Source organism: Salvelinus namaycush, unplaced genomic scaffold (genome assembly GCF_016432855.1).
Source record: "Salvelinus namaycush isolate Seneca unplaced genomic scaffold, SaNama_1.0 Scaffold357, whole genome shotgun sequence".
In the NCBI taxonomy this organism is placed as follows: domain Eukaryota; kingdom Metazoa; phylum Chordata; class Actinopteri; order Salmoniformes; family Salmonidae; genus Salvelinus; species Salvelinus namaycush.
In genome coordinates, this window is record NW_024060530.1 from 71,862 (window position 1) to 216,040 (window position 144,179).

Consider the following 144,179-nt stretch of genomic DNA (forward strand, 5'->3'; position numbering starts at 1 on the left):
CTCTCACAAAGGGATCTACCATTATAAAATTGTATTTGTCTACCATTATGAATGACCAAATAATATAAAAGTGTATTTGTCACATGCGTCAAATACAACAGGTGTAGACCTTACCGTTATTTAACTAGACAAGTCAGTTAAGAACAAATTATTATTTTTTTTTTTAAACATGTCTGGACAATGCCTAGCTACTCTGATCTGTATGAGGCAAATCACACTCAAATGTTGTGTCTCCAGAATTCTCACTAAAAAAGCCCCTAACCAACAATGCAGTTCAATAAATAGAGTTAAGAAAATATTTACTAAATAGTAAAAAATTAAATAAAAAGTGTAGAAAATATTTACTAAATAGTAAAAAAAATGTAATAAAAAGTAACACAATAAAATGACGTAACAGTAACGAGGCTATATACAGGGGGTACTGGTACCGAGTCAATTACTACTCACTGTTCATGTTCAGTAACGTCTGTTCCATTACTAATGGAGATAGATACATAAAGTGGGGATCACAGACACACACACACACACACACACACACACACACACACAGACACAAACCCAGACACAAACATACACACACACATACACATGCACTAGCTCTCACACACAAAGGGACTTCCCTGCCTCCAATGTGACCTCTTCCCCTCTGTTTTCCCTAGGAAACGCATCGTTCCTGTCCTCTCGTTCTAGTCAGTGGCACCAGGGCCCTAGTCGGCCCCGTACGGAGGAATGAGAAAGCTCTCATTGATAAGCAGTAATGAGAAGATGATGGGAAAGAATTGTTGAGAAATGTGCCGAGGCTTGCTTCCTTGCTTTCACCCGACCCTCTTCCTCCCTTCTGCTTAATCACAAATTATTCAATTATATATGGTTCAGTCCCAAATGGCACCCAATTCCCTATGTAGTGCACTACTTTTTTACCATTGCCCTTAGGAGAATACTGGGCTATTTGGAACAATACCTATATCTCCTCCAGCATCAGTACAACTACTCCCTGTCCCAGACATTATACATGCTATTCTACTAATACAGTTAAATACAGTTTAATCACAGTCACTGCAATTAGTCCTAACAGTGTGCCCAGACACTCCCCCCCCCCCTCCACACACACACACACACACACACACACATCTATACTATCCATTGGTCAATGCCAGGGACAATGAGCCAAAATAAATCCAATAACCCAAAATGCAGCAGGCCCCTTTTCTTAATTACAGGAAGTGGAATATTGGAAGGGTTGCACACTCTGCCAATACACATACTGGCTTCTTTGTGTGTGTGTGTGTGTGTGTGTGTGTGTGTGTGTGTGTGTGTGTGTGTGTGTGTGTGTGTGTGTGTGTGTGTGTGTGTGTGTGTGTGTGTGTGTGTGTGTGTGTGTGTGTGTGTGTTTGTGTGTGCCTGTGTGACTATTGGCCCTTACATGTATATCCAGTTGCTGCTCCATATTGCCTGAACTTACTGGCTTGTCCTCTTTATCCCCTTGGAAGGTCAAAGGTTATTATTCTGTATCCCTTTAGAGGTTATTATTCTGTATCCCTTTAAAGGTTATTATTCTGTATCCCTTTAAAGGTTATTATTCTGTATCCCTTTAAAGGTTATTATTCTGTATCCCTTTAAAGGTTATTATTCTGTATCCCTTTAAAGGTTATTATTCTGTATCCTTTTAAAGGTTATTATTCTGTATCCCTTTAGAGGTTATTATTCTGTATCCATTGTAACGGCTTTCCTCCTCCTCTTCATCAGAAGAGGAGGAGCAGGGATTGAACCAAAATGCAGCGGAGTTTGAAGACATAATTTATTAAAGAATAACACGAAAACACGAACTTGACTAATAAACTAACAAAACAACAAACGGTGTAGACAGACCTGGACGACGGACTCACATAACACGAATAACGCACGAACAGGGAAAATAGCCTACACATAAATAAACGATGAACAAACAAACCGAAACAGTCCCATATGGTGCGACAAACACTGACACAGGAGACAACCACCCACAACGAACACTGTGAAACCACCTACCTAAATATGACTCTTAATTAGAGGAACGCCAAACACCTGCCTCTAATTAAGAGCCATACCAGGCAACCCATAAACCAACATAGAAACAGAAAACATAGAATGCCCACCCAAACTCACGTCCTGACCAACTAACACATACAACAAACTAACAGAAATAGGTCAGGAACGTGACATCCATTTAAAGGTTATTATTCTGTATCCCTTTAAAAGTTATTATTCTGTATCCCTTTAAAGGTTATTATTCTGTATCCCTTTAAAGGTTATTATTCTGTATCCCTTTAAAGGTTATTATTCTGTATCCCTTTAAAGGTTATTATTCTGTATCCCTTTAAAGGTTATTATTCTGTATCCCTTTAAAGGTTATTATTCTGTATCCCTTTAAAGGTTATTATTCTGTATCCCTTTAAAGGTTATTATTCTGTATCCCTTTAAAGGTTATTATTCTGTATCTCCTTTGAACGTCAAAGGTTATTATTCTGTATCCCTTTAAAGGTTATTCTTCTGTATCCCCTTGGACGGTCGAAGGTTATTCTTCATATCCACATTGACTTGATTGTGGTCATGCAAATGTAACATACAGATATCTCTGTGTATTAACTTTGTTTGTCCAGTGGCCTGTGTGGTCTAGTGGATAGTGCTGTTGACCCCGGCACAAATGTATTGTCTCGGCTACTTGCCCTTCTGACTCCCAATCTCTTTCACCTGCTGCTAACACTTCATTTGACCTTTACGTCAGTACAAATGTCATAATCAAAGTAACTCTGTGAGAAAATTATGTAGCATTGGTTCCCAGAAGAGAGCGAAAGCTTATAAGGATATGTACTGAATGAAACAGCCAATGTGTCATGAACATGTTGAAGCCATCAGCGCAATTGGAAATAAAAAGGAACTAGAATATGCCTTGTGTAAGGTTCTGTATTTACTATCTTATTCAACCTTGTGTTCTGTTTCGTTGTCTTCTTGAACGTAGCCCTGTTTCTTTGTGTTCTTGAACGTAGCCCTGTTTTGTTGTGTTCTTGAACGTAGCCCTGTCTTTCATTTTTTGTTCATTGATTTCACCTGTGTTAGTTACTCACCTGGTCTCATCAGCTCCTTATTTAGTTCAGTTCATTCTGTTTGTGTCTTTGTGAGGTATTGTTCGTTTTGACTCTACTCAGCCTTTTCCTAGCTCGTTTGTGAGAACCAGTTATAGCCTTCAGTCCTAGTTTTGATTCACCTGCCTGTTTGCCTACCTGTGTACGACCATTGCCTGCCTGTGACCCCGATTCATGCCTTCTGCGAAGGCGAAATAAACACCTGCCGCGCTCTGCTTGTGAATCTACACCTTTTTCTCCCTGAGTATTCATTACAGCTAGTTATTTTTAGTATGTAAATCATGTTTTACATCATATATGAAAATATAAATATTTTTTTCAGTTAGATTTTTTTTATATGAAAATGCACAAGAAAAGCATATTGTCTGATCATACCATATACAGTGCCTTCCGAAAGTATTGACTCCCCTAGACTTTTCCCACATCTTGTGTTACAGCCTGAATTCAAAAATATAAAACTAGCCAACTAAAATACACTCAACCTCTACTACTACTTTTCAGTTCACTTGGGGTTCACTTTCAGAGCCCTGCACTCTTAGAAAAAAGTGTTTAAGGGTTCTTCGGCTATTCCCATAGGAGAACCCTTTTGTTCTAGGTAGAACACTTTTTTTGTTCCAGGTAGAACACTTTTTGGTTCCAGGTAGAACCCTTTTGGTTCCAGGTAGAACCATCTGTGAAAATGGTTTCTCCAAAGTGTTCCACATAACCCTTTAAGGTTCTAGATAGTGTGGAGAAGTGGTTTTGGAATCCAATTGGACAATATAAAATACACAACACAATGCTACTGTATGTAGAGAGTCTCTGTTGGCAGGTAAATATAGCTGGGAGCAGAGACAGATAGATTTGCTTCACTTAGTCCCTCTTCAGGGAAGCCTGGTCTCTTCTCCTGGTCTTCAGGTTCACAGTGATCACAGCACAGACCATCCCCAGCAGAGCACAGACCATCCCCAGTAGAGCACAGACCATCCCCAGCAGAGCACAGACCATCCCCAGCAGAGCACAGACCATCCCCAGCAGAGCACAGACCATCCCCAGCAGAGCACAGACCATCCCCAGCAGAGCACAGACCATCCCCAGCAGAGCACAGACCATCCCCAGCAGAGCACAGACCATCCCCAGTAGAGCACAGACCATCCCCAGCAGAGCACAGACCATCCCCAGTAGAGCACAGCCCATCAGTGAAGAGTATCCTCTGTAGAATGTGGAGTCGATGCCAAAGGGGTCCTACTCCAGCAAGAATGTCTTAGTTACTGAGACCCACACACCTGTAGGGTATGATGTAGCGTGTAGGACAGCACACCTGTACTCCCCACTGTCCTGTATTGAGAGGTTAGATAGGACCAGAGAGGAGTGAGGGCGAGACATATTGATTCGCCCAGCCAAACCCTCAGGTATTCAAACCCACATATGGCCATTAAATGAGTCCCAAATAAACATTGTCCACTTGGACAGTCCGTCTGTATCATACCACCCTGTCAGACCCAGTGAAATCAGAGTCCCAGCTGAGATCAACCTCTTCTCCCGCTGAGTAGAACTGTGTGAGCAGCTCAGACCTGGGGCACACTAAACGTTGACAGGATTTGTATCTCAACATGCCCTCATAACAATCACAAGACCCTGTGTGGTTCAGTGTCAGTGATGGGATGACCAGGGAGTAATCAGAGTAATTCCCTGATATTCCTCCGTCTGTCACATACACCTGCTCCACCTGGTTAGTGAGGGTCACCTCAACCTCAGCCGGGTTTAGAGATTCTGAATCTAGGGCAGTACAGCCTCCTCTTCCACCGAGAGCTGAATATTCTTTGTCCAATTTCCCACCCGTGCGGACTCACTGTACACACAACGCTGTCCGTCCCGTACCAGGCAACTGTAGATGCCCAAGTCCTTCGTGAAAGGATTATGGCCATTGTCCATCTGAAGCCATTTGACTGTTACGTTGTCACGACCCCGTTCCCCTTAATGCTGAAGTTCGGTCTTTCCTGAACGACTAGACTGTAGCTGTGATTAACCGTCCTTTACAGTACTGCAGACTGAGAGGTCAGCTTTTGACTGGTATTAAACCCTGCCAGCTGTCCAGCACTCTTCCCTGCACTGCCCTGACTCTGACAGAGTAACATTGTAGATCCGTAGTTAACTCAAATTCAACTCTACATTTAGTCGATTCCTTAAATCTGCCTCCAGTGTGGACTTGGAAGTGTCCCACAGCAGCAGGCTCTCTTCAGCTTCCGATCTGAAGATCAAACAGTATTCAGCACCTCTTGGATAAAAAGAGTACGCTTCACCTTCTTCTTTAATAACTTCGGATTCTTTATCTGCATGGTTGGTTCTGATGAGAACAGCCAGTAGAATGCTCAGCATTGTGACCCAATCCATTCTGTTAGAGGGTATCTGTCCGTTGGTTCCACACACTTTGTCTCTGCTTCAGTGGTACTGTAGTTGTGACACATTCAAGCCACTGGCTTTATATTGGTTCGCCCTTACTTATCTTACACCTCGATGGTGTTATGCTGGTGACCTGGTGATGACCTGGTGATGCCCTGGTCATGACCTGGTGGTGACCTGGTGATGACCTGGTGGTGACCTGGTCATGACTTGGTGGTGACCAGGTGATGTCCTGGTGATGACCTGGTCGTGACGAGGTGATGTCCTGGTGATGACATGGTGGTGACCAGGTGATGTCCTGGTGATGACCTGGTGGTGACCAGGTGATGTTCTGGAAATGACCTGATGATGACCTGGTGGTGACCAGGTGATGACCTGGTGGTGACCAGGTGATGTCCTGGTGATGACCTGGTGATGACCAGGTCGTGACCAGGTGATGTCCTGGTGGTGACCAGGTGATGACCTGGTCGTGACCAGGTGATGTACTGGTGATGACCTGGTGATGACCAGGTCGTGACCAGGTGATGTCCTGGTGGTGACCAGGTGATGACCTGGTCGTGACCAGGTGATGTCCTGGTGATGTCCTGGTGATGACCTGTTGATGACCTGGTGATGACCAGGTGATGTCCTGGTGATGACCTGGTGATGACCAGGTGATGTCCTGGTGGTGACCAGGTGGTGACCTGGTGATGACCTGGTGATGTCCAGGTGGTGTCCTGGTGATGACCTGGTGACGTCCTGGTGATGACCTGGTGATGACCAGGTGATGTCCTGGTGATGACCTGGTGATAACCAGGTGATGTCGTGGTGATGACCTGGTGATGACCTGGTGGTGACCTGGTGGTGACCAGTTACATATCTTCTCATCTCTTTTCTTCTGAACCTCTTTTGGTTAACCCTGTCATTGTATATTGCTTCTTTAATTTCTTTGCTCTTGAAGCGCTTTGAGATGGAAAGATAACCGCTATAGAAATCTAATAAATGATTACTTATATTATTATTATTATTATTAAACAGCTGCCGACCTGATGTATAAGAGCAGAGAAACCAAACATCACTTTCTTAACTATCCTACTTTCTTTCCTGCTTCAGCTTCCATTCACTTTCAGTTCTAGCCTGTACCCATTTAAACATCTTCCACTACCATTAAAAACACCACCTTTTAGATAGCTGAGGTAAACACACAAACTTTGATTCAGAAACTGTTTCGAAGTGTCTGTCCTATACACACAGGTGCGTCAATCGACTCTAAGGGATTAAAGGGATAGTTCATCCAAATTACATATTGACATATTGGTTTCCTTACCATGTAAGCAGTTTATGGACAAGGCAAGGCAGCAAGGTAAGGAAACGAATAAGTCATTTTGTAATGAACGATCCCTTTAATGTGACAAACTCTCTTGCAAGGTAACTCCAGCTGCAAGTTTACTTGCAAAAGTGTTACCTAGGTATTTTCCTTGTTTAGACTGTAGACTATCAACTTTGTTATATTTCCCTCCTGTAAGAACCCTGAGCACACCACCAGTCAGGGATTGCTGCCTGGTGCCTGGTGTCTGGTGTCTGGTGTCTGGTGCCTGGTGTCTGGTGCCTGTGTGTAGAGCCATGTCTTGGTCCATTGGGACACGCTGAGAAGTGGTGTATGTTTAGAGTGGCATTAAGAGTGTTTATTTGGCCAGAGGTGTCAGTGAGATTAGCTGGTGTGTTACATGTGATGTAAAAGTGCTTGGTTTGGACACGAGAGTAATGAGTCAGGTTTTTGTTAATCTCACAGTGCTGTGGTTGGGGTGGGGGACAGGGGTTTGGGCTGGGGCTGGGGCTTGGGCTAAGGAGAGCTGGGGCAGAGGCTGGGGTTGAGAAGCTGAAGCTGAGGCTGGAGGCTGGGAATCGGGCTGCAGTTGGGGCTGCATGGGCATGGTAACTAGAGGTGCAGAGTGGACTGCTGTGTTCCAGCCATACGCCTACATGACAGGAGCTGGGAACCTGGCCAGAGATGGAAGGAGGGAGTTAAAAAGGGAGAGAGAAAAAAAGAGGAATGCTGGGATAGAGAGGTGTTGCGATGATGTTTTCTTAGCGAGTGGAAAGTCATCCTCCTCTCTTCTGCTTTTTCTTTTCTTTCTTGTGACTCTCTATTTATATTTATTGTTTCCAGAGGAGGGACAGAGAGGAGGAGGGGAGGGGAGGGGAGGAGGGGGAGGAAAAGGGAGAGCAGAGAACAGAACATGTCCTGAAGATGCTGTGGGGATTATCAGGGGGCTCAGGCAGTGTGTTGTGGAGTCAACACACTGTTTGTTTTATTGGCCCTGGGGGGCTTAACCCTAACCCTGGGGGGCCAAGGAAGGGAACATTTGTGTTGGCTGAAGGGAACGTCTCAGCACAGCACAGGGCCCCACCACCACATGGCCTCCCTCCCTCCTTCCTTCCTCCTGTTTATTCCTGCTCTCTAGCGTTCTTTCTCTCTCTATCTTTCTGTCTATCAGTCTCGCTCTTGCTTTCTTTCCCTTTCTCTACTCTCTCTCTCTCTTTCTCTCTCCCACCCCATCCACTCTCTCTATCTGTGCTTCTCTCCCTCGTTCTATTTCTGCCCCCCCCCCCTCTCTCTCTCTCTCTCTCTCTCTCTCTCTCTCTCTCTCTCTCTCTCTCTCTCTTTCTGTCTCTCACCATATCTCCCTCCTTATCATGTCCTCAGATCTCTTTAGTTTGTTGAAAACGAGGCGTGAGATTGCTTGAGAAGACCCACTGACTGATGTTTCCCTGTGGCAGTCATGTCTGTGTAACTGAATCATATTGGATTGTTCATCTATGAGGTAGCTCCATAGGCCCCGGCAAGGCAGTCATGGGGAAACTCAGGTGTAGTGTGTTACTATTGTGTTTATGAGCCCACTTTGCTTGTGTAATCCTGTTTTATGCATTACTACAGACTTCAACTGATGCTAGGTCATTCATTGTGGGTGCCCCTGCCCTGTAAAAACCAACCAGCTTAGTTTCCTGTCTGACATAGGAAAAGCCTCCAAAAGTCTCCAAGCTCCACAACGTGTTTTTTTTTACTACACTCAGTGAGTGATATTACATGTAATTGTGGTTCTCTGTTACCAGCACTGTTGTAAAGTCCATACACACACACACACTCACGCACAGACACGCACACGCACATGCACACACACCTCCATATATTATGAATGATCATCAAAGGCATTATGAAACACAGGCTATTCCCCTGTGACTCTCTACCTTGTGGGCTTCTAAAGGTCTTTGTGAAGGAGGCTAATGAGACAGGGCCAATGGGGGAGTGTTAGTGTGGGTTCTGCTGCTCTGCTGCTCAGCACTACAGCTCTAATAGCCACTTCCTTAATCAGGCTGACCAGCAAAGTGTAATCATTAGCGCTGTGTGTGTGTGTGTGTGTGTGTGTGTGTGTGTGTGTGTGTGTGTGTGTGTGTGCGTGTGTGTGTGTATGTGCGTGTCTGTGCGGGTTTGTGTGTGTACAGAACAGGGGTTTAACAGTCATTAACTATAGTGAGCTGGGCACTGCTCTCCTTAAACAGAGGGAGGAGGGGAGAGAGAGAGCTGTCACACTCTCACACACACCTGGGTCTGTTTGCAATCAGGCAGCTGAGCTGTGCAGGCCAATTAGGAGCCAGCAGAGCAGCGCACCAACTTGTACCGGGAAAGGTGAGAGTAATTTACCTACCACCATACATGGGCGGTAGTGTTGAAATGTTGGTTATTTTTCATTTTTTAAACAACTAATTGACCCATGTTGGTTCAATTATTTGAATTCCACTGTTTATTCTGTGAGCTCAATGTGCACATTGCACAGTTTCTCTAGAGATAAATCAGATCCAGCCTCCGACCTTATAGTCTCTCTGCACCAGATAAACCTGCCCCCTGACAATAACACTCTCAGACCTTATAGTCTCTCTGCACCACATAAACCTGCCCCCTGACAACAACACTCTCAGACCTTATAGTCTCTCTGCACCACATAAACCTGCCCCCTGACAACAACACTCTCAGACCTTATAGTCTCTCTGCACCATGTAAACCTGCCCACTGACAACAACACTCTCAGACCTTATAGTCTCTCTGCACTATGTCCACCTGCCCACTGACAACAACACTCTCAGACCTTATAGTCTCTCTGCACTCTGTCCACCTGCCCACTGACAACAACACTCTCAGACCTTATAGTCTCTCTGCACCACATAAACCTGCCCCCTGACAACAACACTCTCAGGTCTTATAGTCCCTCTGCACCACATAAACCTGCCCCCTGACAACAACACTCTCAGGTCTTATAGTTTCTCTGCACTATGTCAACCTGCCCACTGACAACAACACTCTCAGACCTTATAGTCTCTCTGCACCACATAAACCTGCCCCCTGACAACAACACTCTCAGGTCTTATAGTTTCTCTGCACTATGTCAACCTGCCTCCTGACAACAACACTCTCAGGTCTTATAGTCCCTCTGCACCATGTCAACCTACCCCCTGACAACAACAACACTCTCCATGGTGCCAAAGCATTGACACTGAGACTGTCACGTTCCTGACCTGTTTTCTGTTGTTTTGTATGTGTTTAGTTGGTCAGGACGTGAGCTGGGTGGGAATTCTATGTTGTGTGTCTAGTTTGTCTGTTTCTATGTCAGCCTAGTGTGGGTTCTCAATCAGAGACAGATGGTAGTCGTTGTCTCTGATTGAGACTCATATATAGGAGGCTTGTTTTGTGTTGGGATTTTGTGGGTGTTTGTTTCCTGTCTCTGTGATTGTCTGCACCAGATAGGTCTGTCTCGGTTTCTGCACATTTTGTTATTTTGTATGTTTGTAGTGTTTCACTTGTTATCTTGTATTAAACATGTTGAACACTAGCCGCGCTGCACTTTGGTCCTCTCCTTCACCCCTGGAAGAAAGCCTTTACAGAGACTCTCAGTGACTTGACTCCCATCTGTAACTGGGCCAACACTGGACACACACACTGACACACATACACACACAAGCACACACACAAACTGACACACACACACAAACACACACACACACACACACACACACACACACACACACACACACACACACACTGACACACACACACACACACACAGTGCCAGATGGACATGCTCGTGTCCCATTCTCATCAGCTACTGTTTAATGTCCATGTGAAGTTCCAGTCATGCATACAGGTGGTGACATCACATCCACTTCTGATAGGGTTATAATGGAGGAAATGACTGCAATACACAGGCGACCTGTCCCACTCCATGGCACATGTGAATATACACACACACACACACACACACACACACACACACACACACACACACACACACACACACACACACAGACACACACACACACACACACACACACACACACACACACACACACACACACACACACACACACACACACACACACACACACACACACACACACACACACACACAGCTGCTTAAGCCTGGGCCAAGCAGGCATCTGTCGCTAACACATCTGTCAGTGCCTCCACATCTGTGAGCTCCTGCCAAGGCTTCTGCTCTGGTCCCCTCACCCCACACACGTCCTTTTCAGCTGGGCTTATTGCATCACACCTCGCTCCCCTGACTGCCCAGCCCTCCAGCTGAACACTGTTAAACAGTATATACCTAAAGTCATGGAGTCCCATTTCCTTTAGTGTATCCAGTCAGTATCTACTGCTATATGTAGTATACTGAGGCAGTGCAATATGATATGATACATCTTGTTGTTTTTCTGCCAGAGTGAGACATGGCTGGCTTACTCTAATGGCCGTATCGCCGAAAGCCGTTTCATGGGGACAAATGTTACAGATGTGTTTTTGGGCACGTACAGTAGGCCACAGGAAGCAGCCAAGTGCAGTCCCATGGATTACAGGACATGTGTTGGAAATGGGAATGTGTTCTGTTCTGTAGCTCAAGTTCCTATTGAACATGTTAAAAGTTCTGTCCGTCTTCCTATTCTATAGGGCTTTTCACACTGCACATTTTCGTCTTCGTCTAGTGCTAAGAGCTTCCATAAGCTAGGCCTGGGACAGTCTTAGTCTTCAGTTAAAGGGACATTACACTCCAAAAAACAATCTGCAGTTCGATTAACAACAAAGTGGACACCTTGCCACTGTTTTGGTCAACAGCTCAGGGGATGGGGCTGGAGAGATGGAACCACTCTCAAATTCATAGACAGGGCTACGGATGCAAGGACTGACCATCTAAGAGATCCAAAGGATTGTTTAAACCATGTTTTGAGGCTATACAGTGTTTTTTTACAATTACATTGTTTACAAACAATGGAGCAAAACCAGCTTATACTTGTGGTTCTGATGAGGTATGACAGTTGCACTAACTCATGAAGCTTTTACAAGTTACATTCTCATTATCTAACCTTAATTGAATAGTCCCAAAAATGTATGTACCAATCTCAGATTGTATCTTTAAAGGTAGCCTAAGTCATCCTACACCATCAGTTGTGTAGATCCAGCTCTATGCCTCAACCTCAAATGAATGGAGGAGATAAGCACCGCAAACCTGGACAAGGATTTATCTCAGCAGATGACCACTTTGAAGGTCTGAATCTATAACATTATTATACTTCTGAGATCTGAAAACATCTGCCAAACTTAGATTTTAGAGTGATATACCCCTTTAAAGATCACCCTGGGCTGAGAAAGTGCACTGTGAAAAACAAGAGGCAACAGTACACCTCAATACACTCTGAGTTTCAGTCATCAGTGTCTGCCTGTTTACATATGGAATGGAGGAAATTCAATATCGTGACGTAGGACTGTGGATATTTGTTATGTCTGAATGAGTTGTCCTTTTGTGGGATGTTTCTGATGGGTCCTGTGGTGGTGTTGTTGTGTTGGTGTCTTCTCTAGTCATTAGTCATGGTCATGGGGAGGAGGACGGGGAGACGCGGGAAGAGAAGGGGGAGAGTGAGGATGAAACAGAATGGGACCTATTGTTGTGCCTCTGGGGAGTGGGCTGCTGTCTCCCTGAGGGCACATTAACTTCCTGGGTACACTGAAGCCCCACTGTAACTTCACAGGGTGTTTGTGTGCATGTGTGTGTGTGCGAATGGGCGTACGTGCGTGCATATGTGCATTCATGTCTGAGTGTGTACATACACTTAAATATGGTCATGGCAACTGCTCTTGTTTATGTTGTTGTGGTTGTAAATGTGATAAGTCTGACACCACGGCAGCATGATGAGTAGACATAGACCCATTTGTTCTCCTATTGTCTTCCACTTAAACCATATCATTACATTGCTGTTATCTGTAGGTAACTCCAGATGCTTGTTCCACAGCCTAATGTACGTAGGCCTACATGTGCCAAAAAGGGTTAGTCTTAATCTATATTTATGTACTTGCGGTCACATTAATACAGATTATCATAATCATATCTGTCTGTGACATGACAGTGTATTCCAGCCAGCACTTCTTTTTTTATGTATTTTGTATTTTACAGTTTGACACCCGTTATTCCCGATTCCATCCTCAAATTGGCACCAGATTGCGCGGGGCCTCCCCAGTGAGAGTGAGAGAGCGAGCACACCTTGTTTCTGGTGACCCGAGTCGAGGGAAAATCAGCCTTTAATAAGTATGTAAGGAAAAAGACAGATGCTGCCAAGATGACCGCCATCCCATCCCATCCACCGTTCAGTTGAGACAGACAGCTGGCAGACGGACAGCAATGTGAGAAGGCAACAGACCTGGGTTCCACTGCTATTTTAAATATGTTAAATACTTTAGCTGTGCTTGATATTTCCAGGCACAATGAGAAAGTCCCAAAAGTGCAAAACTTCCCCACCTGGCACTCCAGACAGGCTGAAACAAATGCTCAAACTATTTGAACAGTTTCAAATATTAACTGAACCCAGGTCTGAAGGGAAGGAGGGGATGGAGACTGGAATCCTGACAAAATAAGAGCAGTTCTCTCATTCTCTCCCAGGCAGGCCTCGTGTTTTATAGAAGGAGCGTGTGAACGTGACGAGGGGAGTGTGAAGAAGATTAGACACCAGATTCTGCCTTTTATCCATTTATCATCCCTCCATCTCTCCATGTCTCCATTTTTTATATATTGTGATGCCCCACATCCCAAAGCCAGTTCATCACTCTTCTCCTTGTCACCGTGTGTGATGTCTGGAAGTTATTAGTCTCTCTCTCTCTCTCTCTCTCTCTCTCTCTCTCTCTCTCTCTCTCTCTCTCTCTCTCTCTCTCTCTCAAACACACTCACACTCACACTCACACACACACACACACACACACACACACACACACACACACACACACACACACACACACACACACACACACACACACACACACACACACACACACACACACACACACACACACACACACTACCTGTAGCATAATAAGTCAAGCCTAGTCAGGTACTGTATGAATTGTCGTCTAGTGTAGAGTAAGAGCTTCATTGGCTACATTACTACAGCTGTTTGGTATATTACAGTATATTACAGAACCCTGGTCTGTCTCTCTCTGGGTCTTGGCTACATTACTACAGCTGTTTGGTATATTACAATATATTACAGAACCCTAGTCTTGCTCTCTCTAGGTCTTGGCTACATTACTACAGCTGTTTGGTATATTACAGTATATTATAGAACCCTGGTCTGTCTCTATCTAGGGCTTGGCTACATTACTACAGCTGTTTGGTATATTACAGTATATTACAGAACCCTGGTCTGTCTCTCTCTGGGTCTTGGCTACATTACTACAGCTGTTTGGTATATTACAGTATATTACAGAACCTTGGTCTGTCTCTCTCTAGGTCTTGGCTACATTACTACAGCTGTTTGGTATATTACAGTATATTACAGAACCCTGGCCTGTCTCTATCTAGGGCTTGGCTACATTACTACAGCTGTTTGGTATATTACAGTATATTACAGAACCCTGGTCTGTCTCTCTCTGGGTCTTGGCTACATTACTACAGCTGTTTGGTATATTACAGTATATTACAGAACCCTGGTCTGTCTCTCTCTGGGTCTTGGCTACATTACTACAGCTGTTTGGTATATTACAGTATATTACAGAACCCTAGTCTGGCTCTCTCTGGGTCTTGGCTACATTACTACAGCTGTTTGGTATATTCCAGTATATTACAGAACCCTGGTCTGTCTCTCTCTGGGTCTTGGCTACATTACTACAGCTGTTTGGTATATTACAGTATATTACAGAACCCTGGTCTGGCTCTCTCTGGGTCTTGGCTACATTACTATAGCTGTTTGGTATATTACAGAACCCTAGTCTGTCTCTCTCTGGGTCTTGGCTACATTACTATAGCTGTTTGGTATATTACAGTATATTGCAGAACCCTAGTCTGTCTCTCTCTAGGTCTTGGCTACATTACTACAGCTGTTTGGTATATTACAGTATATTACAGAACCTTGGTCTGTCTCTCTCTAGGTCTTGGCTACATTACTACAGCTGTTTGGTATATTACAGTATATTACAGAACCCTGGTCTGTCTCTCTCTGGGTCTTGGCTACATTACTATAGCTGTTTGGTATATTACAGAACCCTAGTCTGTCTCTCTCTGGGTCTTGGCTACATTACTATAGCTGTTTGGTATATTACAGTATATTACAGAACCCTGGTCTGGCTCTCTCTGGGTCTTGGCTCTAATAATGATCGAATACGTAATCTGTCTTTTAGTTATTTACTCAGGCTTTCAGTGTGATTGACAACACATTATCACTGCATCTTTCAGTGTGATTGACAATACATTATCACTGCATCTTTCAGTGTGATTGACAATACATTATTACTGCATCTTTCAGTGTGATTGACAATACATTATTACTGCATCTTTCAGTGTGATTGATAACACATTATTACTGCATCTTTCAGTGTGATTGACAATACATTATCACTGCATCTTTCAGTGTGATTGACAATACATTATCACTGCATCGTTCAGTGTGATTGACAATACATTATTACTGCATCTTTCAGTGTGATTGACAACACATTATCACTGTGTCTTTCAGTGTGATTGACAACACATTATCACTGCATCTTTCAGTGTGATTGACAATACATTATTACTGCATCGTTCAGTGTGATTGACAACACATTATTACTGCATCTTTCAGTGTGATTGACAACACATTATTACTGCATCTTTCAGTGTGATTGACAACAGATTATCACTGCATCTTTCAGTGTGATTGACAATACATTATTACTGCATCTTTCAGTGTGATTGACAATACATTATTACTGCATCTTTCAGTGTGATTGACAATACATTGTCACTGTGTCTTTCAGTGTGATTGACAACACATTATCACTGCATCTTTCAGTGTGATTGACAATACATTATCACTGCATCTTTCAGTGTGATTGACAACACATTATCACTGTGTCTTTCAGTGTGATTGACAACACATTATCACTGCATCTTTCAGTGTGATTGACAATACATTATTACTGCATCTTTCAATGTGATTGACAACAAATTATCACTGCGTCTTTCAGTGTGATTGACAACACATTATCACTGTGTCTTTCAGTGTGATTGACAACACATTATCACTGCATCTTTCAGTGTGATTGACAACACATTATCACTGCATCTTTCAGTGTGATTGACAACACATTATCACTGTGTCTTTCAGTGTGATTGACAACACATTATTACTGCATCTTTCAGTGTGATTGACAACACATTATCACTGCATCTTTCAGCGTGATTGACAACACATTATTATTGCATCTTTCAGTGTGATTGACAACACATTATCACTGCATCTTTCAGTGTGATTGATAACACATTATTACTGCATCTTTCAGTGTGATTGACAATACATTATCACTGCATCTTTCAGTGTGATTGATAACACATTATCACTGCATCTTTCAGTGTGATTGATAACACATTATCACTGCATCTTTCAGTGTGATTGATAACACATTATTACTGCATCTTTCAGTGTGATTGACAACAGATTATCTCTGCATCTTTCAGTGTGATTGACAACACATTATTACTGCATCTTTCAGTGTGATTGACAATACATTATCACTGCATCTTTCAGTGTGATTGATAACACATTATCACTGCATCTTTCAGTGTGATTGATAACACATTATCACTGCATCTTTCAGTGTGATTGATAACACATTATTACTGCATCTTTCAGTGTGATTGACAACAGATTATCTCTGCATCTTTCAGTGTGATTGACAACACATTATTACTGCATCTTTCAGTGTGATTGACAATACATTATCACTGCATCTTTCAGTGTGATTGACAATACATTATCACTGCATTTTTCAGTGTGATTGACAACACATTATTACTGCATCTTTCAGTGTGATTGACAACACATTATTACTGCATCTTTCAGTGTGATTGACAACACATTATCACTGCATCTTTTAGTGTGATTGACAACAGATTATCACTGCATTGGCATATGGGGGCTTTCTCTCACTCTCCTTGTTTACTTCATGTCAAACACATGCACTTCCACATGTAACTGACTACAAAAACTGTAACTGTAATCCGTTACATTACCAGCAAAAAATATTGTAATCCGATTAGAGATACTTTTGAAAAACTAAAAGACTAAAACTGAATTATTTCTAGGATTACCTTTAAGTTCAAAATGTATTTATGACACTCGTCTGTTTCCTCAATGGCATTCAAATCAGCGTTGAAAAAAGGCTGAAATGGTAGTCTGATGCGCCCAGGCTTGGAGAGTAACGGATTGCATATAACCCTTTACATGGAACAGATTTGCAAAAAACTGGAACTGATCCCATTAGAGATACTTTTGAAGCAGTGGTGTGGCCAACGGGCCATACGGATATCACTGATTATTGATATCTAGGCTACATTACATAGGACATTGATGTGAATGACATTGCTTCTCTCTCATTTAGCTATTTGCATTTTACGGATTGTGGTTGTTGTGGATGTTTGTTCACAAGTTTATATGTGTATTTTAACCTAATAATGGTTGAATTAAAGAAGTTGAAGCTGCCTATCAACCTGGGGTGTATTCATTACGGAAACCGTTTACCGTTTAAGAACCAAACGGAAACAAAAAAGGAACGTTTCTGTGGACGAATTCAGGTAGGTTCGTTCCGTTTGTTTCCGTTTTAAGAAATGTTTACACCTCAGTGGACAGCCAGTGAAAATTTCACTCTTGCAACAGCTGCATAGAGTGGATCCTAGCCTATGGAGTAAAGTTTGAGTTCCTCCCTTCCTAACTCGGTCCCCGTTGTATTGTGCGCCATACTTTCAAAAATAAGTTTAATTTAAGCAGACCATGCACGAGTGGAGCTTTGATTCCTCAGTCTAATGCGTGCTGATAATTAAAAAATGCCCATAAACGTAACATGCTCAAACTCACACACAGCTGCAAATTATCGAGATATCAAAGTGTCACCAACAAAAATGTAAACAATAGGCCTATAGCAAATGCAGCATATGGAATTCATTTTTCACAAGCAAACAGCAGTTTTCGGTAGTGCTCAAAGCATGCCATTCTGAAAGGAGCATTTATTTTTCAACTCAAAGCAATGAGCCCATCAGTTCTCCATGACAACATAATCATAAACAACAGAGCAGGTAAACAGGTCCTTAGTTTTGGGGTTATGCTCATGTAAAACAATTTGGCTAATCTATATTTCCATATTTCCAAATCCTATTTTTGAAGTTCAAGGGGTATTCAATTAATTGGAATGACTGGAATTCTGACAGACTTTGGTTTTTAATGTAAAGATATAGCCTAATATATTATTACCTGTATTGAGGTAGAAAGTATTATTCATTTTCCTGTCTACTAATGCCTCTTATGGGGAAAGTAATCTACAAGTAACTTAAAGTTATCAGATTATGTTATTGAGTTTGTGTAATCCAAAGGTTATGTTACTCATTACAATTTTAGACAGGTAACTAGTAAGTGTAGCGGATTACATTTACAAAGTAAACGACTCAACCCTGCACACACACACACACACACACACACACACACACACACACACACACACACACACACACACACACACACACACACACACACACACACACACACACACACACACACACACACACACACACACACACACACACACAGACACACACTTGTTTCATGTTTTAAACTTTATTAAATGGACTGGTCCCTTCAGAATTAAATCCCTGTGGTGAGGTTGTAACCGTGTAAAAACCGTTGTCAGAACATTTTTGCAGCGACAGTCTGCTGCCTCAGCTCGCGAGCAGAGCAACTGAACCAGACAGAAGCCAAAGCGTTTAGTTAGTCACACACATACTAACACACAGCCTTCCAGGTAGCTGCAGCTATCAGAGCCCAGCTCCGCAATGTGTTGACTGCAATAATGGTAAAGGTAAGTATGTCTTAGCCCATACAACTCCATAAAGACTCCCAGACTGTTTCAGCCCATACAAAGACTGCTTTGTCTGCTATGTGTGTGTGTGTGTGTGTGTGTGTGTGTGTGTGTGTGTGTGTGTGTGTGTGTGTGTGTGTGTGTGTGTGTGTGTGTGTGTGTGTGTGTGTGTGTGTGTGTGTGTGTGTGTGTGTGTGTGTGTGTGTGTGTGTGTGTGTGTGTGTGTGTGTGTGACTAACTAAATGGTTTGGTGTGTGTCTACCTGCTCGTGCTGTGGAAACTGCATGGCAGCTGATTTAATAAAATTGGATCTCCAGTATGAGACTCCCAGTGCTACCAGGGTGGAATGGAAACACATTGTAGGGTTCTTTTTTCTTATTTTCCCTCCTTCACTGTGTTAACTGGTCTGACTTTCCAGAGGGAGAAGGAGAGGGGCAGACCCCATAGGAAACTGATACTTCCGCTTGCAGGAGTGAAGGAGTATGGTAGAGCACACACACACACACACACACACACACACACACACACACACACACACACACACACACACACACACACACACACACATATCACAGACACACACACACACACACACACACACATATCACAGACACACACATATCACACACACACACACATGTCACACACACACACACACACACACACATATCACACACACATATCACACACATGCATATCACAGACACACACACACACACGCATATCACACACACGCATATCACAGACACACACACACACACACACACACACATATCACAGACACACAAACACACATATCACAGACACACACATATCACACACACACACACACACACACATATCACACACACACACACACACACACACACACACACACACACACACACACACACACACACACACACACACACACACACACACACACACACACACACACACACACACACACACACACACACACAACACACACACACACACACACATATCACACACACACACACACACACACACACATATCACACACACATGTCACACACACACACATATCACACACACACACACACACATATCACACACACACACTTCACACACACATGATTCAGATAGCTCCCTGACGTCTAGGCCTAGTTGTTCACTACACTTGGAGGTGACGTTCCCGGGGCTATTTGTGTGTTTTATGGATCTGAACTTGTGACCTTGGGTACATCATGAAACAATTCATCATATTGTTTTCCTCTTCTCTTTTGTACATGTTAAACAGCTGGGGGTTAAACCTCCTCGGGTTGACGCTAGTGACAGTTAAGGAGTTAAACATGAGACTGCAGAAAAACCTCCCTTTCCTCTGTACCTCCCCATCTCTCCTCTTCTACCCTCGCCCTCCCTCTTCACCCTTCTTGTGTGTGTGTGTGTAGTCTTGAGGAGTGCAGATCCCCACCTTCCTCTTTAAATCCACCTCTTCCCCCCTCTCCCCTCCTCCCCCTCTTCCCCTCCTCTCCCTCTTCCCCTTCTCCCCTCCTGCCCCTCTCTCCCTTGTCCCCCTCCTCCCCTCTCTCCCTCTTCCCCCTTCCCCTCCTCCCTCTCCCTCGTCCCCCTCTCCCCTCCACCCCCTTGCTCTTCCCCTCTCCCCTCCTCCCCCTCTTCCCCCTCTTCCCCCTCTCCCCTCCACTCCCTCTTCCCCCTCTTCCCTTTGCCCCCTCTTCCCCTCTCTCCCTCTTCCCCCTTCCCCTCCTCCCCCTCTTCCCCTCTCTCCCTCTCCCCTCCGCCCCCTAGCTCTTCCCCCTCTCCCCTCCTCCCCCTCCTCCCCCTCCTCCCCTTCTCTCTCTTTTCCTCCCATGCATCTCAGTAGTCTTGACTCTCTTCCTTTATCCCCCTTCTCTCCTCTCCCATCTCTCTCTCTCTCCCCCCTTCTCTCCTCTCCCATCTCTCCCTCTCTCCCCCTTTTTCTCCTCTCCCATCTCTCCCATCTCTCCCTCTCCCCCTTTCTCTCCTCTCCCATCTCTCTCTCTCTCCCCCCTTCTCTCCTCTCTCATCTCTCCCTCTCTCCCCCTTTCTCTCCCTGCACTCCCTCTCAACCCCCTCTGAAGAAGTGCAGATCCACACTTTCCTATACCTCCCCTCACTGCCCATCCCCCTTCTCCCTGTCCACCCCCCAATAGTCTCAGTAGTCTGAGGGCAGATTCTCTGCCTCAACATCTGAAGTTTATTTTGGATTCCCCGGGGAGATGCGGTGGGGCTCCGCGTCTCGAGGAAATTGCCAGCGCTCTCCACTTGGCACACACTCAAACGCACTTCACTTCACAATCTCTTTCTCTCTCTCTCTCTCTCTCTCTCTCTCTCTCTCTCTCTCTCTCTCTCTCTCTCTCTCTCTCTCTCTCTCTCTCTCTCTCTCTCTCTCTCTCTCTCTCTGTGATCCTCCTCTTTCACCATTTCACCAGTCCTCAGGTGCACCACCGGGTATTCCATTCACAGATAAGAAGAACAATTAATTGATACAAGTGAATCCTCAAATATCTTTGCTACTTTTTATTTATTTATGTATTGTCATTTATGGAAAGTGGTATTGGAACAGTAAAACGATGCGTAACCGTCCAAGTGTATTAGTCCACAAAGCAAACAACAATACTCCTCTTCTTCTTCACAACCTCAGAATGTTCCAATGCCTCAAGGTCCTTATCCACTGTCTTTCAGATAATCGGCCTTCCATCTACACTAAAGCGGACATGTCTACCATTATCTACGAAGGAGCTGCCATCTCTGACTGACTGAGTCTGTCTAAACGTGACCAGTCCAACCCAGACTTTGTGCAAGAGGAACTCTTGAGGAGAGAAAATAGAGGTCTACACTCCACATAGGAGAACCCTTTTTGGTTCCAGGTAGAACTATTTTGGATTCCATGTAGAACCGTCTGTGTAAATGGCTCAACATACAGTATAACTCAGAAGGGTTCTTCAAAATGTTCTCTCGTGGGGACAGCCGAAGAACCCTTTTAGGATCTAGACAGAAAAAGCTCTGACGAAGGCCGTGAGACTGATACTTAAAGCTTATTAAAGATCAGTGATACTATCAAGAGCAGTGAGCGGTTTCCTTTTCCTTCATCTTGTTCAACTGTTACCATGCACCTGCAAAAAAGACTGCTCAGATGTACGAGTGCCTTTTGAATGTAGGATCTAGATAGTACCATTTTTTCTAAGAGTGTATACAGTAAGTAACCCAGCTCATCTATGAGCTATCCAAGTTAACCCACTGTGGCAATTCCCCATGTATACACCAAACCCGAAGGCCACTGCTGGGAAGAAAGATGATACCACCCCAAGGCCCACAACAGACCATCTGACAGCCATGTTCCAATATAAGTTAGTGGAGACATAGGAGGAGGAGGAAGAGGAGGAGAAGGTGGAGGAGCAGTGTTGAATCTGACTATGGGGTCTGACAGTCTACCACTCTCTCGCTCTTTGCCTCTCTCTCTCCTTCTCTTTTTCTTTCTCTCTTTCTCTTTATCTCTCTTTCTCTCTCTCTCTCTTCTCTCTCTCTCTTCTCTCTCTCTCTCTCTCGCTCCCTCTCTCTTTCTCTCTCTCTCTCGCTCCCTCTCTCTCTCTCTCTCCCTCCCTCTCCTTCTCTGCCCTGTGCCCCATTCACGTGACTTCCAGATGGTGAAGATGACACAGAGTTATGTAACCGTCCCCCTTCCATTACCATCCTCCCTTCCTCTCCCCCCATCACCCTCAAGCACTGCACCCATTCCCTCTCTCCCCCCTCACCCTCTCCCCATCTCCCTCATGTATCTATTTCCCACTTGGCTGTAGTTGGGGGTTAAGTCAAGTTATCCACTCTCGGGGTGGGGGTTGGTCGGAGACAACCAGAGACAGGTGATGGCATCTCCAGTGACCCGGAAGTACTTATCCCCTGATCCATGGGGACCCTCGGGGCAGGAAGTAGCGTCTGTGGCCAAGTGACCTCCACTGACAGCCCTTTTCCTGTCCCAGCGCTGCAGGAAGGAAGGATGCGGTTTGTTGTCCTCAGGCACGCTCCTCTCCTACTTTCCTCCTCTCCTCTCCTCCTCCACCAAATAAAGAAAAACGCCATTATTAATTCCAGGCTCGTCTGGAATCCTACTCTCGCTTTGTCTACTTCTATTTCTCTCTGAGTCTCACTTTTTTATTCTCTAGGTTGTTCTCTCCTTATCTCTCAACTACCCTCTCCTCATCTCTCTCTCAACTACCCTCTCCTCATCTCTCTCTCAACTACCCTCTCCTCATCTCTCAACTACCCTCTCCTCATATCTCAACTACTCTCTCCTCATCTCTCAACTACCCACTCCTCATCTCTCTCTCAACTACCTTCTCCTCATCTCTCAACTAACCTCTCCTCATCTCTCTCTCAACTACCCTCTCCTCATCTCTCAACTAACCTCTCCTCATCTCTCTCTCAACTACCCTCTCCTCATCTCTCATCTCTCTCAACTAACCTCTCCTCATCTCTCTCTCAACTACCCTCTCCTCATCTCTCATCTCTCTCAACTAACCTCTCCTCATCTCTCTCTCAACTACCCTCTCCTCATCTCTCATAACTAACCTCTCCTCATCTCTCTCTCAACTACGCTCTCCTCATCTCTCATCTCTCTCAACTAACCTCTCCTTATCTCTCAACTACCCTCTCCTCATCTCTCTCTCAACTACTCTCTCCTCATCTCTCTCTCAACTACCCTCTCCTCATCTCTCATCTCTCTCAACTACCCTCTCCTCATATCTCATCTCTCAACTACCCACTCCTCATTTCTCATCTCTCAACTACCTCCTCATCTCTCTCTCAACTACCCTCTCCTCATCTCTCTCTCAACTACTCTCTCCTCATCTCTCTCTCAACTACCCACTCCTCATATCTCTCTCAACTACCTTCTCCTCATCTCTCTCTCAACTACCCACTCCTCATATCTCTCAACTACCCACTCCTCATATCTCTCTCAACTACCTTCTCCTCATCTCTTTCTCAACTACCCTCTCCTCATCTCTCTCTCAACTACCCTCTCCTCATCTCTCTCTCAACTACTCTCTCCTCATCTCTCTCTCAACTACCCACTCCTCATATCTCTCTCAACTACCCTCTCCTCATCTCTCTCTCAACTACCCTCTCCTCATCTCTCTCTCAACTACCCTCTCCTCATCTCTCTCTCAACTACCCTCTCCTCATCTCTCTCTCAACTACCCTCTCCTCATCTCTCTCTCAACTACCCACTCCTCATATCTCTCTCAACTACCTTCTCCTCATCTCTCTCAACTACCCACTCCTCATATCTCTCTCAACTACCTTCTCCTCATCTCTTTCTCAACTACCCTCTCCTCATCTCTCTCTCAACTACCCTCTCCTCATCTCTCTCTCAACTACTCTCTCCTCATCTCTCTCTCAACTACCCACTCCTCATATCTCTCTCAACTACCTTCTCCTCATCTCTCTCTCAACTACCCACTCCTCATATCTCTCTCAACTACCTTCTCCTCATCTCTCTCTCAACTACCCACTCCTCATATCTCTCTCAACTACCTTCTCCTCATCTCTCTCAACTACCCACTCCTCATATCTCTCTCAACTACCTTCTCCTCATCTCTTTCTCAACTACCCTCTCCTCATCTCTCTCTCAACTACCCTCTCCTCATCTCTCTCTCAACTACTCTCTCCTCATCTCTCTCTCAACTACCCACTCCTCATATCTCTCTCAACTACCCTCTCCTCATCTCTCTCTCAACTACCCTCTCCTCATCTCTCTCTCAACTACTCTCTCCTCATCTCTCTCTCAACTACCCACTCCTCATCTCTCTCTCAACTACCTTCTCCTCATCTCTCTCTCAACTACTCTCTCCTCATCTCTCTCTCAACTACCCTCTCCTCATCTCTCTCTCAACTACCCTCTCCTTATCTCTCTCTCAACTACCCTCTCCTTATCTCTCTCTCAACTACCCACTCCTCATATCTCCCTCATCTACCCTCTCCTCATATCTCTCTCAACTACTCTCTCCTCATATCTTTCTCTCAACTACCCTCTCCTCATCTCTCTTCTCTCTCAACTAACCTCTCCTCATCTCTCAACTACCCTCATGTAATCTTTCTCTCTCTCAACTAACCTCTCCTCATCTCTCTTCTTTCTCAGCTACCCTCTCATCTCCCTCGTCTACCCTCTCCTCATCTCTCAACTACTCTCTCCTCATCTCTCATCTCTCGCTCTCCGCTTTTTCCCTCCTCTCGTTTGTCATCCTGTCTTTCTCCTGTCTTTCTTCTCTTCATCCCTGTGCCCATGGTGTGAGACATAAGCAAACATTGTGGACACTGGCAGACCACAGAATCACAATTCCAAGTCTATTATCCCTTAGGGGCTGGTGGGATATTGTTTTATAGTTGTTTTATAGTCACGTTATAGTCTCCTCTATAACATTGATTTGTTTATTTGTGTGTTTGCCTGTTTCATTGACCGAATATCTTATATATATAAAACACAGACAGGAATACGATGGATTTTGTTTATTGTGGTCCCGAAACCCCACGGTCAGGCTTCTGGGTTTAGTCTCGTCTCCAATGATGCACACACACACACACACATACACACATACACACTGCCATTTGGTCTTAGTTAGGATTCAAGGGGACTTCCAGTCAGTGGGCCTACATCAAATGTATTTTGTTTAGTCTGTAATTGATATATTAAATATGAACTCAGGAGACTGTGAATGTACTGTAATGTTTGGGTAGGAGATCTCTGAAACCAGTCCTCTATTAGCCGTCATTTATTATTCTGAACAGTGGGAACAATAACAATCCATGTGAAGATATACGGTGATTTTGAAAAGTATTCAGACCTCTTTTTGTTACGTTACAGGCTTATTACAAAATTAATATGTTTATGTCCTCATCAATCTACACACAATACCACATCATGACAAAGCAAAAACTGTTTTAGATTTTTTTTTTATGTATTAGAAAATTTAAAAAACGGAAATATCACATTTACCTAAGTATTCAGACCCTTTACTCAGTACTTGATTGAAACACCTTTGGCAGTGATTACAGCCTTGAGTCTTCTTGGGTATGACTCTACAAGCTTGGCACACCTGTATTTGGGGAGTTTCTCCCATTCTTCTCTGCAGATCCTCTCAAGCTCTGTCAGGTTGGATGGGGAGCGTCGCTGCACAGCTACATTCAAGGTCTCTCCAAAGATGTTAGATCGGGTTCAAGTCCGGGCTCTTGCTGGTCCACTCAAGGACATTTAGAGACTTGTCCCAAAGCCACTCCTACATTGTGTTGGCTGTATGCTTAGTGTCGTTGTCCTATTGGAAGGTGAACCTAAGCCCCAGTCTGAGGTCCTGAGCACTCTGTAGCAGGTTTTCATCAAGGATCTCTCTGTAATTTTCTCCGTTCATCTTTCCGTCGATCCTGACTAGTCTCCCAGTCCCTGCCGCTGAAGAACATCCCCACAGCATGATGCTGTCACCAACATGCTTCACCGTAGGGATGGTGCCAGGTTTCCTCCAGACGTGACACTTGGAGTTCAATCTTGGTTTCATCAGACCAGATAATCTTGTTTCTCATGGTCTGATAGTCCTTTAGGTGCCTTTTGGCAAACTCCAAGCTGGCTGCGGTGCCTTTTTCTGAGGAATGACTTCTGTCTGGCCACTCTACCATAAAGGCCTGATTAGTGGAGTGCTGTAGAGATGGCTGTCCTTCTGGAAGGTTCTCCCATCTCCACAGAGGAACTCTGGAGCTTTGTCAGAGTGACCATCGGGTTCTTGCTCATCTCCATGACTAAGGCCCTTCTCCCCCGATTGCTCAGTTTGGCCGGGCAGCCAGCTCCAGAAAGAGTCTTGGTGGTTCCAAACTTCTTCCATTTAATGATGGAGGTCACTGTGGTCTTGGGGATCTTTAATGCTGCAGAAATGTTTTGGTACCCTTCCCCAGATCTGAGCCTCGACACAATATTGTCTCGGAGCTCTACGGACAATTTCTTCGATCTCATGGCTTGGTTTTTGCTCTGACATATACTGTCAACTGTGGGACTTTATATAGACAGTTATGTGGCTTTCCAAATCATGTCCAATCAATGAATTTACCACAGGTGGACTCCAATCAAGTTGAAGAAACATCTCAAGGATGATCAATGGAAACAGGATGCACCTGAGCTAAATTTTGAGTCTCATTGCAAAGGGTCTGAGTATTTATGTAAATAAGGAATTTCTTATTTTTTATTTAATTTTTACATTTACGAACATTTCAACAAAACACTGCTGTAGCTTTGTCATTATGGGGTATTGTGATGTCATTATGGGGTATTGTGATGTCATTATGGGGTATTGTGATGTCATTATGGGGTATTGTGTGTAGATTGATGAGGGGGAAAATGTCATCCATTTTAGAATAAGACTGTGACGTAACAAAATGTGGAAAAAGGGAAGGGGTCTGAATACTTTCCGAATGCGCTGTATGTATATAAAAAGTGATTACAGGAGGTTGGTGGACATGAATTGGGGAGGATGGGCTCGTGGTAATGGCTGGAGTAGAATAGGTGGAATGGTATTGAATACATCAAACACCTGATTTCCTTGTGTTACATGCGATTCCCTGTGTTCCTTTCTAGCTTTTATTATGAGCCGTCCTCCCATAAGCAGTCTAAACTGAAAGTGATGCTTCCTATGACTGTGAGATGTGGTTGTCTCTCTTATCTACGGTTCCTTAATATAAATACACTACTGTAAGTCACTCTGGATAAGAGCGTCTGCTAAATGACTGAAATGTCTCAATGTCTAAAATGAATAGAACAATGAACCTGAGTACATCAGTTTGGATTCCAGGCTAAGGGATGACTCCAGCAGGAACTAACACTGCAGTGAGCCATATTCAACATTCTCCTCAGTAAGACACAATCTGTGAGCTTCATGTGGAATGGGAAAGTGATGATACTGTTTCAGATAATAGGATGTATGTTACTGCTAGAGAAATGTATTGACATGGACAGTGGATTCTACTGAGGTCCACCAAATATGAAGGCAGGTGTTATTGCTCCCCACTGCAGTGTGATTCTGTAGTTATACTGCCACCTAGTGGGCATTACAGTTCAGAGAGAATATCCTCTGATAGATGTACTGTAGCTGCGTTTACACATTATTATATATTTTTTAATTGTAACCTTTCTTTAACTAGGCAAGTCAGATAAGAACAAATTCTTATTTACAATGACGGCCTACACTAGCCAAACCCGGACGACGCTGGGCCAATTGTGCGCCGCCCTATGGGACTCCCAATCACTGCCAGCTGTGATACAGCCTGGATTCGAACCGTGGTGACACCTCAAGTGACTCCTCAAGCACTGAGATGCAGTGCCATAGACCGCTGCGCTACTCGGGAGCCCTATTCTGGGAACCCAATTCTGATTTAAAAAAATCACTAATTGGTCTTTTGACCAAAGATCGTCTCTGAAATATATTTAACGTGAAAAGATCTGATGTGATTGGTGAAAATACCAATTAGTGAAAATAATTATTGGAATTGGGCTGCATGTGTGCTCGTCCTCCCTAATTAAGGTGCCACCAACCTCCTGTGCAGCCTATGTGTCGCAGAGGAGTAAAGTTGCACTCATTTTATGGAATGTAAAATGTATGATTAAATGATCAAATTGAGACATATTACAGAACTTTAAGCTTATTATAGACTGTCTGATTTTATAGGATTGCGGATTAAGACAAGTCAAGCTTTCACCAAATCCTATATAGTCCTTGTTGGCTGCCTGGATGAGCCTGGTGGTCTCACTCTCCTCCACTTCACATCTAGTTCCAACCTGATAGCTCTCAGACCCATATCTGGCCCCTCGAGTAGACCCCTGGTCCATGGTTAGGCCCCTGGCAAAGACTGGAGGGGTGGTGCGTGCCTGCGCGTATGTATGTGCACCTGCGTGCGTGTGTATGTGCGCGTGCCCGTGCATGTGTCAGAAAATGAAGGATTAATCATTAATTACGACCAACCAAGAAAAGGCCTAGGCATCACTGTAAAACCTTACTGCTAGGTGCCCAACCCTGTGGAGGGAGAGACGGAGAGACGGAGAGAAAGAGGGAGACGGAGGGGGGTGAAAAAGAGAACGTCGTAAAAGCGGGAGCGAGGTTTGTTTAGCCATGTTGGGCTAATTGGTCTCGGCGGGCCAACTAATGGTTTTAGTTTTACGGCCGGCATCCGTTGAAAAATAACTGGGCACGAACACAGAGATGTTTGGTTTTATGCATTTTCATTAATTTTTTCATAAAACCCAGAGAAATTAACCCAGAGTGAAGTCACCTAATTTAACGCCACACTTGCTGCGGCCTGAAAATTTATTAATTCAACAGATGCTCAATATCTAGGCCTATTTAACTTACCAGGTTAAATAAAGGCAATAAATAATTGAATTACTTTTGGCATGTTTTAAAACTATGGCAAATACTGTAATTAAGTTTTACCGAAACTGAGTATTTCATATGTTTCATATTTTAAAGGATTTATATGGAACTAGAGTCTAGATTGTAGCTGATCACATATTTCAACAGGGTCTGTGCCTTGCCCTCTACGATATATCAGGTAGTATAATGTGGTTTTTTTTAGAAACCAAGTATTATATATTTCACATTTCAGATGACAGTCTGTCTGTCTGTCTGTCTGTCTGTCTGTCTGTCTGTCTGTCTGTCTGTCTGTCTGTCTGTCTGTCTGTCTGTCTGTCTGTCTGTCTGTCTGTCTGTCTGTCTGTCTGTCTGTCTGTCTGTTTCTGTCTCTGTCTCTGTCTCTGTCTCTGTCTCTGTCTCTGTCTCTGTCTCTGTCTCTGTCTCTGTCTCTGTCTCTGTCTCTGTCTCTCTCTCTCTCTCTCTCTCTCTCTCTCTCTCTCTCTCTCTCTCTCTCTCCCTCTCTCTCCCTCTCTCTCTCTCTCTCTCTCTCTCTCTCTCTCTCTCTCTCTCTCTCTCTCTCTCTCTCTCTCTCTCTAGTGCCCCCACTCATATTCTTCCCCTCACCACCAGTCCTTATTGTCCTCCTTCATCAGGCTGTGGATCAATCATGTGACACCATCACAGTTCTCTCTCACATGGTGTTAGTCCGCCTCAATAAGCCTCAACCACCTATACAAGGATCCCAAACCGGCCTTTCATAATTTACTTAACGAGTGTTTGTTCTCCTGAGTAATCGGATCAGACCACAGAGAGCTGTGGTCCTCCCAGTCCTGTGGTCTAGAATGTGACCACAGCGAGAATGGCGAGAGCCAATGCCAACTGTGAGTTGTCGCTGCGGGCCTGGCAAGCCACAGCTTGTCCGCCGGTAATGAAAAAACAACACGGGGTGAGGCTGGCGTGATGGAGCGAGGCCCGGGCTGGTCATAAGCTAGCGCCAACGCAACTGTCCCTGCCACATTAGTTGGCACTGGCCGTAGTGCTGCACCAGTTGTCACGGCCCCTAATCCCGCCTGTTGAATGACCTCATCATTGCTCGACCTTGGCCTGGCCCTGAGCACTCTGCAGCGGCTGCCATCGCTCGTTACTGCACCAGCCAGGCAGTCGTTGGCTGCTCAGCACGCGCTGACAGAACATGTGGAGGTATACACAGGCACGTGTATGTGGAAATGTAAACATGAAGAGCCTAAATAATGAGTTAGAAGTCAGTCTACAGAGGCTGTCATTGCTTATTCCTGTAGCAGGCAGCCGTTAGCTAGTCAGCACACACACATAGAACATGTGAAGGTACACACACAGACACATGTATGTGGAGATATCGACACACGTGAAACACAAAGACTTTATAGCCTTAACACTTACAGGTGGCAGTGGTTGTCATAGCAACAGTCAACCGTTGGCTACTCAGCACACACTGAACATGTGAGCTGGCAGGCTTCCACAAAATGCCTTTTCTACGATATACACACAACACACAATACACACACAATATAAACATGCATGTGACTAAAATAACTAGACACACGCTCTGTTTGCACCTCCTCCACACACACACACACACACACACACACACACACACACACACACACACACACACACACACACACACACACACACACACACACACACACACACACATCCCAGCTGTCACCACTGCAGAAGCCCTACAAACACACATATGCACCCTCACAAATACACACACTCAACCACCCACACACACACCATTTTCATTCCAGTTCTGAACCTAATCTGCCCACTCTGAACTTAATCTGGGAATAGGGTGCCATTTGGGACACATGACCTTTTACTGAGCCACTTACTGGGGCCTCCTCAGTGCTGTGAAATATTACTGCCACCTAAAACACAATCTGCTTAGAATCCACTCCTAGAGGAAAGAGAGGAGTGAACACAACTCCTTATCTGCTTAGAATCCACTCCTAGAGGAAAGAGAGGAGTGAACACAACTCCTTATCTGCTTAGAATCCACTCCTAGAGGAAAGAGAGGAGTGAACACAACTCCTTATCTGCTTAGAATCCACTCCTAGAGGAAAGAGAGGAGTGAACACAACTCCTTATCTGCTTAGAATCCACTCCTAGAGGAAAGAGAGGAGTGAACACAACTCCTTATCTGCTTAGAATCCACTCCTAGAGGAAAGAGAGGAGTGAACACAACTCCTTATCTGCTTAGAATCCACTCCTAGAGGAAAGAGAGGAGTGAACACAACTCCTTATCTGCTTAGAATCCACTCCTAGAGGAAAGAGAGGAGTGAACACAACTCCTTATCTGCTTAGAATCTACTCCTAGAGGAAAGAGAGGAGTGAACACAACTCCTTATCTGCTTAGAATCCACTCCTAGAGGAAAGAGAGGAGTGAACACAACTCCTTATCTGCTTAGAATCCACTCCTAGAGGAAAGAGAGGAGTGAACACAACTCCTTATCTGCTTAGAATCCACTCCTAGAGGAAAGAGAGGAGTGAACACAACTCCTTATCTGCTTAGAATCCACTCCTAGAGGAAAGAGAGGAGTGAACACAACTCCTTATCTGCTTAGAATCCACTCCTAGAGGAAAGAGAGGAGTGAACACAACTCCTTATCTGCTTAGAATCCACTCCTAGAGGAAAGAGAGGAGTGAACACAACTCCTTATCTGCTTAGAATCCACTCCTAGAGGAAAGAGAGGAGTGAACACAACTCCTTATCTGCTTAGAATCTACTCCTAGAGGAAAGAGAGGAGTGAACACAACTCCTTATCTGCTTAGAATCCACTCCTAGAGGAAAGAGAGGAGTGAACACAACTCCTTATCTGCTTAGAATCCACTCCTAGAGGAAAGAGAGGAGTGAACACAACTCCTTATCTGCTTAGAATCCACTCCTAGAGGAAAGAGAGGAGTGAACACAACTCCTTATCTGCTTAGAATCCACTCCTAGAGGAAAGAGAGGAGTGAACACAACTCCTTATCTGCTTAGAATCCACTCCTAGAGGAAAGAGGATTATCTTCTCCTTCGTCTTTCACTCTCTCTCTCTCTCTCTCTCTCTCTCTCTCTCTCTCTCTCTCTCTCTCTCTCTCTCTCTCTCTCTCTGTCTCTCTCTGTCTCTCTCTCTCTCCCTCTCTCTCTCTGTCTCTCTCTCTCTATCCCTTCTCTCTGTCTCTCTCTCTCTCTCTCTCTCTCTCTCTCCCTCCCTCTCTCTCTCTCTCTATCTCTCTCAATTCAATTCAATTTGCTTTATTGGCATGACGTAACAATGTACATATTGCCAAAGCTTATTTTGGATATTTACAATATAAAAATAAAAATGAGAATCAAAATTGTCAACGGGACAACAGTAACAACAATAACCAAGGATCAAAATAACCAAACATTCAACAATAATAATAAGCATACAGTAGAGTACATGTGCAGGTTGATTGGTCTGTCAGACACTGTCCCTCATCTTATGGCAGGCAGCAATGTAGTGCGCTGCCAACCCACAGCTCTCTGCGTCCTCCCCCAACAGGACGGGTAGCCTACTCACATCAGAGAGGTCTTTGAAACCTTGAATAAGGGTTTCAAATTTGGGGAAATGACACTCTCTAATTGTTTTATATTTTTGACATTTTGTCAGGAAATGCAGCTCCGTCTCAGGTTCTGCTGTTGTGCAGTGGTTGCACAGCCTTTCCTCTACAGGGAGCCAGGTTTTCCTGTGTCTACCCTTCTCAGTGGCAAGGCTGTGCTCACTGAGCCTGTACTTTGTCAAGGTTTTTCTAAGGTTTTGATCAGTAACCATGGTCAAATATTTAGCCACAGTGTACTGTCGATTTAGGGCCAGATAGCACTGCATTTTGCTTTGTGTTTGTGTTTCCCAATAACCAATGTAGTTCTGCTTTGACTGGGTTGTAATTTGGTTTATTCTGATTGATTGGATGTTCTGGATGTTCTCTCTCTCTCTCTCTCTCTCTCTCTCTCTCTCTCTCTCTCTCTCTCTCTCTCTCTCTCAATCCATCTCTTAGCCTATCTTACCCAACGTTAAAGCCTGTAACATAGCCATCACTCCGTATGTAATCTGGCCTGTGCTTACGCTGCATTTCTCCCTGCTAGTTGCTTGTGTACTCTCCCTTTCACCACATCGCTCAGCAACCGTTAGCGGCTAGCACCATGTGTGAGGTCACAAATCACGTCACCTCTGCAACGGGAGACGGTGACACTGACACTTTCAGGAAGCACCCTGGGTGTGGGGGATTTACGGCAGTGGGGCCCCGGGAAGCCCTGAATGCAGAGAATGACCCCATTAAGAAGTGACTGGCATCCCTCCTTTCCCTCCTTGTAGAGAGGACAACAAGTGGTGGTTAGCACTAGTCGATAAATCAGAAAGAGATTTATCTGAGAGAGAGAGAGAGACACACAGAGAGAGAGAGAGAGAGAGAGCGAGAGAGAAAGAGAGCGAGAGAGCGAGGGAGAGCGAGGGAGAGCGAAAGAGAGCGAAAGAGAGCGAGAGAGAGAGAGAGAGAGAGAGAGAGAGAGAGAGAGAGAGAGAGAGAGAGAGAGAGAGAGCTGAATAAATGCGTAGCAGATATATTTTCCCCTTGATGATAATTCTGGCACTATTTGAGTTTTCCGTCCCGGTACCCAGGCTGTTGCCTGGCTGTCCATGGAGTATTGAGCATGTATTATTTTCAACACCTCAGATTACCACCCAGCTACAGCTATCTGAGACCTCCTGCTGGGTTACTGTTAAATACAACATGAAAAGCCCAGGCCTTTTTAAAAAGTGCCAAAGCGGGGGGATTGCCATGTTGCACCAGGCTACAATATTGTCATGATGTTGGTGTATGAGAGTGCAACTGACAAGTCTAAGGGTACGTCCAAAATGGCACTTCATTCCCTACATAGAGCCATGGGCCCTGGTCAGATGTAGGGCACGATACAGTATAGGAATATACCACCTAATATACCATCTAGCCCTGGTCAGACGTAGGGCACTATACAGTATAGGAATATACCTCCTATTATACCGTCTAGCCCTGGTCAGACGTAGGGCACTATACAGTATAGGAATATACCACCTAATATACCATCTAGCCCTGGTCAGACGTAGGGCACTATACAGTATAGGAATATACCTCCTATTATACCGTCTAGCCCTGGTCAGACGTAGGGCACTATACAGTATAGGAATATACCTCCTATTATACCATCTAGCCCTGGTCAGACGTAGGGCACTATACAGTATAGGAATATACCTCCTATTATACCATCTAGCCCTGGTCAGACGTAGGGCACTATACAGTATAGGAATATACCTCCTATTATACCGTCTAGCCCTGGTCAGACGTAGGGCACTATACAGTATAGGAATATACCTCCTATTATACCATCTAGCCCTGGTCAGACGTAGGGCACTATACAGTATAGGAATATACCTCCTATTATACCGTCTAGCCCTGGTCAGACGTAGGGCACTATACAGTATAGGAATATACCACCTAATATACCATCTAGCCCTGGTCAGACGTAGGGCACTATACAGTATAGGAATATACCACTTATTACCTTTACCAGTCAAAATGAATTACAAACCTGCTAGTGTACATGGATCAAGTAGATCCATTCCACTCCACTAGCTTTATTGATTGTGTATTGATCCAGTTGAATGTTTTATGAGTCAAGTAATAACATGGAAAACAATCCTATGGAGAGTTTGTTAAAACTGCTTTGCCATGGCTTTGAAGCTTATCTTTCTATTCTTACGATTAATCTAATTTTGGTCTCTCTCTCTCTATCTACCTCTCTCTCTATCTCTCCCTCTCTCTCTCTATCTACCTCTCTCTCTATCTCTCCCTCTCTCTCTCTATCTCTCCCTCTCTCACTCTCTCTCTCTCTCTTTCTATCTCTTTCTATCTATCTATCTCTCTCTCTCTCTCTCTCTATCTACCTCTCTCTCTATCTCTCCCTCTCTCTCTATCCCTCTCTCACTCTCTCTCTCTCTCTCTTTCTATCTCTCTATCTCTCTCTCTCCTCTCCATCCCTCTCTCCATCTCTCTCTCTCGCTCCTCTCTATCTCTCTCCTCTCCATCTCTCTCCTCTCTCTCTCTCTCTCTCTCTCTCTCTCTCTCTTTATCTAAATCCATCTCTTAGCCAATCTTACCCAACGTTAAAGCCTGGAACATAACCACCATGTAATCTGGCCTGTGTTACGTTGCGTTTTTCCCTGCTGTTTGTTTGTGTACTCTCCCTTTCACCACCTCTTAGCTTCCGTCCCCTTTCACCAAACACATGTTACTACCAGGAAACACCATTTGAGGTGAGTCTCAAACAACAATAACACATACCCATGCTAAAAGACTAAGGCCAACAGTAATAGCTTTTTAATTGAAACTCAAGTCGCACCTCCCCCTTTCTCTGTCCCTGGTAATCTTTGTTCTCTCTGTCCCTGGTAATCTTTGTTCTCTCTGTCCCTGGTAATCTTTGTTCTCTCTGTCCCTGGTAATCTTTGTTCTCTCTGTCCCTGGTAATCTTTGTTCTCTCTGTCCCTGGTAATCTATGTTCTCTCTGTCCCTGGTAATCTTTGTTCTCTCTGTCCCTGGTAATCTTTGTTCTCTCTGTCCCTGGTAATCTTTGTTCTCTCTGTCCCTGGTAATCTTTGTTCTCTCTGTCCCTGGTAATCTATGTTCTCTCTGTCCCTGGTAATCTTTGTTCTCTCTGTCCCTGGTAATCTTTGTTCTCTCTGTCCCTGGTAATCTTTGTTCTCTCTGTCCACTTCAAGACACCCAAGGAATAGAATGAGCTAGAGAAGGAGGGAGAGAGTGAGCGCCCGGCAGTCCAGTGGTGGTCACCCTGCCAAGTACTGACTGAGAGTCGTAGGAGAGGGGCGTGCACTGGCAGGATGCCCCTCGGCCCTCGCAGCACTTGGTGCTGTAGGGGCAGCTGAGGGAGTGAGTGAAGTGAGTGAAGGTTAAAATGCTACCCCTCCCTCCTCACCCCCCCCCCCCCCCCCCCCCAACACTTGCTAGGTCTTTGGGTGGGGTGGGTGGGTGGGTGAGCTGCTGGCCCGGGCGGCTGCAGGGCCCTTCAAGCACCTCTTAACCCACGCTCAGGGCACCTGACCCTGGGTAAACTTACACATGCCTGGGGCTCTCTGGACGTAGATGGACGTGCTGTGTGTTGTGACCCCGAGTGTATTCTGACCTCACAGCAACGGGTATGGCACACTGCCCCTATGTCCCCCATCACTTCCAAATCAACGTTTCTAGTACCCAAGCACCTGACCAAAGACCTGCTGGCATTAGTTACTGTAGAAAACACCTGGGTTCAATTACAATTTGAAATCTTTCAAATACTCTTTGTGTTTGCTTTAGCCTGCCTAGAGTGCCATATGGGCGGGATCTGCACCAGTCAAGCTCAATCAAGAACAGATAATGAATTTTAAATGATTTAAAATATTGTTTGGACCCAGGTCTGATGTTTCAGGGTGTTGGTGGTGATTTGAGATGTTGTCATGGTGATTTGAGATATTGTCATGGGCAACACCTCACGCCCAAAGTGTGGCTAGTGTGATGTTAAACTGTGGGCGTAATGACGTTGATGAAATCATACAGTAATTAGAACAATATTTGGACAGCTAAATAACATTATTGTCACGATCTTTCAAGATCGAACCCAGAAGCAGACCAGGACAAGGAGCGTAGGAAGAAGGTGAGTATTTATTTACAGTGAAATGTGAAAAGGTAGATATATCCAGATGGCGTAGCGGGCAGCGGTGGTGAGTAGATGAGAGGAAATAGGTGAATCCAATGTAGTAGCAGAATCCTCTGTCAACCAGGCGGGAATGGAGTGAATGATCCAGTTGAGTAACTGAAGACAAAACAAACGGAGGTAAGTTCAAGGCACGCAATACGTAAATGAAAACAACAAAACAAATTCTATCCAACTGGAGTCTGGTACTCAGGCACAACATACTGTTCATGGCTAACGATCCGGCAGGGAATGGAAGTCAGGTCAGAGCTTTTGAAGGGTAGAGATGATGATCAGGACAGGTGTGCAGATTACTGACGGGAAACAGGTGCGGGTGAAATCAATCTCCCAATGAGCTAATTCGCCCGGCAACCAGACAGGGTGCGTTCCAGGACACCTGAAACACACTCCAGGACAGACACACAGGCAAACCCAGACTCAGGAAGCGGGATTCGTGACAATTATACTGCTAACATCTGCAGGGACATAAAAGGAAGATAATAGTATTATCTGTGGCGTGTTTTTATTAATTTGAGCACAAACAACATAATGTTGTGTCCCAGTTATCACATCGATCTCAAAATGAAATAAAAACATGACACTCAAGCTGGTCTCTTAAACTCTAAGGCAGGGGTGTCAAACTCATTCCACGGAGGGCCGAGTGTCTGCAGGTTTTTGGTTTTTCCTTTCAATAAAGCCCTAGACAACCAGGTGTGGGGAGTTCCTAACTAATTAGTGATGTTAATTCATCAATCAAGTACAAGGGAGGAGCGAAAACCCGCAGACACTCGGCCCTCCGTGGAATGAGTTTGACACCTGTGCTCTAAGGAGTTGTGCACACGCATGCTGAAACACATGGACACACATGGCAGTTAAACGCCTGTATTCAGGAGCACACTCACAAGTCATATTGAACCCGCCTTGACAAGGCTGCTCATTTCTCTATGAGCATGGATGAATTCCAGGCCGCTCTTTTTTTCTCATCCCTCCTTTCCTCCTTGCCTCTAAAATGTCCAGCTGTTCCAAGTGGAGACAGCTGCGTTTGGAGTGGAACCAATCAGCTGTCAGAGGAGAGAGAGGGGTGACGGAGAGGTGGGGGATGAGGGTTTAGGGGGTGAGTGGGGAAAGAGGGGGATGTGGTCCCAGGGAGAGGCCTCTGGCTCTGTCCCCTCCTCTGAGGTAGTGGTGGGGGAGGGAGAGGGTAGTGTGTTGGAGCAAGGGAGGGTGGAGGTCTAAAAATGCTGATAGACAGCAGTTTTGGGGCCAAGGAGAGGTGGGCCTGGCTGCCAGCTGTCCTTGTGCGTCCAGCCAGTCCCTCTTGTCCCTCTCACTAGACCGTTGAGTTGGGCAGCAGGGTCAACTCACTGGTTTGACCATTAAAATGTCTCCTGAGTCCATAAGAAGTATGAACTTTATTTCTTTATCTCTATGAGTGCTGGGGAAAAACGGTCTAAAGACACTGTCTGTCTGTCTGTCTGTCTGTCTGTCTGTCTGTCTGTCTGTCTGTCTGTCTGTCTGTCTGTCTGTCTGTCTGTCTGTCTGTCTGTCTGTCTGAGCTAAGTAATTCAAAGAAAACATTAAGAACATAGTAACGGAGGTAAAAAAGCACTAAATCACGTCTATGACTCTTCAATAGATGCGCCTGTTCATTTGTCTGTGATATGCCATTAGCTTTCCCATTGTTTTAACATTGTGATGCCTCGAGCAACAACAACAAAAATACTAAACATGTTAATGTAAAATGAAAATAAAGTGAACATGAACATGCTAATTGAATGGTCTTTCTTTTGCCCTTCCAATTCCAAATGTAATGTCTGGCCTGTAGCGCCCTCTGGTGGCGCTTTACTAAAATCACATTCAAATCATTGTAAAACTTCAATAGACTGATTCTAATGCCCAATCAACAATACAATCATAGTTTATCAGGTGCAGTCTTCATTGTTCCAACTGTATTAAGTTATCATGCAGATATAACGTGGTTAACAGATCCATGGCTCTGCGTGGTAGTCTAGGATACAGTCTGAACACAGTTTATGTTGAAATAGCATGACTGGTGTGCAGGTAAACGTTGAGCACTAATTACATTCTTATATTCGGGATGAATTTAGGTCTGTGGATTACGTTATCTTGGTTTTTGAGTAAAGAAAATACTTGCGAAATGTGTGTCTGCTTATTCAAAAAGTTGTGTTGGTTATTAACATAGGAAACACAGCAAATGGGTACCACTTTGACTTTGAATTATTGTTCAGATGTGAATTTACATATGCATTCATGTTGAATAGCCATAGACTAATGAACTGAATCACTTCGAGATTAGACCACCGTGCTGCGCATGTGCAGTGTTAAAGCAAATTCCTTTCCATTCAAGAAATGTAGGCTACAGCCAGCTGGTAGTTGCCACAAAGTCATAATTATGGCCATACCTCGCCTATTTCTACAATGTATATTCTTAAAACCTGATTTTAACCCTAAACCTAACCTTTAAATAAAACCAAAAATACCAAAATACAATTTTTACGATAGGCCTATAGCCAATTTGACTTTGTGGCTGTGGTAACGCGCCTCGATACCCCAGAACAACAAGAACAATAGTTATTGTTCACTCACTGGCATAGGGGCATGTGTGCATAGTTAACTGATTGATTCTTTATGAACATTTTAAAATTATTACTCTTGTCATCCCAAGAACTGGTAGTACTGGTCTACTTTACTGACTCATAACAACAATTGGCCACTTAACGCGCGCATACGAGGAAAAACTATGAGTTTGAAAGATAATTAATAAGAATTGTTTGTTTTAAAAACGTATACTGTTTTAGCCTAAACAGCTCAGTATTGCTCCACTTTACAGATAGCCGGTGGATTTATTTGAAAGGGCAGCGGGCGCTTTCCATGGTGCTGAATGGCTGTTAAAATGCAGTGTTCCTTTGAAAGGGTTTCATAATTCCTACAAGCAGCCCGCGAAATGTTGTCCAGCAGCGCTCAAAACTTCGCTTTTCTTCTCGCTCAAAGGTGGAGTTTGTTAGTGCGTTGCTTGAGAACCCCGGCTGCCTGTAGCTATTGGAAAAGGCTGCTGAAATCCCAGTCTCATCATTGGCAATGCAAAAGCAGGAGGGACCGGAACAAGGAGAAGAGCGCAAGTCACCTGTGTTTCGGGAGGTAGCGTAGCAGTGTGGTTTTTGCTCTACAGAGAGAAGACGCAATTCAAACCGTTCACTCGTTGTATTGTGACATGAGAAAAGTGTCGCTAGCCATGATTTCAACGTGCAGGTGAAACCGGAGAGGGTGTTTTTTTATTTCAGTCCCACTGCACAACTTCTAAAACAAAAAACAATAATTAATCTTGTTTATCGTGCGCGAGCGCTCAAATATTTCGCGCCACTCTCTCAAACGTCACACTTTCTCAAAAACTATAAACTGTTTGGAGTGAAAAAAATGTCCCGCAAAAAGGCGGGTAAGGGCAAAAACGGCAACAGCAGCCCGATGACAGGCAGCCCCACCGGAAAACAGAACGGGAAAACTGGGAAGAGCACCGCAGGGACGGGGAGCGTGGTGCAGGCGAACGGTATGGTTCATCCGAGCAGACCCTCACTCAGCAACAGCAGCGAGTTTTATGACATCGCATTCAAGGTAAATGCACCTGAGCATTATGCTATGATAGCCCTTATTTGTAAACAATAACATTAGGTAACTATTTTATTTTATCTCAGTAAATTACTAGTTTGTTAGGCTATTATTATTCAACAACATATATATTAGTGGCAACTAAAGACCGGTTGATGGGCTACACATGGCCGGTTGATGGGCTACACATGACCGGTTGATGGGCTACACATGACCGGTTGATGGGCTACACATGACCGGTTGATGGGCTACACATGACCGGTTGATGGGCTACACATGACCGGTTGATGGGCTACACATGACCGGTTGATGGGCTACACATGACCGGTTGATGGGCTACACATGGCCGGTTGATGGGCTACACATGACCGGTTGATGGGCTACACATGGCCGATTGATGGGCTACACATGGCCGGTTGATGGGCTACACATGGCCAGTTGATGGGCTACACATGACAGGTTACACATGACCGGTTGATGGGCTACACATGACCGGTTGATGGGCTACACATGACCGGTTGATGGGCTACACATGACCGGTTGATGGGCTACACATGGCCGATTGATGGGCTACACATGGCCGGTTGATGGGCTACACATGGCCAGTTGATGGGCTACACATGGCCGATTGATGGGCTACACATGACCGGTTGATGGGCTACACATGACCGGTTGATGGGCTACACATGACCGGTTGATGGGCTACACATGACCGGTTGATGGGCTACACATGACCGGTTGATGGGCTACACATGGCCGATTGATGGGCTACACATGGCCGATTGATGGGCTACACATGGCCGGTTGATGGGCTACACATGGCCAGTTGATGGGCTACACATGACAGGTTACACATGACCGGTTGATGGGCTACACATGACCGGTTGATGGGCTACACATGACCGGTTGATGGGCTACACATGACCGGTTGATGGGCTACACATGACCGGTTGATGGGCTACACATGACCGGTTGATGGGCTACACATGGCCGGTTGATGGGCTACACATGGCCGGTTGATGGGCTACACATGGCCGGTTGATGGGCTACACATGACCGGTTGATGGGCTACACATGACCGGTTGATGGGCTACACATGACCGGTTGATGGGCTACACATGGCCGATTGATGGGCTACACATGGCCGGTTGATGGGCTACACATGGCCAGTTGATGGGCTACACATGACAGGTTACACATGACCGGTTGATGGGCTACACATGACCGGTTGATGGGCTACACATGACCGGTTGATGGGCTACACATGGCCAGTTGATGGGCTACACATGACAGGTTACACATGACCGGTTGATGGGCTACACATGACCGGTTGATGGGCTACAGATAATAAATGTAATGTGAATGTGCATCAAGCAAGTAGGCCTAGACCTAGGTTAGCCTACATGTTTGAAAGGACTAATGAGTTGTAAACATTATGTTGTGTATAACTTTAATCACCACAGTGACCTTTTGTGTTCACTTTGCCAAGCCTGGGGTGTTTTACAAGACCACAAAACACTCATTCATCAAACTGAGCTAATGCCTCTGCCACAGCTGTGTCACTAAAGACAATCAATAGCACCTCAGCAACCAATGAAGGTCACATATGGGACCAAGAGCCAACACATCTCATAATGTATTCTCTATTTGGCAGTTTTCTGTGTACTAGTGAAGCCGTATAGTCTTAAGGCTAATCAACAGGTTGTGATGGGTATCAATTCATCCTGTCACTGCTTCAAAGTTCTCTCTCTTCCTTACACCATCTCTCTCTCTTACTTATACCATCTCTCTCTGTCTCTCTTCCTTACCCCATCTCTCTCTCTCTCTTCCTTACCCCATCTATCTCTGTTTCTCTTCCTTACCCAATCTCTCTCTGTCTCTCTTCCTTACCCCATCTCTCTCTGTCTCTCTTCCTTACCCCATCTCTCTCTCTGTCTCTCTTTCTTACCCCATCTCTCTCTGTCTCTCTTCCTTACCCCATCTCTCTCCGTCTCTCTTCCTTACCCCATCTCTCTCTGTCTCTCTTCCTTACCCCATCTCTCTCTGTCTCTCTTCCTTACCCCATCTCTCTCTCTGTCTCTCTTCCTTACCCCATCTCTCTCTGTCTCTCTTCCTTACCCCATCTCTCTCTCTGTCTCTCTTTCTTACCCCATCTCTCTCTGTCTCTCTTCCTTACCCCATCTCTCTCTCTCTCTTCCTTACCCCATCTCTCTCTGTCTCTCTTCCTTACCCCATCTCTCTCTCTCTCTTCCTTACCCCATCTATCTCTCTCTCTTCCTTACCCCATCTCTCTCTGTCTCTCTTCCTTACCCCATCTCTCTCTCTCTCTTCCTTACCCCATCTCTCTCTCTCTCTCTTCCTTACCCCATCTCTCTGTCTCTCTTCCTTACCCCATCTATCTCTGTTTCTCTTCCTTACCCCATCTCTCTCTGTCTCTCTTCCTTACCCCATCTCTCTCTGTCTCTCTTCCTTACCCCATCTCTCTCTCTCTCTTCCTTACCCCATCTCTCTCTGTCTCTCTTCCTTACCCCATCTCTCTCTGTCTCTCTTTCTTACCCCATCTCTCTCTGTCTCTCTTCCTTACCCCATCTATCTCTGTTTCTCTTCCTTACCCCATCTCTCTCTGTCTCTCTTCCTTACCCCATCTCTCTCTCTCTCTCTTCCTTACCCCATCTCTCTCTCTCTTCCTTACCCCATCTCTCTCTCTCTCTTCCTTACCCCATCTCTCTCTCTCTCTTCCTTACCCCATCTCTCTCTCTCTCTCTTCCTTACCCCATCTCTCTCTGTCTCTCTTTCTTACCCCATCTCCCTCTGTCTCTCTTCCTTACCCCATCTCTCTCTCTCTCTTCCTTACCCCATCTCTCTCTCTCTCTTCCTTACCCCATCTCTCTCTGTCTCTCTTCCTTACCCCATCTCTCTCTGTCTCTCTTCCTTACCCCATCTCTCTCTGTCTCTCTTTCTTACCCCATCTCTCTCTGTCTCTCTTCCTTACCCCATCTCTCTCTGTCTCTCTTCCTTACCCCATCTCTCTCTGTCTCTCTTCCTTACCCCATCTCTCTCTGTCTCTCTTCCTTACCCCATCTCTCTCTGTCTCTCTTCCTTACCCCATCTCTCTCTGTCTCTCTTCCTTACCCCATCTCTCTCTTTCTCTCTCTCTTTCTTACCCCATCTCTCTCTGTCTCTCTTCCTTACCCCATCTCTCTCTCTCTCTCTTTCTTACCCCATCTCTCTCTGTCTCTCTTCCTTACCCCATCTCTCTCTGTCTCTCTTCCTTACCCCATCTCTCTCTGTCTCTCTTTCTTACCCCATCTCTCTCTGTCTCTCTTCCTTACCCCATCTCTCTCTGTCTCTCTTCCTTACCCCATCTCTCTCTGTCTCTCTTCCTTACCCCATCTCTCTCTGTCTCTCTTCCTTACCCCATCTCTCTCTCTGTCTCTCTTTCTTACCCCATCTCTCTCTGTCTCTCTTCCTTACCCCATCTCTCTCTCTCTCTTCCTTACCCCATCTCTCTCTGTCTCTCTTCCTTACCCCATCTCTCTCTCTCTCTTCCTTACCCCATCTATCTCTCTCTCTTCCTTACCCCATCTCTCTCTGTCTCTCTTCCTTACCCCATCTCTCTCTCTCTCTTCCTTACCCCATCTCTCTCTCTCTCTCTTCCTTACCCCATCTCTCTGTCTCTCTTCCTTACCCCATCTATCTCTGTTTCTCTTCCTTACCCCATCTCTCTCTGTCTCTCTTCCTTACCCCATCTCTCTCTGTCTCTCTTCCTTACCCCATCTCTCTCTCTCTCTTCCTTACCCCATCTCTCTCTGTCTCTCTTCCTTACCCCATCTCTCTCTGTCTCTCTTTCTTACCCCATCTCTCTCTGTCTCTCTTCCTTACCCCATCTCTCTCTGTCTCTCTTCCTTACCCCATCTCTCTCTTCCTTACCCCATCTCTCTCTCTCTCTCTTCCTTACCCCATCTCTCTCTCTCTTCCTTACCCCATCTCTCTCTCTCTCTTCCTTACCCCATCTCTCTCTCTCTCTTCCTTACCCCATCTCTCTCTCTCTCTCTTCCTTACCCCATCTCTCTCTGTCTCTCTTTCTTACCCCATCTCTCTCTGTCTCTCTTCCTTACCCCATCTCTCTCTCTCTCTCTCTTCCTTACCCCATCTCTCTCTCTCTCTTCCTTACCCCATCTCTCTCTGTCTCTCTTCCTTACCCCATCTCTCTCTGTCTCTCTTTCTTACCCCATCTCTCTCTGTCTCTCTTCCTTACCCCATCTCTCTCTGTCTCTCTTCCTTACCCCATCTCTCTCTGTCTCTCTTCCTTACCCCATCTCTCTCTGTCTCTCTTCCTTACCCCATCTCTCTCTGTCTCTCTTCCTTACCCCATCTCTCTCTGTCTCTCTTCCTTACCCCATCTCTCTCTCTCTCTCTCTCTTTCTTACCCCATCTCTCTCTGTCTCTCTTCCTTACCCCATCTCTCTCTCTCTCTCTTTCTTACCCCATCTCTCTCTGTCTCTCTTCCTTACCCCATCTCTCTCTGTCTCTCTTCCTTACCCCATCTCTCTCTGTCTCTCTTTCTTACCCCATCTCTCTCTGTCTCTCTTCCTTACCCCATCTCTCTCTGTCTCTCTTCCTTACCCCATCTCTCTCTGTCTCTCTTCCTTACCCCATCTATCTCTGTTTCTCTTCCTTACCCCATCTCTCTCTGTCTCTCTTCCTTACCCCATCTCTCTCTGTCTCTCTTCCTTACCCCATCTCTCTCTCTCTCTTCCTTACCCCGTCTCTCTCTCTCTTCCTTACCCTGTCTCTCTCTTTCTCTCTCTCTTTCCCTTTCTGTGCCATGCCTAAATGTGTTGCTAAACTCTCATCCCCCTGGCTGTCCTTCTGGTGATGTGCCCGTCTGTCTTTGAAGTGACTGTTTGATGTGATGACTTGTTTTCTGTTTTTCACATATCTCTGAGTATTGGAAATATTGTATTCCCTGCTGAGTGTCATTTCTCTACTACATATACCTCTGAATGTAGCCTATCTTTTTCCACACACATGTCTTTTAGGAAGAGCCAACTGATTAAACAAAGGGAAGCAGTGGTTATTAGAAAGAGCCAACTGATTAAACAAAGGGAAGCAGTGGTTATTAGGAAGAACCAACTGATTAAACAAAGGGAAGCAGTGGTTATTAGGAAGAACCAACTGATTAAACAAAGGGAAGCAGTGGTTATTAGGAAGAACCAACTGATTAAACAAAGGGAAGCAGTGGTTATTAGAAAGAGCCAACTGATTAAACAAAGGGAAGCAGTGGTTATTAGGAAGAGCCAACTGATTAAACAAAGGGAAGCAGTGGTTATTAGGAAGAACCAACTGATTAAACAAAGGGAAGCAGTGGTTATTAGGAAGAGCCAACTGATTAAACAAAGGGAAGCAGTGGTTATTAGGAAGAGCCAACATGGTTTCTACCAATCCCCATCCTGTTGATGAGTCACTGTTAGCTAGGCTGTCTGAATGGTAGTCTATTTCTCTGATATACTCCTGTTGCTCCATTAAGAGTGAGGATACTGAACCAAAATATAAACGCAACATGTAAAGTGTTGGTCTCATGTTTCATGAGCTGAAATAAAAGATCCCTGTTAGTGAGCATTTCACCTTTGCCAAGATAATCCGTCCACCTGACTGTTGTGGCATATCAATAAGCTGATTAAACCGCATGTTCATTACACAGGTGCACCTTCTGCTGGGGACAATATTAGGTCAACGTTGTGAACAGTGTCCCATGGTGGCGGTGGGGTTATGGTATGGGCAGGCATAAACTACAGACAACTAGAGCAATTGCATTTTATCAATGGCAATTTGAAAGCACAGAGATTCAGTGACGAGATCCTGAGGCCCATTGTTGTACCATTCATCTGCCACCATCACCTCATGTTTCAGCTTGATAATGCATGGCCCATGTCAAATGAATATGTACACAATTCCTGGAAGACTGAAACTGTCCCAGTTCTTCCATGGCCTGCATACTCATCAGACATGTCACCCATTGAGCATGTTTGGGATGCTCTGGATCAATATGTACGACAGCGTGTTTCAGTTCCTGCCAATATCCAGCAATTTCGCACAGCCATTGAAGAGGAGTGAGACAACATTCCACAGGCCACAATCAACAGCCTGATCAATTCTATGCGAAGGAGAAGTGTCGCGCTGCACGAGGCAAATGGTGGTCACACCAGATATGGACTGGTTTTCTGATCCACGCCCCTACCTTTTTAAAAGGTATCTGTGACCAACAGATGCACATCTCTATTCCCAGTCATGTGAAATCCATAGATTAGGGCCTAATGAATGTGTTTCAATTGACTGATTTCCTTATATGAACTGTAACTCATTGAAATGGTTGCGTTTTAATAATTTTGTTCAGTTTTGAAGGAGCATGCGATTGGTATGCTGACTGCAGGAATGTCCATCCGGCCTCACAACCCTTCATTGTTTTAGTCAGTTAGAAATGTGGCAGCTCTTGAAAAGGATAGGCCTAGAGCAACAACCCAACCCCTGGAGAGAGTTGCAGATTTACAAAATGCGGAGGCTGTCATTCAATTTGGCACCCTTGAGACTATTACCCAGAAATACTTTCACAGTGTAGCTCATTTGTAGCATTTCATACATTGCTCACCTCAGTTGAGCTCACAAGCATTATGCCAACTGTAGGCTGTTAATTACATCATTCAAGCCCAAAACTGAGAGAGCCATAAAGGATCACTTCACTTAAACTGTATTTAGATATTTTGGTCATTATTCCACTGTTAATACATTCCCAAAACAATGTGCATGTCACAAGATAGAGCACTTTCAGTACAGAGCACAAACTATGATGAAGATGCGTTCAGTTTTTGAGTGATATCAGTTGAAACAACGGCTAAAACCAGTGGGGGAAAAACTCCTAACACCAATGTTCTTCCTTCCAATCACTGACTCAAACATCAGAGAGGAGTTTGTTTTCTATGTGCTGAGGGAAACTCTGCTCATAGACACTGAGAGTGAAACCACAGCGTTTTCCAGTCAGTTTACTGGGCCCCGAATGAGATGTAGCCTGCACCCTACAAAAGGGTTTGATTTGCGGAGCGCCATTGGATCCGCAGTTGTATTTCAGCATATGAGGAGTGTGCAGCAGCTGGCGGCCTGGGAGAGCCTGGTTTATTACAGCTGATCTGTGCTGAGGCAGCGGCCATATGTCACTCACCGTACACTCTGTAGAGCAGCGCATAGTCTGGGAGATGATTAACAGAGGAGAAACAGGCCACTTCACTTCCTGCTCTATTCACTCTGCCTGGGTCTGTTTAAAATACTGCTGTTTTAAGAGGGAGACAGAGAGTAAAAAACAGGAGAGAATGAAAGAACAGAGGAGGAGATGAGAGGGGAAGAGAGAAGAGGGGTAGATAAGGATAAGAGAGAATGTGGGAACAGGAGAGAAGATTAGAGGAATGAAGATGCCACTGAGATTTTATCAACCTGACCTGGCTAGATCTCTACTGCATCTCTCCCTCCATCACCCCTCCACCATTCATCCTTTCCTCCTCCCCTCCTGGGATGACATGATAATCCTTCAGACTGAGGCCCCGGGCCCCTGTGGTCCCCCGGCTAACCTGATTACACTAAACACATCAACTCTATAACGTCATTAGGCCCCGGAAAAAGAGGAATGTGTGCAGCAGGACCCCCTGTGTGCACGCACGCACAGGCACAGAATTCAGTATTGCTAGCTGGCCAAAATTAAGAGGAGAACCTAATTTCCAGATGCCCAGTCACACTCTCATCTCTACTGGCCCAACACCAACATGTTGAGACAGGGAGCTTTAATCCATTTATCATAATCAAGGTTTAATGAGAATCTGATAATAATTCTGAACAAAACAAATGACCAGATGTGCAATAATGTCTAGGTGACTTCCTTATGGCCACTTGTGTTCCTAATGTCTACCTGTGTTATTATGTGACTTTGGGTCGGCCTCTTAAGTGAATGGAGTTATCATGGTGGTCTGGCTAGAGGTCTGATATCTCCTGTAGTGAACATAGCCATTGTGTACAGCAGTGATTCTTAACTAACCTGGAGTATGGCTGGAACAACGCGGCTGGAACAACGCGCTGGAACACACCAATATGTTGTGACCAGGGACGTTATGAGGGAGGGAGTTTGGGGGTTGTGCTGAAATACTATTGGACTGTTTTGTCTCTCTGGGGAAGTGTGCTGTAACCTGTCATGTTCAGTTTGTCCTTGTTACATTGAGACAACGGGAATGTTCACTTACTGTTTGACCTTCCTTTGTGCAGCTTTGTGGGATGTGTGTTAAAACCCCTTTCATTCAGTTTGTCCCTCTTGCTGTGCTGTAGGTGATGCTGGTGGGAGACTCCGGGGTGGGGAAGACCTGTCTGCTGGTGCGCTTCAAAGACGGAGCCTTCCTGGCAGGAAGCTTCATCTCTACTGTGGGCATCGACTTCAGGGTGAGTGGGGATGGATAATACATGGACACACACACGTTTCTATAAAAAGGGTAACATTCAATCAATGTCCTTCATACCACATATTTGTATATAAAATGGGTCCATTCCTGGCTGAACTTTTTAATAGATTTTTTCCAGAACAGAGCTTTTCCTGTGTCTTTAAGCCCTGCGGCTGGAAGTGTTTCCTCTGTGGATACCCGTCTCTCTGGAAGACATATCGATTCTTAAATTAGTTTGACATGCTTTCATTTAGGAACCTTCCCCTGCTGATTGGCATCTCCTCTCCTGTGCCACATTCACGGCCCCCCATGGGCAGAGAGAAATACATCTAGGAATGAGTCTGGGTTCTGGAGTTTAATTTCCAATGAGTCTGGGGGGAGGGGGGGTTGTTTGTGTGTGTGTCAGTGGAGGCTGCTGAGGGGAGGACGGCTGATAATAATGGCTGGAATGGAGTGATATGTTTGAAGTATTTGATACCATTCCACCTATACTGTTCCAGCCATTACCACGAGCCCGTCCTCCCCAATTAAGGTGCCACCAACCTCCTGTGGTGTGTGTTTGTGTATCTATTGGCGTGTATGTGGCCTGTATTTGTGCACGTGCGTGCACGTGTGTGTTGTTCCTGGTTGGTTTTAGAGGTCGACCGATTATGATTTTTCAACGCCGATACCGATTATTGGAGGACCAAAAAAAAGCCGATACAGATTAATCGTCCGATTTGTATTTTATTTATTTGTAATAATGACTATTACAACAATACTGAATGAACACTTATTTTAACTTAATATAATACATCAATAAAATCAATTTAGCCTCAAATAAATAATGAAACATGTTCAATTTGGTTTAAATAATGCAAAAACAAAGTGTTGGAGAAGAAAGTAAAAGTGCAATATGTGCCATGTAAGAAAGCGAACGTTTAAGTTCCTTGCTCAGAACATGAGAACATATGAAAGCTGGTGGTTCCTTTTAACATGAGTCTTCAATATTCCCAGGTAAGAAGTTTTAGGTTGTAGTTATTATAGGAATTATAGGACTATTTCTCTCTATACAATTTGTATTTCATATACCTTTGACTATTGGATGTTCTTATAGGCACTTTAGTATTGCCAGTGTAACAGTATAGCTTGCGTCCCTCTCCTCGCTCCTACCTGGGCTCGAACCAGGAACACATCGACAACAGCCACCCTCGAAGCAGCGTTACCCATGCAGAGCAAGGGGAACAACTACTCCAAGTCTCAAAGCGAGTGACGTTTGAAACGCTATTAGCGCGCACCCCGCTAACTAGCTAGCCATTTCACATCGGTTACACCAGCCTAATCTCAGGAGGTGATAGGCTTGAAGTCATAAACAGAGCAATGCTTGAAGCACAGCGAAGAGCTGCTGGCAAAACGCACGAAAGTGCTGTTTGAATGAATGCTTACAAGCCTTCTGCTGCCTACCACTGCTCAGTCAGACTGCTCTATCAAATCATAGACTTAGTTATAACATAATAACACACAGAAATACGAGCCTTAGGTCATTAATATGGTCGAATCCGGAAACTATCATCTCGAAAACAAAACGTTTATTCTTTCAGTGAAATACGGAACCGTTCCGTATTTTATCTAACGGGTGGCATCCATAAGTCTAAATATTCCTGTTACATTGCACAACCTTCAATGTTATGTAAAATTTTGGCAAATTAGGCGGCCCAAACTGTTGCATATACCCTGACTCTGCGTGCAATGAACGTAAGAGAAGTGACACAATTTCACCTGGTTAATATTGCCTGCTAACCTGGATTTCTTTTAGCTAAATATGCAGGTTTAAAAATATATACTTCTGGGTATTAATTTTAAGAAAGGCATTGATGTTTATGGTTAGGTACACATTGGAGCAACGATGCGAACCGCATCGATTATATGCAACGCAAGACACGCTAGATAAACTAGTAATATCATCAACCATGTGTAGTTAACTAGTGATTATGATTGATTGATTGATTGTTTTTTATAAGATAAGTTTAATGCTAGCTAGCAACTTACCTTGGCTTACTGCATTCGCGTAACAGGCAGGCTCCTCGTGGAGTGCAATGTAATCAGGTGGTTAGAGCGTTGGACTAGAAGGTTGCAAGATTGAATCCCCCGAGCTGACAAGGTAAAAATCTGTCGTTCTGCCCCTGAACGAGGCAGTTAACCCACCTTTCCTAGGCCGTCATTGAAAATAAGAATGTGTTCTTAACTGACTTGCCTAGTTAAATAAAGATTAAATAAAGGTGTAAAAGAAAAAAATAGGCCAAATCGGTGTCCAAAAATACAGATTCCCGATTGTTATGAAAACTTGAAATCGGCCCTAATTAATCGTCCATTCCGATTAATCGGTCGACCTCTAGTTGGTTTCTCCTTCATTGTATTTATGTATTGCTTCTTGATGTAATACTACGGCACTGCTTTTGTTCATCTCTTTTCAGTACGTTTAACTGCAGACTCTATAGACTCAAGGCTAGTGCAAGCTATAGCCCTTAAAGCCTTTCCTTTAGAGTGATCACACATGCTGAAGCATTATCTGACTAGCCACAGCGGCTCTGAACTCCTAACATAAAGGCTTACTGCCTCGTCTGCTCATGTCATATTGATTGGTTATTTAATTGTGTTGCTGCGCTGTGAGAGCCTCATGATTACGTTTTCACCCTCAAGGTTCTCCCTGGCTCTCCTCTGCATGGCCTCTTGGTAAACCGTTCCTCTACTGGATCTCATCCAGCTTGTAAAACCTTTGTGATTCACACCATAAAACCTTCCCATTCAATCCTATTAAATCAATTATATTTCATTTCCATTATATTTCAAATTCTTTGTCATTATTACCCTCAAGGTTCTCCCTGGCTCCCCTCTGCATGGCCTCTTGTACCAGTACAACAGTTCCTCTACAGCAGGGATCATCAACTAGATTCATCCAGCGTGTAAAACCTTTGCGATTCACACCAAAGAAATTGAATGAATATAACTGATATTCAAGTAATTATATTTCTATGTTTCACTATTTCTCATAAAATGGTCACAGTTGTGGCTTTTGTTGATTCTCATACTGCATGAACCTAGATATAGCAGGCATAGAACATTCATATCTCTACTGGGCCCCACTGTTTCTGCACCACTAGTGGTATTCTATATGTCATTTCATGCTGTAGAAACCATTCCCTCTGGCCATGTTAGTGCCTTCTCCATATACTATCATAATGCGTTGCAGGACTTGCTAAAAACAATCATAACTTATGTATCAGCCTCTATGTTGGCTTTAAGTATGGGATGGATGTGTGTCTACGGTCTAAGTATGTGTGTTTATGCAGGAGAGAGAGAAGGGTATAAAATCTATCATTATCAGTAAATGATGGGAGGGTCTGCTGTGGCAGAAGGCCGTCCACGGGGGGGGGGGGGTTGTTTACCTTGCTGCGATTGGCTGAAAGGGCTGGTCTGCATCCCAAATGCCACCCTATTCCCTACACAGTACACTGCTTTTGTCCATAGGGCTCTGGTCAAAGGTAGTGCTCTATGTACGGTAGTGCTCTATGTAGGGTATCGGGTGCCATGTCGGACACAGACCAGGAGATTGCTCTGTGCTTGATTGCTCTGGCCTCTGGAGTGCCTGGATCATGACAGACCCCGTAAATGATTTCTCAGCCTCCCGTTAGCAGGTCATGGACAGCGTCAGCAGGTCATGGACAGCGTCAGCAGGTCATGGACAGCGGCTCTGAATGGGAGGTGTGTGTCTGGTACCATAGTGTGTGTGTGGGCGTAAATGACTTTAGACTTCTGCTATTGAAATGTTTTCAGTTGAGCTCCCAGAGACCTGGTGAAATGGACTTCTGATGCTTTCTTCATCTCACAGTTCAATGGCGTTCGTAGCAATTTGCATTGTGTATCAGACAGCTTCTTCAGGGAGGGATATGTCTCCTTTTGCATTGTGTATCAGACAGCTTCTTCAGGGAGGGATATGTCTCCTTTTGCATTGTGTATCAGACAGCTTCTTCAGGGAGGGATATGTCTCCTTTTGCATTGTGTATCAGACAGCTTCCTCAGGGAGGGATATGTCTCCTTTTGCATTGTGTATCAGACAGCTTCTTCAGGGAGGGATATGTCTCCTTTTGCATTGTGTATCAGACAGCTTCTTCAGGGAGGGATATGTCTCCTTTTGCATTGTGTATCAGACAGCTTCTTCAGGGAGGGATATGTCTCCTTTTGCATTGTGTATCAGACAGCTTCTTCAGGGAGGGATATGTCTCCTTTTGCATTGTGTATCAGACAGCTTCTTCAGGGAGGGATATGTCTCCTTTTGCATTGTGTATCAGACAGCTTCTTCAGGGAGGGATATGTCTCCTTTTGCATTGTGTATCAGACAGCTTCTTCAGGGAGGGATATGTCTCCTTTTGCATTGTGTATCAGACAGCTTCTTCAGGGAGGGATATGTCTCCTTTTGCATTGTGTATCAGACAGCTTCTTCAGGGAGGGATATGTCTCCTTTTGCATTGTGTATCAGACAGCTTCTTCAGGGAGGGATATGTCTCCTTTTGCATTGTGTATCAGACAGCTTCTTCAGGGAGGGATATGTCTCCTTTTGCATTGTGTATCAGATAGCTTCCTCAGGGAGGGATATGTCTCCTTTTGCATTGTGTATCAGACAGCTTCTTCAGGGAGGGATATGTCTCCTTTTGCATTGTGTATCAGACAGCTTCTTCAGGGAGGGATATGTCTCCTTTTGCATTGTGTATCAGACAGCTTCCTCAGGGAGGGATATGTCTCCTTTTGCATTGTGTATCAGACAGCTTCCTCAGGGAGGGATATGTCTCCTTTTGTATCATAAAAACACACACACGTAGACAGACGCGCGTACAAACGCAGACAAACACACATGCACAAACATGCACACACAGACACTAATCTGTCATTTTGGTAAAACATACTGGTGGAAATACTTTTCTATGTAACAGTAACTTTTAAATAGACCAGGAAGACACAGCTGTACATTGCACTAGTTCAACCACAACCACATACTGACCCAAATCTGTATCAATAGGTTGTGTTTCCATGACGACATCACAGCATTGAGCGGTTATATAGAGGTCTACTGAGTGGCTCAGTTCTCTTATCTTACAGAAGACCTCAGCAACAAACTTCAGAGTGAATGAATCTGCTGTTCTAGAACTTTGTAAAGACTTAAGTTGTCATAGCTCCTCTAGAAGTTCAACATCTCTGCTGTTCTGGAATGTCTTTGAGTCACATCCTTGTTCCTCCAGGAAGGGAAGGTGTAGAGAAATGCACCCAGGGACCCAGGATGTTGATGGGCATGGAGATTGTGGGAATCGTCCTGGGAGTCATAGGATTAATCACCACCATTGTAGTGTGTGCACTCCCCACCTGGATGGAGACTGCCTTCATAGCAGCTAACTTTGTGGTTGAGGTCTTTGACGGCCTGTGGATGAGCTGTGTGAAAAGGAACACCAGCCAGATTCAGTGCGAGGTCTACGACTCCATGCCAAGCTCCGCATGGAGCTCCAACCTGCAGGCCACCAGAGCCATGACCATCATGGCTATTATCCTGGGGATTCTGGGAGTCATGGTCTCCATGGTCGGGCACAAGACCACCAACTACATTAAGGGCAAGATATCCAAGTTGATCATTATAACAGGAATATTGTTCATCCTGGCCGGAATTCTCATCCTCATTGCTGTCTCCTGGAAGGCCGGGGCAATCCTCAGCGGCTCCTCCAATGAGTTGACCGGAGAGAAGAGGGAACTGGGGGGAGCGCTCTACTTCGGCTGGGGGGCTGCAGCCTTTCTCCTGATTGGAGGGGCCATACTTAGCAGAACTCTGTATACAATCTACCTACCTCATCCCCATATTGTTTTTATTTACTTTTCTGCTCTTTTGCACACCAGTATCTCTACTTGCACATCATCATCTGCTCATCTATCACTCCAGTGTTAATCTGCTATATTGAAATTACTTCGCTACTAGGGCCTATTTATTGCCTTACCTCCTCACGCCATTTGCACACACTTTACAGTATATAGACTTACTTTTTTTCCTATTGTGTTATTGACTGTACGCTTGTTTATTCCATGTGTAACTCTGTGTTGTTGTTTGTGTTGCACTGCTTTGCTTTATCTTGGCCAGGTCGCAGTTGTAAATGAGAACTTGTTCTCAGCTAGCCTACCTGGTTAAATAAATAAACACAAGTGGAACAGAGGTCGCGGCCATCACCACGGGGGTCATAGGATGGATAATCTCCATGGTGACCTGGGCATGTGCTTTAGGAATGTTAGACCTTCTGCAATACAGAAGGAAACTGATTTTATCCTTCTCCTCCTTCTCCATTATGCTCGGGCTGATATTATTTTTAGGGCTGATATTCTTCCTCTACAGATCAAAGTGCACTAACTGCATCAAGAGGAATCCGTCTAAAGCCGAAGTGATTAACTTTGTCGGACTATTGTTCATCATGGCTGGTTTAACCCAGCGGATCTTTACCTCCTTTGTTGCCTTCGACTTGACACAAAACTTGGACCCTGACAACTTCCTGCAGAGTAATGGCCTTATGTTTTCAGCTGAACCCATTAGGTGGGCAGCTTCAGTGCTTCTAATAGGAGGGACTATACTCTGCTGCTGCTTTAAGAAGAAAATATTTAAGAAAGAAAAGCAGAAGTTGACAATTGACTACTGTATTGACCTAAATCGTGTCCTACATGATCTTTATTTATCTTTACCGTACCACTTCTGTGTTTGTGAATCTGAGAGCAGCAAAAAGTTGTAAGCAATTAGATGATTGGTGATGGATATGCTTCATGGTCTGTACCCACACTGGACCCTGCAGGGTAAGATTGCCCACCACTTGTCTTGACTCTTGAAAGGTAGATGTAAGCATGTTGTATAGGGCAGACTGAGGTGGGATGTTTTATACGTGGTGGAACTGACACCAAAATCAATTGCTTTTCCATTATTATGAATAATACATGTTATTAATCAACTCCTTTGCTGTCTCTTAACATAATTTGTTCATTGGGTGGAACTATGTACTTCCTCATAGCTCGGGGGTTGTTCCTGGACAGGGATAACATGTCTCTTCAAGGTGTAGCTGTAGACACTGGGGGTTTTAGTTGATCACACGGATGTATATTGAACTAGTTGTTAAGCTATGTGGGTATCAACGACTCTCTCTCTCTCTCTCCAACTGTATCACCCTCTCCCCATTCTATATTTCCCTTTTTTCTCTTTCCTACCTCCCTGACTCTCCCTGTATCCCTCCATTATGTAACTGTTGCCCCTCTAGTGCTCCAGTGTCAGGGCTGGGTTCATGTCCAGGATGGTGCAACTCAATATCAGGAAGGTGTTCCTAATGTTTAGTATACTTGGTGTGTTCTGCCTCTTTAAGAGCAGAATGTTAATTAATGTCCAACATTCATTTAAATGTTGGTATATTTTTGTTGTGGTTATGTAAGCTTGTTTCAGCTCCTATATTCTAATGGTTTAGGAACAGGCATACACTCCCAGGAGGGTTATGTTTTGGTTTGGTTACATAAGAGAGAGAGACACAATTAAGTCACTGCATCAATCAGTGTTTTTTATTTTATTCATTCATTTCTTATATAATCTGCATACTCCGTTATTAAGAGGAACATACAAAAATCTGTTATTGACGAGAAAGAGAGAGGCAGTGGCTGCTGCAGCTGCCTGGCACATTTTCAATAGGAAAGACAACATTTCAATGATTGTCGTTCGTATAATTAATTTTCCTTTATGAAATAGGTTATCAAACTACTCATGTGACAGCGAATGAAAAGATGAAGAGTGAGGGGGGTGGGCTCTTCTAGTCCATATTTAGTCTCAACTGTGGTTGCTGGGGCAATGTTTTTGCAGCAAGGTTAAAACTGGTTTCTGGTTTCAAGCCCTTGTTATTAGGAAGAATGCTAGGTGCATAATGTGTCCAGATTTGACCTGATTCTAGGCACTTTATGATGCGTCTCCGATTTCCACATGGTTTATTAGTCACCAGATTGCCATTTCCACATAACATGGTGTGTGTGTTTGCATTTGTGCAAGCGAAAGTGCAATATTCCAGTGAGAGAAATTGGAGGAAGCTAAGTCATTGTGTATGCATCTGAGGCTCTCCAACCACATGTCTCTCTCTCTCTGAGTTCGGTTAGTCTGTTGTCTCACCAAAGCACGTCAATCAATCACTTTATGGACAGACTCAGAGTTGGTCCAGATGTGAACAATATGTATTAGACTGTCAGACGCTCCAGTCAGGCTCATCAACTCTGTTACCCACAGATACAAGCGATCAACGTTTCAACCCATCAATATCAATGTGCTGCACACACACACACACACACACACACACACACACACACACACACACACACACACACACACACACACACACACTGTTTTCCTCACATTGTGATTGTTCTCATCCATCATTGTCTGAGAGTTGAAACACAGTCACGTCACTTCAGTTATTCTCCAGATTGCTCTTTGGATATTTATATATCTCATTGCTGAGAATAATATGTGTGAGGAGGAGTGGAAGACGGTGTCACTGTTGTTGACTCCCCAGAGATACTGGTGGGGAAATGGAATCATACAGTAACTCATCAACAGCAGTAAATCCCATGGCAACTCATTACAGCAGAGAGAAACTATACCGTCTCGCTGAATTTGATCAATTTGGCTTGGTCTAACTGGTATTTGTTCAGGGCAAATCAGGATATAAATAGCATGTTTTATTTGAAATACTTTAGAAGCATTTGATTTAGTTTGTCTGGTATAATGGAACCAATAAAACAGTCCTATCAGGTAAGCTAAATCAAGCGCACCTAAAATATTTCAAAGAAAACAACTAATTTAAAATGTTCAACCCAGGTCTCAGAATACTATCAACATTAGCATTTACCCTTACATGTCTTCAACTTGAGCGAGAGGAGATGATAATTTCCATGACAACCAATATTCCCATGACAACCACAATGGGTCAAGGAAATGTCCCCATTGGATGCCAACCAACAGCGGTGGGTGCGTACGTCCTCTTAAAAGGCATTGAGGGAAAGGAAGGATGAGAGCATGAAAAGACACAAAAGGGAGAGGTGGAGAGCAGATTGTATAGAGCAATATCCTGTTTCTCTCCTCTTCTCCTTCTCTCCTCCTCTTCTCCTTCCAAGCCAAATAACAACCTCTTCTGATGGGCTCTATGTTTATTACTGATTTGTTGTTGAGTGTCAGAAAGACTCTCTCGCTCTCCCTCCCTCCCTCCCCATTTCTTTGTATAATCTACCTCGCCTCTTCTCCTGTGTAGAAGTAATCTCTCTCCATCCTACTGCTCTCACTCAAACGTACAAACGCTAGTCGGATCCTGTTGGAAAAAAAGAGGCAGCTTCTAACTGCATAAATCTGTCTGTTCCCTCCCTGAGTGACATCTCCTGGCATTATACAGCTACGTCCCAAATGACACCTTGTTCCCTATTCAGTGCATTACCTTTCACCAGTGCCCATAGGGACACAGCCTAGATTTATGCCTTTCAGGACGAGACAAATGTTCTGTTTCATCATGTATGAAGTCGGTTGGTTAAAAGGTATCAGTGGAATTGATGGAAGCTCATGTGGATCTGAGATCAAAGCTGGGGTTCTGGGCCCGTATCCAGAGAAAGCGTGCTGATCTAGGAACAGATCCCCTCCTGTCCTTGTAATCACATTCATTATGACCTACAAGGCTAAACTGGTCCTAGAACAGCACTCCTATTCTGAGACAACCCTGGTGGTGTTTCTTGTTATGCATCCCTATAGGCGTGTTGATAGTCTTCACAGAGACCAGTGTTGTTAGTGGCGGTCCACAAGAAACGTTCCCAATCACCAAGTCCCATTGATTAGACTATTGATAACTCTGTCCTTGTTCTCATTCAGGTCCTGCTGGGTATGTCAGGAGCTTGACCTCTCTTGTCCTGGCACTGTCACCATATGTCTCTTCAACTGTTGTCATGTCCAGTGTCCTAAGTCATTTGTTATTGTCTCTCCTTGGTTGAGTGCACGCATGTCTTTCTATCGACAGCTGTTATTGTATTAATGTACACCTGTGTGTGAGAGAGTGAGCGAGCGTCTGTCGATGCATGTGTGTGCATCGCCATCTCTGATTAGAGTGCAGGACCACTGTTGACCTCGGTGGCTGTCATCCCTTCCCCTGATCCCAGCCTTTCTGAGCTTGTGTGTAATAGTTCAGTCTATATCGACATGCGTGGCATTTCTAATGATCTGTGGTCTGTCTGTGGTCTGTCTGTGGTGACAGGTCATACATTTGCATGTTAGTCATTTAGCAACTCTCCTTCCGTGGCCTCCAACTGCTCTTAAATGCAAATAAAACTAAATGCATGCTCTTTAACCGATCGCTGCCCGCACCTGCCCGCCCGTCTAGCATCACTATTCTGGACGGTTCTGACTTAGAGTATGTGGACAACTACAAATACCTAGGTGTCTGGTTAGACTGTAAACTCTCCTTCCAGACTCACATTAAGCATCTCTAATACAAAATTAAATCTAGAATCGGCTTCCTATTTCGCAACAAATCGTCGTTCACTCATGCTGCTAAACATACCCTCGTAAAACTGACTATCCTACTGATCCTTGACTTCGGCGACGTCCTTTACAAAATAGCCTCCAACACTACTCAGGCTACATCCAGTTTGCGATCACAGTGCCATCCGTTTTGTCACCAAAGCCCCATATACTACCCACCACTGCGACCTGTATGCTCTCGTCGGCTGGCCCTCGCTTCATATTCGTCGCCAAACCCACTGGCTCCAGGTCATCTATAAGTCTTTGCTAGGTAAAGCCCCGCCTTCTCAGCTCACTGGTCACCATAGCAGCACCCACCCGCAGCACTCGTTCCAGCAGGTATATTTCACTGGTCACCCACAAAGCCAACTCCCCCTTTGGCCGCCTTTCCTTCCAGTTCTCTGCTGCCAATGACTGGAATGAATTGCAAAAATCACTGAAGCTGGAGACTCATCTCCCTCACTAACTTTAAGCGGAAGCTGTCAGAGCAGCTTACCGATCATTGCACCTGTACATAGCCATCTGTAAATAGTCCACCCAACTACCTCATCCCCATATTGTTTTTTTTGCTCCTTTCCACCTGAGTATCTCTACTTGCACATTCATCTTCTGCACATCTATCACTCCAGCGTTTAATTGCTAAATTGTAATTATTTTGCTACTATGGCCTATTTATTGCCTTACCTCCCTAATCTTACTTCATTTGCACACACTGTATATAGACCTATTGTGTTATTGGCTGTACGTTTGTTTATTCCATGTGTAACTCTGTGTTTGTGTCGCACTGCTTTGCTTTATCTTGGCCAGGTCGCAGTTGTAAATGAGAACTTGTTTTCAACTGTCCTACCTGGTAAATAAAGGTGAAATAAAATAAATAAAAATACACTCTTATCCAGAGCCTCTTACAGTTAGTGTATTCATCTTAAAATAGCTATGTGAGACAACCACATATCACAATGGTAGTAAGTACATTTTTCCTCAAAGAAGTTATCAGCAAGTTTCTCATAGGATAACTATTGCCCTCCCCCTCCATCTCTCCCTTGGGGATAGATTACCTGGATCGTGTTCACTAGGGCATACAATGGAAAACGTTTTGTAGTGGGAAAATGAAAACTATTTTCTCATTGGACAAGACTGGGTAGTCCCTCTCTGTGTCAATCCTTTTACATCTGTTTGGTGCCGAATGAACGCAACCCTGATGGCTGACATCAAAGCCATAATCCTCCTGGCATTGGCTCCTCCATCTTGGACAAGGAGGCTAGAAGTGATACGTCTAGCTGCTTGTCCTTAGACTACCCCACCTATAGGTCAATCTATGGCTCTGACCACGTGGACCTGACCAGGAACAACTCTGGGCCCTTATAGGTAATGCCTCTGACCTGTTGGCCCTAACAAACCCAGAAGAAAAAAACACTTACCACAGGGAAACGTTTTCTTTTATCCGAACAGTTGCAGGCACTACGGCACTCCAGTGTCAGCTAATTAATACTACTTTAGCGGTCACAAAACTTTTAGTGCCTGCAGCTGTACATTATATCTGTCAGTGGAGCTTTTATACATGGGAGGTGTCAAAGAGAAGCGTTGTCTTAGTGATGGACTGTAGGGCTGGCCTTTTACACTGCTGCAGGTGTCCTGGGGATCTATGGAAAAATGCCCGCCCTACAGAGACCAGCCATAGAGATGGATAAAGGGCTCACCCGGCTATCTTTGCCATTGACTCTTTCTACAGTCTAAGTGAGGTAGGGGTCTCTGTGATCTAGGACACCATGGCCACTCTATAGATGCTAGGTTTTGCAGTGTGTTCTGGATGTCTCAATGTTTGTTACTGTTAGCATTGCCCGGGTCTGATTTAGTAACTTGTCGAGTGAGATACTGACTAACAGATAAAGATATGGACTGACAGACATCTGTGAGGATATCTGGTGCCTTCTGTGCAGTTTATAGGATCGGTATATCATGTTCTTGAATGTTGCAATACTTTGCAGAATTGGAACATACGCAAGTATCAGATGTGTTGATCTATCAAGTGGCTCCTGCAATAGATCATCATGGCCCCTGTTCCCGGCACCTCGGGGCTTCAGAGTACGGAGTGGATGAGCAGAGGGCGTTCTGTGTAGACTCGATCTCTCCTCCCTCCTTTCTCCCCTTGTTCAGATGAGACCGAACTGAGCTCAGCACATTCTGACAGGGAAGTTGCAGCTGTTAGTATATTGGAGTGTATGTTTAGTAGCCATGGGAACCAGACCTGTCTGTGTTCTCATTTTGCTCCTTACCAGGTGCAACTCCTTTTCATATGCCAAACATGTATGTTTAGGATATATTTTTAGGTCATTCTGCTGGAATTAATTGTGACAGGATCTGTGGAATGTTGACTTGTAGGTGAGTACACTAGCCTAGTGTATGTGAGAAGTTTTGGGTGTCTGTCTCTATCCCCATGAGTATGAAGGCATTGCTTTGCACCTGCAGGGTCAGTCTAAATGTCACGCTCACAGTTAGCCTTCAGCTTCCTACTCCTCATCCTCTAATCTCTTACATTGTTTCCTCCTCTCCCGGGTCACTCAATCTATCACCCCCATAAACACTCACACACACACACACACACACACACACACACATACACACACACACACACACACACTACAGAAGTGTCTTCCTTATTTTCCCATTCACTTTCTAAGAACACAGTACATTTTGGCCCAACACAAGACGTCATTTCTCACCTTATTGATATACAGTTTGGTGGAACATAGAAAAACAGTCGTGCCATTTCACCTCGCAGCCGGATGCTTTAAAAATGAGACATTGGCCTCAGCGGGGTGGGTCTCTCTCTCTCTCTCCTCCTCGCTGTTTCTCTCTTTCCTCCTCGCTGTCTCTGTTTCTCTCCTCCTCACCTCATCTTTCTTTCCCTCCCCCTTCTTTCTCCCCATCCCAAAGTCACACTGAGCTGTGCCTGACCTTCAACCACTGTTCCCCTCTCCCCTCCCCCTCTCTGCACCTGTCCCCAGGCCACATCGTCTGCATGTTAACAGAGAGCGAGTGAGAGAGACCCACCCCCTCTGGCGTCCCTGCTGTATTAACCTTGATCAAAGGGTGATGTGCTGATTGGAGGATTCTTCTTCTACTACACAAGTGCTCTGAACTCCTCTATAGTGTCTCCTTCATCACTGCTTTGTGGTCTAGTGAATGTTTAATGTTTCTCTTTTTCTGCCTTAAAGTTATCTCGGTTAACCCAGAATTAAAGTAATGTGTAATTGGTCAGTTCTGGGTGCATACTTAAGAGAAAGGAGGATGGGAACCGGAATGAAGCGCTCCACACTCTCTCTTTGCAAATTGTGGGCAAGTCTATGGACCAGATGTCCCCTCCCCTTCCGAAATTCGAAAGATGCTAACACCTGTGAAATTGTGATTTGTCCAAATAACCAGGGACGAAAAACCCAAGAATCTGAACTGATGCTGCTTGTTATCTCACGTATCATGACATATCTATTGTACCATTTTATGTTTTCGTAGTCTGTCCTTTAGCCTTAACGAGACAAACCTCTTTGAGAAGATTTATGAAGATTTACAACTTATGAATAACTGTTGAGCACAGTTGCATGCTCTTCAACCGATCGCTGCCTGCACCTGCCCGCCTGTCCAACATCACTACTCTGGATGGCTCTGACTTAGAATATGTGGACAACTACAAATACCTAGGTGTCTGGTTAGACTGTAAACTCTCCTTCCAGACTCACATCAAACATCTCCAATCCAAAGTTAAATCTAGAATTGGCTTCCTATTCCGCAACAAAGCATCCTTCACTCATGCTGCCAAACATACCCTTGTAAAACTGACCATCCTACCAAACCTCGACTTCGGTGATGTCATTTACAAAATAGCCTCCAATACCCTACTCAATAAATTGGATGCAGTCTATCACAGTGCCATCCGTTTTGTCACCAAAGCCCCATATACTACCCACCACTGCGACCTGTACACTCTCGTTGGCTGGCCCTCGCTTCATACTCGTCGCCAAACCCACTGGCTCCAGGTCATCTACAAGACCCTGCTAGGTAAAGTCCCCCCTTATCTCAGCTCGCTGGTCACCATAGCAGCACCCACCTGTAGCACGCGCTCCAGCAGGTATATCTCTGGTCACCCCCAAAACCAATTCTTCCTTTTGCCGCCTCTCCTTACAGTTCTCTGCTGCCAATGACTGGAACGAACTACAAAAATCTCTGAAACTGGAAACACTTATCTCCCTCACTAGCTTTAAGCACCAGCTGTCAGAGCAGCTCACAGATTACTGCACCTGTACATAGCCCATCTATAATTTAGCCCAAACAACTACCTCTTTCCCTAGTGTATTTATTTATTTATTTTGCTCCTTTGCACCCCATTATTTCTATCTCTACTTTGCACATTCTTCCACTGCAAATCTACCATTCCAGTGTTTTACTTGCTATATTGTATTTACTTCGCCACCATGGCCTTTTTTTGCCTTTACCTCCCTTATCTCACCTCACTTGCTCACATTGTATATAGACTTATTTTTCTACTGTAATATTGACTGTATGTTTGTTTTACTCCATGTGTAACTCTGTGTTGTTGTATGTGTCGAACTGCTTTGCTTTATCTTGGCCAGGTCACAGTTGTAAATGAGAACTTGTTATCAACTTGCCTACCTGATTAAATAAAGGTAAAATAAATAAATAAAACCGTTGCGGGCACTAAAACATACTTTTTTTTGTAAGAAATAGCCAGGTCACAACACTAGCTCATGCTTGCTTATGACAGGTCTTAGAATGTTATGTCATCTTAAAGCATTATACCCAGTGACTTTAAATCCCGGTCAGCTTCAACGACAGTGTTACCGAAGTTTCTAAATGTGTTTGTGGTTGTAGAGATATGAATTACAACTGATTCTGTCTGGGTGAAGTCTTTTAATCATAGTGAACTGTACAGATGCCAAATCTTAATTTGATCATCCTGAAATGCAAACTTTTAGTGTATTAGAGGTTTAAAAAGGCTTCTGAAGTTTATAATTTCTGATTTAAAATGTCAGCCTTGATTTTCTCTAATGAATTTTTTTCATCAACCCCAATAAAACATTTCTATTAATTATAATCCACAATCCAATTCACATTTCCTGTTGCTGCAGGATTATTTTCCTGCTGTGTGAAACTGGCTCAAATTAAGATACGGCATCTGTAAGCAGGCTGGTCTAATCTATAGCACTGACATGCGCGGTAATCAGAGAGCATCAGACTACAAACACACCACCTCTCTAGCGCACGCATACTGTAAACATGTAATCAACACTCACAACACACACACACAGAGAGATACTGTAATCAACAGACACAAACTTTCTCTCTCTAATGTAGACAAACTCAAAAAAAACTCAAAGCACCCACACACACTCACAACATTATACCGAGCGCCACAGCTTCAGAACATAAACAAGAGCTCTTACATACACAGCATGTTACCTTGTCTGATTGCATCCAAACAGAAATAGATAGTCGAGAGAGAGAGAGGGTTTTCCAACTCACATTTCATCTCTTACCTTTGGTCATCTCTCTCCTTTGGTCAGGTAGGATGTGATGGAGATGAGGTTGTTAGCTACATGTACTCTGTGAGGGGTTAGAGTACGCTGCCCATATTAGGATAGCCTCGGTCTCATCACAACTTCTAGATTGAACAAAGTTGTGCCTAGACTAGGGCTGTCCTAACATGGACACCGTAGAGGACATGGAGCCTATTCACCGGTGGAGTTGTTGTGTTTTGAAGACAGAGAAGAGTGACTTCCTCTGAACTTTAGACAGAAAAATGCTGATCATCTATGGCTCGTTCTCTTCCTTGCAAGATTTTCCTGTCAATCAATGCAATTTATTTATAAAGCCCTTTTTACATCAGCAGTTGTCATGAAGTAGCTTTAACAGTAGTCCAGGCTAGTTTGAGTATCACTTTTGCTGACTATGAAGATTGATGCAGAAATTGCCTCTTCATTTGACCCTTGATATCTAAATGTAAGGAAACCATTGGACCTCTATGCTGTGTCACCAAGGCCCAGAGCTGTGTTATTGTGCTTTGGCTATAGGGCCTAGTAATGCTTCATTGGCACCTGAGGGAGATTTGGGATTAGTATTGATGACGGCTCACTAGCTAAATGGACTGCAGAGAAATGTTGAAAGCAGAAGAGGGACAATAACATTTCAGACTGTAGTTAGAACACACCCTAACCTTGTGTTGTACAGATCTAGGATTTTAATTTGATCACCCTGTTGCAGGAGAACTTTCCTGCAATGCAGGACATTTTTAACTTGTAGTGTATTCGAGGTTTAAAAAGGCTTCTGTTGTTGAATTTCCACTTTGTCAGACTTGATTTTCCCTTACGAAAAATGTATCAACCCCTACACAAATGTCCATAATCCACATAATAATTAACATTTCCTGTTGCTGCAGGGTTATTTTCCTGCTGTAGCAAACTGGATCAAATATTTATTTATTTTGACATTTAACCTTGATTTAACTAGACAAGTCAGTTAAGAACACATTCTTATTTACAATGACATCCTACACCGTCCAAACTCGGACGACGCTGGGCCAATTGTGCACCACCCTATGGGACTCCCAATCACAGCCGGTTGTGATACAGCCTGGATTCAAACCAGGGTGTCTGTAGTGACGCCTCTAGCACTGAGATGCAGTGCTTTAGACCGCTGTGCCACTCGAGAGCCCGAGTGATCCTACAGCTGAACCTAAATGGGCTGTGAAGAAATATTGTGAATGGTCGATTCCTTCTCTCACACAAGCATGAGTCATAGCAAAATATAGAGACGTTGGCTTCATACTGTACGCTATAATAGGCCTATAGAATAAAAACTGCACATCAAACAAAGACCATGGCATTCACTGTGTTTATGATTGATCGATTCCCTTCCTTTCTCCCTCGTCATCATCATCAGAACAATAAACTCTGTCTTGGAGATGACTAGCATCCACTTGAGTGATTACAGAAACACACACACACACACACATCTCAAGGTTGACTGAAGAGAAATGGACAAGCAGCATATGATTCCCTGTAACTGCAAAGAGTTAGTCAAACAATGTAAAGAACAATACAAATCCCATTGCTCATGCCATTGTTTGTCATCATTCAGGCAATATAGCTTGAGGTCAGAGGTCATAGCATGGGTGTTGGGAGACACTCAAAAAGGTGTAATGGGTTTGCACTCAGAAAGATGTCGCATAAGCTTACACCATTATTTGATTTTGAAAAAGTGCACAGACGTTTTGGCTTTATAGCCTTCTTCAGCATTTAGGTACAATTTTCTTTTAATTCAAAACAGCATTTGTAAAGAACAACCGATGAACAGCAGATGCTTCTAATCAGGGTTTCCACTCATCTGCCAATCAGGGATGTGACTTCTCTGGTCTACCTGTATTGTTGGGAGACATTGTCCAGGCATCCACACATTCTTTCTGACCTAAAAAAATTGGGCTAACGACAAATGACACCATATCCCTAAGTGCACTACATAAGGGTAGGGTATCTGATCAGAAGTAGTGCACTATATGGCAAATAATGTGTCATTGGAGACCCAGTCTGTGGCGGGGAGGAGGATGTGTGTGATTGCGTGCAAGTACCCCAGCATGCGTACCTACGTGCATGTGTGGGTGCGAGACTGCTAACGGAAATCACACATGCATCTCAGCTGTGATTCAAGGTGAAAAGTGGAATAAAAAACAACAACAAGAAAACAAGGGCCTGTATCTGAGGAACAAAAAACCACAGCACTAAAGAAATCAGTACCCAACCCAATCTGCAACAGGTCATCAAAACGGTTCAACTCTTTCTCGTGAGTAGTACTACATTACACTACTACATTACCTCAGTGTGCATTATACAACACCTCACAAAGTCCCTACAAAGGACATTACATTACACTCAGTGGCTGTTTTATTAGGTACAGCTAGTACTGGGTCGAATCCCCCTTTGCTCCAGAACAGCCTGAATTCTTTGGGGCATGTACATGTTGTGGCCTAACGTGTGCCAGGAAAACATTCCCCACCAGGATGGGACCATGGACTCATGATGCTCATGCCAAATCCTGACTCTGCCATCAGCATGATGCAACAGGAACTGGGATTCATCGGACTAGGCAATGTTTTTCCATTCCTCAATTATCCAGTGTTGGTGGCCCGCTTCTTGTTTTTAGCTGGTAGGAGTGGAACCCGGTGTGGTTGTCTGCAGCAATAGCCCATCTGTGACAAAGACCGAGTTGTGTGTTCCGAGATGCTGTTCTGCACACCACTGTTGTACTGCCCCGTTATTTGTCTGTCTGTGGCCCGTTAGCTTGCACGATTCTTGACATTCTCCTTCGACCTCTCATCAACGAGCTGTTTTCGGCCGCAGGATAGCCGCTGACTGAATGTTTTATGTTTGTCACACCATTCTCAGTAAACCCTACACACTGTCATACGTGAAAAGCCCAGGAGGCCGGCCGTTTCTGATATACTGGAACCGGCGTGTCTGGCACCAACGATCATACCACGCTGAAAGTCACTTACAGTAGGTCACTCGTTTTTGCCCATTCTAATGTTCAATCGATTAGTAACTGAATGCCTGACTGCTTGATTTATATTGCAAACCACGGCCACATCCCTATCTTATCTATCCATCTATCGATCAATAGGTCTGAATACTGTCCGAATGCACGATCGATCGTTGTTCACACAAGCACTGATATTTAACCCTTTCTCCTAGGCTGAATCTCCTCCTACACATCTGAACAGGCAATGCATCTCTGTTGCTAGACAGAACCTTAGTGATATCTGTTCTTCCTCACTTCATCTGACCTGACCTCTACCCCAAAGTGCTCACTCCTCCGCAACTCAAGGCTGTCATGGTGACTGGTACCAGACTGTGTCTCTTCTCCTCCCAGAGGATCCCTGATGGCTAACAATAACATATCCTGGCATAATGTAAACGTTATACATTACTCTCTCTCCCTCAATGACATAAGTATATTTCATATTCTCAGAACCCAACACATTGAAATGCTTACTTACAAGCCCTTAACCAACAATGCAGTTTTATGAAAATACCTAAGAAGGACAACCAGAGAGAGAGAGAGAAGAATGAGAATCACAAATAATTAAAGAGCAGCCGTAAGTAACAATAGTGGTGCTATATACAGGGGGTACCGGTACAGAGTCAATGTGTCAGTCTTCTTTGATATGACACTGCAAACTTGGCACACATGTATTTGGGGAGTTTCTCCCATTCTTCTCTGCAGATCCTCTCAAGCTCTGTCAGGTTGGATGGAGAGCATTGCTACACAGCTATGTTCAGGATTCTTCAGATGTTCGATCGTGTTCAAGTCCGGGCTCTGGCTAGAACACTCAAGGACATTTAGAGACTTGTCACGAAGTCACTGCTGTGTTGTCTTGGCTGTGTGCTTAGAGTCGTTGTCCTGTTGGAAGGTGAACCTTCTCTCCAGTCTGAGGTTCTGAGCGCTCTGGAGCAGGTTTTCATCAAGGATCTCTCTGTACTTTGCTCCATTCATCTTTCCCTCGATCCTGACTAGTCTCCCAGTCCCTGCCGCTGAAAAACATCCCCACAGCATGATGCTGCCACCATGCTTCACCCTAGGGATGGTGCCAGGTGTTCGCCAGATGTGACACTTGGCATTCAGGCCAAAGAGTTCAATCTTGGTTTCATCAGACCAGAGAATCTTGTTTCTCATTTAGGTGCCTTTTGGTAAACTCCTAGTGGGCTGTCATGTGCCTTTTACTGAGGAGTGGCTTCTGTCTGGCCACTCTACCATAAAGGCCTGATTGGTGGAGTGCTGCAGACATGGTTGTCCTTCTGGAAGTTTCTCCCATCACCACAGAGGAACTCTAGAGATCTGTCAGTGACGATCGGGTTCTAGGTCACCTCCCTGACACAGGCCCTTCTCCACCGATTGCTCAGTTTGGCCGGGCGGCCAGCTTTAGGAAGAGTCTTGGTGGTTCCAAACTTCTATTTAAGAATGATGGAGGCCACTGTGTTCTTGGGGACCTTCAATGCTGAAGTTTTTATGGTACCCTTCCCCAGATCTGTGCCTCAAATATTGCTGTACCATAACAAATCTGGAAAAAGTCAAGGGGTCTGAATACTTTACGAAGGCACTACATATACACTGCTCAAAAAAATAAAGGGAACACTTAAACAACACAATGTAACTCCAAGTCAATCACACTTCTGTGAAATCAAACTGTCCACTTAGGAAGCAACACTGATTGACAATAAATTCCACATGCTGTTGTGCAAATGGAATAGACAACAGGTGGAAATTATAGGCAATTAGCAAGACACCCCCAATAAAGGAGTGGTTCTGCAGGTGGTGACCACAGACCACTTCTCAGTTCCTATGCTTCCTGGCTGATGTTTTGGTCACTTTTGAATGCTGGTGGTGCTTTCACTCTAGTGGTAGCATGAGACGGAGTCTACAACCCACACAAGTGGCTCAGGTAGTGCAGCTCATCCAGGATGGCACATCAATGCGAGCTGTGGCAAGAAGGTTTGCTGTGTCTGTCAGCGTAGTGTCCAGAGCATGGAGGCGCTACCAGGAGACAGGCCAGTACATCAGGAGACGTGGAGGAGGCCGTAGGAGGGCAACAACCCAGCAGCAGGACCGCTACCTCCGCCTTTGTGCAAGAAGGATCAGGAGGAGCACTGCCAGAGACCTGCAAAATGACCTCCAGCAGGCCACACATGTGCATGTGTCTGCTCAAACGGTCAGAAACAGACTCCATGAGGGTGGTATGAGGGCCCAACCCCCACAGGTGGGGGTTGTGCTTACAGCCCAACACCGTGCAGGACGTTTGGCACTTGCCAGAGAACACCAAGATTGGCAAATTCGCCACTGGCGCCCTGTGCTCTTCACAGATGAAAGCAGGTTCACACTGAGCACGTGACAGACGTGAAAGAGTCTGGAGACGCCGTGGAGAACATTCTGCTGCCTGCAACATCCTCAGCATGACCGGTTTGGCGGTGGGTCAGTCATGGTGTGGGGTGGCATTTCTTTGGGGGGCCGCACAGCCCTCCATGTGCTCGCCAGAGGTAGCCTGACTGCCATTAGGTACCGAGATGAGATCCTCAGACCCCTTGTGAGACCATATGCTGGTGCGGTTGGCCCTGGGTTCCTCCTAATGCAAGACAATGCTAGACCTCATGTGGCTGGAGTGTGTCAGCAGTTCCTGCAAGAGGAAGGCATTGATGCTATGGACTGGCCTGCCCGTTCCCCAGACCTGAATCCAATTGAGCACATCTGGGACATCATGTCTCGCTCCATCCACCAAAGCCACGTTGCACCACAGACTGTCCAGGAGTTGGCGGATGCTTTAGTCAAGGTCTGGGAGGAGATCCCTCAGGAGACCATGCGCCACCTCATCAGGAGCATGCCCAGGCGTTGTAGGGAGGTCATACAGGCACGTGGAGGCCACACACACTACTGAGCCTCATTTTGACTTGTTTTAAGGACATTACATCAAAGTTGGATCAGCCTGTAGTGTGGTTTTCCACTTTAATTTTGAGTGTGACTCCAAATCCAGACCTCCATGGGTTGATAAATTTGATTTCCATTGATCATTTTTGTGTGATTTTGTTGTCAGCACATTCAACTATGTAAAGAAAAAAGTATTTAATAAGAATATTTCCTTCATTCAGATCTAGGATTAGTGTTCCCTTTATTTTTTTGAGCAGTGTATCTATATATGCTAACTGTTTTGTTGCAGTGGACAAGTTGTATTCTGTTCTTGCATTTGAAAAATTACTGTGAATATTGACTTGTTGAACTGACAGCCTTTGTAAGGAAGGAGTCCAGGAGATTTGATATGGTTAGGCTGCTGCTTCGTGACCTTTCTAGGGTTGAATTGTATACACAATCAGAATCTTAGGAATGGGTTTAATCTAAGTCAGTGCTATATTGACATGCACGTCGTTTACCATGAATGCTATCTCCCAAGAAAATGCCTTTTAAAAGCTGAATTGTTGTCTGTCCAGGGTGCTGCACTACGGATTGAATCCCAGCCTTAGAAAGCTCAGGAAGAAGCAGCTTCACTGTCTTTTAATTATTCTAAGAGCGGTGTGTCTTGTGAGTGAGGTGTGTAAAAAAACTAGGTAGAAAACCAGAGGAGAAAATAACTACTGTAGCTTTCAACATGTGGGAGGATGATAAGAAGCAGGCAGGCAGTGAAGTAGACTGATTAACCATCATGAAAACCAGCCAGGCAGTGAAGTAGACTGGTTAACCATCATGAAAACCAGCCAGGCAGTGAAGTAGACTGGTTAACCATCATGAAAACCAGCCAGACAGTGAAGTAGACTGATTAACCATCATGAAAACCAGCCAGGCAGTGAAGTAGACTGATTAACCATCATGAAAACCAGCCAGGCAGTGAAGTAGACTGGTTAACCATCATGAAAACCAGCCAGACAGTGAAGTAGACTGATTAACCATCATGAAAACCAGCCAGGCAGTGAAGTAGACTGATTAACCATCATGAAAACCAGCCAGGCAGTGAAGTAGACTGATTAACCATCATGAAAACCAGCCAGGCAGTGAAGTAGACTGGTTAACCATCATGAAAACCAGCCAGGCAGTGAAGTAGACTGGTTAACCATCATGAAAACCAGCCAGGCAGTGAAGTAGACTGATTAACCATCATGAAAACCAGCCAGGCAGTGAAGTAGACTGATTAACCATCATGAAAACCAGCCAGGCAGTGAAGTAGACTGGTTAACCATCATGAAAACCAGCCAGGCAGTGAAGTAGACTGGTTAACCATCATGAAAACCAGCCAGGCAGTGAAGTAGACTGATTAACCATCATGAAAACCAGCCAGGCAGTGAAGTAGACTGATTAACCATCATGAAAACCAGCCAGGCAGTGAAGTAGACTGGTTAACCATCATGAAAACCAGCCAGACAGTGAAGTAGACTGATTAACCATCATGAAAACCAGCCAGGCAGTGAAGTAGACTGATTAACCATCATGAAAACCAGCCAGGCAGTGAAGTAGACTGATTAACCATCATGAAAACCAGCCAGGCAGTGAAGTAGACTGATTAACCATCATGAAAACCAGCCAAGCAGTGAAGTAGACTGATTAACCATCATGAAAACCAGCCAGGCAGTGAAGTAGACTGATTAACCATCATGAAAACCAGCCAGGCAGTGAAGTAGACTGATTAACCATCATGAAAACCAGCCAGGCAGTGAAGTAGACTGATTAACCATCATGAAAACCAGCCAGGCAGTGAAGTAGACTGATTAACCATCATGAAAACCAGCCAGGCAGTGAAGTAGACTGATTAACCATCATGAAAACCAGCCAGGCAGTGAAATAGACTGATTAACCATCATGAAAACCAGCCAGGCAGTGAAGTAGACTGATTAACCATCATGAAAACCAGCCAGGCAGTGAAGTAGACTGATTAACCATCATGAAAACCAGCCAGACAGTGAAGTAGACTGATTAACCATCATGAAAACCAGCCAGACAGTGAAGTAGACTGATTAACCATCATGAAAACCAGCCAGGCAGTGAAGTAGACTGATTAACCATCATGAAAACCAGCCAGGCAGTGAAGTAGACTGATTAACCATCATGAAAACCAGCCAGGCAGTGAAGTAGACTGATTAACCATCATGAAAACCAGCCAGGCAGTGAAGTAGACTGATTAACCATCATGAAAACCAGCCAGGCAGTGAAGTAGACTGATTAACCATCATGAAAACCAGCCAGGCAGTGAAAATCGACTGATTTATCCGAGGCTTACTGAAGTTCCTCTCTGGTTTGATATTTCCGTCATAGAGGAGATATTATGAATAATTATAATAATTATGAATTATTATTATGAATATATTTAGTGCGTACGTGCCTGTGTTTTCTCTATTATCCTCTCACTTGTTTGAGGGTTTGTAAAATGATAGACCCAGTCTTAATCACTTCACAGAGTTACAGTATTGTTTATTCTTGGGAATTGGATTTAGATTAGTTAGGGCTTTTATAACACACACGCACAATCGGAAAATTAGAGTAGTCTCGAGACAGCTTCTGTTTGTGCTTCACTAGAGACGGGAAGATTAACTGTATCATCGTCGTCATCATTGCCATCGTCATCACCAGCATCATTACCATCATCACCATCATCATTCAGCATAATAGGATGTAAGTCCTGCTTTTTGCTTTGGACCGACTTAGTAGCAAGTTTGTCAGAGCTATTCTCTATTGTGGTGTATCAGTCTGAATGGTAATATCACACTGCTACATTATGGTCCTGTAGAAGAAGACATGGAAATAATACAATATAATGATGCTACATTGTGCTCCTGTAGAATGAAGAATATTGCACAACAGCAGAGATGATGAACTTCCAGAGGAGATCCTGGAGCTATGACAGCTTCAGTCTTTACAAAGTTCTAGAACAGCAGAGATGATGAACTTCCAGAGGAGATCCTGGAGCTATGACAGCTTCAGTCTTTACAAAGTTCTAGAACAGCAGAGATGATGAACTTCCAGAGGAGATCCTGGAGCTATGACAGCTTCAGTCTTTACAAAGTTCTAGAACAGCAGAGATGATGAACTTCCAGAGGAGATCCTGGAGCTATGACAGCTTCTGTCTTTACAAAGTTCTAGAACAGCAGAGATGATGAACTTCCAGAGGAGATCCTGGAGCTATGACAGCTTCAGTCTTTACAAAGTTCTACAACAGCAGATTCGTTCACTCTGAAGTTTGTTGCTGAGGTCTTCTGTAAGATAAGAGAACTGAGCCACTCAGTAGACCTCTATATCTGCTCAATGTTGTGATGTTGTCATGGAAACATAACCTATTGAGGCAGTTTGTGGCTGTGGTTGTGGTTGATATCTATATGGCTGAAAAACAAGTGCAATATACAGCTCCACCCAATGAACACATTAAGTTAGAAGTTGAATAATGACATTTTATTGTAAATAACTGTCACTTTTTGGGCGACCCAACCAAATCCATACATAAATGTGTGTTATAGATCTGTCAAGTCTGAGTGGTATATATGTTCTATTTGCGCTATTTCTATGCTTCCCGTTCTTACATTTTGTTTTTGTGTCTTTTACTTTCGGTTTTGTACACCAGCTTCAAACAGCTGAAAGTACAATATTTTTGGTTATGGAAAATATGTTCCACGATGGTACAATGATTCTCTACATAAACTGAAATTAGGCGAACTATTCAAATGTTTTAGATTTCTGCATAGTGCAACTTTAAAGCAGCAGCAGCAGAGCATGGTCCCTCCTATCAGCAGCAGCAGAGCATGGTCCCTCCTATCAGCAGCAGCAGAGCATGGTCCCTCCTATCAGCAGCAGCAGAGCATGGTCCCTCCTATCAGAAGCAGAGGGCATTACTCCGCAGGAAATTGTCTGAGTTTTGTGTTAAGTCGAGGGCAAAAAAAGAGGACAGATCATCTGGATGATACCAGCCATGATGCACATTATTGCAGCAGAGTTAATAACTTCATCTTCAGATACTCCAGCTGAAGTAGAGCGCTCCCCCCAGGTTCCCTCTTCTCGCCGATCAACAATTTGGAGTCACTCATGTCATCATGGAAACAACCTGTTAATACAGAATTGGATCAGTATGTGGTTGTGGTTTGTATCCATAGCTACAGCACCCCTTTGATAAATCACAAGAAAAAAAAATAGATATTAACCTTTCACGAGTATCTACCCCGGGTCCGGGAGCACCCCCCACCCCCCCCCACACTGAGTAGCATAGCCTAGCATAGCGTCACAATTAAATAGTAGCATCTAAATATCATTAAATCACAAGTCCAAGACACCTAATGAAAGATACAGATCTTGTGAATAAAGCCACCATTTCAGATTTTTAAAATGTTTTACAGGGAAGACAAAATATGTAAATCTATTAGCTAACCACGTTAGCAAAAGACACCACTTTTCTAACTCCATCAGTTTCTTACTCCATCAGGTGCTATCACCAATTCGGCTAAACTAAGATATTGATAGCCACTAACCAAGAAAAAACCTCATCAGATGACAGTCTGATAACATATTTATGGTATAGGATAGGTTTTGTTAGAAAAATGTGCATATTTCAGGTAGATATCATAGTTTACAATTGCACCCACCGTCACAAATGGACTAGAATAAATACATAGAGCAACGTGTTTACCTAATTACTAATCATCAAACATTTCGTAAAAATACACAGCATACACTAATCGAAAGACACAGATCCTGTGAATACAGACAATATTTCAGATTTTCTAAGTGTCTTACAGCGAAAACACAATAAATCGTTATATTAGCATACCACATATGCAAACGTTACCAGAGCATTGATTCTAGCCAAAGAGAGCGATAACGTAAACATCGCCAAAATATATTAATTTTTTCACTAACCTTCTCAGAATTCTTCAGATGACACTCCTGTAACATCCCATTACAACATACATATACAGTTTGTTCGAAAATGTGCATATTTAGCCACCAAAATCATGGTTAGACAATGACAAAAGTTGCCCAGCTGGTCAGACAATGTCGTGCGACATATTAGACAGTGATCTAGTCGTATACATAAATACTCATAAACGTGACTAAAAAATATAGGGTGGACAGCGATTGATAGACAATTTAATTCTTAATACAATCGCTGATTTACATTTTTTTAATTATCCTTACTTTTCAATACAGTTTGCGCCAAGCGAAGCTATGTCTAACAAGATAGCGTCATAAGCAATTAACATTTTTCGACAGAAACACGATTTATCATAATAAATTGTTCCTACTTTGAGCTGTTCTTCCATCAGAATCTTGGGCAAAGAATCCTTTCTTGGGTCTAATCGTCTTTTGGTCGAAAGCTGTCCTCTTGCCATGTGGAAATGCCAACTGCGTTCGGCATGAACTGGAAACCTGCCCGGCGCTTCAAAGTGTCTCAGAAATAAATGTCCCAAAATGCGCACTAAACGGATATAAATTGCTATAAAACGGTTTAAATTAACTACCTTATGATGTTTTTAACTCCTATAACGAGTAAAAACATGACCTGAGAAATATTACTGGCTACACTAATGCTTGGAAAAAGAGCAGGTCGGTGTCCACCGCGCGCCCGACGCAGCTGGAAAAGAGTTCCTACCTACAGGTTTTTTTCATTTATAGTGGCTGTGATTGCGCAATCGATACCATTCAAATCGTCATCACGTAAAGGCATCCAGGGGAAGACGTAAGCAGTGTCCGTATCCTGATAGCGTTCACAGTGGCCTTTAAACTGACTCCAGATCAGGGGCCAAAATGTGTGAAATCTGACTCCATGTCAGGGAAATTGCTGTAGAATGAGTTCTGTTCCACTCAGAGACAAAATTCCAACGCCTATAGAAACTAGAGAGTGTTTTCTATCCAATAATAGTAATAATATGCATATTGTACGAGCAAGAATTTAGTAGGAAGCCGTTTAATCTGTAATGCAATTATGCTAATGAGAAAACAGCACCCCCTGTAGTCGCAAGAAGTTAATAAAACATTTGTACACTAGGCCTTTATTGCGCCTGTATGAGAGAAGAAAAATACTCGCCAACAAAACATTTCCTTAGCACATTAGGTCTACTTACCACTATGTTTAGCCAACTGTACAAAGTTTTTCTACCGGTAGCTTGCAAAGTCAACATGATCAGCTAACAGTACATCAGCAAATACACCCCTCTGCTGCTTGACAGGCAGAGCCCCAAAAAAATGGGAATGTAACCTAAACCACTCATAATTGTCAGTTATAATTCACTTTAATTTTATACCACTCAAATATCCAATTAATAGTGGCCGTTTTATGTGGAGAGATATCGTGAGGCTCAGTGGAGGCTGCTGAGGGGAGGACGGCTCATAATAATGGCTGGAACGGAGTAAATGGAATGGCATCAAACACATGGAAACCATGGGTGTTTCTCAATATGCATACTACCGTGCTCCACACTCTCATGCTGCAAGTGAATTCCCCAAGGAGGTTCTTTTGAGTATGTTCTTGTGTGGATGAGAGTGTGGAGAACGCATAACATTACATTTGAGAAGCACTCGCACTCCCCATACTATATTACCTTACGTTGCATCTCCTCATTCACTGAACCTTCTTCCAGCCAGGACAATGGTAACAATAGAGACGAAACAAGATATACACAAAACGTTTTACTTCATAACTATCTGCTAGCTATATGTGAAGTTTAATAATGTAGCTAACCAGATAGTATAACAGGCAGACTGAAAACCAATGTTATCCAATATAGCTGTCAATTCTTTGTTGGTAGCTAGCTAACAATTATTTGTGGCTATCTGGCTAGCTAACAGTAGTAGCTAGCCAGTTAGCTCTATTGACTTACTATGGGCTTGGGACCTACGCACACTAGGGTATTAGAAGCAGGTAACTGTGCCAAAATTAACACAACATGTATTTATTAACGTATCAAGATCAAATATTTTACTCAGGCAATATATGAGATGCGAATAGGCAACATTTCATTCCGAAGTCAGAGTTTATTTTCTCTTGCTTCAGCTCATTGATTTCAAGAAAATGTTCATAATTCTTTTTACGGTTGCATCATATTTCTTTGCATACTTTCTGTTGAAGGTTGCATCAAATGGAGTGTGCATTCGAGAAGTGCCCTGCATGCTTCGTTTCGCATACTTTGATTTTGACTCCGACCCGCCATGCTCCAATTTGCGTCTGGAGGAATCCTGGCACCATCCCTATGGTAAAACGTGGTGGCAGCATCATGCTCTGGGGATGTTTTTCAGCAGTAGGGACTGGGAAACAAGTCAGGATCGAGGGAAAGATGAACGGAGTAAAGTAGAGAGCTCCTTGATGAAAACCTGCTCAGGACCTCAGGCTGGGGGCGAAGGTTCACCTTCCAACAGTACAATGACCCTAATGACCCTAAAGTACTGGGTAACTGTTCTGAATCCTTATGTAAATGTGATATTTCAGTTTTTTATTTTACATTTGCAAACATTTCTAAAAACTTGTTTTTACTTTGTCATTATGGACTATTGTGTGTAGATTGCTGAGGAAAAAAAATATTTAATCAATTTTAGAATAAGGCTGTAACGTAACAAAATGTGGAAAAAGTCAAGGGGTCTGAATACTTTCCGAATGCACTCTATTTGATACAATTCCACTAATTCTATTCCAGCCATTACCATGAGCCCGTCCTCCCCAATTAAGGTACCACCAACCCCCTGTGGTGAGGCTACCCTTGTGTACCTGATTGTGACATTTTATTAATAAGGACCTATTAAATGACATGTAGGGCTATGTCATGAACCAGCAAAGTTCTAAAATGGTGTGATAATAGCAGCCATTTTGTTCAGGGAGAAATCAGAACCATTCTAGTTGGAATGAATGGCAGTGGAGTCATAGGCAAAGCCAAACAGAACCATTCTAGTTGGAATGAATGGCAGTGGAGTCATAGGCAAAGCCAAACAGAACCATTCTAGTTGGAATGAATGGCAGTGGAGTCATAGGCAAAGCCAAACAGAACCATTCTAGTTGGAATGAATGGCAGTGGAGTCATAGGCAAAGCCAAACAGAACCATTCTAGTTGGAATGAATGGCAGTGGAGTCATAGGCAAAGCCAAACAGAACCATTCTAGTTGGAATGAATGGCAGTGGAGTCATAGGCAAAGCCAAACAGAACCATTCTAGTTGGAATGAATGGCAGTGGAGTCATAGGCAAAGCCAAACAGAACCATTCTAGTTGGAATGAATGGCAGTGGAGTCATAGGCAAAGCCAAACAGAACCATTCTAGTTGGAATGAATGGCAGTGGAGTCATAGGCAAAGCCAAACAGAACCATTCTAGTTGGAATGAATGGCAGTGGAGTCATAGGCAAAGCCAAACAGAACCATTCTAGTTGGAATGAATGGCAGTGGAGTCATAGGCAAAGCCAAACAGAACCATTCTAGTTGGAATGAATGGCAGTGGAGTCATAGGCAAAGCCAAACAGAGTCTTGGGGGATTTTCTTTCTATTTTCTGCAGCGATTTCTTCTGAAAATCTGCGCAATTCTGTGGAAAGCTTTTTTTTGTGCCTCTAGTGTAGTAACATTATTTAATAACTTTGGGAACAGGGATTTATGTAAATATATTCTTAATTATGTGTATTAGATGACAATGAACCTACGGTTATCCTTCATCTAAAGCTCAGTCAAAAATAACCTCTACACAGACTCAACCCTTTTATTGTAAATGTTTCCTTATGGAAAGATATGACATAAATAGGGCATCGTCAACAAAGTGCAAAGGCATATAAATACAAATAATACATTGATGAATCCATCTATAAATACAGAAACACCAAATAGATTAGATTAACAATTATATCTTCATTCCATTTCACCATATAGCTATTCATTTGAACTATAATCAAATTGCTTCAGACCAAAACACAGAAAGAGTGGTAGAGTTGTGTGTGTGACTGACATGCTTTTAGTGCTCAATGCTATTATACTTTGCAATCAACAACATTTTAACATTTTTTCTGCGGCTCCTTCTACGCTGACTAAGTAGCATCTGATAATGTGAGAAAAGTCTCTCTCCATACACTGAGGTGGAGGGGAGGCACAGATGTGTGAGCTAAGGCTGGAATACTGTCCTGACTAGCTGCCCACCAGTCCACTGCAATCTCTTCCATAGCGTCTGCCTTGTCGATGCCCATGTATCTGGGCCACTATTCTGCAGTCACCTGGTTCGGAGCAGGGATGGCATGGACATAGTCCTTAATATCCTTTCTTCCACCTACCACCTGGGCTGGATCTAGAAAAGTTAGTGACTTGATCCAGGTGAAAGCAGGGGTGCTTCTCCAGCACAGTGTGCAGCTTGATTGAGCATGCTGCCATGGCATACAGGAACAACTCAGTGCAGGAGAGCCTGTCTTCCTCTGGAAAATCAAATCAAATTTTATTTGTCACATACACATGGTTAGCAGATGTTAATGCGAGTGTAGCGAAATGCTTGTGCTTCTAGTTCCGACAATGCAGTAATAACCAACAAGTAATCTAACCTAACAATTCCACAACTACTACCTTATACACACAAGTGTAAAGGGATAAAGAATATGTACATAAAGATATATGAATGAGTGATGGTACAGAACGGCATAGGCAAGATGCAGTAGATGGTATAGAGTACAGTATATACATATGAGATGAGTAATGTAGGGTATATAAACATAAAGTGGCATAGTTTAAAGTAGCTAGTGATACATGTATTACATAAAGATGGCAAGATGCAGTAGATGATATAGAGTACAGTATATATATACATATGAGATGAGTAATGTAGGGTATGTAAACATTATATTAAGTGGCATTGTTTAAAGTGGCTAGTGATAAATTTTTACATAATTTCCATCAATTCCCATAACTAAAGTGGCTGGAGTTGAGTCCGTAGGTTGGCAGCGGCCACTAAATGTTAGTGGTGGCTGTTTAACAGTCTGATGGCCTTGAGATAGAAGCTGTTTTTCAGTCTCTCAGTCCCTGCTTTGATGCACCTGTACTGACCTCGCCTTCTGGATGATAGCGGGGTGAACAGGCAGTGGCTCGGGTGGTTGTTGTCCTTGATGATCTTTATGGCCTTCCTGTCGGGTGGTGTAGGTGTCCTGGAGGGCAGGTAGTTTGCCCCCGGTGATGCGTTGTGCAGACCTCACTACCCTCTGGAGAGCCTTACGGTTGTGGGCGGAGCAGTTGCCGTACCAGGCGGTGATACAGCCCGACAGGATGCTCTCGATTGTGCATCTGTAGAAGTTTGTGAGTGCTTTTGGTGACAAGCCGAATTTCTTCAGCCTCCTGAGGTTGAAGAGGCGCTGCTGCGCCTTCTTCACAACGCTGTCTGTGTGGGTGGACCAATTCAGTTTGTGTACACCGAGGAACTTAAAACTTTCCACCTTCTCCACTACTGTCCCGTCGATGTGGATAGGGGGGTGCTCCCACTGCTGTTTCCTGAAGTCCACAATCATCTCCTTTGTTTTGTTGACATTGAGTGTGAGGTTATTTTCCTGACACCACACTCCGAGGGCCCTCACCTCCTCCCTGTAGGCCGTCTCGTTGTTGTTGGTAATCAAGCCTACCACTGTAGTGTCGTCCGCAAACTTGATGATTGAGTTGGAGGCGTGCATGGCCACGCAGTCGTGGGTGAACGGAGTACAGGAGAGGGCTCAGAACGCACCCTTGTGGGGCCCCAGTGTTGAGGATCAGCGGGGTGGAGATGTTGTTACCTACCCTCACCACCTGGGGGGCGGCCTGTCAGGAAGTCCAGGACCCAGTTGCACAGGGTGGGGTCGAGACCCAGGGTCTCGAGCTTGATGACGAGTTTGGAGGGTACTATGGTGTTAAATGCTGAGCTGTAGTCGATGAGCATTCTCACATAGGTATTCCTCTTGTCCAGATGGGTTAGGGCAGTGTGGTTGCGATTGCGTCGTCTGTGGACCTAACTGCCCCAGCAGTTCAATTGTATGAGGGCGCCAGCCATTCTCATACTGCATTTGCAGGTCCTCCAGCTTGCTGGCGACATTGTGAGCTGTTGGCACAGAGGTCTCCTCCAGCTTAGTGGCTAACCTGACAATCTTCACACTATGCTCCACAATGAACACTGCCTGGGCCTTCTGCTGGGCCTTGTTCTCTCAGCAGCTCACAAAGGTCCTGGTCACACTTCGCCGTTTCCGGTAAGGTCGTAGTGAAGTCGGTGAGCACATCCATATAATCAAGGTACTCTACAGCACGTATCCAGGAGCCCCAACTGGTCTGCACAGCATACACAGGCATCACAGTAGAATGGACATTTTCAAGCATGAATGATCTCAGCTCCAGATGACGCTGGGGTGCCTGACAGAACACTTTCTTCACCAGAGCACACAGCCTGTTCACGTCCTCCAGCACCAGGCTCAGGAGATGGGCAAAGCAGGTGACGTGTCCGGAGTTGTGGAAAAGGCCCTTCAAGATGCTGGTAAAAGCCTTTTTTATGTAGCTAGCTGAGTTGCTTACAAAAGCCCACACATTATTAAAGTCAACCCCATTGTTGTTGAGACAGGACATGACAGCTTGGGACACAGTGGTAAAGTTTACTTTATCCAAGAAAGGCAGATCTGCTACAACAGGTCGTTCACACACCGGCTGGTGTAGGATGGAGAGTGCACATCTTCCAAAGGCATCGATCGTCTAATCAAGGATGACATAAATGTCCTTCCCTCTACAGCATATTTGATGTCCTGCTCATATTGTGGATAGAGCTCTGGCAGGTATTCTGTATGCAGATGGGATGGCGCTGGGATAGACCCTCCCTGCTTGCAGTGTTTCTTCAGAAATGTGGAGAACTTGGGCCCCTTCTCGAGGTATATCTGCTTTGATTAATGAACTTGAGAAGTCCAAGATTAACTCCTTTCTCTCAGCTGTGGAGGGAATCTTTAACAGACGGAAGGCCAGGGGCTGTGTTCTTGTTTGGACTGGAAAACAATTTAGAAAATTAATAACAATGGTTAATTTGGTAAATTAAGAATTCTCAGGTTGAGTTCAATAGCAGGCCTACAATAGATCTCAATCTTTGAAGCTAAGCACACTCTCTCCTGAAGCCACACACACACACACACACACACACACACACACACACACACACACACACACACACACACACACAGACCGCCCATAAACCTGACAGATAGGCCTGGAACACACAGAAACAGACACACAGCCCATTAACCTGACAGAATGTCTCACACACAAAAACATTTTCAAACAATGATAGATAACAAAAAAAGTCACTAAATAGGTCTGTGACTTGCTGCTTTTGTCTTTCCTAACTTGTCACTTGTTTTGATAGCTCCACCACGTCACTGTGTCTAATTTGTTAGCTAGCTAACATTACTTCAGCTAAGTTAGCTAGCTAGCCTAAATTATGTGATGGAGCTGGAGTGACAGCATGGAAAGCTTGCCAGGCTAACGTTAACTAGCTGACTTGCCACTCTATGTAGATACAGACAAAAATGGATTTGTCAAGAACAGATATCAGCTAACTACAACAAACCTACTGTGAACGCTGCGTGTAACAAATCCGGTATCAGGATAAATAAAAAGCAAGGTCTGCTAACTTTCTTTAATTATGTTTAATTAACGCAAACAATGAATGGCAAATGCAATTTTCGTATATACGGGTTCACTGTATCACCGCGCAGGGTTGAACAGAGAACTGGCAGGAAGTACGTAAACAGCTGTTCTTATACCGTGATGACGTAGTTCCAATGCGTCTGTTGGCCTATCACAGTAGAGGCTGAGCGCGGTTTAGACTTTGCCCAGCCTATCGCCGTTACTCAGACTGGTCCCCTTCTTTCAGATGTCCGCTTCTGGTCGTTGCGTAGTAGATTAGTTCCGTCTTGTTTCTGTCGATTCTACACTGAAACAGTTCCTAATATGGTATTGTCCAGTGCCCAACCTCCCTGGTTGGCTTAGAGATATGCACCCCTCCCCTCTCCAGATTGACCACAGCTTTTATGGCCTGTCACTCAATGTTGGTCAGTCTTTACACACCCACACATCTGTATTGTTTGTGTGTGTGTGTGTGTGTAACAAAACAATATTCATCTTCAAACAATATGCTAGCGGGCTATAGTGCATAAACATAAATCCTAACACTACTAGCTAGTTAATATATTTGTCGCTAGCTAAAGCATCCAAATGTTTACCTGGTCCACTAGCCCTCCTATTTTTGTGGCGGAGTGACCTCAGGTGCTCCACCTCAGTTTGACACCGTATGTAATCGATTAAATGCTGACAGACTTTGCAGACAAGTACTCTTTCATCCTCGTACAGTTCAGCTGGAAACTCCCTGGCCACACTATAGGGAGCAAATGTTAACTGTTTACTGTGTGTGTGTGTGTGTGTGCCCCTGCTTATTTGGGTAATGATAAAATGGTATTGTTTGATCCACTGTCATCTGGTTATAAACTCAGAGCACCTACGCCTTGATGAGACATGTTATCCCTGTCCAGGAACAATCCCTGTCCAGGAACAACCCCTGTCCAGGAACAACCCCAGAGCTATGAGGAAGTACATAGTTCCACCCAATGAACAAATGAAGTTAAGAGACAGCACAGGTGTTGAATAATAACATTTTATTGTAAATAATAATGTAAAAAGTAATTCATAATAATGGAAAAGCAATTCACTTTGATGGCAGTTCCACCACCTATAAAACTTCACACCTCAACCAGCCCTTAGACAACATCTACATGTCCCTTCAAAGAGTTTCTAAAAGGAAGTGACTACTGTGAGTCTGTTTCATGCATCGCTGAGTCAAGACAAGTGGTGGGCAATCTTACCCTGCAGGGTCCAGTGTGGGTACAGACCATGAAGCATATCCATCACCAATCATCTAATTGCTTACAACTTTTTGCTGCTCTAAGATTCACAAACATGTAAGATACGGTTTAGGTCAATAGAGTCAATGATCAACTCAGGCTTTTCTTTTTTAAAGCAGCAGCAGAGTATAGTCCCTCCTATTAGAAGCATTGAAGCTGCCCACCTAATGGGTTCAGCTGAAAACATAAGGCCATTACTCTGCAGGAAGTTGTCAGGGTCCAAGTTTTGTGTCAAGTCGAAGGCAACAAAGGAGGTAAAGATCAGCTGGGTTAAACCAGCCATGATGAACAATAGTCCGACAAAGTTAATCACTTCGGCTTTAGACGGATTCCTCTTGATGCAGTTAGTGCACTTTGATCTGTAGAGGAAGAATATCAAGGCTAAAAATAATATCAGCCCGAGCATAATGGAGAAGGAGGAGAAGGATAAAATCAGTTTCCTTCTGTATTGCAGAAGGTCTAACATTCCTAAAGCACATGCCCAGGTCACCATGGAGATTATCCATCCTATGACCCCCGTGGTGATGGCCGCGACCTCTGTTCCACTTGTATACAGAGTTCTGCTAAGTATGGCCCCTCCAATCAGGAGAAAGGCTGCAGCCCCCCAGCCGAAGTAGAGCGCTCCCCCCAGTTCTCTCTTCTCTCCAGTCAACTCATTGGAGGAGCCGCTGAGGATTGCCCAGGCCTTCCAGGAGACAGGAATGAGGATGAGAATTCCGGCCAGGATGAAGAATATTCCTGTTATAATGATCAACTTGGATATCTTGCCCTTAATGTAGTTGGTGGTCTTGTGCCCGACCATGGAGACCATGACTCCCAGAATCCCCAGGATAATAGCCATGATGGTCATGGCTCTGGTGGCCTGCAGGTTGGAGCTCCATGCGGAGCTTGGCATGGAGTCGTAGACCTCGCACTGAATCTGGCTGGTGTTCCTTTTCACACAGCTCATCCACAGGCCGTCCCAGACCTCCACCGTGGTGACAAAGTTAGCTGCTATGAAGGCAGTCTCCATCCAGGTGGGGAGTGCACACACTACAATGGTGGTGATTAATCCTATGACTCCCAGGACGATTCCCACAATCTCCATGCCCATCGACATCCTGGGTCCCTGGGTGCATTTCTCTACACCTGCCCTTCCTGGAGGAACAAGGATGTGACTCAAAGACATTCCAGAACAGCAGAGATGTTGAACTTCTAGAGGAGCTATGACAACTTAAGTCTTTACAAAGTTCTAGAACAGCAGATTATTTCACTCTGAAGTTTGTTGCTGAGGTCTTCTGTAAGATAAGAGAACTGAGCCACTCAGTAGACCTCTATATAGCCGCTCAATGCTGTGATGTCGTCATGGAAACACAACCTATTGATACAGATTTGGGTCAGTATGTGGTTGTGGTTGAACTAGTGCAATGTACAGCTGTGTCTTCCTGGTCTATTTAAAAGTTACTGTTACATAGAAAAGTATTTCCACCAGTATGTTTTACCAAAATGACAGATTTATGTGTGTGTGTGTGTGTGTGTGTGTGTGTGCTCTGTCTGGGGTAGCGTTTCTAATTAGTGAGATTGAGCTGTGCCACCTGCTGTCCTAATGCCACCATGATGCAAAGAGGCCGACCCTGAAGAGGAACATGAATATTTAACAACACTTACTGGAGGGAGGGAGAGCTGGTGTTATTTTGCTCAGTAATTACTGACAGACCCACAGGGGTCTAGGCTAGACTGGACTGTACATCTCCAGAGCAGCTTGTCAGAGAGCACAGTAATGGGGAAATAAACTCAAAGACTGAGGCCCTCAGAGATAGGAAGGATGGTGGGAGTAGAGGGAGGGAGGGAGAAGGCGGAAGAGGGGAATGGACAGGTAAGGAGGGGGAGAGATGTGGCAGAGGGAGAAAGATTGAGGAGAGAGCTTGAGAGATGGAGAGATTAGAGAACAGGGAGAGAGATGGAGAGAAGGGGTAGAGGTAGAGAGAGAATGAAGAATCGTATGTGTGTATGTGTGTATATATATATATATTGAGATACTTGGCTGAGATATTTAGCTTGTTATGGCTGTACAGAACAACAGCAGACTCTAGCCTCATAAATATATACAGTATATAACGCGTTGCATACAGTATTTACCAGCCAGAGGAGTGAGGATTTACTGTTTTGCCCCTGTGCCTGTTCAATCCCAGTTGGTCTTTTGGGACCTGTCCTGTGGCCTGGTGGTAGATGAGACCTGTCTTGTGGCCTGGTGGTAGATGAGACCTGTCTTGTGGCCTGGTGGTAGATGAGACCTGTCTTGTGGCCTGGTGGTAGATGAGACCTGTCTTGTAGCCTGGTGGTAGATGAGACCTGTCCTGTGGCCTGGTGGTAGATGAGACCTGTCCTGTGGTCTGGTGGTAGATGAGACCTGTCTTGTGGCCTGGTGGTAGATGAGACCTGTCTTGTGGCCTGGTGGTAGATGAGACCTGTCTTGTAGCCTGGTGGTAGATGAGACCTGTCTTGTGGCCTGGTGGTAGATGAGACCTGTCTTGTGGCCTGGTGGTAGATGAGACCTGTCTTGTGGCCTGGTGCTAAATGAGACCTGTCCTGTGGCCTGGTGCTAAATGAGACCTGTCCTGTGGCCTGGTGGTAGATGAGACCTGTCTTGTGGTCTGGTGGTAGATGAGACCTGTCTTGTGGCCTGGTGGTAGATGAGACCTGTCTTGTAGCCTGGTGGTAGATGAGACCTGTCCTGTGGCCTGGTGCTAAATGAGACCTGTCCTGTGGCCTGGTGCTAGATGAGACCTGTCTTGTGGCCTGGTGCTAAATGAGACCTGTCTTGTGGTCTGGTGCTAGATGAGACCTGTCTTGTGGCCTGGTGGTAGATGAGACCTGTCCTGTGGCCTGGTGCTAAATGAGACATGTCCTGTGGCCTGGTGCTAAATGAGACCTGTCCTGTGGCCTGGTGCTAAATGAGACCTGTCTTGTGGTCTGGTGCTAGATGAGACCTGTCTTGTAGCCTGGTGGTAGATGAGACCTGTCCTGTGGTCTGGTGCTAAATGAGACCTGTCCTGTGGCCTGGTGCTAAATGAGACCTGTCCTGTGGCCTGGTGCTAAATGAGACCTGTCCTGTGGTCTGGTGCTAAATGAGACCTGTCCTGTGGTCTGGTGCTAAATGAGACCTGTCTTGTGGTCTGGTGGTAGATGAGACCTGTCTTGTGGTCTGGTGGTAGATGAGACCTGTCTTGTGGTCTGGTGGTAGATGAATGGTGGTCTGGGCAACTAACTCTCACAGTCTCACATCAGAATTAAATGTTCATACATGTTTCTCAAATGTCAAATTTTTAAATTGTTGCAGACGTCAAAATTAAAATTGTGTTAAAGTTAAGTTTATGCATTCACTCCAAATGGTTATGGTAAGGGTGTGTGGGTGTGTGTTTATATATCTGTGTGTCTTTGAGCGTGCACAGTACCGTTTGGCAAACCCTGACAGGTCTCCTAAAAGGAGAGGAGCAGAGAGGGCCTTCCTATCTCTGAGGGCCTCAGTCTTTGAGTTTATTTCCCCATTACTGTGCTCTCTGACAAGCCGCTCTGGAGATGTACAGTTCAGCCTAGCCTAGACCCCTGTGGGTCTGTCAGTAATTACTGAGCAAAATAACTATCTGTCTCTCAGTCTCTCTCTCGGTCTCTCTCTCTCGGTCGGTCTCTCGGTCGGTCTCTCGGTCGGTCTCTCTCTCGGTCGGTCTCTCGGTCGGTGGCTCTCTCGGTCGGTGGCTCTCTCGGTCGGTCTCTCTCTCGGTCGGTGGCTCTCTCGGTCGGTCTCTCTCTCGGTCGGTCTCTCTCTCTCGGTCGGTCTCTCTCTCTCGGTCGGTCTCTCTCTCTCGGTCGGTCTCACTCTCGGTCGGTCTCTCTCTCGGTCGGTGGCTCTCTCGGTCGGTCTCTCTCTCGGTCGGTCTCTCTCTCGGTCGGTCTCTCTCTCTCGGTCGGTCTCACTCCCGGTCGGTCTCACTCCCGGTCGGTCTCTCTCTCTCGGTCGGTGGCTCTCTCTGTCGGTCTCTCTCTCGGTCGGTGGCTCTCTCGGTAGGTCTCTCTCTTGGTCTCTCTCTCTCGGTCGGTCTCTCTCTCGGTCGGTCTCTCTCTCTCGGTCGGTGGCTCTCTCGATCTCTCTCTCTCTCTCTCTCTGTCGGTCGGTCTCTCTCTCTCTCTCGGTCTCTCTCTCTCTCTCGGTCTCTCTCTCTCGGTCGGTCTCTCTCTCTCGGTCGGTCTCTCTCTCTCTCTCGGTCTCTCTCTCTCTCTCGGTCTCTCTCTCTCTCTCGGTCTCTCTCTCTCTCTCTCTCGGTCTCTCTCTCGGTCTCGGTCTCTCTCTCGGTCTCTCTCTCTCGGTCTCTCTCTCTCTCTCGGTCTCTCTCTCTCTCTCGGTCTCTCTCTCTCTCTCTCTCTCTCTCTCTCTCTCTCTCTCTCTCTCTCTCTCTCTCTCTCTCTCTCTCTCTCTCTCTCTCTCTCTCTCTCTCGTCGGAGTGCATGCTGGGAGTGAGTCGTTAAGCAGGAGTGATTGTGAGAGCGACTGGATTTCTTTTCACTCTATTGGGTTTTGGTATATAAATATATATATATTGATTAGTTTAGTTGGTTTAAGGGTATCTTTTCTAACTATTACTAAGCAAGTATAGGGGTGGTGGGATCGTTTGAGGTAGGTTTTTTTCGCGAGGGCACAACCAGCGGGTGGGGCTGGTTGAAATGGCCACTCGTGGAAGTTTGGAGTATGAAAAACTTAGTCGGCGCAGTGGAATTAAGATTCCGGCGGCGGCTGGGTGTTCGGTGGAGGAGTGTAGTTTGGCGGTTGGAACTATTGTTGGGTATGATAGCATCAAATCAGCCTCGAGGATGAATAGCGCAGTAGTGATATTCTTAGATTCCATTGAAAAGGTGAATATAATGGTGGAGAGAGGTGTTGTGTTGCGGGAGACACAGACGCAGGTATTTCCGCTTATGAATCCGGCTAAGAAGGTTATATTGTCTAATGTACCACCATTTGTTAGAGATGAAGTGTTGGAGCGAGAATTATCTCGTCATGGTCAAATTGTATCCACAATAAAGAAGGTTCTTTTTGGATGCAAATCTCCGTTGCTGAAACATGTCGTGTCTCATAGGAGGCAAGTGCATATGATCTTAAAAAAGGACGTTGATGAACTGAATTTAGCGTTCAGTTTTAAGATTGATGGATTTGATTATGTTTTTTACGCTTCTACTGAATCAATGAAATGTTTTGGTTGTGGAAGAGAGGGGCATTTGGTGCGTAGTTGTCCTGAGAAGGAGCGCGCAGAGCCCGGTAGTAGCTATAGTGATGGTACAGCTAACGCATCAACGCGAAGGGATGAACCTGCTAAAAGTGCAGGGGACGGAAGAAGGTGGGCAGATGTGGTTAGAAAAGTAGGAGAGGAAGGCAGTGTAGATAAGGGGGAAATTGTGGTAGATCAGAACAAAGAGGGAGGGGAAAAAGTCGGTGAGATTGCGACTGCCGTCGCTGAGGTGGTGCTGGAAAATGAAATCGGAGATAAAGAGGAAATTGAAATAACAGAAAAGGAAGAAGCTGTTTTCAAAGTACCGAGGAGTAAGAGAAAGAATGTAGGGGGTGGTGAAGGGTCTAATTCTAAGAGGAAGGTAGAGATTGATAAATTAGTTGAAGATGAAAAGGTTGAAGAGATGGTGGAGTTTTCCTCTGGGGAAGATAGTGAGAGTGAGTCATCTGACGCGTCACAACAAAATAGCGAGATAATTGGGGAAGACGGGAGATATGGAATTAAGAAGGTACGTCAATTTCTGAAGTTGACAAAAGGGAAGAAATATATGCAGGATTACAATATAACTGATTTTTTTCCTGAAAGTGAATTGTTTATAGAATCAGCAAAGTTTCTGATGTCAAAAATAACAGGGGGAGATTTGACAAGCCCTGAAATTGCTAGACTCAAGAAAGTGGTCACGAGAGTGATAAGTGATGTAAATTCTAAAGAAAATGAAAGAGTTCAGTTGCAGATTTAACTCTGTAAAGAGATGGGGTGTCTGTATCTTCCTCTGTATATTTTTTTCATTCATGAGCAGTTTTAAGATTTCTTCTTTAAACGTAAATGGGGCAAGAGATGGTAAAAAAAGAGCCATAGTGTATGAGTTAATTAGGGGAAAGGGAAGTGACATAAATTTTCTACAAGAAACGCATAGTAATTTGGAAAATGAAGTTATGTGGAAACAGGAGTGGGGGGGGACAGTGGTGTGTAGTCATAAAAACTCGAAAAGTGGGGGTGTGGCTATATTGTTCTCAAGAGGGTTTTTGCCGTTGTCATATGAGGTTGAAGAGGTAGTTGAGGGGAGGTTATTAAAAGTTAGAGCAAGGTATGAAAACATCACTATGTGTCTGATAAATGTATATGCCCCAGTGGTGGCAGTTGAGAGGGTATGTTTTTTAGAGACATTATCAAATACCATTGAGAAATGTAACAATGAAGATTATTTATTTATTGCTGGGGATTTTAACTGCACAGTCAGTGATTTAGATAGAAATCACCAAGAACCTCATATAGCCTCAAGGACTTTTTTAAAACGCCTCATTGTAACACATGAATTGTGTGATATTTGGCGGAGTCAAAATGGAGGCACAAGGCAGTACACATGGGCGCATGTGAGAGAGAACACCATCTCTATGGCCAGGTTAGATAGGTTTTATTGTTTTGAGCATCAATCTCAGGTCTGTAAATCAAGTGTGATAACCCCAGTGGGATTTTCTGATCATTGTTTAATAACAGAGGTGGTGTTCATTAACGATGTAAAACCCAAAAGCGCATACTGGCATTTTAATATAACTTTATTGAGTGATGCTCACTTCAGGAAATGTTTTTGTTTTTTCTGGGAGAGGTGGAGGTCTCAAAAGGCCAGTTTTGTATCCCTTCAACAGTGGTGGGATATAGGGAAAATCCAGATTCAACAATTTTGTAATCAATACACGAGGAATGTCACCAAGGATATCACCAGATCAATGAAAGCCCTAGAGTTTGAAATAGTGGAACTCATGACGTTGGTTGAGACCACAGGAGATCGAGGCCATACGCAGGCACTCAAGAGAAAAAAAGTTGCATTGGCAGACCTGCTGGGTATCAGAGCACAGGGGGCATTGGTGAGAAGTAAGTTTCAGGGAATCTCTGAAATGGATGCCTCATCCAAATTTTTCTTTGGTTTAGAGAAAAAGAATGGACAAAGAAAAATTATTCATTGTCTCAAATCAGCTGTTGGACAAGAGCTCACTAGCCCTAGTGAAATTAGAAAGAGGGCAGTAGAGTTCTATGCTGAGCTCTACAAGTGTGAGTACAAAGAGGATAAAACAGTGACACAGCAGTTCCTTGATGGGCTCCCAAAGGTGGCTGCAGAAGCTCAGGTTGAGCTTGAGCAACCATTGTCTTTGCAGGAGTTATACACTGCATTAAAAGGCATGGAAAATGGAAGGGCACCAGGCATTGATGGGCTTCCCGTTGACTTTTTTAAGTCTTTTTGGACTATGTTGGGAGAGGATTGGCTAGAAGTAGTTAATGATAGTTTAACCGGAGGGTTACTACCAATAAGCTGCAGAAGGGCTGTCCTCACCCTACTGCCCAAAAAGGGTGACCCTAGGGAGGTGAAAAACTGGAGGCCGGTGGCTTTACTGTGCACTGATTATAAGATCCTGTCCAAGGCTTTGTCCAACAGGCTGAGGGAGGTGATGGGGCAAATCATACATACGGACCAGTCCTACTGTGTTCCTGGCAGGCAGATAGGGGATAACATTTCTCTGATTCGTGATTTTTTGGACGTCTCTAGGGCTATTGGGTTGGATGCTGGTCTAATTTCAATTGATCAGGAAAAGGCATTTGACCGAGTTGAACATCAATATTTATGGCACACGTTTGAGGCGTTTGGGTTCAGCTCTGGTTTTATAGCCATGATAAAGGTGATATATGGTGACATTGAAAGTGTATTGAAAGTTAATGGTGGTTTGAGTGCTCCTTTTAAAGTGTGTAGAGGTATTAGGCAGGGATGTTCTTTATCAGGGATGTTATATGCCATTGCTATAGAGCCACTACTAAATAGCATTAGAAGTCGGATTGAAGGGGTGTACCTTTCAGAGGATATTCCTCCTATTCGTCTCTCAGCCTATGCTGATGATGTAGTTGTTTTAGTGAAAAATCAAGCGGAGGTGGATAGTTTGAGTCTAATGGTTGATCGTTTTAGGGGAATATCCTCTGCAAAAGTAAATTGGGAAAAGAGTTGTGCTTTACAGATTGGAGAATGGTCTGGAGGGATCATGGCTTTGCCAGGGGGGCTGGAATGGTGTAAGGGAGGGTTTAAGTATCTTGGAGTGTACCTAGGAGATGAGGGGACTATGGAAAAAAATTGGATTGGGGTGGTTGAAATGGTGGAAGGGAGGATGAAGAGATGGCGTTGGTTGTTATCTCGAATGTCATATAGGGGGCGAACCATTATAGTTAACAATGTGATTGCCTCTGCACTATGGCATCGGTTGTCAGTTTTAGAACCACCATCTGGCCTTCTAGCTAAGATACAGGTAATTATTGTGGATTTCTTTTGGGATAAATATCACTGGGTTCCACAAAGTGTTTTGTATTTGTCAAAAGAGGAGGGGGGACAAGGTCTTGTACATCTTGCTAGTAGGGCTGCTGCTTTCCGGTTGCAGTTTATTCAAAGGTTGCTTTATGGACAGGAAAATGTGGTGTGGAGAGGGGTAGCAGGTCTTGTATTACAGAGGGTTGGAGGATTAGGTTTAAAGAAGGCTTTATTTCTAGTTGATAATAGCCAGATTTCTAGGGAGGGAGTACCTCCGTTTTACAGAGGTCTTCTCAGAGTGTGGAGCATAATGAAGGTGTCCAGACGAACTTCAGCGGAGTCAGTGCATTGGTTGTTGGAGGAACCTCTGGTGTATGGGGCAAGACTGGATTGTACAACTGCAGCTGTTCCACATTTCTCCAAGATTCTGGTGAAGGGCAAAATCATCACCTTAAAACAGTTAATGGCCATGGCCGGGCCCGCCTTAATGGATGGAAGACGGGTGGCTGAACATTTGGGGGTGAGGTCGGAAAGGATTGTCGGACAAATGCTGGGAAGCTGCAGGAAGGCTCTGTCAGTGGAAGAGTGGGGAATGCTTAATAGCCACAAGAAGAAGGTACAAGATGAAGACGTCTCATTTCCAAGACTAGGGATTACACCAAATATCCCAGAGTCAGAGAGAAAGGGTTTATTGTTGGATTTGAGAGGGTTGGAGGAGGTGGGTTTGGATGAGGTGAATGGGAAGGACTTGTATAGGGGGTGTGTCAAGGTGTTAAATAAAGAGAAATTGAAAAATAGAAAAGACACTCCATGGAGGGTAAAATTGGGAATTGATGACAAGGTAAAGCCAGCATGGAGAGCACTGTACAAACCACCGTTACAAAAGGGTACTGGTGATATGCAATGGAGGGTTTTACATGGCATTATTGCAGTTAATGCTTTTGTATCTGTCATTAACTCAGATGTTGGAGATGGATGTCCTTTTTGTAATATAAGAGAAACCATTTTTCACTGTTTTATGGAGTGTGAGAGGATAAAACCTCTATTAGAAATACTGGAATCTTTGTTTAGAGCTGTAGGTGAGATTTTCAATAACAATGTTTTTATTTTGGGGTTTCAATATAGTAAGCAACAGAAAAGAAAATGTCAACTGTTAAATTTTATTTTGGGACAAGCTAAGATGTCAATTTTTTTGAGTAGGAAACATAAGATAGACACGGGATATGGGAAGGATATAAGATGTGTTTTTAAAGGATTAGTGAAAGCAAGAATAAAAGTGGATTTTGAGTTCTTCTCAGCTGTAAAAGATCTCCCATTGTTTGAGGAGAAGTGGGCATACGAAGGAGCGCTTTGTTTTGTAGAGGAGGGGAAATTATTTTTTGTTGATGAAATAAGTTGAATGTATATGTTCTTTTGTATTTTTATTTTATTTATTTTGTGTAGGAATTACATTTATTGTTTCATTTCGGAAAAGGCAGTGTGTCATTATTTATGTTAACAATTGAGTAGAAAATAAAGGTTTTATAAAAACTCAAAACTCTCTCGGTCGGTCTCTCTCTCGGTCGGTCTCTCTCTCGGTCGGTCTCTCTCTCTCGGTCGGTCTCTCTCGGTCGGTCTCACTCCCGGTCGGTCTCTCTCTCGGTCGGTGGCTCTCTCGGTCGGTCTCTCTCTCGGTCGGTGGTTCTCTCTCGGTCGGTGGCTCTCTCGGTAGGTCTCTCTCTTGGTCTCTCTCTCTCGGTCGGTCTCTCTCGGTCGGTCTCTCTCTCGGTCGGTGGCTCTCTCGGTCGGTCTCTCTCTCGGTCGGTGGCTCTCTCGGTCTCTCGATCTCTCTCTCTCTCTCTCGATCTCTCTCTCTCTCTCTCTCTCTCTCTCTCTCTCTCTCTCTCTCTCTCTCTCTCTCTCTCTCTCTCTCTCTCTCTCTCTCTCTCTCTCTGTCGGTCGGTTGCTCTCTTTCTCTCGGTCTCTCTCTCGGTCTTTCTCTCGGTCTCTCTCTCGGTCTCTCTCTCGGTCTCTCTCTCTCTCCCTCCACTAGTACTGTATTATCACTGTTAATTCATCTCCTCCACTCTGTAGGAACTAAAAGGCAGGAAAGCTAACAGGGCTGACTCTCCTATCAGTGTTTTAGTTTCATACCTTGAAGGGCCTTCAGTCAGTACATTGTGAAAGCACTTGCCTTAAATCTTGTATTATAAATGCACTCTCTGCAACTCTTCTGATAAATATGCCTGGGATTTAGTTATATATTAAGTGCAAATAGGAGAGCTCTTTATCCAGTTTTTACTGTAATGGAAAATAGTCTACATTATCAGGTAGTATCATTTTATTTTGTAGGCAGGCTTTTGTGTGTGTGTGTGTGTGTGTGTGTGTGTGTGTGTGTGTGTGTGTGTGTGTGTGTGTGTGTGTGTGTGTGTGTGTGTGTGTGTGTGTGTGTGTGTGTGTGTGTGTGTGTGTGTGTGTGTGTGTGTGTGTATACAGTATATATGTATGGGGATGGTCTGACTGGCGCTCTGGGAATGGAAAGGATCTGAGAGAGGGAGGGAGGGAGGTTCCCTCACAGAATCACTCAAACTAAATAATGTTCAGTCGTGTTTTTCAAACATTCATAGCCTGTAAAACGGTGTTAGATTGATCCATGTGTCTGAAAATGATTGATGCGAGGAGAACACAGCTTCTCTCAGCCCCAGTAGATTGACAGATCTATTGACCATCATACAATACCTGTTGGCAGTGCCTCCGCAATCAACCCTTTGAGAGAGAGCCCATTGGAGTCCTGTGGCAGTTTCAGCTGCTCTAATGCCATCAGGCTGAGTGGACCTAGACATGATACATGATGATTAGTTCTAGTCATCCCATCTATCAGTGGATTCTAGTGAGCTGTATCCTAAACCCCACTGGGCACCACTTTACAGTGTGTTTTCTCTGGGTCACTGAATATTCAACAGGCCTGAAGCACGGTGTGAGCTGTCGTTCATGACAGATAGAGACACACAGTCTCCACTCATGTCTTAGACTGTGATTACTGAGAGGAACAACCCAGGGTCGTGTTCATTAGGGCACGCAATGGGAAATGTTTTTAAACATTTTGCAAACGGGCAATGAAAATTAGCTTCTTTTTTTATTGGACCCATCCAGGTAGTCCCTCCTTGTTTCAGTCTGTTTTCATCTGTTTTGTGCCTAATGAACACCACCACTGAATATGTATGAGTCCTCTTCACTGGAACCCTGGGAGGGTAAATCAACAAGTCATCAAAGATTGTATCTTTATCAGTAGTGCTCTGTGTGGGCGGAGTAGGCGATCTTGAAGGAGTAGAGCATCTTTGCTGTTTCCCCGGGGAAGGGAAACAGGGGGGTTCAGGCGCATCTCACAGCAACAAGGGATAGTCTGAGACTGTTTTCTGAGCGTCACCATGGGGTTGCCATGGCGTTAGTGATGAATCAGATCTGCGTATTGTTTGTGCTTTGATTTGCTTCATTGTAATGTTGATGTAAGCTTGTGAACAGAGGTGAGATCACAGAGATTGAATAGTTTTATCTTTAGAGGGGAGTCATACTGTAATTTATATATGCCTCCCCTCCCTCGGTACACAGATACACAGGTATACACACTTTAAAGATGTTAATTGATGAGGAGGAACTAGGACGTGTCCCCTGATAGGTTGGATACAGAGATTAACTGAGTTTATTGGTCAGTTTGTTGTGTAACCATGGATATGGAATGGCTCCCGGGAGGGTCTTTAAGAAAAAACTAATTTTGTGAATCAACTGTTTTTGTTCAGGATTTAAAGAGTAAGGTATAAAGGATATGTTTAACATCATGAATACTTACTGTACCTTTTGGTGGCTTTTATTTTATTGACCTAAAACATCTAATCCGGGATTGAATCTGACCGTGCTTGTGGACAATGCACCATTTTAAAGGTCATTTCTGATCAAGCTGACACCTGCAACATTGTACTGTGAAAGCAATCTCCGCGAAAGCAGTAACATTCTTTTAAAAGCTGCATTGTCGGCAACGTGCGGTCGTTCATATTGAATCCCAGGCCTAGTGACAGTAATTCTGCATAACTCAAGATACCAGTTTGGAGATTTCCCAGGACAATGCCCTGTAGAATAGTCACATTGACCTGGGATCGATGGAAGAATAGATGACTTCCCAGAACTGTCTGTGGTATTTAACCTTGCTGTAGCCATGAGCTGAACTTTGCCGTTTGTCACTTTGTGGCTGTAGGATCTTAGAGAACATCCACGTTGAGCTGAGTCACTGATGGCTAAGTCCCAATATCCACACTAGCGTACTACTTAGAATGCATGGTCAATATACAGGTAACTGCCAAAATAATGGAAACACTTGAGGAAATGAAGGATACAAAGTATATTAAAATCAGGTGCTTCCACACAGGTGTGGTAACCTGAGTTAATTAAGCAATTAACATCCCATCATGTATAGGGTCATGTATAAAACTGACCAGTTGCCATTATTTTGGGTACCATGGCTAGAAGAGATCTCAGTGAAGAGGTGTCTCAAAGGAGCATAGTGCTTTAAAGTTTGTGTGTGTGTGTGTGTATTTATGTCTGTCACCAGATATTAACCCAATTGAACACCAGTTATGGGAGATTCTGGAGCAGTGTTTTCCCACCACCATCAACAAAACATCAAATAATGTAATTTGTCGGGGAAGAATGGTGTCGCATCCCTCCAATAGAGTTGCAGACACTTGTAGTATCTATGTCAAGGTGCATTAAAGCTTTTCTGGCTTGTGGTGGCCCAAAGCCCTATTGACACTTGGTGTTCCTTTCTTTTTGCAGTTACATGTACATTGCTTCCTTCACTAAGTGGCATGGAGGTGTTGATCTTGGGGAAGAGCCATGCTGACTGTATGCAGGCTGTTTCTGGAGGGAGGAGTGGAATGTAGTGGAGCTCATCACTAGAGAGCTGGGTTATAGAATAAGGACTGAGAAGATGAGAGAGGGAGAGAGGTATAGGGATAGGTGAGAGGAGGAGAGAAGGAGAGGAGGGAGGGAGAATAATAGGGTTAGGTGAGAGGAGGAGGAGGAGAGGGTGAGGAACCGGGTTAGGTGAGTGGAGGAGGAGAGGGTGAGGAACCAGGTTAGGTGAGAGGAGGAGGAGGAGAGGGAGAAAAACAGGGTTAGGTGAGAGGAGAAGGAGGAGAACAGGGTTAGGTGAGAGGAGGAGGAGGAGTGAGTGAGGAACCGGGTTAGGTGAGTGGAGGAGGAGAGGGTGAGGAACCGGGTTAGGTGAGAGGAGAAGGAAGAGAACAGGGTTAGGTGAGAGGAGAAGGAGGAGAACAAGGTTAGGTAAGAGGAGAAGGAGGAGAACAAGGTTAGGTGAGAGGAGAAGGAGGAGAACAAGGTTAGGTGAGAGGAGAAGGAGGAGAACAAGGTTAGGTGAGAGGAGAAGGAGGAGAACAAGGTTAGGTGAGAGGAGAAGGAGGAGAACAAGGTTAGGTGAGAGGAGAAGGAGGAGAACAAGGTTAGGTGAGAGGAGAAGGAGGAGAACAGGGTTAGGTGAGAGGAGAAGGAGGAGAACAAGGGGGGAGTGGGGTGACAAGGAGATCCTCTGGGGGAACAGACCAACGTTATTAACAAAGGGACCTGGAACACTGCATTATTGATGGAGGGAAGAGGAAGAGAGAAAGGAGAGGTGGACAGGTGGAGGCTATTATGCCATCAGGAAGGAGAGGTGCAAAGGGAAGGATCTCTCCATCTCTCTTCCTGATTAGTAAAGTATGGGGAGAAGTTTCTCACACACTAGCGGAAGCCACTCCTGGAACACATGGAGAGAGAGAGAATGTCATCTACATTTGATTTGGTTACCTAAGCTATTTAAGTACAGTGCATTTGGAAAGTATTCAGACCACTTGACTTATTCCACATTTTGTTACGTTACAGCCTTATTTTAAAATGTATTAAAACCTCTTATGGCTGCAAGCCCGAGGTCGGTACACCTATGACAACATCCCCCCACCCCCCCCACACTGATTAGCATCGCTAGCATAGCGTCACAATTAAATAGTAGCATCTAAATATCATTAAATCACAAGTCCAAGACACCAAATGAAAGATACAGATCTTGTGAATAAAGCCACCATTTCAGATTTTTAAAATGTTTTACAGGGAAGACAAAATATGTAAATCTATTAGCTAACCACGTTAGCAAAAGACACCACTTTTCTAACTCCATCAGTTTCTTACTCCATCAGGTGCTATCACCAATTCGGCCAAATAAAGATATTGATAGCCACTAACCAAGAAAAAACCTCATCAGATGACAGTCTGATAACATATTTATTGTATAGGATAGGTTTTGTTAGAAAAATGTGCATATTTCAGGTATAAATCATAGTTTACAATTGCACCCACCATCACAACTCGACTAGAATAAATACAGAGAGCAACGTGTATTACCTAATTACTAATCATAAAACATTTCTTAAAAATACACAGCTCACAGCAATGGAAAGACACAGATCTTGTGAATTCAGACAATATTTCAGATGTTCTAAGTGTTTTACAGCGAAAACACAATAAATCGTTATATTAGCATACCACATGTGCAAACGTTACCAGAGCATTGATTCAAGCCAAAGAGAGCGATAACGTAATCATCGCCAAAATATATTAATTTTTTCACTAACCTTCTCAGAATTCTTCCGATGACACTCCTGTAACATCATATTACAACATACATATAGAGTTTGTTCGAAAATGTGCATATTTAGCCACAAAAAAACGTGGTTATACAATGACAATACTAGCAAAACTAGCCTGAAAATGTCGGGCGCCATATTTGACAGTGATCTTGTCTCATGATTAACTATTCATAAACTTGACTAAAAAAATATAAGTTGGACAGCTATCGAAAGACAAATTAGTTCTTAATGCAATCGCTGAATTACATTTCTAAAATTATCCTTACTGTGCAATACAGGGTTCGCCAAGCGAAGCTATACCAAAGAAAATGGTGGAATATGCGTTTAACATTTTTCGACAGAACAACGATTTATCATCTTAAATATTTCTTACTATGAGGTGATCTTCCATCAGAATCTTGGGCAATGTATCCTTTCTTGGGTCTAATCTTCTTTTGGTCGAAAGATGTCCTCTTGTCCGTCGAAATGCCCACTAACGTTCGACCGGTACTGGAAACGTGCCCGGCGCTTCAAAGTGCATCACTAAGAATTGCCTCAAAATCGCACTAAACGGATATAAATTGCTATAAAACGGTTTAAATTAACTACCTTATGATGTTTTTAACACCTATAACGAGTAAAAACATGACCGGCGATATATTACTGGCTAAACCCAAGCTTGGAAAAAGAGCAGGTCCAACGTCCATCGTGCGTCAGGCGCAGCAGGAAAAGAACGGTACATCCGGTCTTTGGCCTTTTATACAGGCCCTGATTGCGCAATCGACTCCATTCAAATTGTCACCTCTTACTGACATCTAGAGGAAGGCGTGGGCAGTGTTTGTATCCTCATAGGATTTACAGGGACTTTAAAACTGACCTGGGACCAGAGGCCAACATTTCTGAAATCTCACTCCATATCAGGAAAAGTGCTGTAGAATGAGTTCTGTTCCACTCAGAGACATAATTCAAACGGCTATAGAAACTAGAGAGTGTTTTCTATCCAATAATAACAATAATATGCATATTGTACGAGCAAGAATTGAGTACGAGGCCGTTTGAAATGGGCACCTTAAACAGAGCTACTCAATACTGCCCCTGCAGCCATAAAAAGTTAAATAAAACATTTTCCTCATCAATCTACACACAATACTCCATAATGACAGTGAAAATAGGTTTTTAGAAATTTTAGCAAATGTATTAAAATACATAAGTATTCAAACCCTTTGCTATGAGACTTGAAATTGAGCTCAGGTGCATCCTGTTTCCATTGATCATGCTTGAGATGTTTCTACAACTTGATTGGAGTCCATCTGTGATGTCAATCAATTGATTGGACATGATTTGGAAAGGCACACACCTGTCTATATAAGGTCCCACAGTTGACAGTGCATTTCAGAGCAAATACCAAGCTATGCGGTCGAAGGAATTGTCCGTAGAGCTCTGAGACAGGATTGTGTCGAGGCACTGGGGAAGGGTTCCAAAAAATGTATGCAGAATTGAAGGTCCCCAGGAACTCAGTGCCTCCATCAATCTTAAATGGAAGAAGACTCTTCCTAGAGCTGGCCGCCCTGCTAAACTGAGCAATCGGGGGAGAAGGGCCTTGGTCAGGGAGGTGACCAAGAACCCGATGGTCTGACAGAGCTCCAGAGTTCTTCTGTGGAGATGGGAGAACCTTCTGGAAAGACAACCATCTCTGCAGCGCTCCACCAATCAGGCCTTTATGGTAGAGTGGCTAGATGGAAGCCACTCCTCAGTAAAAGACACGACAGCCCGCTTGGAGTTAAAGGACTCTCAGACCATGAGAAACAAGATTCTCTGGTCTGATGAAACCAAGATTGAACTCTTTGGTCTGAATGCCAAGCGTTACATCTGGAGGAAACCTGGCACCATCCCTACGGTGAAGCATGGTGGTTGCAGCATCATGCTGTAGGGATGTTTTTCAGTGGCAGGGACTGATGCTCTCCATCCAACCTGATAGAGCTTGAGAATGGGAGAAACTGCCCAAATACAGGTGTGCCAAGCTTGTATCGTCATACCCAAGAAGACTCTAAACTGTAATCGCTGCCCACAGTGCTTCAACAAAGTACTGAGTAAAGGGTCTGAATAATTAATTAGCAAAAATGTCAAAAATCCAGTTTTTGCTTTGTCATTATAGGGTACAGTATGGTGTGTAGATTGATGAGGGGAAAGAACAATTTAATATATTTTAGAACATGAATGTAACATACCAAAATGTGGAAGAATTCAAGGGGTCTGAATCCTTTCTGAATGCACTGTGTCTCATTAATGACCATGTGTTCCTGCTTTCTTTTCCAGAATAAAGTGCTGAACATTGACAGACTGAAGGTGAAACTTCAGGTAAGAGCCTTATAATGGATTCTATCATCTGTCCTTATTTCTCAATCCTCATCAGTGTGATGCCCAAACTATACAGCCCCTGTTACCCCATCAGGTGTAGCGTGTGTTTGTGTGTGAATTCCCATCTCTCCTACAGTGATGTATCAGGGTTATCACCACAGATTAAATGCATAATCAATAACCTCATTTTTTTGTCTAAATAATTTATAAAAACAATTAGGATTCAGTAGTTATATCTCCATGAATCTTCTACACTAAGCCCAATGTTCTCCTGACCCCAGTCACTCACTACCCAGGCTCTCTGTTTCTCTGTCTGTGTGTCTTTCTCTTTCCCTCTCTCTCCCTTTCCCTCTCTCTCCCTTTCTCTCTTTCCCTCTGTCTCTCTCTCTCATCCTCCTCTCTCTCAATTCAATTTAAGAAGCTTTATTGGCATGGGAAGCATATGTTTACATTGCCAAAGCCAGTACATTGGATTTTTTTTTTTTTTTGTGGGCAGTGTGCACATAGCCTGTCTTCTCTTGAGAGCCAGGTCTGCCTTCGGCGGCCTTTCTCAATAGCAAGGCTATGTTCACTGAGGTTGTACATAGTCAAAGATTTAGTTTATATTAATGTTTCTAGCACTAGTTTATATTCATGAGTATGGGGGGGGAGTAGAAACCGTATTAAAGCTTTCAGTACCTGTATGATGTGGGTGGGATGGAGACAGAAAGGAAGAGAAGGAAAGAAAAACACAGATCAACTGAAAACTCAAATACACAGAGCCAGCCACCGTGGATTGAAATTCCACTGCACAAAAAAATGGCTTTTAAAATGTTTTTCATTTATAAACCAACATGAGGGTCGAGGGATGCAACCACCTAGCAAGCAAACCCCTGGAGTGGAAACGTGTTGTGATGGTAGCCTCGGGGGGGCAGTGCCAGTGGTGATGTAATGGGCAACGGTAGCAAATGCTGGAGGAGATTGAGAGGCATAATTAGCAGAAATTCCACGGAGGTTGGACGAATGGGGTGACAGGGCAGAGGCAACCACTAGTTTATATTCATGAGTATGACCTGATGCCTTATGCCCGCTTCGCCTACCTGCACAGTATGCTGGGAAGTCACTAAGACGCCATATTCCTTATCGAGTATTCCCCCCAGTTTGAATACTAGTTCAAAACTTTCCTAACATCAATTCTAAATTGGTCCTCTACCCCCTACTTTAAGTTATGTGAGAGCTACAGTGAATGCCATTTGAATTTTTGTTTGTGAGACTTTAAATCTATGTCTTACCTCAAAGGAGCTTTAAGTAAAGCAATGAAACAGTGGTAGTGAAATGATTCATTCCTATAGAGGTGAATCCTAACTTCCCATTGACATCACTGCAAGAGTCAGTGACAATTTGACTTGAGAACTTAGAATTCACCCCAATGGGAAATTATACATTTACCTTAAATAATAATAGTTCTTCTTCTTTCTCCAGATCTGGGACACAGCTGGACAGGAGCGTTTCCGCAGCGTCACACACGCCTACTACCGTGACGCCAATGGTGAGACAGACACACACTTCCTCTTTTTCTCTCTCACACACCCAGACAAACACACACTTGTGTGATTCTGTCTCAGTACCGCTCCAGCTGCTGTGGTGACAGAAACAAGAGGGATTCTCTCCCTCATTAAGAAACAAGCTGCATTATACGTTACTTAAAGTGCTGCTTAGTAGGCTGAGTTTCATAACATTTAAATGCAGATTAGGATGATATGTAAATTAGCTGAATAAAATGTATGGTTCACTTATTTGTGTACATGTCTGTGAGCATGCAATTTGATTATTACCATTTGTCTTGAATGCGTGATTGTCTTTAAATTAATCCACTTTTTTTTCATTTTTATTCTGGGTGGATAGGTGGGTGGGTGGATAGGTGGATGGGTGGATGGGTGGGTGGATAGATGGCATGTTCACATGGTGCATGTTTCTAACATTTCCAGTCTCCTTAAAGGCATGTGTTCGCCTTGATTCCGTCTTATTTAGCAACATTTGAAACAGTTTTTTACATCGGATAAATGCCGCGACACAGAGCTACAAAATTGTATATTATTCACTGCATATAAGGAACAATTGGAAAGTAGTTCTGCTTTGAATGTTAATAAACTTGTAACCTCACTTTTGAATGTTTTGGTACCTACTGGAGAGCTCTTCTTTGTCTACACCCATTCAGCATCGTTCACACCCTCTTAAGCTTTAGCTCCACCCATCTCTTTAAGGGTTGATCTGAGTATTCTGTCCTAACAACATCAGTCAAGCACCCAAGCTAACTGGCTAGCAGTTGTCGCAGTGACATTCTATTAAAATGGACACTTGCATAGTGGAGTCTATTGTTAAGACATGTAGCTAGCTAGCTAAACAATTAACCATAATCACAACTCAGGACGTTACTACTAGGTTCAATGTTAGCTAGCTAACATTAGGCTATAACAAGCAAAGCAAATGGCTCTGAGATACGAATAATAAGATCATACATGTAACATTGGGGCGGCAAGTAGCCTAGTGGTTAGAGTGTTGGACTAGTAACTGAAAGGTTGCAAGATCGAATCCCCGAGCTGACAAGGTAAAAAGCTGTCGTTCTGACCCTGAACAAGGCAGTTAACCCACTGTTCCTAGGCCATCATTGAAAATATGAATTTGTTCTTAACTGACTTGCATAGTTAAATAAAGAAAAAATAATTTAGCTAGCTAGCTAACAGTACACTTTAACTTGGAATGAAAAGACTATGTCAAAATTAGAAACGTGTAATATCTGAAAATGTAGATAGCTAGACTATCTTACCCGTGGTCTGAAATCGGAGTAGCTAGCCAGAGAGGATTTACCAGTGACATTCTATTTTGTTGTAGCTAGCTAGCTACCGACCACTGGTGCCACTGGTGTCCACTCCAGGTGGTATTGGAATGGTTTTAAAAAGAGAAAGTCCTCTCCTCCGGCTAGCCAGATTGACATCAATCTCCACTAAAGCAGTACCGGGCTGGACCAGCCTGTTCAGCAGGGAAACAGACAGAGAGCATGCTGACCTGTCCTCTCTAGAGGCTTTATTAGAACAAAAGGTATTATATTCATCATGGAAAAGGTTACGTTTAGATATGGACATCATCATTGTCATCATCAACAGCAATGTCTCTTTCATCTTCATGTCCTTATCATTATTCATGGTCATCATCATCAGCATCATCATAATATTCATCATCATATTTGTCTTCTTCCTTCATCATTATCACCACTATCATCATTATCATGCGGGTGTGTGGGTGTGTGTGTCTGGCTCCCGTGTAGTTCAGTTGGTAGAGCATGGCACTTGTAACGCCAGGGTTGTGGGTTTGATACCCACGGGGGACCAATACAAAAACTTATGGACTCAATACTGTAAGTTGCTCTGGATAAGAGCTTCTGCTAGAGTAAGTGACTAAAATGTATGCTCCAGCTCTCCACTCAGCCATTTGATCAGTTATGTGGGGTGTGTGTTGTAGCCTCTACACCCTGTCACATAAACACTTCATCCACATCAACTGAATGTGGTTATAAACCCAAAGCTTTTGCTTTTGATATGGTTCCCTGGGACGTTTCTGTAACCCAAACAACTCCTCAGCTACCCTGCGAGATAGGAAGTCAGTGTACTGCAGCCCAAATAGCACCCTATTCCCTATGTAGTGCACTACATTTGACCAGCTCCCATAGGGCTATGGTCAAAAGTAGTGTACTACATAGGGAAGATGTTGCCATTTGCGTCGCATCCAGTTCCTTTTGAAGTCAACGAGGCGCAGACATTAGTCGAGGGACTGCTTCAGTGATTTCTACAGCTTTAGTAAAGCAAAGACAGTCAAACCCCTGGCAGCCAGTCACTGCCTCCCACAGCTCAGCAGATCTCACTGAAATTCTCAGCAACAGCAAAGAGTTCTACTGTACCACTTCACTTTTTCAGCGCTGAGATTATTGTGCGCAGTGCATAAAACGTTTTCCAAAAATAATAAATCACACTCTCTCGCTCTCTCACTCACTCATTCACTCACACACTCTCTCTCTCTCTCTCTCTATATATATATCCTCCTCTCTCTATATATATATTATTATCTTTCTCCTCCTCTCTCTCCGTTCTCTCCCTTTGAGGAGAACCCTGTCTGGCAATCAGACAGATAAGAGAGACAGGACATCAACCAGAAACAAATAGCCCAGTGGAGAGACACTACTATAGCCTAGCCTACACTCGCTCTACTTAGACAGGGATTTATGTGGAAGTGGCTAAATTAATCATCCTGGTTTTTAGATGGTGAATAGCCTGGTCCCAGATCTGTTTGTGTTGTCTTGCCAGCTCCAAAACAATGACCTCAGGAAATAGCAAGACAGCACAAACAGGTCTGAGATAAAGCTAGAGAGAGAACACACACTCCCCTCCTCTGTTTTTTCTATAACTCTAATCTTTCATCTTTCCCTAATTGTTTACCATCCTACAGAAATCTACAGTCATTGCTCAGAGAGAGAGAGTAATTTAATATTCTCCCATATCTTTTGGGTGAAATATCACAGCAGCAAGATTTGTGAGCTGTTGTCACAAGAAAAGGGCAACCAGTGAAGAACAAACACCATTGTAAATACAACCCATATTTATTTATTTTCACTTTTGTAGTTGAACTATTTGCACATCGTTACAACACTGTATATAGAAATAATATGACATTTGAAATGTCGTTATTCTTTTGGAACTTTTGTGTAATATTTGCTGTTCATTTTTTGTGTGTTTATTTCACTTTTGTATATTATCTATTTCACTTGCTTTGGCAATGTAAACATATGTTTCCCGTGTCAATAAATCCCCTTAAATCGGAGACAGAGGGGGAGAGAGAGATTTGGGAAAAAGACCGTCCTCTCCTCGACTCCTCCGTCCTCTCTCTCGGAGTGGCAGCACACTCAGCCACAGAGGAGCATGATAAATGAAATGTGCTGTTATCTGTGGATGTTCCTGTAGGAAGGAGAGCTGTGGGTAGACTGGGTATAGGCTAGGCTGGTGTGTTCCGCATGGTGATCAGTGTAGGGTGTTGTGGAGTTTGGTGATTTACAACTTAGAGAGGGAGGGGTGGGATGAAGAGTGGGAGGGGTGTATTATTTTAGGGACATAGTTATGGATGTATTCTGTGGCGAGAGAGTGTGTGTGCGCGCGCCTACCTCCATCTCTCAGTATCTCTATTGTCTTGTCTTGACTATCATTAATGTGATGTCGATTGTTTTAACAAATCTATTAAATATGTTTAATTATTATGATAATTAAATTAATCCCGCAACAATTAACTCATTCACAATCTTGGGGCACCACGGAAAAAGTTTATTTAACGAGTTACTGTTTTCCGAATTAACTCTTAAAGATATAAATATCTCTTACATTGTCACCAATCAAACATTAATTAATTGTTTTTCTTCTATCAGTCTCATTCCGAATGTCGCAAACTCTTGGATATCTGCACGAACCCTAGCATAAATGATGAATCAGTGATATACCAATTGGCTTAATTATTTATTTACTAACTAACTAAATAATCACACAGAAGTGCGTAAACACGGCCATCTTCTCCTCTGCGGGAGAGAGAGGGCGCTGTAGAGCGGACCCACTGTAACCTGATCCTTCAGATTCTCATCTCTACCTCCATCTCTCAGTATCTCTCTCTTTTCAACTCTACCTCCAACTCTCACTATCTCTCCTCATCTCTACCTCCATCTCTCAGTATCTCTCTCTTCTCAACTCTACCTCCATCTCTCAGTATCTATCTCTTTTCAACTCTACCTCCATCTCTCACTATCTCTCCTCATCTCTACCTCCATCTCTCAGTATCTCTCTCTTCTCAACTCTACCTCCATCTCTCAGTATCTATCTCTTTTCAACTCTACCTCCAACTCTCACTATCTCTCCTCATCTCTACCTCCATCTCTCAGTATCTCTCTCTTTTCAACTCTACCTCCATCTCTCACTATCTCTCTTCTCATCTCTCTTCTCATCTCTACCTCCATCTCTCTTCTCATCTCTACCTCCATGTCTCTTCTCAACTCTACCTCCATCTCTCACTATCTCTCTCTTTTCAACTCTACCTCCATCTTTCACTATCTCTCTCTTCTCAACTCTACCTCCATCTCTCACTATCTCTCTTCTCATCTCTCTTCTCATCTCTACCTCCATCTCTCTTCTCATCTCTACCTCCATGTCTCTTCTCAACTCTACCTCCATCTCTCACTATCTCTCTTTTCTCAACTCTACCTCCATCTCTCACTATCGCTCTCTTCTCATCTCTACCTCCATCTCTCTCTCAGTATATCTCTCTTCTCAACTCTACCTCCATCTCTCTCTCTCACTATCTCTCTCTTCTCAACTCTACCTCCATCTCTCTCTCTCACTATCTCTCTCTTCTCAACTCTACCTCCATCTCTCTCTCTCACTATCTCTCTCTTCTCAACTCTACCTCCATCTCTCTCTCTCACTATCTCTCTCTTCTCAACTCTACCTCCATCTCTCTCGCTCACTATCTCTCTCTTCTCAACTCTACCTCCATCTCTCTCGCTCACTATCTCTCTCTTCTCAACTCTACCTCCATCTTTCCCGCTCACTATCTCTCTCTTCTCAACTCTACCTCCATCTCTCTCGCTCACTATCTCTCTCTTCTCAACTCTACCTCCATCTCTCTCGCTCACTATCCCTCTCTTCTCAACTCTACCTCCATCTCTCTCGCTCACTATCCCTCTCTTCTCAACTCTACCTCCATCTCTCTCGCTCACTATCTCTCTCTTCTCAACTCTACCTCCATCTCTCTCGCTCACTATCTCTCTTCTCAACTCTACCTCCATCTCTCTCGCTCACTATCTCTCTCTTCTCAACTCTACCTTCATCTCTCTCGCTCACTATCTCTCTCTTCTCAACTCTACCTCCATCTCTCACTATCTCTCTTCTCAACTCTACCTCACCATCTCTCACTATCTCTCTTCTCAACTCTACCTCACCATCTCTCACTATCTCTCTCTTCTCAACTCTACCTCCATCTCAACTCTACATCACTATCTGTCTCTTCTCAACTACCTCCATCTCAACTCTACATCACTATCTGTCTCTTCTCAACTACCTCCATCTCAACTCTACCTCACTATCTGTCTCTTCTCAACTCTACCTCCATCTCAAACTCACTATCTCTCTCTTCTCAACTCTACCATCTCTCTCTTCTCATCTCTCCACCTACCTCCAGGTGTTGTCTGAATCAGTTTAATATCACACTGTCTGGATCAGTTTAATGGTTAACTATATATCACACTGTCTGGATCAGTTTAATGGTTAACTATATATCACACTGTTTGGATCAGTTTAATGGGTAACTATATATCACACTGTCTGGATCAGTTTAATGGGGACCGATCTATCACACTGTCTGTGGATCATCTATCATATAAACAGGAGCATATGATATGTTTGTTAGGTCTTTTGAAATATGTATTGTGTAAGAATTGCTTGTCATAAAGGATATATCTGAAAAGGAATGTTTACACATTTATAGGCCTTGTCCTCTCTGAGCCTGGGCAGGCTGACTGGCTGTGTAGGGCAGGCTTGTCTTAATCAGGCCCGCAGAGAGCAAGAAGGAGAATGTACTCTGTGTTATGTGCCCTCCTCAATAAAAATGAATAAAGGAACTCAGTCAACCGGGAACTAATTGGGAAGCCACAGGTCCAAGAGGCTAAGCCTAAAGGACAAATTGGAGCGTTAGCCAAGAATTAGTTTCAAATTAACCCTTTGTTGTCAATGGGTTCTGCCAGGCCTGCTACTTCACTAACATTTACTTTTGCTCTCTCCCACTTCTTCTCTCTCTCTCTCCTCTCTCTCTCTATCTTTCTTGCTCCCGTCTCTCTCTCTTTCGCTCTCTCTCTCTCTCTCTTAGCTCTCCTGCTGCTGTATGACGTGACCAACAGAACATCTTTTGACAACATCAAGGTAGGACTCTCCATTTATCTTCTTCTTTTCTCTTCCCACCTCTTTTTTTGTTCTAATAAGCCCTGAAAATAGCCTGTAATAAGCTGTTTGATAATGGAGAAAATATGTCTGTCTCTCAAGTGTCATTTTGTAACAAAGCCATAACAGTGTAATGATATATCATTATATTGCGCGTGGGAGGGATGTCATTTCTTTATCTGCTGCTGCTGCACCTGTCAGCAATAGGGAGGGAGGGAGAGGGGGAGAGATTGTACCCCTGTGTGTGTGATTGACAGTGTAGCTTTAGCCCTTGGGGGGCTGTTAGTCCCGGCTGTCTGTGTGACTCTGTCTCCCTATAGGCTGCCTCAAGGACCATCCGTCTGTCTGTCTGTCTTTCTGTCCGTCCGTCTCCCAGCCTGCCTATCTCTTGTTCTCCTCATCCCCAGAGCTCTCAGGGGAGCCTCTAACAGTGTGCTGATGGCCACTGAACGGATGTGGCTCACAGGGCGTGTTTCTGTCACTTTGTGGTGTTGCCTCAGACCTGTGATTAGTGATTCTACGAGATGGAAAAATCAGGTGTTCTGTCTACTCACCACATACCTTGTGCTATTCACTTTCAAGTTTGATGTTTTTTCTAACGTGAAATGTTTTTAGGGAAGCCTATGCAATTTTCTGAAAAGATATGGTAAAGTTTTACACCAAAGCATCAACACTTGTGGCAATCATTGGTACATTGATTTGTATTCATTGTTTCCCTTACACCTCATGCCCATGAACTGGACCTGCTGCCTACCAGACCTGGGTTCAAATACTATTTGAAATAATAGTATTAATAAGATGTGTTTGATTGAGCTTGTCTGTTGCAATGGAACCAAAAGAGATGTCCCATGTTAACCCCGCCCACCTGGTACTCCAGACAGGCAAAGGCAAACGCTCAAAGTATTTTAAAGATTTGAAATAGTATTTGAACCCAGGTATGATGCGTACACTACATTACAGTACAAAGCCTAACTTGAGAAGTGCACACTTAACTTAAAACCCCTTAGAGTTGATTTGACCCACTGTTGCATCAATTGAAGTTGCATAACAAAAAATCCCCATCAAAATATGTCAGTTTAAGCTAGAGATATCTGTCTTTTTGCATTGGATGTGTTTCAATCTGAGGTGGATGGTGGCAGAGCTAGAGGGGTGTTTGTCAGACCATGAGACATCCCAAAAATCTGTCTTCTCACGTAAATGTCTGTAGCGTCCGAACGGTTTGACCTACAAACTAGGACCCCTATATGGAAAGATGAGACTCACGAACATGATGTGTTCTCCGATTTGCTCTATGACCCCCATAAGTGTCAGGAGTCTCGTCTGAAGTCGGTATCGTCTGAAGTCGATGTGCCAACTTCTGTTTGCCAACTTCTGTTTGGCCCTCAACCATTTGGGCTACAAACTAATGGGACCCCACAAGTGTCACGGGACTCGTCGGAAGGTAACCGGTACCGGTTTTAAATAAAACAATGGTAGTATGAAGGTAGTTTTGTACCTACCCAAAAAAAGGAGGTTAAATATGTGTAAAAATATCTATAACACAAAATATTTCCTGAGCTTTCTTATATCTCGTAGATATAGGACATACACTTCAAATCCTTTTTGCCATTCATAAATGCCTTATTCAATGCGCAGTAAAGGCCAAAATCTATATTTTATCAAATAATTGCTTCATATTTATCATCATATATATATATATATACGTAAAGGGGTCCTAAAATTAAAAAATCAAATAGCGAAATAGTCCATAGTATAGCCATCCTAAAACAATTCCATATGTCAGCTTAGCACCCCTCCCACCTCCAACATCTTTGACTCTAAAGAAATGACATGTTAATCATGCATTCATGCCAATGGAAGATTTGCTTAAACTCTATTTACATGTAAGTCCCTCAAGTTAAGATTTCAGGCCTGTTTTCAACTAATGTGTTCAACTTAAATGAAACTGAACACAATGAGCAGGATGGGATGGCTGTAGCCAAGATATGTCTGTTAGCTCTGGATGAAGAATGGTTTGGCCTCCTGGCAGCAGGAACACTGGTCCCAGATAACAGGATGAAGGAACACTGGTCCCAGATAACAGGATGAAGAATGGTTTGGCCTCCTGGCAGCAGGGACACTGGTCCCAGATAACAGGATGAAGAATGGTTTGGCCTCCTGGCAGCAGGAACACTGGTCCCAGATAACAGGATGAAGAATGGTTTGGCCTCCTGGCAGCAGCAGGAACACTGGTCCCAGATAACAGGATGAAGAATGGTTTGGCCTCCTGGCAGCAGCAGGAACACTGGTCCCAGATAACAGGATGAAGAATGGTTTGGCCTCCTGGTAGCAGCAACACTGGTCTCAGATAACAGGATGAAGAATGGTTTGGCCTCCTGGTAGCAGCAGCAGGAACACTGGTCCCAGATAACAGGATGAAGAATGGTTTGGCCTCTTGGCAGCAGGAACACTGGTCCCAGATAACAGGATGAAGAATGGTTTGGCCTCCTGGCAGCAGGAACACTGGTCCCAGATAACAGGATGAAGAATGGTTTGGCCTCCTGGCAGCAGCAGGAACACTGGTCCCAGATAACAGGATGAAGAATGGTTTGGCCTCCTGGCAGCAGCAGGAACACTGGTCCCAGATAACAGGATGAAGAATGGTTTGGCCTCCTGGCAGCAGCAGGAACACTGGTCCCAGATAACAGGATGAAGAATGGTTTGGCCTCCTGGCAGCAGCAGCAACACTGGTCTCAGATAACAGGATGAAGAATGGTTTGGCCTCCTGGCAGCAGCAGGAACACTGGTCCCAGATAACAGGATGAAGAATGGTTTGGCCTCCTGGCAGCAGGAACACTGGTCCCAGATAACAAGATGAAGAATAGCGTAGATAAGAATTACCCAACCACTCACAAAGAAGACATTCATTATCTATGAGTTATGTGATTTATTGCATTGCAGTCCAAGTCCCGTTTTTCTGGTGTATGAAGTAGGGTTCTAAAATGTCGGTATCTTTCCCAAAATTCCCAGGTTTTACAGAATTCCAGATAGGAGGATTATTCTCGCCTGATTCCAGGAATGTTTCAACCAGGACATCTGGAAAGCCTGGACATTTTGGGAAAGAGTAATTTTGCAACCCCAGTGTGAATTAGACATGAAGGATTGTATAGTTCGTACCAGTGGGATCTTACTGGTCAAAATAACTACTATAAGGTGGGTTTTATAGGCTTGTGTGCTGCTTACAAATATAATAAAGAGCTTGCATTTCTGTAGTGTCCCATGCCTCTATGTTTGTCCCATCACTTGCTATAGCTTCATTAAAGGACTCTTCTTCAAAGGGCTCTCTTACTGTACATGCTATCTTGCATGGGAAGGCAATTTGGTTCATAATGCCAATGGCTACCGAAATCTCACCACCCACTGAAATAAATGTCTTTTTTTATTGCGAGTCTTTTTAAAATTCCTTATTTTTATGAGAAATATTTTCTCCAAGCCTCGTGAAAGGGTGTTTAGAATGGGACATGGGAAGAAACTTTAACAATTCTATCATCATTTCTACAATGTGTGAACTTGTGTCAGGGCCAGGGCAGAACCATGGGCTGAGCCGTGAAAGTGAATAACGGAATGGAGTGGAATAGAGATGACAGTTAGAGAAGTGCAGAGAGTTGGGAAGCAAGAGAGTGAGAGGATGAAGGGGGGAGGGATGAGAGAGGGAAAGAGTGTGAGAGAGGAGAGAGAGATCCGCATATGGTGTGATAATAGCAGGCTCATGCTTCACCCATTTTCTGACAGACACTACCAGCCCAGTACTCACTTTAGAACTACACTCTTAGAAAAAAGGGTTCCAAAAGGGTTCTTCGGCTGTCCCCATAGGATAACCCTTTTTGGTTCCAGGTAGAACTTCCATGAAGAACTGTCAGTGGAAAGGGTTTAACATGGAACCCAAAAGGGTTCTACCTGGAACCAAAAGGGTTTTTCAAAGGGTTCTTCGGCTGTCCCCATAGGATAACCCTTTTTGGTTCCAGGTAGAACTTCCATGAAGAACTGTCAGTGGAAAGGGTTTAACATGGAAACCAAAAGGGTTCTTCCTGGAACCAAAATGGTTCTTCCTGGAACCAAAAGGGTTTTTCAAAGGGTTCTTCTATGGGGATAGCCGAAGAACTGTGTTAGGTTCTAGATAGCACCTTTGTTTCTAAGAGTGTGACATCTTCTATGTATTACAGTAATTTAACTGTACCCTACTGTAACAGGTTTGTTGTGTGTTGATGTTGAAGGGTAGGTTTGCCTCATTTGTTTGAACAAGACTTCCAATGCTTTCAGTGCCATGGGTATGTTATCAATGACATCTGCAAGTCATTTACATCCTGCGTATATTATTTATCTAAAAGCTTTTCTCTTCCCACTATATGAAAAGGGAGAGGTCATTTAGCAGAAGCTTTTATACAAACGTAGCTACAGACTGCGTACATGTTAGTATACGTATGTGATCCCACCAGGAATCAAACCCACAACCCTGGTGTTGCTGGCGCCACACTCTTACCAACTGAGCAACACAGGATCACATGTCTTTGTCTAGAATGATGTGCCAAACAACCTGGTGTTGTTTCCACAAAGTTGTCTTCCTATACAACAGAGGGTGTGGTCATTCTTAACAGCCATGGGAGATGAGAGTCCTCTAGAAGAAGGGATTTAGAGAAGAGAGGACAGAGGGATAAAGAGAGTTGTTCTTGTTATTGCCACTCAGTTCAAAGAGAGAAATATGGTTTGGCCATCTGCCCAGAGATGAGGACTATAAAGCCAGGTTCTCCTGGAGAGGCAGCTGTGTCTCACCCTCAATTACTGTCACTACCACTGGAAATGAGAGCAAGAGAGAAGCCATTCCATCTCTCCTCTCCCTTCTTCCCTCCTCACCTGACATGACCTCTCCTCTTTTCCTTTCCACTTCACTCTCTTCCTCTCCTCCCTTTCCATCTCCTCTCTTTTCAGATCCCCTCCCTCTCCCATCTTCCCCTCCCTCTCCTCTCCTGTCTTCTCCTCCTCTCATCTCCCTTGCCTTGGCATCCTCATTCAGTCACTGAAGATTACAGCTGCGGTGACACACTGACGGGCTGCAGATGCCCAGCGGTGCTTCGCTGCCTAACGACCATAACGAGAGCTAATACATGTTAATTAATGCTAATGGTGATGAATACCAAAAAACAGGCTGAAGAAGGAGCGAGAAACGGGTGGGCCAATCCTTCGATCCTCTATCCCCCTAACCCTCTATCTATCGCCCCCCTGCCATGAATCATACTAGCCCCAGATGACATTGGAGAGGGACACACATCAGAACCACAGGAGACTGAGAATGGCCCGTGGGAGAGCTACTGATCATGCACGGTGTCCTTCAAAACTAACCGACTTTAAACTGTAAGGGAGTGAATGTTATTTATAATAAGGATTACATGGAGAATACCGGACCTCTCTGAAATGAAAATGGATGGTCCTCCATTCAGCAAAATATATTTGACCTAAACCCTCCCTGAACACTTGATAAAAAACAAGTGACCTTCCCGTATACCACTAATAATAATTAAAACAATGTGGATAGCAGAGAACATGTCTACCGTTTACCCTCACTTCTTGGACAGACCAGAGCCTTAGATATGCACTTTTGGAAACTGTTCTTTGTTTTGCAACCATGACATGGCAACACAGGAATGTAGATCTTTTTGTTATAGTGTACAGGAATGTAGATCTTTTTGTTATAGTGTACAGGAATGTAGATCTTTTTGTTATAGTGTACAGGGCTGCAGGACAGAAGGTAGTGGGTTTGCAGACCACCGTGGACAAGAGTAGGGGTGGAAAGACGGATGGATGGGTCAAATCACTGAGGAAGCCAAGCCAGGAAAAAATACATATTTCACCCTATGTTGTGATGTTCATTTATACGCCACCGTGATATACAATAACGCCATGACAACAAAAAGACAACAGTCACACAGTGGCGGAATAAATTCAACTACACATACGTTTGTTTCATCACAAAACCGAAGAGCCACGTCGGTCCGGTGAAGTCCACAAAGCAAATATTGATTTCTGTGTGCGTGCGTTCGCAAGTACATTATTTGGGGGGGGGGGGACTCACCCTACTTGTAGACTATTTGAACACCAATCCCGTCCTCCTTTCTTCCATGTTGGCAAAACGGTCTATGGCTCTGTACGCTTTTAGTTTTGGTTTTCATAGGCTAGCAAACATTTTTGCTGGGTAGCCTAACTTCCTTGCATGGGCAACAATGAACCAGCTAGGTTAGCTAGCTGGTTAACGTGAGCCTACTAGGCTACATCTAGGCTACATATTGAACTTCAATCATCTCAGGCCAGTGGCCATATACAGAGCATTCGAAAAGTATTCAGACACCTTGACTTTTTCCACATTTTGTTTTGTTACAACCTTATTCAAAAATGGAATAAGGCTTTTCCTCATCAATTTACACACAGTACCCCATAATGAAAAAGCAAAAACAGGTTTTTAGACATAAAAAAACGGAAATATTACAGTTGCGTAAGTATTCAGACCCTTTACTCCTTACTTTGTTGAAGCACCTTTTGGCAGCGATTTAAAGTCTCAAGTCTTCTTGGGTATGACGTTACAAGGTTGGTACACCTGTGTTTGCGGAGTTTCTCCAATTCTTCTCTGCAGATTCACTCATGCTCTATCAGGTTGGATGGGGAGTGTCGCTGCACAGCGATTTTTCAGGTCTCTCCATAAATGTTAGATCGGGTTCATGTCCGGCCTTCATGTCCGGCATTCAAAGACTTGTCCTGAAGCCACTCCTGCGTTGTCTTTGCTATGTGCTTAGGGTCATTGTCCTGTTGGAAGGTGAACCTTCACCCCAGTCTGAGGTCCTGAGCGCTCTGGAGCAGGTTTTCATCAAGGATCTCTCTGTACTTTGCTCCGTTCATCTTACCCTCTATCCTGACTAATCTCCCAGTCCGTGCCGCTTAAAAACATTCCCACAGCATCATGCAGCCACCAACATGCTTCACCGTAGGGATGGTGCCAGGTTTCCTCCAGACATGATGCTTGGCATTCAGGCCAAATAGTTCAAACTTGGTTTCATCAGACCAGAGAATCTTGTTTCTCATGGTCTGAGAGTCCTTTAGGTGCCTTTTGGCAAACTCCAGGTGGGCTGTCATGTGCCTTTTACTGAGGAGTGGCTTCCGTCTGGCCACTCTACCATAAAGGCCTAATTGGTGAACTGCTGCGGAGATGGTTGTCCTTCTGGAAGGTTCTCCCATCTCCACAGAGGAACTCTGGATCTCTGTCAGAGTGACCATCGGGTTCTTGGTCACCTCCCTGACCAAGGCCCTTCTCCCCCGACTGCTCAATCTGGTCTGGCGGCCAGCTCTAGGAAGAGTCTTGGTGGTTCAAACTTCTTCCATATAATTGTTTTGTCAAGGGAGGCCAAATGCATGCTGGCATTAATCAATCAAATGCTACAGTGGCAACATGTCATACTCTTTTGTTCCAGACAGCATCAGATACATGGGCTACACATATTGAGACAGAGGGGCGCTGTTTCCCTCTGATTTCTCAGGTGAGATTCAGCCACTTGCGAATTGATGGAAAATTCTGAAAACCCAGAGAGCAGAAAGATCAATTATTTTATAATATTTGTTTTTTAATTGGTGAAATATTTGGAGGTCTGGCTTCCCTTGGCATCCATGAATACAGGCCGCTGTGGAAAGCTCTCCTTTATAGTAAAAGGGTTGCATGAATCTATCATCGTATTTGCAGGTCCAAGAAAAAATAGCCTTTCATGAACATTCCATGCAATTCTATGTCATTTGACATATTAGCAGAATATTTTTTTTATACCACACAAATTAATGAAATGACAGACTAAGAATGGACAGAGAGAGACCTAGGTGTTCATCTTATCATATTTCTCCAATGCCAAATCAACCTGTCGCTGTTTGTAAACAATTCAATCTGAGACATCGTCAGGAATCTGAGCACCACCCCGGACAGAGTAGGCCTACCTTTCCACCCCAGACAGAGTAGGACTACCTTTCCACCCCAGACAGAGTAGGCCTACCTTTCCACCCCAGACAGAGTAGGACTACCTTTCCACCCCAGACAGAGTAGCCCTACCTTTCCACCCCAGACAGAGTAGGACTACCTTTCCACCCCAGACAGAGTAGGACTACCTTTCCACCCCAGACAGAGTAGAACTACCTTTCCACCCCGGACAGAGTAGGCCTACCTTTCCACCCCAGACAGAGTAGGACTACCTTTCCACCCCAGACAGAGTAGGCCTACCTTTCCACCCCAGACAGAGTAGGACTACCTTTCCACCCCGGACAGAGTAGGCCTACCTTTCCACCCCGGACAGAGTAGGCCTACCTTTCCACCCCAGACAGAGTAGGACTACCTTTCCACCCCAGACAGAGTAGGCCTACCTTTCCACCCCAGACAGAGTAGGCCTACCTTTCCACCCCAGACAGAGTAGGTCTACCTTTCCACCCCAGACAGAGTAGGCCTACCTTTCCACCCCAGACAGAGTAGGCCTACCTTTCCACCCCAGACAGAGTAGGACTACCTTTCCACCCCAGACAGAGTAGGACTACCTTTCCACCCCAGACAGAGTAGGACTACCTTTCCACCCCAGACAGAGTAGGACTACCTTTCCACCCCAGACAGATTATGTCTACCTTTCCACCCCAGACAGAGTAGGCCTACCTTTCCACCCCAGACAGAGTAGGCCTACCTTTCCACCCCAGACAGAGTAGGCCTACCTTTCCACCCCGGACAGAGTAGGCCTACCTTTCCACCCTGGACAGAGTAGACCTACCTTTCCACTCCAGACAGAGTAGGCCTACCTTTCCACCCCAGACAGAGTAGTTCTACCTTTCCACCCCAGACAGAGTAGGCCTACCTTTCCACCCCAGACAGAGTAGGCCTACCTTTACACCCCAGACAGATTAGGTCTACCTTTCCACCCCAGACAGAGTAGGCCTACCTTTACACCCCAGACAGATTAGGTCTACCTTTCCACCCCAGACAGAGTAGGCCTACCTTTACACCCCAGACAGATTAGGTCTACCTTTCCACCCCAGACAGAGTAGTTCTACCTTTCCACCCCAGACAGAGTAGGACTACCTTTCCACCCCAGACAGAGTAGGCCTACCTTTCCACCCCGGACAGAGTAGGCCTACCTTTCCACCCCGGACAGAGTAGGCCTACCTTTCCACCCCAGACAGAGTAGGACTACCTTTCCACCCCAGACAGAGTAGGACTACCTTTCCACCCCAGACAGAGTAGGCCTACCTTTCCACCCCGGACAGAGTAGGCCTACCTTTCCACCCCAGACAGAGTAGGCCTACCTTTCCACCCCAGACAGAGTAGGCCTACCTTTCCACCCCAGACAGAGTAGGCCTACCTTTACACCCCAGACAGAGTAGGCCTACCTTTCCACTCCAGACAGAGTAGGCCTACCTTTCCACCCCAGACAGATTATGTCTACCTTTCCACCCCAGACAGAGTAGGCCTACCTTTCCACCCCAGACAGAGTAGGCCTACCTTTCCACCCCAGACAGAGTAGGACTACCTTTCCACCCCAGACAGAGTAGGACTACCTTTCCACCCCAGACAGAGTAGGACTACCTTTCCACCCCAGACAGAGTAGGACTACCTTTCCACCCCAGACAGATTATGTCTACCTTTCCACCCCAGACAGAGTAGGCCTACCTTTCCACCCCAGACAGAGTAGGCCTACCTTTCCACCCCAGACAGAGTAGGCCTACCTTTCCACCCCAGACAGAGTAGGCCTACCTTTCCACCCCGGACAGAGTAGGCCTACCTTTCCACCCTGGACAGAGTAGACCTACCTTTCCACTCCAGACAGAGTAGGCCTACCTTTCCACCCCAGACAGATTATGTCTACCTTTCCACCCCAGACAGAGTAGGCCTACCTTTACACCCCAGACAGAGTAGGCCTACCTTTCCACCCCAGACAGAGTAGGCCTACCTTTCCACCCCGGACAGAGTAGGCCTACCTTTCCACCCTGGACAGAGTAGGCCTACCTTTCCACCCCAGACAGAGTAGTTCTACCTTTCTACCCCAGACAGAGTAGGCCTACCTTTACACCCCAGACAGAGTAGGCCTACCTTTACACCCCAGACAGAGTAGGCCTACCTTTCCACTCCAGACAGAGTAGGCCTACCTTTCCACCCCGGACAGAGTAGGCCTACCTTTCCACCCCAGACAGAGTAGGCCTACCTTTCCACCCCAGACAGAGTAGGCCTACCTTTCCACCCCAGACAGAGTAGGCCTACCTTTCCACCCCAGACAGAGTAGGCCTACCTTTACACCCCAGACAGAGTAGGCCTACCTTTCCACTCCAGACAGAGTAGGCCTACCTTTCCACCCCAGACAGATTATGTCTACCTTTCCACCCCAGACAGAGTAGGCCTACCTTTCCACCCCAGACAGAGTAGGCCTACCTTTCCACCCCAGACAGAGTAGGCCTACCTTTACACCCCAGACAGAGTAGGTCTACCTTTCCACCCCGGACAGAGTAGGCCTACCTTTCCACCCCGGACAGAGTAGGCCTACCTTTCCACCCCAGACAGAGTAGGACTACCTTTCCACCCCAGACAGAGTAGGACTACCTTTCCACCCCAGACAGAGTAGGCCTACCTTTCCACCCCGGACAGAGTAGGCCTACCTTTCCACCCCAGACAGAGTAGGCCTACCTTTCCACCCCAGACAGAGTAGGCCTACCTTTCCACCCCAGACAGAGTAGGCCTACCTTTACACCCCAGACAGAGTAGGCCTACCTTTCCACTCCAGACAGAGTAGGCCTACCTTTCCACCCCAGACAGATTATGTCTACCTTTCCACCCCAGACAGAGTAGGCCTACCTTTCCACCCCAGACAGAGTAGGCCTACCTTTCCACCCCAGACAGAGTAGGCCTACCTTTCCACCCCAGACAGAGTAGGCCTACCTTTCCACCCCAGACAGAGTAGGACTACCTTTCCACTCCAGACAGAGTAGGCCTACCTTTCCACCCCAGACAGATTATGTCTACCTTTCCACCCCAGACAGAGTAGGCCTACCTTTCCACCCCAGACAGAGTAGGCCTACCTTTCCACCCCAGACAGAGTAGGCCTACCTTTACACCCCAGACAGAGTAGGACTACCTTTCCACCCCAGACAGAGTAGGCCTACCTTTCCACCCCGGACAGAGTAGGCCTACCTTTCCACCCCGGACAGAGTAGGCCTACCTTTCCACCCCGGACAGAGTAGGCCTACCTTTCCACCCCGGACAGAGTAGGCCTACCTTTCCACCCCGGACAGAGTAGGCCTACCTTTCCACCCCAGACAGAGTAGGCCTACCTTTCCACCCCAGACAGAGTAGGCCTACCTTTCCACCCCAGACAGAGTAGGCCTACCTTTCCACCCCAGACAGAGTAGGCCTACCTTTACACCCCAGACAGAGTAGGCCTACCTTTACACCCCAGACAGAGTAGGCCTACCTTTACACCCCAGACAGAGTAGGCCGACCGACGCAGACAAATGTAAGCTTTAACTGCTGGCAACTCTTCTTCCGGGGCTTAACCCAACGAGTGATTACTTCCCAAGTAAAGTCGACTTTTTGTCTCCTGGGCTGTATGTATCGGAGTCACGTCTGTCCCGAGTATTTTATAGCTTATGGATCATTTGATTGAGACCACACTAAATAGCCTTTAGGCGCACATGATATTGTGAGCCCAGCGGAAAATCAGAGATGAGGGGCTGCATCCGGCACACATTGATATATAGCCTAATAAGCAACTTACTCTAAAACACCGAGAAATATTCACATTTCATCAATTACAAATGACATGACCCTCCCCTGGACTAGATTTAAACATACTAAACCCTTCCCTTGACTAGATTTAAACATACTAAACCCTTCCCTTGACTAGATTTAAACATACTAAACCCTTCCCTTGACTGAAAATGAAAAACATGACCCTCCCCCATTTTCCTCCAGGTAACCGTTCTGTACATGTCGATCCATCCCTAAGCAAGTGGTATTCCTAAAATTCCTTTAGAAGGGCACTTCACCCATTTTTAACATCATATTCATGATCTCTTGCATCATTCCAGTGTACATGGATATTATACATTCTTTAGTCAAGAGCTTTTCTTCTTTCTTCAAGATAAGAAGAAGGGGTCAAGCAAAATGAACAGCGTTGACCTGCATTTACCCTTCACTACATCCCTGGTTGGACCCACAGAGACGTATCGCTAGTTACTGTGGTCAGTGCTGCTATAAATCGGGATTGTTTTCCTTATTGAACTGACCAGAGGACAAATTTGTCACTTTCAGACATTTTAATGGGAATAACCCCTCAGTGACCGATCAGCAGAGGAATAAATGTTTTTAGATCAGAAGACAGGTTTGAAGGAGGAACATCTAGGGTAATATAAACAAGCAAGTCCAAAGTAATTCATATATGATCTGAGATATGTATGGAACCAATTGAACAGTTTTTAATCGAGTCCGTAAGGTTGTGTGGAACAAAATAATAATACAATCCTGAATATGAGTCCATTTGTCTCTTTTCTGCTGTAAAATGTAGTCCACTGTCAGTGGTCCTATTGCTATAAGTAATGGTGTACAGTAGTTATGTTGATGAGGCTGGCCCAGTATTTGCAGTTACAGGCTGGAATATCAACGAACCAGCTATAGTAATGTCTATGCATTATCTTTGTTGTCCAACTAGCTTACTTCCTATGAACACAGGGCTTATTCTCAAGGCTGGAAACATCTACCTGTATGGGGAGTTTACCTAGCAGTAGTTCTTCTGTTTGGTTTGTACAGTAAAACCCCACATCCATTCTGTGATTGTATTCAACCATAAAACAAAAGAGCTACTGAGCCTAATGTTGTTCTGTCCAGCTTTTCATTTGGAGTTTCTTCCCCCAGGGTGCGTCGAGCGGTGGCTGTGCAGTGACCTGGCATTGATCCAGGTATCTGCTCTGCTCACAGCACCAACGCCACTCCGCTTTATAACCACATGACCAATCAATGTCTCCAAATTGAATTGGGAATATTCAATCTGAATTAACTGCACGCTTTTTCTTGTGCAATTTGAATCAGCCCTGTTCACCCTCCAGATGTTCTATCTGCACTGAGGCTGTGTGAGTGTGTGTTTGTCTGTTTGTGTGTGTGTGTGTTTGCGTGCACCTGCCTGCATGTGTGCACACTCTTCAGACAGAGGAGAGACCACTGAAGGTAACAGCAGCAGAATTTAAACCTTTTGTTCTAAGTTTTCCTTCATTCTCACAGTGCCCCAGGGGCCATGGGGCTACCTTCAAGTTTAAAATACTGCGTATTTCTCTGCACACTTGTTATTTAAATGTCAGGCCACCTTGTCAGATGCCCGCCTGCTGTTTCAGAGTGAGCAGTGTTAACAGAGTAATAGAGGCTTCCAGGGGAATTTAATAGATGTTGGTCTGTGCATTTCTCACCTTTCCAGGCTCTGTTTGTGTTATTTAATAGGTTAATGATGTGCTGTATATCCAGTTACAGAGTTCCCCCTGATTTATTGAGGTAGAGACCTGTCAGAAAGACATGTGGAAATAGATGTTGAGGAGACGGTGGATTGTAAACTATTTGAGAAGCAGCATCATAATGCTTGTGGGCAAATCAAAGCACTGAGACATGGATTTCATAGAATGACGTGTCATAACCCAACACTGTAACATGTTTATGGCTGCGTCCGGTGCTCATTACCTTGTCACTTATCAACATAATAGTTAAGGATCCAGTATAGATTCTATAGATTAGAACATCCGGCTCCAACCGTCATTAGCATGTCTGTTCCATAGCCTCTTCTTATTATTGCATGTCCTTGACTGTGATTGAATGCATGGGCAGAGGTTCACAGAAAATGTATCCCCCATGACTAACGGTTCCTCCTGTGGATAGTTCCATTTCCCTTTACGTCAGCCTCGGGGAGAAACATGGCACTTCATCGTACACCACACACACACACCACACACACACACACACACACACACACACACACACACACACACACACACACACACACACACACACACACACACACACACACACACGGTGTCTGGAGACACATCATAAGATGTCACTTGATTTTAGTCACCAGCTCAATTTGATTTTGTGCGAGGGATGAACTAACGTGTGGACCCAGCTGGGTGTGTCCAGGGTGGGACGATCACTGAGAGTGTAGCACTTTGTCTGCTTAGTGAGCCAGTGATTGGTGAGAGCAGCAGGGTGGTGAAGGTTACACCCATTTTGGCATTTGCCGATTAATTAGGGCCGATTTCAAGTTTTCATAACAATTGGTAATTGGCATTTTTGGATGCCGATTATGGCCGATTACATTGCAATCCACGAGGAGACTGTGTGGCAGGGTGACCACCTGTTATGCGAGTGCAGCAAGGAGCCAAGGTAAGTTGCTAGCTAGCATTAAACTTATCTTATAAAAACAATCTTCACATAATCACTAGTTAACTACACATGGTTGATGATATTACTAGTTTAACTAGCTTGTCCTGCGTTGCATATAGTCAATGCAGTGCCTGTTAATTTATCATCGAATCACGGCCTACTTCGACTTCGCCAAACGGGTGATGATTTAACAAAAGCGCATTTGCGAAAAAAGCACAATCGTTGCACCAATGTACCTAACCATAAACATCAATGCCTTTCTTAAAATCAATACACAACTATATATTTTTAAACCTGCATATTTAGTTAAAAGAAATTCATGTTAGCAGGCAATAATAACTAGGGAAATTGTCACTTCTCTTGCGTTCAATGCAAGCAGAGTCAGGGTATATGCAGCAGTTTGGGCCGCCTGGCTCGCTGACCATTTCTTCCTAACAAAGACCATAATTAATTTGCCAGAATTTTACATAATATTGAAGGTTGTGCAATGTAACAGCAATATTTAGACTTATGGATGCCACACGTTAGATAAAATACGGAACGGTTCCGTATTTCACTGAAAGAATAAACGTTTTGTTTTCGAAATGATAGTTTCCGGATTTGACCATATTAATGACCTAAGGCGCGTGTTTCTGTGTGTTTATTATATTATAATTAAGTCTATGATTTGATATTTGATAGAGCAGTCTGACTGAGCGGTGGTAGGCAGCAGCAGGCTCGTAAGCGTTCATTCAAACAGCACTTTCCTGCATTTGCCAGCAGCTCTTAGTAATGCTTGAAGCACAGCGCTGTTTATGACTTCAAGCCTATCAACTCCCGAGATTAGGCTGGCAGTACTAAAGTGCCTATAAGAACATCCAATAGTCAAAGGTATATGAAATACAAATGGTATAGATAGAAATAGTCCTATTCCTATAATAACTACAACCTAAAACTTCTTAACTGGGAATATTGAAGACTCATGTTAAAAGGAACCACCAGCTTTCATATGTTCTCATGTTCTGAGCAAGAAACTTAAACATTAGCTTTTTTACACATATTGCACTTTTACTTTCTTCTCCAACACTTTGTTTTTGCACTATTTAAACCAAATTTAAAATTTTTCATTATTTATTTGAGACTAAATAGATTTTATTTATGTATTATATTTAGTTAAAATAAGTGTTCATTCAGTATTGTTGTAATTGTCATTATTACAAATATATATCTATAAAAATCGTCCGATTTAATCGGTATCGGCTTTTTTTGGTCTTCCAATAATCAGTATCGGCGTTGAAAAATCATAATCGGTCAACCTCTAATTTGCATATATCTCTCACCAAGGAAAGCTGTGATGAGAACCAGACTGACTGAAAATATCTAGGTAGCTATCTATATAAAATGTATTTTTGAATATGCCTTGGACTGTGCCAACAGTGCCAATGAAGGTTTCAGAATAATTCCAGAAGACAGAAAGTTGCATCTGTCCTGTCCCCTCAGTACTTCTGTGTTTAGGACTGTATTCCAGCCCAGCGGAGGGAAGTTGAATGGGGAGCATTATTGTAATCGGAGGTCAGTCTGGCACTTATCTCTTCGATTTGCACAATAATGTACCTACTGTTTTTGCCAATAAAGTATTTTTTTCTTCCTTGTAGGCATATATTGATGAAACATTAATATTTAGAAAAGGTCAAGACAGAGTTCTGTGGCAGGCACTGTCTAGGCTAGTCTCTGAACATAGGTTGGTGAAGCAGAGCAGTTATGCCTTCGATTTGCTCAGTAATGCACCTTCTGTTGTTGCCAATAAAGTTTTTTTGCCTTGTATAATGATGAGGCGTGAATATTCAGAAGTCAAGACAGAGTTCTGGGTACTGACTGGGCTGTATAGCTGTTCCCTTCCTCATCGTGTACCCTTGTTAAGCACTCTTGGCACTCTATAAAATATCCCCCCCCAAATTATCTATCAGTCTCATACTGCGTTTGGTTACAGTGGAGGTATCCCCCTCAAAATGGTTTATCAGTCTCATAATGTGTTTGGTTACAGTGGAGGTATCCCCCTCAAAATGGTTTATCAGTCTCATAATGTGTTTGGTTACAGTGGAGGTATCCCCCTCAAAATGGTTTATCAGTCTCATAATGTGTTTGGTTACAGTGGAGGTATCCCCCTCAAAATGGTTTATCAGTCTCATAATGTGTTTGGTTACAGTGGAGGTATCCCCCTCAAAATTATCTATCAGTCTCATAATGTGTTTGGTTACAGTGGAGGTATCCCCCTCAAAATGGTTTATCAGTCTCATAATGTGTTTGGTTACAGTGGAGGTATCCCCCTCAAAATGGTCTATCAGTCTCATACTGTGTTTGGTTACAGTGGAGGTATCCCCCTCAAAATGGTCTATCAGTCTCATAATGTGTTTGGTTACAGTGGAGATAGATAGTTTTGAGGGAGATATCTATCATGTCACCAGAATAACACCCTCAATATGTATTGGAAAGGAGCATCAAGTTCATCACCTTGCAAGTTCATCATAACTTATTTCATCTGTAGCTTAATAAACTGTATGATTTCCCAACGAGTCGTAGTGGGAGGACCACACAACATGTCATCGCGAGACTCCAAGTTTACTTCGATATGATTGCTATTATGTCAATATTTGCACCCAGACGTTGCTAAATAACCATTTGAATTAACCGTGTGTGTGTCTCAGAGGAGGAGCACATATCTCCGTACATCATTTTCAGCACTACAGTGCATAACAAAGTGCACTTTATGAGTGGGTGCTACAGTAAATTGTTACCAGACAACATCAGTCTAGGTAAGCTCAAACTTAAAAGGTCTTTAACCAGGTCCGCTTTATTCAACCAACTTACTTGGAGAGCCACTGAACTGACATATTTAAAAAATGTTCAACGTTTCACCTCTCCCTCTTTTATTGAAATGCGTGAGAACTTTCAAATATTAGTTTCCAACTTTGTATGAATACATTCCCTATTAGGGGAAAAACCTATTCACCGTAATAATGCGTCTTGTGCTCTGCCAAGGACATATGATTTGTCCCAAATGACACCCTATACCCTATGTAGTGCACTACTTTTGACCAGGTCCTATGGGGCTCTGGTCAAAAGTAGTGCACTATGTAGAGAATAGGGTGTCTTGTGGGATGCAACCATAAGGCTTTGTGAGCTGAATACATTTCTGCAGTATAATTGCCCATCACTGTCAGTGTGTGTAACGCATAACAGGCGCTAATGCAGGATTTTTTTTTTACACCTGCTTCAATTAGGCCCATGAAGAGGACGCATGCCACTGAGGGGCTGACACCAACATGAGGGGGTGTAGAGATCATGCTACGTGTGATAGCATGATTGGGGATAGGCGGCAGTGTGATGGGTGCACTAATGTTAATTGATTCCAACCAATGTGGGATGTTTGGAATTTTAAGAAGGAGGAAAGGAGAGGAAGCAATGAATAGCTAAGCTAAATCCAACCCCTCCCATGTCTACCTACATTATATATTTATTTCGTTCTTTCTTTCTCTCTTCCCTCTTCATCCCCCTCTTACAGAATCACTTTCCCTCTACCTTTCTATCCCCCCTCTATCTTCCTCCTCACCCCCTTGTTGAATCACTTTCCCTCTACCTTTCTATCCCCCTCTATCTTCCTCCTATCTTCCCCTTGTTGAATCACTCCCCCTTTATATTTCTCTCTACCTCTCATTAGCTCTCTCTCTTCCCCTATTTCTCTCTACCTCTCATTAGCTCTGTCTCTTCCCCTATTTCTCTCTACCTCTCATAAGCTCTCTCTCTTCCCCTATTTCTCTCTGTGATGAGGTCGGTCTTGATCACTCCTTGATCCCACGTTAAGTCTATTTTAAGTCAGCCTGGTGCTTTGTAGTCTCCTCTGTGAGGTTGGGGCGATAGTGAGACGTTGGGGTTAAACTGTGCTCTGCATAGCTTTTTAATTGTTGCTATATTTACTTGTTTTGGTTCTAAAGGGCATGCAACGTGAGCAGGGTGCAAGACCTTCTGTTGCTCTGTCAAGGCTGTCTCTAAGCTGAGGAATACATCTTGCCCCCTCTGTCTCTCTTGGTCTCTGTTTCTCTCTCTCTTTTTCACAAGAGTTTCAAAAGAATACAGACATTTTAAATGGTCTGTATGGTCTCTCTCTCTCTCGTCTACTGTTCAAAGTCTATTCCTCTCTTTGACAAGTTCAACTTTCCTAATGCTTGTCTCTGGGGTGGTTTCTCCTCCACAACTGTGAAAATATATATTATTATTTTTCTAACCTGTCTTTTTGTCTTCATCAAGGAGCCATGACCAGATAGTTTGGATGGGCCAAGCAGAATGATACTAAAGTGGGAAGGTTGGGAGAGATACTGAGTACTGCCTCAGGGCATCACCAGGGAGATAGTTACATTCTCTTCTTACTCTAGCTGCATCAGCACATTCACTTTATCCCTGAGATAGAGAGCAGGAGCGGGAGGGAGGGAGGGAGGGAGGGAGGGAGGGAGGGAGGGAGGGAGGGAGGGAGGGAGGGAGCAGGGGGGCGGGATTGTTTTTTTAGTTTCACCTCACTAGGAGGCCAATGACTTGTTGATCTGAATTGGATCTCTAACCTGCGACCCACGAGCTGAATATGTCCCGTGAGTCGATTTAATGTGGCTCTGAAGACCATTAATAGTGGGTCTACTCTAACCTCTTTGACCTAGGAAAAAATGCTGGAGCAGTGTGGTTTTCAAGCAAACTGCTGATAATATCAGTCACTCACAGGGACTTTTCCCTCTGAGAAGTGAAGTTGGGATGGATTTTGTTAAACTTGGGCTAGACTGCTGATGGGATACTGCCTCAAGAGGGGAGAGGAGAGGAGACATGAGAGAGCCTGTACTGTCACACACACACGATGACAGCTCCCATCACTCTTCATAAACACTTCAGTCAAAGGCAGGTTGGACAGACTCCACTCTCATCCCTCTCAGCAGATTCAAGCATCAGTCAGCTCTTTTTTTATGAACACGAAAATAGCTTTTGTTCCGCTGCCGCCCCTGGCCAGAGAAATTAGACAATGAGGGAGATGACTTTGTTGTTTTCAGTTTTAGTTTTGTGTGACAGGATTTTTCTGTAGGCAGGTGAATGAATGTCATTAGATGTGTTTTTACTTCCTATTTGTATAGTTTGCAGTGTAATGTAGTGATTACGGCTAATTCCACTGAGCATTCAGTCATTCTGCTGAGATACTGTTTACCATGAGCTACTGTTTACCAGCAGTTACTGTTTACCATGAGCTACTGTTTACCAGCAGTTACTGTTTACCATGAGCTACTGTTTACCAGCAGTTACTGTTTACCATGAGCTACTGTTTACCATCAGTTACTGTTTACCATGAGCTACTGTTTACCATCAGTTACTGTTTAACATGAGCTACTGTTTACCATCAGTTACTGTTTACCATGAACTACTGTTTACCAGCAGTTACTGTTTACCATGAGCTACTGTTTACCAGCAGTTACTGTTTACCATGAGCTACTGTTTACCAGCAGTTACTGTTTACCATGAGCTACTGTTTACCAGCAGTTACTGTTTACCATGAGCTACTGTTTACCAGCAGTTACTGTTTACCATGAGCTACTGTTTACCATCAGTTACTGTTTACCATCAGTTACTGTTTACCATGAGCTACTGTTTACCAGCAGTTACTGTTTACCATGAGCTACTGTTTACCAGCAGTTACTGTTTACCATGAGCTACTGTTTACCAGCAGTTACTGTTTACCGTGTGTGTGTGTGTGTGTGTGTGTGTGTGTGTGTGTGTGTGTGTGTGTGTGTGTGTGTGTGTGTGTGTGTGTGTGTCCATGCAAGTTCTCTGTGTGTTTGTATATGAGAGGATACAGGTGCAGTAGAGAGTAATTATACACCAGCACTAACAGCATGTCCTGAAACATGGTAATCTCAACAAGTGACTTTCAGTTCTTCGCTAAGTCTATCCTAGCTTTCATGTCGATCATGTTCCCCCTCCCTGGAGATGAGGCCTAGATTCTCCCAGAATCCCTAGATTCTCTACATGGTCTGTGTTCAAAATGGCACCCTAGTCCCCATATGGTGCACTGCTTTTGAAAACAAGGGGCCCTATAAAGGGAATAGGGTGCCATTTGGGATGCAGATAATATAACTAGCGAGTGCTTTCTTCAGAGCCATTTTACCGTGACTGTGCCTGTTTCTGTGAGCCAGATTACACAGTGCTGTCTGTCTGTTTTATGAAGAAACTCAGATGATCAAAGAGCAGGCAGAACAGCACTGTCAGTCAGCCAGGGGAAATGTCCTCAGAGACTTACACAACAGTGTGACACAAACATCTGGGAGTTTGGTATGATGCCGTATAACACTGAGTAACACAGCAATGTCTTTTGGCTCTGTACTGTACAATCGATTAAAGGTTGCAAGATGGTTGCTGTAACCAATGGCAAACCCCGGGACATTGTCACCCTGCCCTCCAATCAAAGCAAAGTAGGACAAACAACAACAAACATGGTATCTGCAGTGCCCTCACGTTCTCCCACCTGTCACTCCACGACACACCCCTGTCAGGTTCACAACATGCCACAAACACCCCTTTCTCACCTTTTCAATCATCCTCTTTTCTCTTTCTGTCTTTCTCTCTCTCTTTCCCCTCCTTTCTGCATCCACCTGTCTCACCTTCTTTCTCCTTCAGTCTCTCTATTTTACTAGCTCTCTCTTTTTTCAAATTTCTCTACCCCATCCTTTCCCCCTCTCTCTCTCCCCACCCTCTCCCATACTCTCTCCTCTGCCCTTCTCTCTCCCCCGAACCCTCTCCCCTTCTCTCTCTCCCCCTGAACCCTCTACCCTTCTCTCTCTCCCCCTAAACCCTCTACTCTTCTCTCTCTCCCCCTGAACCCTCTACCCTTCTCTCTCTCCCCCTAAACCCTCTACCCTTCTCTCTCTCCCCCACCCTCTACCCTTCTCTCTCCCCCCGAACCCTCTACCCTTCTCTCTCTCCCCGAACCCTCTACCCTTCTCTCTCTCCCCCTAAACCCTCTACCCTTCTCTCTCTCCCCCTAAACCCTCTACCCTTCTCTCTCCCCCCACCCTCTACCCTTCTCTCTCCCCCCACCCTCTACCCTTCTCTCTCTCCCCCTGAACCCTCTACCCTTCTCTCTCTCCCCCTACACCCTCTACCCTTCTCTCTCTCCCCCTAAACCCTCTACCCTTCTCTCTCTCCCCCTAAACCCTCTACCCTTCTCTCTCCCCCCGAACCCTCTACCCTTCTCTCTCCCCCCGAACCCTCTACCCTTCTCTCTCTCCCCCTGAACCCTCTACCCTTCTCTCTCTCCCCCTAAACCCTCTACCCTTCTCTCTCCCCCCACCCTCTACCCTTCTCTCTCTCCCCCGAACCCTCTACCCTTCTCTCTCTCCCCCTAAACCCTCTACCCTTCTCTCTCTCCCCCTAAACCCTCTACCCTTCTCTCTCCCCCCACCCTCTACCCTTCTCTCTCTCCCCCGAACCCTCTACCCTTCTCTCTCTCCCCCTAAACCCTCTACCCTTCTCTCTCTCCCCCTAAACCCTCTACCCTTCTCTCTCTCCCCCTAAACCCTATACCCTTCTCTCTCTCCCCCTAAACCCTCTACCCTTCTCTCTCCCCCTAAACCCTCTACCCTTCTCTCTCTCCCCCTAAACCCTCTACCCTTCTCTCTCCCCCCACCCTCTACCCTTCTCTCTCTCCCCCGAACCCTCTACCCTTCTCTCTCTCCCCCTAAACCCTCTACCCTTCTCTCTCTCCCCCTAAACCCTCTACCCTTCTCTCTCTCCCCCTAAACCCTCTACCCTTCTCTCTCTCCCCCTAAACCCTCTACCCTTCTCTCTCTCCCCCTAAACCCTCTACCCTTCTCTCTCCCCCCACCCTCTACCCTTCTCTCTCTCCCCCGAACCCTCTACCCTTCTCTCTCTCCCCCTAAACCCTCTACCCTTCTCTCTCCCCCCACCCTCTACCCTTCTCTCTCCCCCCACCCTCTACCCTTCTCTCTCTCCCCCTGAACCCTCTACCCTTCTCTCTCTCCCCCTAAACCCTCTACCCTTCTCTCTCTCCCCCTGAACCCTCTACCCTTCTCTCTCTCCCCCTAAACCCTCTACACTTCTCTCTCCCCCCACCCTCTACCCTTCTCTCTCTCCCCACCCTCTACCCTTCTCTCTCTCCCCCCGAACCCTCTACCCTTCTCTCTCTCCCCCTAAACCCTCTACCCTTCTCTCTCCCCCCACCCTCTACCCTTCTCTCTCTCCCCCTGAACCCTCTACCCTTCTCTCTCTCCCCCTAAACCCTCTACCCTTCTCTCTCTCCCCCTGAACCCTCTACCCTTCTCTCTCTCCCCGTAAACCCTCTACCCTTCTCTCTCCCTCCACCCTCTACTCTTCTCTCTCTCCCCACCCTCTACCCTTCTCTCTCTCCCCCCGAACCCTCTACCCTTCTCTCTCTCCCCCTAAACCCTCTACCCTTCTCTCTCCCCCCACCCTCTACCCTTCTCTCTCTCCCCCTGAACCCTCTACCCTTCTCTCTCTCCCCCTAAACCCTCTACCCTTCTCTCTCCCCCCGAACCCTCTACCCTTCTCTCTCTCCCCCTGAACCCTCTACCCTTCTCTCTCCCCCCACCCTCTACCCTTCTCTCTCTCCCCCACCCTCTACCCTTCTCTCTCCCCCCACCCTCTACCCTTCTCTCTCCCCCTGAACCCTCTACCCTTCTCTCTCCCCCCACCCTCTACCCTTCTCTCTCTCCCCCTGAACCCTCTACCCTTCTCTCTCTCCCCTTAAACCCTCTACCATTCTCTCTCTCCCCCTAAACCCTCTACCCTTCTCTCTCCCCCCGAACCCTCTCCCCTTCTCTCTCTCCCCCTAAACCCTCTACCCTTCTCTCTCCCCCCACCCTCTACCCTTCTCTCTCTCCCCCTAAACCCTCTACCCTTCTCTCTCTCCCCCACCCTCTACCCTTCTCTCTCCCCCCGAACCCTCTACCCTTCTCTCTCTCCCCCTAAACCCTCTACCCTTCTCTCTCCCCCGAACCCTCTCCCCTTCTCTCTCCCCCGAACCCTGTACCCTTCTCCCCCCCCCACCCTCTACCCTTCTCTCTCCCCCCGAACCCTCTCCCCTTCTCTCTCTCCCCCTAAACCCTCTACCCTTCTCTCTCCCCCCACCCTCTACCCTTCTCTCTCTCCCCCTAAACCCTCTACCCTTCTCTCTCTCCCCCACCCTCTACCCTTCTCTCTCCCCCCGAACCCTCTACCCTTCTCTCTCTCCCCCTGAACCCTCTCCCCTTCTCTCTCCCCCGAACCCTCTACCCTTCTCTCTCCCCCGAACCCTCTCCCCTTCTCTCTCCCCCGAACCCTCTACCCTTCTCTCTCCCCCCGAACCCTCTACCCTTCTCTCTCTCCCCCTGAACCCTCTACCCTTCTCTCTCTCCCCCTAAACCCTCTACCCTTCTCTCTCCCCCGAACCCTCTACCCTTCTCTCTCCCCCCGAACCCTCTACCCTTCTCTCTCTCCCCCTAAACCCTCTACCCTTCTCTCTCCCCCCACCCTCTACCCTTCTCTCTCTCCCCCTAAACCCTCTACCCTTCTCTCTCTCCCCCACCCTCTACCCTTCTCTCTCCCCCGAACCCTCTACCCTTCTCTCTCCCCCCGAACCCTCTCCCCTTCTCTCTCTCCCCCTAAACCCTCTACCCTTCTCTCTCCCCCCACCCTCTACCCTTCTCTCTCTCCCCCACCCTCTACCCTTCTCTCTCCCCCGAACCCTCTACCCTTCTCTCTCCCCCCGAACCCTCTCCCCTTCTCTCTCTCCCCCTAAACCCTCTACCCTTCTCTCTCCCCCCACCCTCTACCCTTCTCTCTCTCCCCCTAAACCCTCTACCCTTCTCTCTCTCCCCCCGAACCCTCTACCCTTCTCTCTCCCCCCACCCTCTACCCTTCTCTCTCTCCCCCACCCTCTACCCTTCTCTCTCCCCCGAACCCTCTACCCTTCTCTCTCTCCCCCTGAACCCTCTACCCTTCTCTCTCTCCCCCTGAACCCTCTACCCTTCTCTCTCTCCCCCCACCCTCTACCCTTCTCTCTCTCCCCCTGAACCCTCTCCCCTTCTCTCTCCCCCGAACCCTCTCCCCTTCTCTCTCCCCCGAACCCTCTACCCTTCTCTCTCCCCCGAACCCTCTCCCCTTCTCTCTCCCCCGAACCCTCTACCCTTCTCCCCCCCCCCCCCACCCTCTACCCTTCTCTCTCTCCCCCCGAACCCTCTACCCTTCTCTCTCCCCCACCCTCTACCCTTCTCTCTCCCCCACCCTCTACCCTTCTCTCTCCCCCACCCTCTACCCTTCTCTCTCCCCCGAACCCTCTACCCTTCTCTCTCTCCCCCTAAACCCTCTACCCTTCTCTCTCTCCCCCTGAACCCTCTACCCTTCTTCCCCCCCCCCACCCTCTACCCTTCTCTCTCCCCCGAACCCTCTACCCTTCTCTCTCTCCCCGAACCCTCTACCCTTCTCCCCCCCCCACCCTCTACCCTTCTCTCTCTCCCCCTAAACCCTCTACCCTTCTCTCTCTCCCCCTAAACCCTCTACCCTTCTCTCTCCCCCCGAACCCTCTACCCTTCTCCCCCCCCCCACCCTCTACCCTTCTCTCTCCCCCCGAACCCTCTACCCTTCTCCCCCCCCCCACCCTCTGCCCTTCTCTCTCCCCCGAACCCTCTACCCTTCTCCCCCCCCCCACCCTCTACCCTTCTCTCTCTCCCCGAACCCTCTACCCTTCTCCCCCCCCACCCTCTACCCTTCTCTCTCTCCCCCTAAACCCTCTACCCTTCTCTCTCTCCCCCTAAACCCTCTACCCTTCTCTCTCCCCCCGAACCCTCTACCCTTCTCTCTCCCCCACCCTCTACCCTTCTCTCTCCCCCACCCTCTACCCTTCTCTCTCCCCCGAACCCTCTACCCTTCTCTCTCCCCCACCCTCTACCCTTCTCTCTCCCCCACCCTCTACCCTTCTCCCCCCCCCACCCTCTACCCTTCTCTCTCTCCCCCTAAACCCTCTACCCTTCTCTCTCTCCCCCTAAACCCTCTACCCTTCTCTCTCTCCCCCTAAACCCTCTACCCTTCTCTCTCTCCCCCTAAACCCTCTACCCTTCTCTCTCCCCCGAACCCTCTACCCTTCTCTCTCCCCCACCCTCTACCCTTCTCTCTCCCCCGAACCCTCTACCCTTCTCTCTCTCCCCCCAAACGCTTTACCCTTCTCTCTCCCCCGAACCCCCTCCCCTTCTCTCTCCCCCGAACCCTCTACCCTTCTCTCTCTCCCCCCAAACGCTTTACCCTTCTCTCTCCCCCCACCCTCTACCCTTCTCTCTCCCCCCACCCTCTACCCTTCTCTCTCCCTCCGAACCCTCTACCCTTCTCTCTCTCCCCCTGAACCCTCTACCCTTCTCTCTCCCCCGAACCCTCTACCCTTCTCTCTCTCCCCCTGAACCCTCCACCCTTCTCTCTCCCCCCGAACCCTCTACCCTTCTCTCTCCCCCTGAACCCTCTACCCTTCTCTCTCCCCCTGAACCCTCTACCCTTCTCTCTCCCCCCACCCTCTACCCTTCTCTCTCTCCCCAACCCTCTACCCTTCTCTCTCCCCCCACCCTCTACCCTTCTCTCTCCCCCCGAACCCTCTACCCTTCTCTCTCTCCCCCTAAACGCTTTACCCTTCTCTCTCCCCCCACCCTCTACCCTTCTCTCTCTCTCCCCCACCCTCTACCCTTCTCTCTCTCCCCGAACCCTCTACCCTTCTCTCTCCCCCCCCAAACGCTTTACCCTTCTCTCTCCCCCCACCCTCTACCCTTCTCTCTCTCCCCCACCCTCTACCCTTCTCTCTCCCCCGAACCCTCTACCCTTCTCCCTCTCCCCCTGAACCCTCTACCCTTCTCTCTCTCCCCCCAAACGCTCTACCCTTCTCTCTCCCCCCACCATCTCCCATTCTCTCTCCCCACACCTTCTCCCCTTCTCTCTCTCCCCACACCTTCTACCCTTTACTCTCTCCCCACACCTTCTACCCTTTACTCTCTCCCCACACCTTCTACCCTTTTCTCTCTCTCTCTTCCGCTTTCTTTTACTGTTCAGTGCACAGCTTGAGGTTAACAGATCAGCTCCAGTCATCCTTATATCCCTCCCTCTATCCCTCCCTCACAGCAGTCTCTCTGTCATTTGGGCCCTGACCGTGGCCCTCCACAGTCCCACATATCCAAATCATCAGTCACTCTGATGGGAGTTCTGCCGGAGTCCTGCTGCATGTCGGGACATACACACACACACACACACACACACACACACACACACACACACACAATCATACTCCCTCTTTCTCTCTCTCTCTCCCTCCATCTGTAATATTATTGTTCCATCTCATCTCCAACATTCTGCTCCCCATCTTCTGCTCCCCCTCACTTTAAAACAAGGATATGCCTAATTTCCTTCATGTTGAGCGTGTGTACATTTCGTGGCTATCCATTTTTGTTTATAGCAGTTCAACGAAAATGGATTAGGAGCAGAAATGAAAGTAGTTTTTAAGACATACCAAAGTCAGATAACTTGGGTTTATCTTGTTATGAAGTCAGTTTACAGAATATGAATAGAAATCCCATTGATCCATTGGCCATGATGGGATTACATCTCTCAACTACCCCTCTGCCATGTCTGTTGGATGGTTGGAGGGTTGATGCCAGCCAGGGTCCCAGAAATAGATCGCCACCCTCTGTCACCTAATAATTTGCCATTTGGCTGCATATGCGTTTGGCCGTAGATAGTACCGGAATTAGACTTGAATCCTAGGATGGAGTGCCTATATCCCTTTAAACCATAGTCTGTGGTGTAGTTTGTTATTACGCCCCATGGGATAAGTGGTGTCCAACTGAGTCCTGCTGTTCGGATTGGACCTCACTGATAACCCCCTCTGTGCATCACTTCCTGCCAGCGGGGTGAACCACGTATAGTGGGGCCAGATTGCACCTTAGGAACATGTAATTTCCTCCTGGGAATGAGAGGATCATTAGCATGCCAGGTGCATTGTGGGGTATTGGAGGAGTAACTCCTTTCTCAGTTTGTCTTTCCTTGGTTACTTGTGTCCTTTCTCCTAACCACCTTCTCAAAATGCATTGGATGAGAAGACCTAAGGGAAGAGACCTTGAATCTCCTCCTCCAGTGTGTTTTGAGAAGGAGGCAAGGAGAGAGGACATGAGGACTTGAGGAAAGATGAATAACTAGTTAGCTTCAAGAACCTTCTCCACTGAGAAAGAGCCATTAGGTTCTTCAAGAACCTTCTCCTCAGTGAACTAGCTGTAGTCTTTGAAGACTGACCTCCAACAATATGTCTGCCAACGTCTCTCTGCCTGATATAACACTTTATTAAAATTACATTTCATTTAATCATGAAGCCAATCAGTATTCTCTGTCCGGTGCTGAAGGTGTTAACTTTTGTCAATTCAGTTCAATAGAAACCATTGGAGAGCAGGACCTCAATTCAGAGCGTTCAATTATTGACACCGTCCTCACGGCTGGTAACAAGTCTCTCCTCTCCAACTGGTTGATAAGCGGGTGTGTAATTGGACATAAAGGATGTGTAACATGTTCAAGCTGCTGTGGAAAATGGATTGGTGTCAACACTGTGGAGGAGAGAGTGCTAGAGAGAGAGAGAGGGGGAGGGAGATGTCCTGACTTAGCTCCGGATAATTGTTGAATGCAATGAGAACCGACTTCACAAAATACCCTTTGAGGTTCAAAAGAAAAGAGAAACGTTCTCTGAACTGTAAGTATGTTTGGTGTTTACTTTGTTTTAATGAACACAGGTCATCACCACCACTAGGCTGGAGAGACGGTGCTTATTTACACAAACAGTATGCTAATGTCTGTTGCAGTGGCAATACAAATATACCCGTTTGTTTGTGTAAATACAGAAACAGGCGAAGAGGGAGGGTGAAATAGAGAACATTTTAGATTTGGTTGGGTTTGTCTCTCTTTGTGTTTCACTCGTTTAAAAAGCACTTTGGGGCCCTCGTGGAACAGCCCTTTGCTGTCTAAATCATCCCTGTGCTGCTGTAGCGTAGCTAGCCGTGTCTCTAAATGCCTGTGGTTGTTTAGTATTCACCAGGCCACTGTGTCTCCTTTCCTAATAGGCTGTTAATCACACGGCTCCTATTCATCACACCCACGTTCCAACACTAGTAAAGGAGAGGTTAATTACAATGTCTGTTCGATTTCTCATTCAATCGCTCACTCTTTATCGTTCTCTCTCTCTCTCTCTTTCTCTTTTTTTTATTTTTAAAGCTTTATATTCTTCTACACCTGAGCTGTCATGATTACAACTGAGCTGTCTTGAGTCACAGGATGTTCTCCATAGCAGCATTGTCTGTCCTGCTAGTCGTAGTCAGTGTGTGCTAAATGCCTTAGCAGGTGACCAGTCACTTCTTATATCAAACACTTCTTATATCAAGGACCCGTCTCCAAAGCCAGGATTCAGTCATGTGTTTTCCTTCAGGCTGTCTGCCTACACTGTATCCTGTATACCTGGCCCTTCTGTGCTTTGAATTACATTCCAGCCCGAGAGTAGAACTCCACTGTGTGTCTCTCTGTATGCTTCTCTTTTCACTGCTGTCTTTATCCTCTAGCCTGGTCCCAGATCTGTTTGTGCTGTCTTCATCCTCTAACCTGGCCCCAGATCTGTTTGTGCTGTCTTCATCCTCTAGCCTGGTCCCAGATCTGTTTGTGCTGTCTTTATCCTCTAGCCTGGTCCCAGATCTGTTTGTCCTGTCTTCATCCTCTAGCCTGGTCCCAGATCTGTTTGTCCTGTCTTCATCCTCTAGCCTGGTCCCAGATCTGTTTGTGCTGTCTTCATCCTCTAGCCTGGTCCCAGATCTGTTTGTGCTGTCTTTATCCTCTAGCCTGTTCCCAGATCTGTTTGTCCTGTCTTCATCCTCTAGCCTGGTCCCAGATCTGTTTGTGCTGTCTTTATCCTCTAGCCTGGCCCCAGATCTGTTTGTCCTGTCTTCATCCTCTAGCCTGGTCCCAGATCTGTTTGTGCTGGTGTCATCCTCTAACCTGGTCCCAGATCTGTGTGTCCTGTCTTCATCCTCTAACCTGGCCCCAGATCTGTTTGTGCTGGCGTCATCCTCTAGCCTGGTCCCAGATCTGTTTGTGCTGGCGTCATCCTCTAGCCTGGTCCCAGATCTGTTTGTGCTGTCTTCATCCTCTAGCCTGGTCCCAGATCTGTTTGTGCTGTGTTCATCCTCTAACCTGGTCCCAGATCTGTTTGTTCTGTTTTGACAACTCCTATACTGTATATGTCAATTATATTTAGTTTTTTGGCCCTTTGAATGAAATTCCAGCCTGACAGTATTAATATCCAATCTCTCTGTGTATCTTTCCATTTCACTAGTGACTTTATCCTCCCCGTCATGCTGAAGGATGTTGTTCTACCATTCCCTGGGATAGATGGGGACGAGATGTCACCTGGAAAGAATTATGGTTGTGGCATTGGTGGTGAAATTACCCACGAGGGGGAACCAGCCGTAAACAGCTCAATAATGGTTCATTACTGGTTTTGGTTAATTACAAGTCAAAATGGGACCAGAGGACATTTATAGGCAAGCTGTCGAATAGAGGGGAGAGGTTGTGGTCCAGTCAACATGATTTATTGTTGGAGAATGGTAATGAGACATGAAGGGCCGTGTGTTCAAGGTTGCCATGTTGGAGAAATGTCTTGTTATATACATGTTTAGGGAGGCCAGGTTTGAAAAGAACAATTTCTTATGATGCACAAGTTATGATACACAAAGATACTTGTGTTGAGGGTTGGTCGTGTTCAGGGTTGCCCGGTTGGACAACAACCATAGCCCGTACGTTGGCTCAGTTGGTCTGGGAATAGAAGTAAGGCTCCTCATGATCTAGAAGGAGAGGTTTTATTCCAGGAAATTGAATTCCTTTTAATGAGACTGCGTTACGAAGGTCCTTGTGTTCGAGGTTGCCAGGTTGGAGTATATCCTAACCATGGTCCTTATTCTCAGCTATTCAATAGAAGGAGAAGTTGTATTCCAGTAAACATTTTCTTGTTGGAGAATAACAGGTTTTGACACATGAAGGTTGTCATATTCAGGGTTGCCAGTTTGGTCATGTCCGGGGATGCCAGGTTGAAGAATAACAATTATTTATCCCTGGCTCAACTGGTTTGGTTAGGAATAAGGCCCCTAATGGTATTCTGCTGTGTTGTGCTGCTCTGTGGTTCACCAATGGGAAATGCAGTGCTTTACTCGTCAGACAAGGTTAAGGAGAGCCAACGACTCAGTTCTGTTTTAGTTTGTTACTCTGTTGCCCTGATGGGGAGTGAGCTGCGTTGACGATGAGCAATGTGACATTGTATCTTTTCCAGTCAAGTTCCAGGCAATAAAGTGGCAAGAATGAATCAATAGTACAACATTCAAATCAAAATATGTCGATCCGTCACCGATTACTCATGTCTGTATTCATGTCTGTATTCATGTCTGTATTCATGTCTGTATTCATCTGCTCACATCTAGTCCATAAGTAGCAAAGTGCTCAATTGAGTAAATGACAGTTGGTCTTGTAGAATGTAAATAAGTAGGGGAACACATTTACTGCGGGAGACCTTGTACACGGTCCTGAATTGGGTATTACACACTCTACCCTCCTGAATCACTTGTTCTATAATATTCAAAAAGACGACCCAAGTTTAACCCAATTATGTCAATTAAGGAAGTAAATTGAAATTCCTAATTTAGGTTTCAGTTTACTTCCTGAATTGACTGAGTTGAAATTGAATTGACCCCAACCATGATCTCAACCATATACATGACTGTTTTAATGTCTCCTTGGTTTACATTGTAAACACAAGTAAATGGCCCCTCTAACATCCTCTGTCTCCATCTGCCTCCCTGTTTATCTGGGTGAGTAAGGTTGTGTACTCTCAGGCAGGCTCTGAGGGCATTCATTAGCCTGAAGAGGTGCCCTGGAGGCTGGGTTGTGGAGGCACGGTCTCCCCCTCCCTTCCTTGGCCCATGGTGCCTCTCTCCTGGGTTATTACCTGCTGGTGTGTATTAGGGCACAAAAAGGAAAACATTTTAAAACGCTTTGCAACAAACAACGGAAATTAGCGTTTCTTGTTGGACGAGTCAAAGTATTCCAATAAGTTTGTTGTCTTCTGTTTTGGGGGCCTAATGAACTGAGCCCTGCCTAAACATCCCTGACCTCATTAGCGCTGAGTACATTAAAACACAAATCCGTTTTCCTATAGTGAACTCAGAGGCTAAAAACACACTCAGACAAAGGGATGGCTTCTCTCCTAACGGACTGAGGAGGTATGAGTGAAGACAGATAATACATGTAGTTTTCCTCTTATAGCCAACCATCGTCTGTCCAAATGGGCATACATTACAGAGGTTAGAAGATGTTTTCACACACACACGGCTACATGCATGGCGCACACTACCAGGGTTGGAAAAAGTACTGAAATATCCTACTCAAGTAGAGGTAAAATTACTGGAACGACTCATATAAAAAGTGTGCAGAGTAAAAGTAATTGAGTTAAATAAAAACATTGACCTTGACAATTAGCTAATTTCAGTAAGGTTACTTGAACGTTGTTTACATGTGATCTGTTCCATGCATTACAGGAAGTGAGGAAATGAATGTACAGTAGGAACTAAGTACAAGAAGCCACATCTGTATGTTAAAAAACACAAGTATTTGTAAAAAATATAATATTAACATTTGAAAATAAATTAAACATTCAAAGCAATTAAAGTGTTTTGATAAATAAAAAAGCAATACAAAATAAAGTGCATAAACCATAAAGTTGCTTGGCTTCAATATACTTCAGACTCCATATAAAAACATGTCTTTCACCAATTCAACCCTCTGTTACTAATTACTTTACACCTCTGCACACTACACACACCCCAGAGGGACCCAAACTCACTCAATTACTATACAAATAAAACACTGACAAATGACAACATAAACAGAGAAGCCTTCCCTTGGTGGTTGGTAATGGAAAACACCAGGCTGTAGTGCAAGATGACTCAACCATCTGGATTTAGTTAGTAATAACTGTCTGGGCTTAACAGCACATTGATAGACACACTAATGGGAATATGGCTAGCGCTCCATGTTGGGCCTAATGTAAAGCCTTTTACAATAGCCATCAACAACACAATATAAGATGGGAGAGAGGGAGACGGGGGGGGAGAGAAATGGGGAGGGAGAGAGAGGGAGGGAGCATTCCACGCTTTGCATGTAAAATAGCAGTCCATCAAAACCCTATTCTCCTGGATGTCATCACACAATGTTGCACTGAGTAATGCTGCCCTTTTATGTAAAAATGAACATTCAACAATCAACCATCGCACAGGGACGTGCACATGGAGGTTGCAAAGTGGATTTTCAAAGTGCATGCTAATTCTGATTACAGCTGAAGTGGAAATTCACAACACCACAGAAGGTTTTTGCTCAGTCGTGAATTGAACACCTTGTTTCCGCCCCCCTTTTATGTTCCAACTGGGCATTGTGGGTATGCTACGCTGCTGCACTACAGCCATCGGACCATTGAGGGAATGCTTCCTTTGAGATCAATGAAAGCTGCTATACTGCCGTGTTGCGTCACGTCCAATGGCAGCATCCAAGCTCACGAATCGCAGAGGTAAAAAGATATGTAAGGCTGACGCGGGTTCATTCTATTTTGTGGATTGAAATAATGAGAAATGAAGTTGATTTTGGTTGCATATGGCCTCCACTAGACACCACTGGCTATTTTACTAAGATTTAAGATTTAACTCAAGCTAGCTAGTCTACATTGACTAGATAGGTTTACAATGTAAACAAAAGCATCTTGTGTAATTAGAGGATAATTTAGTACAACCACTAATGACAATTGAAGAGTACTTGTGAAAAACTGGCCAAAGCTATCGATGAGTATGATGCAGTACAGTAGGGAAAATTAAAATACTCTTCCATTCCTCAAAACAACACGCTCTGTGT

At 44.8% G+C, this 144,179-nt stretch overlaps 1 protein-coding gene across 1 annotated transcript; it reads left to right on the forward strand.

Moving 5' to 3' along the window:
• Nucleotides 1-40,482: 40,482 nt before the first annotated feature.
• On the forward strand, nt 40,483-110,680 carry LOC120040481 (ras-related protein Rab-26-like; the record flags this gene model as incomplete). Its single annotated transcript, XM_038985619.1, has 5 exons — nt 40,483-40,677; nt 49,036-49,146; nt 102,657-102,698; nt 104,160-104,226; nt 110,628-110,680. Coding segments are annotated over exons 1-5 (468 nt in total), but the record flags the coding sequence as incomplete, so codon positions are not given.
• Nucleotides 110,681-144,179: the final 33,499 nt, after the last annotated feature.